Raw genomic sequence first — 144,179 nt, 5'->3', positions numbered from 1 at the left:
GATTTTTCACAGTCGATTTCACCAGTGTCAAACTCATCACCATTTTCAGTCATCTGGTTTACTTTCAGCTGCTCCAGCAAACTCTCTTGCAAAGCACGTTTCTTCTTGGCCGTGGACTGAAGATCGTACCACTTCTTTTTAACTTCGTCAACACTACGTTGGACGCCAGCACGCACACTGTTCACTCTGGCTGTGATTTCTTTCCACCTACATCTCTTTTTGTCATTTACAGCTGCAGCCGTCAGTTTGGACAAAAGCAGGGACTTGTTTTTCTTCACCTCGTCCAACAAAACTGACGTTTCCTGACAGGAGAACTTGCCCTTTCTTCTTCGCGGAATATGAACTGTTCAGGGGCCTCCTGTGTCTGTCAAGGAATTAAGATGAGCAATTAAGAACATAAAAACATGTTATTGTAAATGTTACAATAAACTGTATATTCATGAATACTTATCGTGTCTCTCACTGAGCTATTCTCTTTATTCTTCCAAACAATGTCTGACCCGTTTCCAGATTAATAAATACACCTCACTCGAACACATCTCTGTTGGCGCCATAGAGCCCATTGTTGTACTGACGGCTCAGTCAGCTCTTGTGCCCATTGTGTCCATGGTAACCAGGCTTGAGTACAGGGCAGTGGAGATGGATGGGTGGGAGTTTTTCTTGTGCGATAGGATAAGTAATCGCAACTGCACAATCTATTATAAAATTTACTAACCTTCAAAAAACTTATCTTTAACTGTGCATTTATGCAAAGGTAGGTAGGAACAGGACAATGTCTTGAATGTGTTGGGAAAACTTGTAAAGGGTATGATTGGAATTTGAAGATTATCCCGAGACCACTTGCAGCTAACTATACACTATGATCAGCCCATATTTCCTCATCTGCTTCTCTACCAAACATTTTGACTGTCAAGATATCACATCAGTTAACTATTCATGTCCACTTATCACTGTTAAAAACAAACATAAAAATGCCTCGTCTCACAAGTTACTGAAGCTGGTATTTTAATTATTGTACAAACTTCATGATAACAATGGTTCAAGCATCTGTATCGAAACATCGCACTCACGAAATAAAGAAGTTGTTATCCATAAAGTTCTATATTTTACATCCCTGCTTCTAAAATGCCACTCAAAGATGGTAATTTCATGTCTTAATATAACATGAAATCTTTAGCACTGTGTAGTGTGTACAACCTTTATAAAACTATGAGATATTGAATTAAAGAAAACTCATGACATATGCTCACAATAACATCATGACATGCAAAGATTGACTTAAAAACATAACATGACAAAAAAACAAACAAAAAAACACCACCTATACACGATTACATATCTGATTCATACTCGCAATGTATGCCTGAAATGGTATATTCTTATTATCCTGGTCAATGGATCACTGTGCACTATTATTATTCTCAGCTCCCTGGGGAATATACAAGAAGGTTCACAGTCACAATACCATATAATACTATTGAGCACTTATTCTCTTCAGGATGAACAGAGGCATATTTTAAACAAAACTGCTTGTCGAGGGAAACACCTCGTGTGCTAGTAATTTTAAGGGTGCTTTAATCATTTACCAACCTGGCAATCCTGACTATTACTGTCAAAGTCAACATTGTTCCCAGTGTCCACATGTCCCCGCCTATCTTTGTGTCCTTTGTCTCTGGGACCATCACCGGGTGTAGATGACAGATCGTGACTGTCCATGCTTGAAAACACCCGCTCGTCTATACTGGCCACGTTTTCTATTACAAGTGGCGAGTCGACCGTCGTTGGCGCTGCTGGAGGTTCCTTCTTCAAGTTGATGACATCGACGACTTTCTTCACACCAATGTGGTGGCCATCTTCAACTTGTACAATAATAATGCCACTGTCCAGATTGTCTCCTTCTGGGTCGGTGTCGTCCCCGGGGGAATTGGGGAGGCTGCACTTGTGCTTTTCTTCATCATAAACTTCATCATCTGAATGTGGATTTTCCGGATGGGCATCCTGCAAATTGTCACAGTGCTTCTGACATTGATCTGAGACACTTTTAATCTTTTGAATTTTACTTATTTTACAAAAGAGGTGAAGTTTGCGTTTAGGGATACGTCCATGCAACAAGCCAAGGGAGTTAACTATATTGATTGGGACATGGAAACCTCAAACATATTTCAGATAACTCAAAAAGACTTAAGAACATTCAAATAAGACCTAGAGCAATCAAAAAGAATTTACGGAATGCACTAAGAGACATTAAAAAGAACGTAGGAAACAAAAATATAGCAGTCGAAAGTAACCACTACAACTGAATGCCTGCAGATGAAAAACTGGTAATCATTTTATTTTTTCTACTGCTATTTTCTTGTGGACACTTACATGTTTTGTGGCGGCCATCCCTTCTTGTTTAAGCTGGAATTCACAAATAAAATAGAAATGACGTAATAATCAGAAAGATTCAAATTACTGCATCTAACTTGACTGACATATATAACATAAAATCTAACAGATACTCTGCATCTCTGTTTGGTTTAAACATATTTTTATTCCGTCAATAGAGAAACCTGGATAGGCGAACAAGCCAACTGGCTTATATAAACGCCGCTCCAGTACACGGTTCCAATATAGCTGGATACATATTTGAAATAGTCCGACAAGAAAAGAATACTACTGAAACAAAATTACACTCAGAAAAATGATTGAATAATAAATATTTGGTTATGGTGTTGGTTGTGCCTATGCCGCGAATAAGTTATATCTTGTCTTGCATTGAATATACATGTATATGTAGAGGTAATAATCACTGGAAGCCTTACTTTTAGAAATGAACTGGTGTAATGAGTTGAGAATGTCTGCAATTTGTTGAGTTATCCAATGCACCGATAAATTTTCACATCGTAAGAATATAAAAATAAATCGTTGTTCTTAAATTTTGATAGTTCCGACATGTAAAAGGTAGTGAATGATGTCTTCGTTATAATGACCACATGAACACTTAGCTGTTTCTGATATATGTCGATTATATCTGTCTGCGTTCAGATCACTACAGCCGAGCTTGTGGCGACAATGGATGATTTGACAAAATCTAGTCCCAAAATTTAAATCAAAGCAGTTGTCAGTTTCTGTTGGATTTATCATGGTTTTAAACTGCCTCACGAAATATAGCGTTTACAGCTCCATAGGGCAAGGAATTCCACGACATAATCGCTTTCGGTAAAATGACTGAGAAAATCTTTGGGTTCTACAGTTAGTAGTTTGAATGGAAGTACTATCTCTAAGATTATAGTTGCTTTGTTGAAATACTCTACCTGGTACAAGATCATTCAGATAATCAGGAGTCAGGCGATGAACATAAGTTTAGAGCGATATCTGTCTTTGTTTCAGGGTTATAGAAAGTTATAAGTTTAGGTGCCATATCAAGTATCTTTTGTTTCAGTGTGCTATAATTAGTTTCCTTGTATGTTTTATCATGACTTGGTGCCCAGGATGTATGAGGCAATGAAGTATCTCTGCTTGAATGTCAAGACAACACTTCATGTTGTGTTCCACACATGTATGTTGTGTTCCACACATGTACTTGGTGCAGATACCAGGATGTATGAGGCAATGAGCGAGCATGTTGTGTTCTACAGATGTACTTGGTGCAGATACCAAGATGTATGAGGCAATGAGCGAGCATGTTGTGTTCTACAGATGTACTTGGTGCAGATACCAGGATGTATGAGGCAATGAGTGAGTATGTTGTGTTCTACAGATGTACTTGGTGCAGATACCAAGATGTATGAGGCAATGAGGGAGCATGTTGTGTTCTACATATGTACTTGGTGTAGATACCAGGATGTATGAAGCAATGAGCGAGCATGTTGTGTTCTACAGATGTACTTGGTGCAGATACCAGGATGTATGAGGCAATGAGCGAGCATGTTGTGTTCTACAGATGTACTTGGTGCAGATACCAGGATGTATGAGGCAATGAGCAAGCATGTTGTGTTCTACAGATGTACTTGGTGCAGATACCAGGATGTATGAGGCAAAGAGTGAGCATGTTGTGTTCTACAGATGTACTTGGTGCAGATACCAGGATGTATGAGGCAATGAGCGAGCATGTTGTGTTCTACAGATGTACTTGGTGCAGATATCAGGATGTATGAGGCAATGAGCGAGCATGTTGTGTTCTACAGATGTACTTGGTGCAGATACCAGGATGTATGAGGCAATGAGTGAGCATGTTGTGTTCTACAGATGTACTTGGTGCAGATATCAGGATGTATGAGGCAATGAGCGAGCATGTTGTGTTCTACAGATGTACTTGGTGCAGATATCAGGATGTATGAGGCAATGAGCGAGCATGTTGTGTTCTACAGATGTACTTGGTGCAGATACCACGGTGTTTAAGGCAATGAGTGAGCATGTTGTGTTCTACAGATGTACTTGGTGCAGATACCACGGTGAATAAGGCAATGAGTGAGCATGTTGTTTTACGTTGCATAAAGCAATATTCCAGCAATATCAGACACCAGAGTTAGTCAGTTTAGTTTCACACATTGTACCCATGTAGGGAATCGAACCCGTGTCTTCGGTGTGAAGAGTGAATGCTTTAACCACTAGGCTATCCCACTGTCCCCACACCAGAAACAGGCTTCCCACATTGTACTCATCTTAGAGTGATTGGCAGTATACATCCCCTAATTACCACAGAATCTGCTCATTCCCTTGTCCATGCTTTAATTCTCAGCAGACTAGATTATTGTAACAGTCTCTTGGACTCCCTGACACTCTACTTGACAGACTACAAAAAGTCCAAAATACAGCCACCCGCATCGTCAGCCGTACTTCCAAACACAGTCACATTACCCCAGTTCTAAAGCAGCTCCACTGGTTACCTGTGAGAGCCAGGATTCAATTCAAGACACTCTGCCTCACATACAAGTCCCTTCACGGCCAGGCTCCACCCTACATTGGAGATCTGATCAACCCCTACAGTCCATCACGCGAACTTCGTTCACAGCAGCAAAACCTTCTGACAGTGCCGAACTACAAACTTAAAACCTTTGGATACAGAACTTGTCTGTCTTGTGAAACTCTATCCCATTTGACCTCAAACACTCTGAATCTCTGGACTCTTTTAAATCAAATCTCAAAACCTACCTCTTTGCTAAATATTACCCTCAATAGCCTTTATTGTTTATGTATTATGCACCTATTCATTGTAGTTTTCTTTCTTTGTATATATAATGTATTTATTTTAAGGTACTTATGTAGCGCCAAGAGCATGCTTCTGAGCGTGGATATATGCTCGTTATAAATATGCACTATTATTATTATTATGTGGGGAGTTGAACCCTCGTCTTCAGCATGACGAGTGCTTTAACCACTAGGCTACCCCCCTTCCCCCTAAAAGCAACTAAAAGTAAAAAGGATTGCTGCACTCCCTTAAGTTATTTCCTAAAGACCTCTCAAAATAAATTTATAAAAGCATGTTTAAAATATCAATTTTCCATAATTGTGGATAGATAAATATATCATTGTGGTTAGATAAATATATCATTGTGGATAGATAAATATATCATTGTGGACCGATAAATATATCATTGTGGATAGATAAATATATCATTGTGGTTAGATAAACATATCATTGTGGTTGGATAAATATATCATTGTGGTTGTTATCATTGTGGTTGGATAAATATATCATTGTGGTTAGATAAATATATCATTGTGGATAGATAAATATGTCATTGTGGTTAGATAAATATATCATTGTGGTTAAATAAATTGTGGTTAGATAAATATATCATTGTGGTTAGATAAATATATCATTATGGTTAGATAAATATATCATTGTGGATAGATAAATATATCATTGCGGTTAGATCAATATATCATTGTGGATAGATAAATATATCATTGTGGATAGATAAATATATCATTGTGGTTAGATAAATATATCATTGTGGTTAGATAAATTGTGGTTAGATAAATATATCATTGTGGTTAGATAAATATATCATTGTGGATAGATAAATATATCATTGTGGTTAGATAAATATATCATTGTGGTTAGATAAATATATCATTGTGGTTAGATAGATAAATAAATCATTGTGGTTAAATAAATATATCATTGTGGATAGATAAATATATCATTGTGGTTAGATAAATATATCATTGTGGTTAGATAAATATATCATTGTGGTTAGATAAATATATCATTGTGGTTAGATAAATATATCATTGTGGTTAGATAGATAAATATATCATTGTGGTTAAATAAATATATCATTGTGGATAGATAAATATATCATTGTGGATAGATAAATATATCATTGTGGATAGATAAATATATCATTGTGGTTAGATAAATATATCATTGTGGATAGATAAATATATCATTGTGGTTAGATAAATATATCATTGTGGTTAGATAAATATATCATTGTGGATAGATAAATATATCATTGTGGTTAGATAATTATATCATTGTGGATAGATAAATATATCATTGTGGTCAGATAAATATATCATTGTGGTTAGATAAATATATCATTTTGGTTAGATAAATATATCATTGTGGATAGATAAATATATCATTGTGGATAGATAAATATATCATTGTGGATAGATATCATTGTGGATAGATAAATATATCATTGTGGATAGATAAATATATCATTGTGGTTAGAGATTAACAAAGCAACTGTTGCAACAGAAGAGTCATAATATTTTATTCCTAAAAATTGGACAAAAAAGCTCCCATAGCATACATGCTATTAGCCTAAAACTTATACGAGAGTCATGTTTGGGACTTATTAATCTAATTTAATCATCACTGCTGGCCTCATTGTCCTTGTAATCATTACTTTTAGGCCAGGCTTCCATTTGTTTTCTTACCCCCTGTTATTAGTGTTATATGCCACTATTGTTACCTCATCAACTATGAGGGGCGGTGGGGTAGCCTAGTGGTTAAAGCGTTGGCTCGTCACGCCGAAGACCCGGGTTCGAATCCCCACATGGGTACATTGTGTGAAGCCCATTTCTGGTGTCCCCCGCCGTGATGTTGCTGGAATATTGCTAAAAGCGGTGTAAAACCAAACTCAGTCAGTCAGTCAGTCAGCCATCAACTATGCCTGGATTAACAATCCCTGGCTTCCACTTGTCCTTCCACCAAGTTAGTGCTAATTATATCCCCACCTGGCTTCTATTTGTTTTTCTTATCGCTTGTTAAATTGCCACCTTTGTTATCTTAATCATGCCTGGATTAACAATCCCTGGCTTCCACTTGTCCATCTACCAATTAACTACCGGTTTCCCTTCTTATCTCATAACTGTTGTTGTTTTAACATGTACATATACAGCTGTCTGTTCCTAATTGTTTCATTCACCTGATGAAGGAGTAAGAATATACTTCGAAACGTTGTGACCCTTCACAATAAAGAAGTTGACATCCATAAAATTCTTGCCTTTTTTGTCATGTTTGTTGTTGAAAACTGCAGTCAGTAAATACTCAAGTATGGAGCAGACAATCCAGTGCCTGATGTATATGCAGTGTCCATTACTTCAAGGAATGAAGAGAATAATCAACCTCCTGTGACTGCCCACTTCACAGTCGGGCAATGGGTTATTTCAACCCCTGACAGACACTCATACATGTGCTCGCACACATGCACGCATGCATGCACACATACACACACACACATGCACACTCTAACTGCAACATGTCATGCCATGTTAAACCCCCTCAATGCCTCCTACCTTGCCTCCCTCCTTCCCTCCAAACATGGACACCTCGAAGTCTTCATCTGCCCGCTGCTGCTCCTCATCCTTCTGCTTGACGATGGACAGCACTCGACGGTTCACTCTATCAATTTCCGATTCACACCCTGGGTCATCATTTTCACCGGCCTCTATTTTCACTCGGAACTTACTTGCTCTTGTGAACAAGTCACTCCATTTCTTACGGACTTCGTTTAAAGTTCGAACTTCCTTGTTACAGCAAACTTTTTGGACTCTTTCGGCGACTTTCGCCCACTCTCTCCGTTTCTTTTCAGCGGTCCTCCGGTCCAAGTTTGGTGAAAAGATGATCCTCCTTCGTTTGTGTATTTCGTCCAGTAGAGCACTAGTTTCCGCTGTACTGAAGTTTACTTTCCTTGTCTTGGATGAAGCCTGCTTCCTCCGACTCACAGGTGTCCACTGAAAAATATACTATATATCATGTGAGGAAATGTGCCTGAATTAGAACAAGGGTAGCCTCTATAGCAAGCTTTACATGAACTGGATCCTCAAACCTCGATCTCATAAACATCTTACCTTAGTCCTAACTACCACTACAAGAAACAACAAATAAAGCACCTCTCATAACCAGGGTCCTTAATGCTAAGAAAACCCTACCGCCATTACTTCAGCACAGTGTAATAGATTAAATATATAACAGACTGTATATACTAGCCCAGTAGCCAGATGTAGGAATACCACTGCTATCAGATAGTGTAATAACAAGTCTTCATTTGTATCCTTCAGGTATCATCAAAATTTGTTGACATGCCATGTTCTTTATAATAGTTAGGACAGATATACAAATACCATGTTATCATCAGATAGCGAAATAACAGGACTTTATTATAGTACTGTCGGAAATAGAAAAAAATGTTTTTAGGCTGTTACTCTGTATCCCTAAAATTGACACAATTGCAAATAGCATATGTCGAAATAACCCACTTCGGCCTAACTGGGCGTTCAGTGGGATGCGTATTACGATATCCAGAAAAGCATGTTTACTCGTAAAATCGGGCAAAACTTAGAAAAAATACGAATAGCTGCTGAAAACAATAGATCAGACTATACATGGCAACGAGGTCGCTCAGCCAGGTATGACGACAGGCACAAGGGGTCATCTCAAAGATATTTTGTGCTTTTTCATGTGTGCTGACTATGTCTCATCTACTGATTAACATCTTACGTGTCTTTCTTTCATAAAGTTTATGTTGAGATATGTAAGAGAGTATGATACCCGAAAACCATAGAAACGCATTTTAGTATATAGGTGGCATGACCACCCGAAGATCGACAGGACTTGATATTATTTGTAAATTGTTATGACATGCCGTGTACCTCCCCAGTATAATTGCCCTAAAGGATTATCTTATCTTAGCTGATATCTCTATCCCCATGCCGACCCCAGGTTTTGCTTTTGAGGCGACCCCTCCTATCTGTTTCTTTTTATAGTGACAGTGAGACTGCATGGTAGCTACATCCTTAATAGTTTCGGCATAAAAGTTATTATTTTTTACGTCAGCTATCGTTTATCATGAATCTACGTCTAATTTCAAATTGGGCATTTACAAAGTGTCCTTTGTAATACAATATCGTCGCACACTAATTTGCATAAAGCCATGGTCTGTTCCGCATAAGTCTTTTTGGACTTAGAAAAAAACCGCATTGCTCATTTCTGCACTAATTTCACCTCAGTAAAGTCCTTTTTCTCCGTTTCCTATCTCTCTACCACTGAGACTGTAGTTAGGCCGAACTTAGTTTAACAGATATTTCACACTTTCACATATCAACTACATAAATTGAGATAAATGAGAAAATACAGTTTTTCTATTTCCGACAGTACTATTGTATTTTTTCACATTCTGTCCAATAAAAGGAAGGGTTAATTCCAACCTCGCTGCAGTTGCTGTCATTGTCATCATCAGCTTCCTCCTCTTCTTCAATCAGATCAATCTCATCCCGCTGATCATCATCGTTCATGCTGGAAGCCAGGACACGCTCCATGATGTCATGGTCGATACTGTTGCCGTCTTCAGTTCCCTCAAAGCTGATATTTGTCTGCAGAAGTATTCAGTATTTTTAATTACATATGAAATCCCTGTGTCGAAGTGGGGTGTCTCTAAACACTGGTTGTGTCAAATTGGGGTGTGTCTAAACATTGGTTGTGTCAAACTGGGGTGTGTCTATACATTGGTTGTGTCAAACTGGGGTGTGTCTAAACATTGGTTGTGTTTAACTGGGGTGTGCCTTAACATTGGTTGTGTCAAACTAGGGTGTGTCTAAACACTGGTTGTGTCAAACTTGGGTGTGTCTAAACACTGGTTGTGTCAAACTGGAGTGTGTCTAAACATTGGTTGTGCCAAACTTGGGTGTGTCTAAACATTGGTTGTGTCAAACTGGGGTGTGTCTAAACATTTGTTGTGTCAAACTGGGATGTGTCTAAACACTGGTTGTGTCAAACTGGAGTGTGTCTAAACATTGGTTGTGTCAAACTGGGGTGTGTCTAAACATTGGTTGTGTCAAATTGTGGTGTGTCTAAACATTGGTTGTGTCAAACTGGTGCGTGTCTAAACATTGGTTGCGTCAAATTTGGGTGTGTCTTAACATTGGTTGTGTCTTAACATTGGTTGTGTCAAATTGGGGTGTGTCTAAACATTGGTTGTGTGAAACATTGGTTGTGTCTAAACATTGGTTGTGTCAAACTGGGACATGTCAAAACATTGGTTGTGTCAAACCAGGGCACCTCTAAACATTGGTTGTGTCAAACTGGGGTGTGTCTTCACTTAAGTTGTGTCAAACCAGGGTGCATCTAAAGATTGGTTGTGTCAAATTGGGGTGTGTCTAAACATTGGTTGTGTCAAACTGGGGTGCATCTCAACACTGGTTGTGTCAAACTGGGGCGTGTTTAAACATTGGTTGTGTCAAACTGGGGTGTTTCTAAACATTGGTTGTGTCAAACTGGGGTGCACCCAAGCATTAGTTGTGTCAAACTGGGGTGTGTCTAAACATTGGTTGTGCCACATTGGGGTGTGTCTTAACACTGGTTGTGTCAAACTGGGGTGTTTCTAAAAATTGGTTGTGTCAAACTGGGGTGCATCCAAGCATTGGTTGTGTCAAACTGGGATGTGTCTAAACATTGGTTGTGTCACATTGGGGTGTGTCTAAACACTGGCTGTGTCAAACTGGGATGTGTCTAAACACTGGTTGTGTCAAACTGGAGTGTGTCTAAACACTGGTTGCGTCAAACTGGAGTGTGTCTAAACATTGGTTGTGTCAAATTGGGGTGTGTCTAAACATTGGTTGTGTCAAACAGGGGTGTGTCTAAACACTGGTTGTGTCAAACTGGAGTGTGTCTAAACATTGGTTGTGTCAAATTGGGGTGTGTCTAAACATTGGTTGTGTCAAACTGGGATGTGTCTAAACACTGGTTGTGTCTAAACATTGTTTTTTTGGCTGTTACTCAGTCTCCCTAAAATTTACACAATCGCAAATAGCATATATAAACTATATTTCACATATTAACTACATAAATTGTAGATATAAATGCGAAAAAACAGTTTTTGTCTATTTCCAACAGTACTTTAGTGGGACATTTGCCATTGTAGATAGAAATAACAAGGGAGACAATTCATTCACTCCATAATTTTAATGATTTTATCATTCAATTATAGCTGTTGAGTTGTTAATTGAAACACTGTTAATTCAATGAGATGACCATAAAAGTTATTAACTTGTAACTTTATATCTCAGTGACTGTCTGTTTTAATTTCAAATTAGTAGACATATTTTGACTTTCACCCTAGGATATAAAACTTGCCATTTTGTTTGGAAAGAACATGACTGGGATGTCTTGCTCTCAGATTCAACATCCACTATGGTGGCTGTGTCATTGACATTAAATGTTTCCGTTGCAATTTCTTAATTACAATTGCCATTATTTGACCCTGCAATGAATCTTCTGTCACTTTTTGATCTTTTTGTTTGGAAAAATGAAAGTATTCACGACTGTCGCTTCACAGCAGAAGGCGATTTTGCCCCCGACATTTTGTTTCAATAACTACCTTCAAATTCAGTTACCACCATTCGATATATTGAGGATACTAAACGACCCTCCGTGTAATACCATTTTCAGAAAAACGAGTTAATGATTCGATACTAAATCTTTCACGAGTTTAATAAAAATTGCATTTCATGGTAGCAAGATTAGTATTCTGCTTATTACTCTCCAACATAAATTGATAGAAATTGCCTACATAAAGGTGATGCTCAGCTTTCTGCAAGTCAAGCAAGGTCTAGACTCTAATACCATTGTGACAGAGATATTAGCAGAGATAATTGTAAACCATTATGACGTCATACGTCTAGCGGTATTACACTAGTGTTATATTGCCGTAAAAATATTACACCGCAGTATCTTCCACAGGCGAGTAATAAAGAAAATTACTGCTAAGGGGCGTAACTCTTAATATATAGCCACACAGCATGACTTGAATAAGCTACATATCATAAGCTCCATGCACTGATTTAGGCACCACACTGTTGGAAAGCATGTATAGCGCTGTGAGGATTACGAATGCCGATTGATTGCTAGAAAATGTGAAAACAAGTTGAAAATATTGGCAAGTTTGGCAGAGTATGTGTATGCATGATTGTTATGAGTCATTGGATTTTTATGGTGCGCCAACCGGACCCACAAGGTCAAGGAATAGTGCGTCATTTTTTACTACTATATGTCAGTGGTGCAAGGGCGCGGTCTAACATAGACTCTGGAGCTGCGGATAATTTCTTCATAAAAACTGATCAAAACGAAAACTTGAAACAGCACATCCCTGAGTAGCTAGACCATACCTCATCCAGCCGATCTAGCTCCATGTCCTCAACTCCTTGGGGAGTATCCCGGCCTTGCATACTGTCCGAGTTGGAGGCCGACTCCAGTAGCAGGGTCTCCATCTTCCTCCTCTTCTTCCGCCGAGCCAGACTCTGCATGTCGTTCCACTTCTTCCTCACTTCTTCCACTGTGCGGTAACTTCCTCTTCCTTTCTCGTTTACTTTCTTTGTGACCTCATCCCATGCAACTCTCTTCTTCTCATGGGTCACAGTGTCATTGTACTTAGCCAGAATGATCTTGCGCCACCTCTTAACTTCTTCCAGAAGAGTGTTCCTCTCAAGAATGCTGAAGTTGCTTTTCCTTTTGCGAGATGTCATGTCAAATGGAATCGGCGTCTGCAAATGAAGAGGCAAACATATGACTGGATCTGCTGAATTGTTTTCTTAGACAATCTAAACATGCTAAAGTTAGACCTGCTACAACCAACAGTATTCACTATGTCGCTATTGTTACTACATGTGACTGAGTGATCGACTGGGATAATATACTCATGGACTGACTGACTGACTGAGTATGGTTTTACGCCGCTTTTAGCAATATTCCAGCAATGTCCCATGGCGGTGGACACCAGAAATGGGCTTCACTCATTTTACCCATGTGGGGATTCGAACCCGGGTCTTCGGCGTGACGACCAACGCTTTAACTACTCGACTACCCCACCGCCCCTATACTCATGGAAACGAGTAAGGGAAAACATGAACGTACAAGAAACCTGGAAAAGAGTATTGGAACACTTGTACTTTCATGTGTTTATTATTCGTTTCGATGAGTATATCGCTCTCTCTCAAGACACATGAAACACAATGCCATGAAGTGACAAATACTTTCAAATCCTCTGCAAGTTCAATCACCAACCACATGTGTCGTCTATTTAAGAAGGTAATAGTTTAATAGTTTTGTAACCACTAGACATAAACCACTAGATAAAACAACAAACATTATAGGCAACGCCATGTCTTCAGAAACACTGTCTTGTCCTCAGATAGACTTAAACTGGGCAGTTTTCAAGATATTGAAAACTGAATGCAATAATATAAAAAATTAATAAGCAACTTTGGAGCTATTCGTTGTTCCAAACTAAAAATCGACATTATCTTCATAAATTGTAATTGGTTAAATGCAGAAAAGTAAACTTTTCTTAAACTAACTTATTATCATTCAATCTTTTTGGGGTATACATTTCAAATAATGATACAGTTAGTATTTAACATGAGCCTAACAACAAAAATTCTAGGAAAAATAGGACTAGCTCATTTCAATCCAATCGAAGCGATCGAAATATCTGTTACTAGGATGAAATGTTCCTTGTGGTTGTTTCTGATGTTATGGTAATGTTTCTATTACCCAGTTGTAAGCCTGTCTTATCAAATACAGAGTGACATTACTTTGTACACTTTGAAACGTGACTAATATTCATAACAAAACAGTAAGTGATGATGTCAAGTTTTTATTTAGAAATGAAATGTTCGTTACATTGTTACTTCCTATTTCAGATGGCTCTCAATATTAACATCATTAAGCCTGTGGCGGTTCTCTCAATTCAAGAGACATCATCAAGTCACATGATTATTGCAAGAATAGTATCAGAACAAGCCCTAGTTTCGAATACCCTGGTAACAAACATTTCAGTAACGGAGATTACATACTCTGACAAATCAAGCAGTAAGTTCCCATTAACCACACACAAGCTATGAATATTTTTTTACTTTTCCCATCTGACATACTTCATGTTCTACATGTAAGTTAAACTTTGTGAAAAAGAGCACAATTCCCTAATTTGGCAGTGGTAACGGACATTTAACTCTTATTTCTATGCATGTGGAATATTTTCTGTGTATTGTGATATGTCATGCAGAGAGATATTCTAAGCCCCAAATAATGACAAATACCATTAATGTAAACATAAATTGTATTCATTCGAAACAAATAGGTAAGGTTATGCTTTGTTCTACACATGTACATGTTAAGCTGAAAATTAGTCACGGACATTTCCTCAAAACTGGCGACATGGCATTAGTTCAAACTTATTTAACTAAAAAAGAATGCATTGGCTTAACAATTTTGCAGAAAATGATACTTTTGACCAATCAATGTCCTAATGTACTAACATCCAGGTATTTGCATACCAAGCTGCGTTAGGTTTAACTGCAAAGTAAGGTATTGCTACTGGCAAAAGTAACGAACATTTCAAATTGACCTAACCGCCTCCGTGGTGTAGTGGTTAGAGCATTCGCCCGGAGAGCGGAAGGTCGCGGGTTCGATCCCCGACCGCGTCATACCAAAAGACGTTAAAATATGGTACTTGTTGGTCCCTGCCTGGCGCTCGGCATTAATGGGTACATCAAAGGACTGGTCGGCTCGGGAGTCAGTATAATGTGTCTGAGTGGGGTATTCATGCTTCACTGCGGCATGGTATCTCAGTGAGCTAGCACTATAAAACCAGCTTCAGTCTGGGCTAGTACAAGCAGCCGCACTTACACATACACACGCATGCACGTCGTCATATGAGCGAAATATTCTCAAGTACGATGTTAAACCCAATTTCACCTCACCTCACCTCAAATTGACCTATTACCGTAACTGTAACAAATACACATGTAAGATATTGGACTGTTTATGTAAGATGGATGTTGGCCAGGTTGGCATCATCATAAAACCATACTGATAATAACATTTGCTATTTAAGTTTAAGAGAAGCATGGCGGCGACAGCATATGCACCCCGTTATTGAGAATGAGTGATACATCTAATAAGGCTGTTTGTGCAGATTGTAGACCACCTTAGATAGACATTTTATGTATGCAAGATGGCCTACCATCTCATAGACCAAAGGTGTGATCTACAAAACTCAGGGTCTCATCTAGACATACTCAGAGTCAGCATCAAGTGGCTGTAAAATTCCCCCTTTGGAATGAAAACAATCCCAATATCCTCAATATTTGCTAAAACAAAAAAACATTAAACAAATCCAATTTTGGACAATATCACAGTATTTTCCCCAGTTTGCCTGCCTAGTGGTTAAAGCGTTTGCTCGTCAGGCCGAAGACCCGGGTTTGATTCCCCACATGGGTACAATGTGTGAAGCCCATATCTGGTGTCCCCCGCTGTGATATTGCTAGAACATTGCTAAAAGCGGCGTAAAACCAACCCTCACTCAAACACTGGGTAAATCCCTGGCTTGAACTAGCTAATTCAGTCAACATGATAAACACATTGGAAGTGTCAGGTTATATCCTTATTGTAAGTCACCCAGAGGAATCCCCAGCATAGATTGAAACCTGTGAAGATCCGGGTTAGAATTGGTCCTCAGCAACCCATGCTTGTCGTAAGAGGCGACTTACGGGATCAGGTGGTCAGGCTTGCTGACTTGGTTGACACATGTCATCATATCCCAGTTCTGTATATCGATGCTCATGCTGTTTATCACTGGACTGTCTGGTCCAGGCTCGATTCTTTACAGACTGCCACCATATACAGTGGAAACCGCCTAGGTAAAGATCGCCTAACTAAAATACTTCTGAATTTAAAAACAACAACAATTCTTAAAACTCACATGTGTAACTATATTGACATTTTCCCCAAAACTGACTGCAAGTAGGTCTGTATTTCTATACTTGCAGATGCATATAGGTGATGTTACAGAGACATAATAATAATAATAATAACAAGCATTGTCACTAAGGTGACATAATCCCCCTCCACAAATTATCAAATCAAACTTATAGTTCGTCAGGGAGGAGTGCAGAAAAAGGGACAGCCAGAAGTTAGAAAAGCACGTGCACAAGAGTCGACAAAGTTATTGATTCGCGAACCTGTGCTGTCCCTTTCTCTGCACTCGTCCCTTGTAACAAATAGTGAACTGTGTCCATATTTTAATGATAGTTTGTTAAACAACTTTTTTATTTTTAGGACATAAATTCTGCAAACACCTCACAGAGTTGGTGTGATGTTTTGATTATGATCAGTGTTTCATTGAGTATTTTATGTTTATAAGTTTTCGAGTTAGACTGCAATTCATCGGTCCGCTTTTGAGCCAAACGGACTATAAAAAGTAATGAAAGTTTAAGATGAAGTTAAATGTCAACAAAAACATGGCCAGTCAACCTCTCTTGATATCTTCTTTTTAGTTGTTCAAACACACAAATATTTTCAAGACTGACTTTGACCTTGACATGAATGTCATAGTGTATGAAATATGTAAAAATGGTACTAAAGAAATTGCTTCTTGAAAAACATTCAAGGGAAGTCTTGAAAGTCTATGAAGAAAATCCAGTGAATTCAGGTTAACATGCTGAAAGTGTCACAGTGACCTTGAAAATTACGTGAAGGTCATCAAAATTGACTGGGCCCTGCACCTTCATTAGATGAAGCTTGGTGTCAAATATGAAAAAAATCCAGAGAAAGTTTTTTGCGATATCTTGCTGACTATCTTAACATGCAATTTAACATGCTGAAATCTTCAAAGTGTCCTTGTGACCTTGAAAATTAAGTGAAGGCCACTAAAATCGACTGGGCCTTGCACTTTCCCTAGATGAAGCTTGGTGTCAAATATGAAGAAAGTCCAGTGAATGGTTCTTGAGATATCTCGCTGACCATCTTAACATGCAGGTTAACATACTGAAATCTTCAAAGCGTCGCCATGACCTTGAAAATTAAGTGAAGGTCACCAAAATCGACTGGGCCCTGCGCCTTCCCTAGATAAAGCTTCTTCGTGAATATGAAGAAACTCTAGAGAGCGGTTCTTGAGATATCTTGCTGACAAGAGTAAAACGCTAAAGTCCCTTTGTGACCTTGAAATGAAGGTCAAGGTCACCAAACCTGACTGGGACTTTCTTATACTGTGATGGACCTAGGTACCAAATATGAAAAGAATCTAGTCAACAGTTCTTAAGATATTCTAATTCGTACCCATGGAAGTACAGACGGAGCCTAATACCATACTGGCTACATAAAGAAACTGTGCACACAGAAAATGCCTTCAGAATTGGAATACAACACAGTAAAGACGAAATGATATAGACACTTTATAAGCTGAAGTATCGGACCACAAGAAAATGTCAAAAGAACATGAACAATATCCGTAACAATGACGTCAGGAGTTCAAAATCGAGTAGGGGGTCCCACGACGAAGTCACAAAGTCAATAACGGGTATGACCACCGTGTGCAGTTCATCGAAGACGCATAGAGGCTACCAAATGAGCGTTGAAGGCCTGGGGAATGGTCTGGGACTTGGTCACGGCTGTCTGGAACCTGTATCTGAGATGAGTCACCCGAATCGATCTGTCCTGTCTTGGCGTCGTTACGTCGGGAACCCCCAGAACGTGGGTGGTCGGCGACATCATTACTGTTTCGATAATGCCTGACCAATGCAGATATCGTGTTGCGATGGCATTGGAAATGTGCTGCCACCTGTTGTTGGCTCATTCCTGCTCGAACCATTCCAATGGCTTCATGACATTGAGCAGATGTTAATCTTGGCATCATGTGCATGTGACTTCTCATGTGAATTTGTGAACGTTTGAATGACCAAAGATCAGGCTTTTCGACAGTGACAGCAATTTCAGAGTTTCCCATGTTGTGTGCAGCTGTATGCGGGCTGCACGTGCAGTAACACATTGCAAGGCCATAGGCCACCGTCAATGACGTCCGTCACCTGGCACGATGCATGAGTGTTTGATTGTCTCCAATACTTGCTATGTTCACAAATGTATTTATGTATAAAGACGATGTGTGCCTATATTTATATTTTCTGTGTGCAGTTTCTTTATGTGGCCAGTATATATCTCCTGCTTCGCACTAAACGCACGGCAGGGGATAATAATAATATAATATCTTCTCATGTCAATGCTGGACATAATGATAACACACACAGGATCAATACGGACACCACCATGTAATATGAACGTCCAAAACTGCCTTGCTATATTTGCATCAAAGAATGTTACATTTTCTTACTGTATGAAAACAAGTAGCTTTGCAGATCATCAATGAACTGGGTGTTTATTGTTTTACATACAATAAAACCGATGATACCACTTTGTTAATTAGAGTAGATGTTTATCATGACATGTTAAACAAAATATTCACCATTACAGATTACTATGTTCATATCCTTATTTGTCACTATGCCATTTTTACAGGCACTAAAATGAAACTCAAATTCAATATCCCTCTATTTGAAGATTTCAAGTGTTCTCTTGGAATGGAGAAGGACCCTATAGGCAAACGCTTTTAAAATATTCAATTCCTTTTATAATTTTAGTCTATATAAAAAATTCATATTCTGCCAAGCAACTGTGTGTTAATACTGTTATTTGCTAGGGCTACAACAAATGAGCTATGAGGCAAATATGGTACCTATAACTACTTAATGGTAACCATGGTAGAACCTACACTGAAATGTTGCCCCTTAGTCATGTTAATGGAGAACTTCATCCATATATCTCATACAGCCATATGGAAACGAATATGAATATTTCTTGGTGAATATTATAACATATCAGCAGATTATGTTGTTTTCATTATAATCCAGAAACACAAAAAATATATTATTCGACTAGTCATTATCATCATCGTGAGTATTCAGACTGTAGTAATTTAAAGATACCTCATAGCATCATCATCATCATCATCATTGTCAGTATTCAGACTGTAGTAATTTAAAGATACCTCACAGCATCATCATCATCATCATCATCCTGAGTATTCAGACTGTAGTAATTTAAAGATACCTCATAGCATCATCATCATCATCATCATCATAATCAGTACTCAGACTGTAGTAATTTAAAGCATCATCATCATCATCATCATCCTGAGTATTCAGACTGTAGTAATTTAAAGATACCTCATAGCATCATCATCATCATCACCATCCTGAGTATTCAGACTGTAGTAATTTAAAGATACCTCATCATCATCATCATCATCATCGTGAGTATTCAGACTGTAGTAATTTAAAGATACCTCATAGCATCATCATCATCATCATCATCCTGAGTATTCAGACTGTAGTAATTTAAAGATATCAAGATACCATCATATCATCATCATCATCATCATAGCATCATCATCATCCTGAGTATTCAGACTGTAGTAATTTAAAGATACCTCATAGCATCATCATCATCATCATCATCATCGTGAGTATTCAGTCTGTAGTAATTTAGAGATACCTCATAGCATCATCATCATTGTGAGTACTCAGACTGTAGCAATTTACAAATACCTATAATGTCACTGATACCAGAGTACAGATAATACTTCAATGATCAGTTTGTGAGACAGCAATACACCATAAATGAAACACGACAACTGTTATGAATTACTTCCTGTAATAGCAGAAGCAGCCTAGCACCACTTGTAAGCATAACACAACACAAAGACGTGGTGGTGGTTGGATGTCCCAACTAACATTTACTTTTCTACGGATAAAACGCTTTTGTCCTAAGATAATGATAAACATATGGGGCAAGAAGATTTAAGTTCTTACAGTGATTTCACAATATGTTAATATTTTTTGTAGTGTAACATGATATTGGTACCAGTGGTATTGTCAGTCTATATTGTGATACAAATTGAGGTATTATCAGTCAGTGTCGGGAGACGTAATGGTATGAATTGGAACACTGGGAATACTGGCTAAAAATATCACACATTTCCTTCTTAGTTGTCTCATATAAAATTTAACACACACAAAACTCATCACTAATGGATGTATCACCTCGAACAAAACACTGGATAATTTTTCTCTCAAGGATTGTCTGACTTTAACACTGTTGCAAACAAAAGGTGAAAATCAGAGTTTTGCCACCACTTTGTCCTAATAAAATAAAAATGTGACAATTTATGCAGAAAATATTATCTGCATTGACAACCAGTGTCAAATAATTTGGCTCCAGATAGATCTCAGTATGTATGACAACACAGACACATGAAAGACTAATTTCAAAACAAGCTTTTGGCAAACGCCATGTAACAGATATGATTTCAGCAACATAGTTTCCTTACCAGATTTACTATTTACACCCTAGGAGCATTCTCAGAGTGAAACACTACTGACTGACTGACTGAGTTAGGTTTTACGCCGCTTTTAGCAATATTCCAGCAACATCACGTCGGGGGACAACAGATATGGGCTTCACACATTGTACCCATGTGGGGATTCGAACCCGGGTCTTCGGCGTGACGAGCCAACGCTTTAACCATTAGGCTACCCCACCGCCCCAGTGAAACACTAATCACGCTAATGCCAATCACTGGGAAACAGTTAAAGTGTCCATAGAGTGATTATCACACATCATTACTGTAACTATCAGTCCCTCCTGGATTCCGCTGCAGATTTTTAAGAATTCTGCATTAAATTTATGTAATTTCTGCATCCCATTTTTCAAAATTCTGCAAAAGATTCTGCAGTTAAATACTTGAAAAAAAAAAAATGATATAGAATTTTAATTCTGTAAATGGTTTAAAGCTTCATGACATTCAAGGTACAGGCGGCAGCTCGTTTTTTCTTGCAAGATGTTTTATATAATTTAGAAAGACGATCTTACGAATGTGATCAGGAATGACATTACAAACTCCACAAAATATTGTTTTGTTTGATAAGTTATTTTGTAAGTTGAATCAAGATTGCCTATCAAACAAAACAATATTCCGCGGCAGAAAAATGGCAAATTCTGCAGGTATTCTGCATGAAAAAACTTTTTCCGTGGACCAGACGTTTTTCGGTATGAAAATGTATTTTCCACGATTTATTCTGCAACCGCGGAATCACGGAATCCAGGAGGCACTGAACTATTACTTGTAATCACCAGCTCTGAATTGGAGAAATAACAGGAAAAAGGCTTCAGAGCATAATCTTACATTATGCAATAAATGCACTTAAAAAAACAATGAATTCATAAAAAATTGTAACAGTAGGAAAATATATATGCCGAGAATCATTATTTTTTATGAGGAACATGAAATTTTTTGGGGGGGGCATCATGGATTCATCTATGATTTAAAAAACAATATATCATATTTGTTTGATAACATATTGTTCAAAATTAAGACATATCCTTCATATAAAAAGAATCATTTCATCTTCCACATCCTGAAAGAACAGTTTGTAGGAGCCTTGATTTCAGATATTCTGGGTCTACTGTCAGTTTACATATAGTCCACCACAGACACAAATACTGAGGATAAGGCATACTTCACTGACCAACGGGTATATGTTTTAATAGTCTGTGTTTTTGTCTGACTTAAGTAAAGTCCAATTATCAGTTGGCCTTAGATCTAATGTTCTGGGCTCCATGTGGATTTGTAAATTGTATTTCGAAGATGTATACATTTTTAATAAAATGACTTTACTTATGGGAAAAATATCTGTCTAACGAATGTATGAAGGCATTTTATATCAGCCCTTACATAAGGCAACATGTCACAAAAAAAACACTTATAAAAAACTCATGGAAGCGACATAGAATGAACAAATCTTTATCCAAAATAAAAAAACCTTAAATCATTTATCAGTAGTTTCAAAAACCTTTGGAAACATGGAAAGTCATAAAATTGATAAACGCTACATTTTTCTGATTTATTTAAAAAATGATAAGATAAAAATATATATATTTAGAATGCTTGTAATAATTTTAATTACCATAATGTCATGTTTCTCCATAACAAAATCAAATAAACAATGTAATGGTGTAAATGTGAAAATACAGACATTTCATCAAACATGATGTGGAAGTATAATTCTGTATAATGTAAAGTATAATAACCTGCAATGTTAATATTGGCAATGGAGAGATGTGCACAGCAGGACCCCCTTAACATTGACTTACCATAATCAGTATAGTCACATGACCACACTAGTCATAGCTGCTATAAACAAAAACACATAAATATTCATATATAAGTTTCATATGGGAATATTAATGATGAAAATGTAAACTGATCAATTCATTAAAGAAAGGACAGCTGATAAAACAACTTACTTCGGGGTAGTCATCCGTGGGGTCCTCAGGGGTGCCATCATAGCCCTTCCCATCAAAGTAAACAGGGAGGTTATCAAGTTCTTCGTCTGTTTTTTCCTGTTTAATCTGAATGTTTTCTGTCAAGGTGTCGAATTCGAATTCATCCGGCTCTTCCTGATATGATCTTTCATTCTGTAGCCATCTACCGCCACCCTCGGATTTCATGGCTATGACTCGCATTTCAAATTCATTTAATTCTTGCGTGCCTCTTGCAAATTTCCGTTTAGCTAAACACTGCATATCACCCCATTTTTTTCTCACCTCTTCCATCGTCCGTTCATCCCCCTCCCCGATACGATTTATTTTTGACGTGATGTCATCCCACAAAGCTCGTTTATGCTTCGCTGCGCACGATGGCGAAAGCAACACATCTTTATTCTTTTCGATTTCTTCTAAAAGCGTGTCTGTCTCAGAGTATGTGAAATTACTCTTCCTTTTCGTGAACGACGCTTTTAAAAGTGACACCATTTTCAGTTAGTAATATTGTAGTGAACTTGCGTGCTAACGGTGACAATAGCTGAACGTACGAATGAAAACATTGAATTCACATCAACGGCGAGTTACCTCCCTTCCACGTAGGACTACCTCTGTGTGCCAATCCGCATAGCGTCGGGCATTATGTAGGTTATTGAGTTGGCCGGGTCGTGGTTTCGGCGTGTGTGATACATCGGGAAAATGGCGAAGTCGCAATCAACATATCGTAAATCCGCTTCGTTGATTCCGTTTGTAACACATCCCACACTTCAGGACAGTGCTGTGGCCGCCTTCGTTCCTCACATTTCACCTCCTGAGATGTAAACAAGCCACTGTACGTTGAAGCCGCGCAAATCTCACCCCTTTATGCCGTCTCCCGCCTGTCATGATTAGAACCCATTATAGCGTATGACCTACTGCGCGTACGATGCGTATCTACGCATGCGCAAACACATTGACCTGTCGGTGAACGAAGCCTTCGCATGCATGAATTATGGGTTTTAGGGGTCATTCGAGGAGTTGCTTAGTTACGCTGCTTAGAATTACGAAAGATTCTGCTTTGTCGCAAGTTGGACTATACGCACTGGCAATGTGCATTATTGAATATGTTGCTTGCTACGCGACTGCACTGCAGACGTTTGAGCTCTTTAGCCAAGACTGCTGGTTGTTCCAATGCTGTCGTTGTGGAGGGCTCCGCATGTAATCTTGTGGGAGGCACTGTCGCGTGGATCGGACTAACCATGTAATCTCATTGCAACGTGCCACGCTTACTTTATTAAGGTGTTCGCCGGTTTGGTTTCAAAAGTAATTACGATAATCAGCGTATATCCAACAGATGTATATAATCTTTTCATCGTATGTATTAATTTGCAGAAACTACGTATATGCTCCCACTATCATTGTGATGGCTTTTTGCGAGGACAGGATTTTATACTCATACTGACACATTGTGACAAATTATAATTCGTCGAACATTTTGAGTTTAAAAAGCAAATCGGTTGTTTGCGAAGGGTCAATATGACGTCATGTGAGTTAATATAGTACCAGCATAGCTGAAGAGAGTCATACATCATTCATGACGTCACATAAGATTTCCTATTACGTCATAAGAACTATTAGTTGGCGCTGGCGATATGTATTTACCGTATTATCGGACAATTTACTCAAGTCGTTCCTTCTGATACCGATAGTGTGCAAATAGCATACGAGCTGTCTACCATTAAATAATATCGTACATTTGGGGGACGTAGTTGATTATCGCTAATTAGTCCTAGGTTCTTATTATACTGAATAAATGCATGGATGCTTATTGTAACCTTGAAATCGGTATCTGTTCGGGAGATCTCTGTTCAGGGACGGTGGGGTAACCTAATGGTTAAAGCGTCCTCTCGTCACGATGAACACTTGGGTTCGATTCACCACATTGGTACAATGTGTGAAGCCCATTTCTGGTGTCCCCCGCCGTGATATTGCTGGAATATTGCTAAAAGCGACGTAAAACCTTACTCACTTGATATCGGATCCGTCACAGACTAATGTATATTCATGCGCTGGCAAGCCATATCGATTACCTGTACTGTTTTTGGACACCCTATGTGGATTTTGTATTACAATATTTTCCTAGGAACATGTGCTTGTCGGAAGGGGCAACTGAGTGGACGAGGCTCGGGGAATCGATTGATTGCGTTTCACTATTCTCCGACAGCGTAATGATATCAACCGCTGGTTTGTCACTGTCGAGATCGGGTGTTTGGGTAGCCAAGTGGTTAAAGCGTTCGCTCGACATACCGAGGACAGGGTTCGATTCCCCACGTTGGTATACTGAATGGAGCCCACGTTATTGCTGGAATATTGCTAAAAGCGGCGTAAATCCTTACTCACTCACTGTGTCGACTTCTTTGCAGTATATTTGCCATAATTCTCAAAGGTTGTCGGCATTAAATAAACTTTGTTAACGTACATCATCCCATATTCGTGTTTCGACATCTATGTCTGTCCACGTATCATATGGGTACGAGTGAGTGAATATGGTTTTACGCTGCTTTAAGCAATATTCCAGCAATATCACGGCGGGGGAACACCAGAAATGGGCTTCACCCATGTGGGGAATCGAACCAGGCTCTTCAGTGCGACGAGCGGACGCTTTAACCATTATTGTAAACCAAAACTCGCCGTGTTCCTTAATCGGATGGGTTGAAAAACATGATCGAATGGTATTCGATTCCCGAAAATTGCAAGACTATTCACTGCGTATTGACACTATAAGTTGTATGCTTCTCTCGAGGGTAATACGGTCTGATGTACGCCTTTTTGTAGCAGTGTCATCCCTCGCCCGGTCTGATGTACGCCTGTTTGTAGCAGTGTCACTGCTGATGACACTGCTACAAAAAGGCGTACATCAGACCGTATTAACCGAGGGAGAAGGTACAACGTATTTATCTTACCGCCTTGTTGAATGTACAAAACATCATTTTATTTTATGTTAAAGATCGCGACTGACTATATGACATGTAAACAAAGTGGCGTCTGCCTCTCGACTGGATTTTTAAAATCAGTGAAACATATTCTGACAAGCTTAAAACTGCTATAAAAATGGTTAATTATGTTTAAGGTGAGTGTGCAAACCACTCAATGTATAAAATAGCTTAAATAAATTAGTCAGGCGCGTAGCAAGCCATTTTTTTTCGTGTAAGCCCGATAGGCTGCAAAGCTTTATATTTAGATAGGATTGAGGGATTGCCCAACTATTATAGCAAAAATCATGTGTAAGCCCGGGCTTTTTCTTATAATGGTAGCTACGCCCCTGTTAGTGAAAGTTGGTAAAATAAATCTGTACAAAGTGAACACAAATACAGCTGATCGAATGGTTTTCGAACTCCGGGCACGGCATGCGTCATATTATGACGTCATACGATTGTTAGCTCTTCAGCTTCTCAGCGGAGAGCTTGGCGGTTGGCAGCGGGTAATATTTTTTTCAGTTGTCACCCTCCTGGAAGAGGTGACACGGAAACTTGTTAAGCGTCATTGACCAATGAAATTAAAGTATTTTATATGAAGGTAAGATAATATACAATTATAGACTCTTGTAGAGGTCAATAAAAACCGATATCGACCTCTACAAGAGTCTATAATTGTTTTATTATATAATGAAAGAGAAACGGGTTTTAACATAAACTTTTAATGCACACATTGTGCCATCTATCCGAGTGATCTGATTGGCTGAAAAGCGGGGGAAGCCCCTTCGTACGGGATTCCTTGTCTATTTTTAGTAACCCAAGTCACTATCGTAATTTATCAGAAAACTCAAGTCAATATCGTGTTTTGTAGTCAATCATGTGACGGTATTTTGACCAATCGTGGTACAGGAAAAATACTACCTATATAATAAGTACAAATATCGCACACAATGGTATTGTTTCGTCGTCAGCAGTGGTGACGTCATTCAAATCATATTGTGACGTAAAGCCGGAATGACGTCACAAATGAGCAGTTCCAGATTCTAACCATGGGATCCAGCTGAAACGGCCAGCTGATGACACTTCACTGCTGTACCCGTACTCGATGACAATGAACCTCAAAACCCACGTTGGCCTTTTGGTTTACTTTTGTGTTTACAATGTCGATAAACACCATGTGCTAACGCCGTCGGTTCCAACTAAATTCCCGTACTTCAAATACTCAATAACACCCGGAAATTGGCCAACACATGATGTTTATCTCCTAAGGGTACCCCACCGCCCCCATATCGGTAAGAAACGCCACGTGTATCCATCAGCTGCAACAGTTTTGCGATGATTTGGTGAATAAATCTATCTCCCAACAAAGTCAATATAATTGCCTTATTTTAGAAATACAGTTCACTCTACACCTATGTATTGTGTAACAAAGTACGGCTATACTTTGAACTATTATAGTGAGTGAGTGTGTATGGTTTTACGCCGCTTTTAGCAATATCACGACGGGGACACCAGAAATAGATTTCAAACGTTGTACCCATGTTGGGAATCGAACCCGGGCCTTCAGCGTGAGGAGCGGACGTTTTACCCATTAGACTACCCCATCGCCCCCTGAACAATTGTAATGAATCGTATAGTTCTTTTCTGGGATGCCAAGTTGAATACTTACCGACGATTGATATAATGTGCAAAACAAATGTTTAAAAACATCCAAATGTTGGTGACCGGAGTTAACAATACTTGTTCAGGGCTAACTGGCGTGCTGTCCTACTGATGTGTCTGCCTCCCTACGTTAAGATACACGATATGAATAAAACAAATGATAAAAAGATCCGGTTGTATCATAATCATTGATTCATTAACTAATGTCAACATTAAAACCTAATGATATATTAAATCCATAATGCATCTTTCATTAGTTAATGGCAACATTAAACACGGTTGTATCAAACACTTATTAGCGTATCATTATCTAATGACGTCCTAATGTAAATATTTTCATTACATTCGGAGACTCCCCTAAATATTTCCCACAATTCGCCGACGTAAACACGTAAGCGTTACTCTCTGTCGTCTGTCAAAATGGCATCTTTACGGCTAAACCTCGGAACAATAACAAACATTTCGACATCTGTAAAGAAACATATTTCAATAATTCTGAAATGTCGCCGATAAACCTAGAATCGGTAGGGATGTTTTGCAAAATACACGAACACGAACGCCGAAGTGAGCTTTCCGCCATATTGGATAGTGTTTACAAAATCAAGTTTCGCTAACTGGCTAAGGCCGGTCATAGGACGCCTATTACATCATGTATATTTCATATTCAGTTGTGAAAAATGCATCGCCGAATTCCTTATACATTTTAGAATCAAATAAATGGTCTTTGTCACTAAAACCAAGTGTCTAGAAGAAATCGAAACATATTGGGTATGACAACGAACATTGTGCTCATAACACAGCGCTTGTTAGAAATGTAAACAAAGCAAATATCAGATTTTTTTCTGTGCAGCGTTTGCTAAATTATTTAGACATCAGTTCGTCTAATCGTAGCATGTATCGGCTCAATGTTTTTAGAATATGCATGGAAAGAGTATCGTAGCAAGAACTAGAAAATTAAAGATAGGTACAATACAGTAATTTGATATGTTCATAAGAAAGTTCTGTGCAGCGTGACGCGATGCCAGACGCAAAATCATGGAGAACGACATAGGCAGTTATTATCATTTCTGGCTTTTTCAATGAAAACAGTAAAACCAGACAACCATACGCAGATAGTCAGAATGTTTCTGATTACTTACGTTGTACATTTATGGACAAATGTTACCTCGCAAAATCCTGGGTACCCGTATCAGCGAAGCCGCCATTTTATGAGAAATCGATCAAAGGTTGTGATGTCATACGTCAACATTGTTGTACATATTTTGCAATTTCTTTGCGGTTAAAGTCGGTTGAATATAAGAGTAAACACAATCACCCTGTCCTGCGGATTACACTTTCAGTATTAATGTATAATTTGAGAAGATCTATCGTTCGTATATGTTTTTATGAAACTAATTTCATTTTCAACATTTATTTTAAACGTAAGTAAACTGACACAATTAATGAAAATAATTTATTTATTTCATGAAATGTATATGCACACATTTTAAAAGGAATTGTCTTGTTCACGGAATTTGTTTATGTTGGTTAATAGACAAAACAATGGCGTATATTGATTGGCCAGGTGCGCGTTTGCCACACATGTTTTGACTAGCATTGTTTTCGATAATACCGTGAACAAAATATCACGAAAATATAGTGTCCTTATAGACCATTCTTAGCCAATATGCATGACCTCGAGGTCAAATCGAAAGCGAGGCTAAATAGGCTAACCCAACCTTGAAAATGGCGACCTCGAAAAGGCAAGATTACTGCTGTGTGCCTTTGTGTCGGAGTGATGCCCGGAAGGATTTTACGGTATCTTTTCACCACATTCCTAAGGATAAGATCGTAAGAAGGCAGTGGTTGACGAAAATACGGAGAGATCCTGGAAAATTATTCACAGTAAAATTGAAATCAGAAAGTACATTAAGATTTTTCGCATTTGTCGCCATTATGCGAATGTGACCTTGCTCCCATTAGCCTCGTTTTGGTATAAATATGAATATTCATGAGGCCTCATTAAGAATTGTCTGATCAAATTCTCTCCAAGTGATCTGAGTTACAATGACTTAGTGTTAAACATAGCGATGTAATGCCCCCTTATCTATATAAGCATATGTCGTTGTTTGACGTCATAGAGGAAAATCATTTAACAACACATATTGCGAGTCATGTTTTTAGATTAAGTGTATGACGTTATACATAAGCACACAAACCAATTTAATATATACTTATGTCGTTTAGATATCAGACAATATTTTGTTCGTTCACACTTTCCATAAAGATGCCAAATTAAAAATATAGTAGCACAGTACTTTCATCAGTGCACGATAAAAAGCGGAGAAATTTACTGATTTTAAGGCACAACAAAATTCGGGATAACATATAGCAGTGTCTATTTTTCAAACATCCTAAGTATTTGCACTTGTGTTTACACTATGGGATGGGCAATTTAATATTCTAAGTTTCTGTTTAATGTTTTAGCTGTAGGTAGATCCAGTGCTGCGCAAACGAAATTCTGACGCAAAGTTCACTTTTCCAGGAAGTTAATGACGCTCTAATGATACCCCAGAACCTTCATTAAGTTCATGACGCGCTAATGACAACACGACGTCATTAAAACCTTAGTACAACAGAATTTAATGAAACTTTACTTAATGAACGTTTAATGACTCGTTAATGCTGCATTAAAGTTTGCTACAACCGGGTCCAGGTTAAAGATGTTTTGTATATTATTTCAATTAAATGTGTGATTTTCGTAAACCACAGGGGGCAATAGGAACGCCGCATTTACACTTAAAATATAAGTTTAGATCAGTGCAACTAGAGCCAGCTGACTAGTCACGTGGCATTCAGTTATGGACTGCGTGACTGTAGACATAGGCCGAGTAAGTGAACTTTACCCCATCGCTGTGTACCTGAGTCAAGCTGAAGTAGTTGTTCCGTCGATAATGTTAAATGTAATGTTTCCACCAATGCTGTCAGCGGACTGAAGCAACTACAAAACATGAAACGGGGCGCTAAACGTGATACTCGTACTGTAGGACACAAGGCAATGACGTGAATCGTAACGTTGGTTACCAAGGGTACGTTTGCTTACGAGGGGGCAGACTAGAATGGCGTTGTGACGTCAAGGCAGTGTGATGTAATGTACAAAATGTGTACTTTATCGCCCGATAAAGTACTGCCGGCACGTTTGATCTTTTAGCGAAGTATCTTAGAATCATAAGTATATTTGAACAAGTCGACGCCTTTGATTCAGCCAATTGCTGAGAAATTTTAAAATAACCTATGACTGACATAAATGGATATTAAAGGACATATCAAATTTCTCTTGAAGTTATGTGTATTTTGGATCAAACAGATTTATTAATAAGTAAAGAAAAACAGAATTTATTTAATAACACATATAACAACGCGTATGTCGACGGGAGATTCAGCTCAGACTGGAGACGAAGAATTAGCCGAGGCCGAACTTAGTCGGTTAAAAATAGACAATTATTGCGATGATTTATACTCCACTACAAGTCAAGTCCAGTAATTAGGTGTATTGTACAAGCGGCTGCCAATGCAGATGATTTCAGAATACTCGACTACCTAATAGTATATCTAAGAGTTAGTGAGTTAAGTGTTTTAGTGATGGACAACGCTGGACAGACAGTGGACCAACGCTTAGTCTCTGGAAACGTATTGCTTGAATAGAAACACATTACTCCATTTAAACTGAAAAGGAGCACCAGTAAGATGGGGATATTCAGACCAGGCTATCGTTGCTCAAAGCGATCTTAGCGCTAAGGTGAACGTAACAGAGTCTGAAGAAATCTAGACTTGCTTCATTTAGAGCGTTTGCATTACAGGGGAAGGGACAAAACTATGGTTTCAGGTACTGTGAGACGGACTAGTTTGTTTGTTTGGTGTTTAAAGACTGGCAATATTTCAGCTATATGACGGCGGTCTGTAAATAATCGAGTCTGGACCAGACAGTCCAGTGATGAACACCATGCGCATCAAATACGCAATTGGGATACGATACGTGTCAACCAAGTCAGCGAGCCTGACCACCCGATCCCGTTAGTCGCCGCTGAAGATCAATTCTTACCTGGATCTTCACGGGCGTGAGACGGACTAGACAGACTATGGAGATAATCTATTAAGACTATGAATATCAATATAGGAATTGCTTTTAGACACTATTGGCTTCAGGCTTTGTAGGTGAACTTGAACTGCATCTTGGTTCCTCCTTTCTTCTGTGTAATGGCTGAGGATGTTGTTGTCAGCCTTTGTAGCTCAACTTGAACTGCATCTTGGTTCCTCCTTTCTTCTGTGTAATGGCTGAGGATGTTGTTGTCAGCCTTTGTAGCTCAACTTGAACTGCATCTTGCCCCGAGTTGCACATAGACGGAGCAGACTAACAAGAGGTGGTGTTCGTCTTCCACATTCCCGTCACTACAGACACAATTCATATGGTCTACTGTTCCATGGGGTAACTTCATACGTGGAGGGACACTTCATAACATTCTTTGGGTAAAGACAGTCAGACATTCCCAACAGCTAAAGCCAGAAGCCAATAGTGTCTAAAACAATTCCACTACTGATATTTATAGTCTTTATTTATTGATTGTCCCCATAGTCTGTCTAGTCCGTCTCACGCCCGTGAAGATACAGGTTATAATTGATCTTCAGCAACCCATACTTGTCGTAAGAGGCGACTAACGGGATCGGGTGGTCAGGCTCGCTAACTTGGTTGACGATTGCTAAATCGATACTCATGCTGTTGATCACTTGATTGTTTGATCCCGACTAGATTACTTACAGACCGCAGTCATACAGCTGGAATATTGCAACAAGTAAACAAGGATATTATTTCAAGTGAAGTTCTTCCAAAGGGTTGAATACGCACACTATATATTTTATATGAAGCACAGAGGTTTACCTGATCTGATACGATTGGTCAATAATCCTCCGAAAGAAGAAATTTGTTGTTGCAACCCACGGAGGCCGTCTCTGGAGAAAGTGATGGAATACTCCTGACCGTTGACTCGAGGAATTTCAGATTCGGCAGCAACCATAATTCTTTTGTCAATTATGTCCTTCATGGCAAAATGTTCAACAGGATTTGGGAAAAGTGTGGACTTTTGAATAAATTCAAGGTTCATTGTCAGTTTGTCAACTTCGCTCTCAAGAGTAACTAGTTGGTGATCACTTCTCTGCGTGAGGAACTTGGTGGATTCGTCCATCTCGGTCTGTAACTCTATTTCCCTCTGGTCCAACATCAGGTGCAACTTCTGGAAGGTGCATCTGATGACCTCTTCAACAGCATCTTGTTGTGGCTTCAGTCTTTCACCAATGTCTTCCTGGAGTGATCGGCACTCCTTCATCATGTCCAACCTTGCTCTCAATGCAACTCCTTTGTCTTCAAGGAAAGTTCGACGTGTTTCCCAAGCTGCGTCTAGGTCCTCTGTCTTGCAGCTCTTGTGTTCGGCCAGAACACACATGGCACAAAGAGGAGCATTACAGCTGGAATCATAGAGGGTGACAGGATGTTGTGCATGCTGGTCACAGTAAGACATACATTTTAAAGTTTGGGGAAAATTTGTCAAATCCTGCACGAGTATCACCTTGTGTTTGCGTGTGGCTTTCATGTCCCCGTGTGCCACGTGACAATGTTCGCAGAGAAATGCTTCACACTCTTGACACCAAGACATTGCCTGGTTGCCATCTTCTCTGTTGGTACACAGCAGTTCATTGCCGTTATGTACAATCGTGGAGAGAAGGGTCTTCTTTCTGGTTACATAATCTATTGGGAAGGTAGATTTGGGGAACGTTTCCTGGCAGGAACTACAGAGAAGCGTCTTGTCATTTTCGGACTTTAGACAGTTTTCACAGACCGAATGCAAACACGGAAACAGAAACGGACCCTCAGTGTCATAGACGTATGGCTTTTGACACACTGCGCAACCGGGAATGATTTCTTTAGCAGCCATTGAAGGGAATAGATATGGTGTTGGAGAACGTTTCTGTCAGCTGTTGTTCCCTTTATGGGCTGGTGCCTTTGCTTTGGAATAAAAAGATGCACATAAAGCATTAAATGAACATCTAATGGAATGAACCAGGTTAAAAATCCGTAGGCTTCATTGATCATCGGGGCCGGTGGGGTAGTCTAGTGGTTAAAGCGTTGGTTCGTCACGACGAAGACCCGGGTTCGAATCCCCACATGGGTACAATGAGTGAAGCCCATTTGTGGTGTCCCCCGCCGTGATATTGCTAGAATATTGCTAAAAGCGGCGTAAAACCAAACTCAGTCAGTCATTGATCATCTCTCTTATAACGCAAGAACCCAAGAGTCTTCCCCCTCCCACCTCCACACAGATACATGTGATAGTTGTGGATGATGACGATTCAGTGTGAACCCATGTTAAACCGAAACCCTCAGACCACCTAAATGTATAGACTATTAGCTGGCCGACTCTCTTTATCCTCAAATTTATATATTTGGAAAAGAATTGTATTTACTCTTCGATCAAATAGTGTCATATATATCAACATTTGGGAACATGGAGCAATAATTTCTATGCATTATGCTTTATCAGAATACTTCCTGCTTGCATGTCACATTTATATTTGCTACCGGATCGAGACACCATGTTTATCGGATTTAGTTGTCCAGTCGATAACATTATCGATTATATGATCAATGGAGGTATCCATAGTATACGAGACAGAAGGTATGTCTTTTCAGGACTACACAGCAAATATCTGTACTGTCGAGACCTCAATTTAAATTTGCTTAACATTTAAACTAATAAATATGGTAACTGACAAAAACCTACAGAGCTCTAATCCAAAACAGATATATTCCACAGTCAGCGTGGTTTGCTTCCAGAATACACGTGATCACATGACGCGTCTATTAACTTTGGATTTCTTTTGCGAAAATTAATGAAATTGACAAAGAAAAGGAAAATTATATCGAAATGATAAGGTAACTAAAATATAGCGCTGAATTCCACGCCGCACAGGATTGGTCTAAGCGCACACAGCATAATGGACACTATTACCCCATGGCATACACTCATTTATATAACATATATAAGAATTATACTCCGTTTTACACCCATATATTTAACTGTATTGACTTTGTTTCAAAATTTCTTCACGCAGTGTGCTGGCCCACACATCGAGACCCTCATTGACGGTTTGGTCATCGTGACCTGCAACAGCCTGTATGCAGCTGGTCCTGGCGGGTGTTATACCTCAAACATTTTTCACTGTATGCACATTTACATACCCTCATAAACAGGCACATTCACAACCAGAACCAAATTATCTAATTGCAACACAAACATACTCGCAGGTGAGGTCGATGTCTTTGCACACACTGACTCCGGTTCCGGAAGTCGTACTACTACAAGAATGGAGATCGGGCTGGTCTCTTTATTGACTATAGTTCGATCGACAGGTGGGTTTTTCCTTTTGATGAAACCGACATCGGTGTTTTGGGTGCATACGGAAAAGTATTACGTGCGTTGATTGATGACGGGAGGAAGATTTTCGAAATAAACAAACTCGAGGTTGACAAATTTTCTGTCCCATACCTTCTCGACTTAGACCTAGCCTGTTAGTCTGTATCATGTAAGTATAGATTATTACTTACTTGGTCCTGATCACATATTCTGTAACTCTAGCATGCTGGTAGCACGATTGGATTTTCCTCTCGTTTCTGGACACAGACACCATCTGTGGTATCTTGCTCCCTGTGGTACACACCTGTTGAGACCAAACAAATCTGTTCAAAATCGATTTCCCAAGCAAATGGCTCGCCAGTAACGAGGTATCAATCCACGTCTATGTTAACAAAACCATACCAAGTGTATAAACAATACACCTTGTGAGAGCGCCTGTTGCGTAGGGCTTGAATAGGTCTTTTTATAGGTGTGTAACAGATAAGTCCTATGTGGGTTATCAACCCTCTTATCTCCACGTGATCTCCCAATGCTTCACTGATTTTGTACAACTGGCGTATGTATAACGGGTTCCATCAGTAGGGCAGGACATGTCTACCCTTTCCCAAATACCTGGTGTAATCAGTGCTAATCAATACTTTACCCTGAATTGATCCATTTATACTGTGCCCCAAAGTGATGGGCTTCGTTAAAGGAGGTATATTGAAAATAAACTTCTTAGCATATGTTAAATGGAAAAAAAGCACCAAACATCTGCTGTTATTCCACAACCTGCATGTACCGTATGCATATTGTAATCACAGCCTCGGCAGAGTTCAAAATGTGACGTCACAGTGGTGAACCGCGGGCCGTTTCCCTTTGTTTACAGTGCATTCATCTACATAACACTGGGGTGTTATCTCCGTTCATCCCGCTGTGTGGTAGACGTAAGATAGTATATCTTTTTCGTGATGGTGTCCAAGTCCATCCAAGAAAGGTAATAAGTGTCATGTCATAAAAAATTGCAAGCGTAAAGAAACTGTAGACCACTGAATGTCAGAGGAAACAATGTTGTACACTTGATACATCGTTACACGGTGAATAACACTGCCACAATGTTGTACACTTGATACATCGTTACCCAGTAAATAACACTGCCACAATGTTGTACACTTGGTACATCGTTACACAGTAAATAACACTGCCACAATGTTGTACACTTGATACATCGTTACACGGTGAATAACACTGCCACAATGTTGTACACTTGGTACATCGTTACACATTGAATAACACTGCCACAATGTTGTACTCTTGGTAAATGACACGAGTTTAGAGTGAAACAAAAGACGACAGGTTTCATTATTAACAATGGGGTTACAAATGAACAAGTTTTACAAAACATTTCCAAAGGTCAGTACACATTAGTGTTTCAGTACAAAATTCAATGACAGTACAATTACAATGGCAGTGCAATGGCCGTTCAGGTTCCACTCCTCTGAATCAGAACCACGTCTTCCCTAAACATCTGAAGAGATAGACATGTGACAGCTGTGATTTGATGTAATAGTGTGAGATTTTTATGTTTTTTTAAAGCACATCCATCTAGTAATTAAAACTGACCACAATTTAAGTATTCAGTACTGCCATTTTTATCACCATGACTAAGGCTTAATGTGTGTACAGATATTTTCCAGTAGGTGACAATTGGTGCTGAACTGGGGTTGATGTGTTCAGCTTCCTGTGCTCGGAAAATTGGCAGGATAAGTTGGCCGGAATTAGTGTTTTTATGGTAGTTTAAAGGCCAGACTGTACCCATGTGTACATGGAATGGCTGTTGACAGCCTGGATGATTTTAGAAAAAATATAACGTTACTATCGAAGACTACTAGTATTCGAAAACATTGTCATGTTGTGTAACATATAGTCATTGATAACAGATATCATCTAGTAGCAAAAGGAGGTCATGCTTCCAAAAAGAGGTCCAGACTGCATGGATATCTAGACTATCCCCCTACCGCTGGTCTTGATGAAGTGTGGGTTGAGAGAGGCATGAGCTTGCCCACTTATATAGTCCCAAATATTTATATAGTCTAAATACCTTGCAGAAAATTCTATACCTCGATGGATTACTTCGTAGCTGTAAGACAAGATTCCAGAAACACTTGACTTTCAAAATCGTTTAAAGAGAGTAATTTTCAGAACATGCTTAAAAACCAACACCTTCCCGACAACTAATTATAGTTAAAACTCGATGTTATGAACTTCTGCTAAATATTAATGTAATACAGTGACCCCATTGTTTGATGACAAGTTACATTGCCGTGTATGAACTGCAAGCCATGAGATTATTTTGATCTGTTGATGAATGGAAATGTGTGTACATGACTTCTAAGGTATGCTTGCATGGTGATTACATTTCACAACTTTTGAGGTACAATCGAGCGTGCAATTTATAGCAGGATTTCCAAGAGTGTCATACCACTCTTGCTCGGAAGTTTTTGGATCAATGTTACAACATTCAAGGACTCAGTAAAGCTTTCAAGAAGTTTTGTGGTAGACCTGTGAAGGAAATTTCTAAATTTGACGCATCATTGACAAAAATGATATCCAATGCAATTCCCTATTTTGAATTATGGCATGGTGACAATCACTGGATTGTCTGGTCCAGACTCGATTTGTTTACAAACAACATCGTACAGCTGTGATACTGCTGAAACACATCGACCCTGCTTTTAGCAGAGTTCCTTATGAACGTGGATAGGGTTTTGTCTCTTCTTCTTACTTTTAAGGATCTTATGATACCACTCTATGAACAAGGCTTGTTTGCTACAAATGTTAACATGCCACGTATAAAATATCGTCTCTCTATGAAAATGGTGTTGCTGTTATTTCATCAAATATATCGATTACATATTTTTTTTATTTTCTTGAATTCGGTTTTTTTCGCAAGTAAACCGATTTTATCCAAATCTGCAACTGTAGGTCATGCAGTTCGATACGACGGAATTACAGCCGTTCTAATGAAGATGTTTGACGGGAAGCTAAGCAAGGTAGCAGACTAAGCCCACTAAACGACACAGAACTCAGCTGGCTGGAATTGACATGTTGGAGAAGAGGTAATTATTGTGGTGGCCGCCATAGAGCTTGAATATTGCTGAGTGCGGCGTAAAACTATACTCACTCACTCACTATTGTGGTGTGTTTAGCTACAAAATGACCTAATTGTAAGTCAATAATAATCAGGACCAACATTACAATGTTAGAAATAAACAGATAAATGTGTATGATATGGAGTGCATAAATTCTCTTTTTTTCTTGTGATTTTCTTTCTTTCTTACAGATGTATTCTTGATTCATTCTCAAATCTTGCATCTTTATAGTTTCGGTTTCAGATTAATGTTTGTTTGGGATGGAAAATTCAAACTTATCTAGAAAACTTGTCTCGCTTGTGTACATGTTTGTGTGTAAGGTTTGAACGAAAACCCCGTGCTCACGGTAGGTTACTCCAATATCAAAGGTTCAGTGCATACCGCTAAAGAAAACAAAGCATTAACAATCTGATAACGTAAAGGCGTGATTTTGGTCGTTACAAAATGCCTACAGCATTAGATTGTTTCGTTAGTATGTTGTTTACCGCCGCACTCAGCAATATTTAAGCTATATGGAAGCGGTCTGTAGATAATCGAGTCTGGACTAGACACCAGCATGAGCATCAATCTACTCAATTGGGAGTCCATGACGTGTGCCAACCAAGACAGCGAGCCTCACCACCTGATCAATTACGACGAGCATGGATTGCTGAAGACCAATCCAGGATGACATTATGGGTGCTGCACTTCGTTTGTCTCGCATACAGGCAACTCGACATAACGTCGCCAGAACGAGGATAACAGGATTTCACTGATTCTTTGATAAAATCTGTCCTGAACCTAAACAGTTTTATCTGAGCACAAACAATTCGTTTATATTCAACTTAAATGTTATGTTCTGTTTTAGCTTATATAAAGGGAAGGATTAACCGAAAAAAGAGACAACGTTAAACTCAATACATTGACCCACGGAGGGATTCGAACCCAGTGTCCTTGGATGTGTGAACGCTTCAATCAGCTCTTACATCCAAATATTGTTAACTGAATATTGAATCAACTAACGTCGTGTATTAGCCCTATGGTTACATCCTATTCTGCCTACAGTACCAATTTGCCTACATCCCAGCAGTTTGCCTGCACAAATTACTGTAGGCAGAATGGGAAATATTGTTTTACCTATAAAATAATGGAACAACCCATTTACCAGTCACTGAAGGGTATGTTGTTTGGTTGGAGAAAGCGTAATTAAGTACCTCCAGACTGGCAGGAAAACACCACTCGAGTTCTTTGATGCTGTTGGACATTGATTAAAGTTGCCAAGTAATTATTATTTGTGTGACCTCTTTGATAAGGAATGAAATAAGATATCTCTATCATAACTGACCAAGAGTATGCATTATATTCCGTGACATTTTGTCAATTCCAATGAATGAAATGTATTCAGAAAGAATAAAGATACCTTATACCTGAAACACACATTTTTTCCAGTATTGCCTACAATTAACTTTTGTTCAAGTTCATTTAAAACAGTAAAGGCAGAATAGGTCAGCATATTATCCTTACTTCCTGATCACTAGATGATCACACACGCATGTCGTATTGGGCATCGTTGTACAAATGCGAGACAGCGCAGATACTGCAGCCTCAAGTATTTATCTTTCTGCTTTTATGCTTCACTCGTCATACTTGTCACACAAGGTTCGCCCTCCAAATACGACAGTAGTGGAATGTTTACGGCAAAAGATCATTATTATAGCATTGAAAGCATTCTTTTCTCAATTTGTTAAGTTCCCTATATAGCGTGCATCTCGGTTACAGCCGGTGACGGTGGCGAAGACCTCTGGTTTTGAATGAACAAGTGAGTGAGTGGGAGGGAGCACTACCACTACTTCACGTGCGGGCGGTCTCTGTCGTAGGTCACGTGTCATTAAGACAAGAAACGAGTTTTGTGAGAATCCACCACTTCGGATTGTTAGCCCGACAGTAACCAACTAAGCTACGTCCACACTAAGAAAGTGTAATTCCAAATATAACATTACATTTGACCACTTTCTAAATGACATTGTGTATTCATACGTCCACACTGTTACACAATGTGCAAATTTATCTTGTAGTCATTCCTGAAGCTTTACGGAAATGAACGGAAACAGTCGAATAGGTCCCACACAATTACGAAGGTTACGGGCAGACTTGGTGTCTCGTGATTTTAATCTACGGACAATTACGGAATTGTCCCGATGCCATTTGTCACACTCATTCCGTAATGTACAAGATACGGCGCGAGCTGAAAACGGCTCTTGGTGTCAGGCGTCAGACGTCGAATTCACGGTATGCATGAATGACATGCATTTGTAGGGAACATTGTAAGGATAATGTGGATCTCACACTGAGGAATGAGGGAGACATGAGCATGTTTGGTGACGGCACGAGGGTGAGTTAGCCTTCGAATCATTGCTGAACAAATGTAGCGTGTGAAAGTGGCTGAAGTGCAAGTTCCAGGCCAAGTTCCATTAGCCCGAATTTTCTACATTCAACCATTTCTTCGATCGCGTTCCTCGACGTTTTTAACATGCGGAAGGAAAAACAACAAATGGTGCACATGCATTGCACCGGAAATCTACCTGCTGTATTGGATGACGTCCCTAACCCTAAACCTTAACCCCGACGCCTCGAAATAATCCTAATAAATAGAACACATTGACCTAACCGGCACGAAAATGGCTGACGTGTCCAGTGTAATGCATTCTTACCGCTTCGAAAAATTAAATACATGTATACTAATAAACTCTGTGTAACGAAGCAAATTACTGAATAAAAAAAAATATATGTATATTAGTTCCCATTAATAATTCATTTAGTCCTAAAAATTACGTTGAAGCCGAAATATTAAAGACTTTTGTGCTTTCATAAACTGGTGTTTGCTATAGAATGCGCCACCATCGTCCATGTTTACAACTCCCCACATCGCTTGGCTTACTCAATGACAATGCGACGACAGAACACTGAGAAGAGCTTTAGACACACGACAACCCAGCAACAGTCTGGCGTCAAACAACATTCTACCATGGCTACGTGAAATGCTCCAATTTGATTGGTCAAGCCATAAAATCAGACGGTATCAATTTGGATTGAAAATGCGTCTGATTTCACGGCGCTTCACTGTGCACGTATACAACACTGCCGCACTACTTCAGCTTGGCCACCAACATGACTAATATCAACACAACAGACGTGATGGAAATGCTGATGAAACATTTATTAAAACTCCAAAAATTCAATTATACGATTTCTCCTCCACAATTATTAGGGGACCTCACTATCATAATTATTACCTTCTATTATAAAAATATTCAAAAACAATTACAATACACAGCCCCAAACATAAACAAACAATATCTAACATATAAATAAAAAAAACGTGTAAAAATACATCCCTATCTAGCTCTATTTGTGCGGCAAAACGTTCGTAAACATTTACCTACCTGGTAAATGGTATATTTGTTTCCGTTTAGAATGGGAAATTCGCAAGATAACGGTCAGGCGAAACACAAAATTCGCCACACATACTCCATCATGTCCCGTTGCATCGTTCAAAATGTCAAAAACTGAACCATGAAAATTCAGTTCTCTGCCACCTTCCCCGAAGGCTGTCACTGCTATGTTCGTACACTTTGAAAAGCTTGGCCACAATCCAGTCCCAAATGATGAGAAAAATGTTCCAAGGAATCCCAAGTTAGTCGCATGTACACAAAGCTACACTGTCACTCTTCCTCGCATGCCAGGGTGGAGGCACGTACGTGAAATCATGATCGACACCCGCCGGTCATAAAAACCAACAGTCTTTGATGAGTTACAGGTTATAGGTCGATCAGAAAAGGATCTATTCTTCGATTCTGCAGGGCTCAGGTTCGACAGTCAGTCAAGTATTTTCCACTTTTCACGTCGAATTTTTAACCTTTCGCAAAATGTAAACACTGGCTCGTCCGCCATTTCAAACTGTTGCGTAACTGTCTACTTCCCAGAAAATAAGTAGGTCAGACGATTCCATTATACTGTGGCCAGGGGGGTACAGTAATACGGCACACAAAACAATAGGCTGGTTTCGGTCTTGTAGAGTTACGATTATAAAAACCAAGCTCTTAGGTGTTACATTATTGCATTGAATAAACAGTAATTTGTTTTCTTTTGACAGAATATTTTTTATGTTGCAATGTTAAAAAAAATACGAACGGAACCTACCACTCCTTTATCAGACGAGTTCAATTCGTCTCTTATCCCATGCCGGATTACGCAGTGTCTTCCGCAGGGCGAGGAAGTTCGATAATAAATCGGTTATGGTAGAATGGAGATAAACATACTGTGTTTGGAAATTAGATGAATGTTAGGCCGAATTGATAGTCTCTAAATTAATCATTTGAAACCTCACGCTACGCGTTCGGCTTCAAATAAAATTTAGAGACTATCAATTCGGCCTAACATTCATCTAATTTCCAAACACAGTACGTTTATCTCCTAATTGTTTTTGGTAACAAAGTTTCACAAATTACGTCATAAGGTATTGTGATGTAATTTGTCAAGTTTGTGGTGCTGTATTCTAAAGGTAGGCCACGAACTAAATTACGTGATCATTTGAGTTCGTCATAACTGGAATTTACTGTATTTGTGGTTTATGCAGAAGGTTCAATTTGAGATGGTGTGTCAGGAAGAAGAAGGCGCGAACTGTTGTATGCGGAAGTATTGTTGTCATGTGATGCATTAAACTTCGTCAAGCTGAAGACCCGGGTTCGATTCCCCCTCGTGGGCACATTGTGTGTGGTCTATTTCAGGTGTCTCCCGTCTTGATATTGCTGGAAGTTTCTGGTTCTGATATTTAATGAATTTGGCTAAGTATTGGCAATGTATTTAGGTCTTGTTCGTATCAGGATGCCAGGGGCGACTCATCCACTCTCGTCTCGTACACTTTATTGGTATGTTATTCAATGCGTGTCAAAATAAGTCACTGCTTTCTCTAGCTTATACTCGAGATCTGACGAGAATGATAAAACACCGCTCACTCACTCATTCACTCTCTTACTCGTATCAAGGATGACACAGCTAACTGTTAATTCAATTATAGAGACTTTCTTTTCCATGCCAGGGAAGCACCTGCTTTGCATAGACCCGATGGAATGAACACCAGTGGAACACACAGCACACGTGTAAAAAAAGATGAAACATATGGTTGAGATGGTCAGGCTCGTTCACTGGGGTGATGGCACATCAGCGTATCTGGACGCTTGGAGATGTCACGTGACATGAACCGCTGAGATCAGCCCGGAACTACCTACGTACAGTACACGACGAGTATACATAACGAACTGACCTATATATCGAACTGTTTTATTGATCCCGACACCTTGCGTGAAAGCGTATAACGAACTACCGTTATAACGAACTATAGTTAGTGATCCCTTTCGGTTCGTTATAACCGTAGTGTACCGTATTAAATATAACATTGACTCAAGATTTAAAATCTGATTGATGGCAAAAAAGGCCCACTTTAACAGTGTCACGAAGCAATAATACATCTTCTGTGTCACGAAGCAATAATACATCTTCTCTGACAACCAGTGTTGGCTTTGTGTTATCATTCAGATGTTCTAATACGGATATGGTCGGTTGAACGCTTCTTGATACACCCTGTCAAACCTCTCACTCTGTTCAACAGTGAACCAGTTCTTCCAGTCCCCGGCTTCACCTGCAGATGGAAGTAAGTCGTTAGTAGGACTGCACGGTATTACTGCTTTACGCTTTTCAGTTGTATTCAATTATATGTATTGTAATACACTTCCTGTGAACCGATATCATAGGTAAAAAATACGTTTAGTGATTATCTGTATAGTCTAAGTTAAAATCTACACAAACTTCCAATCACAACTGATTTTTCCTTTCGTAAATCATTGATAAAACGGCACATACAAATAATACAATAAATTGATAATGATAGATAGAGTCCCTAACGATTTGTCCTGAGGTGCATTCTCCCCCCTTCTCCAAAATCCTGGATCCGCTCCTATATCCAACCACATTTTGAGATTTCCAGTTATCAGAACAATAACATTTTTGTAGGGCTTTTGTTGGTAGAAAATAGGATCTGTATTTACAACCAGTGCCACTCAGTCTAAAGACTTAAGCTCTCAATATATCGCAGTACGTATCACATACTGGTACCTGAATCGCAATATATCGCAATAAAATGTATTGCCAACCTTTGTTGTTGGTCATCAAATTCTGTTTTCACGTGCGTTTACACAACGGATAAGGACAACGTTTTAAATCCGAATTTCTTTTTCAATCAAAATTATCATAAATTATTTATTATGAGTGGGCCATCGAACCATTGTACCTCTGAAAACTTAATACCTTACGTCAAACCCATAAACTGTAAGATATATTTGAAATTAATCATTTCGGGTTCATGACATGCTCCATACTTCAAAACACAACAAATTGACCATACCCTGCCTAAGAATAGTTCCTAAATTCCCAATGATCGCAAAGCAACAGAATCTCTACAGATGTACAGCAAAGGTTCAAAGTTTACATATCGTTTTCAGTTTCAACCAAAACAGTTAAGGGGCTACCAAGGCAAAGGACTGTCTGGTCCAGACACCCCGTCTCTGGATTGTCTGGTTAAGTGTCTGGTTTTAGGCATCTGTTAGCAATATTGCAGCATTATCAAGGCGGGGGACATCAGAAATGGGCTTCACACATTGTACCCATTTGGGGAATCGAACCCGGATCTTCGGCGTGACGAGCGAACGCTTTAACCACTAGGCTACCCCACCGCCCCTGTCTGGTTAAGACTCAGTCGTGAACAAGTCGCCGTGTATATAGTATGAGTACGACTGCGCGTCGTCAGGTAACAAAACTATCCTTTCATGCAAACAGAGTACGTTGCGGGTGTTACCAACTGGGCAAGACCTGCTTACACGTTTTGTGAACACCCGGTGTCTTCACTGATATTCCATGACACACTCATAAAATCTTCACCTAAATATTTTTTCGCCCAAAAGAATCTGTTGACGCTTGACCCTTGTGTTTATCCGGTGTTTGTGTCTTACACATTGCAAAACCTGCGGGAGGAACAAGGCGCATGTTCTCTGCATTAACCATTTGCTGACAGCGATGTTACCTATGCGACAATCGTAAGTCGCCGTTAGATTCCGATGAATAAAAGATCCAGATACTCTACCCTTCCTGAAGTAGCCGCTGGAACCTTCTCTCCACTTGTTGTGAAAAGACTGGTCTTTCACGTGTTCGTGAGCGTGCTTCAGCTTTGAAAAACCGCAGGCGTCAGCTATTTGTTCGTAAACCTTGTATGGAAGAGGACGGTTGATGAATTCAGCTAAGCGTTTGACCTCCTTCACGTCATCCTGAAAACATTCACAAAAATCAGTGATGATTTCATGACAACGGTAGAACAATTGTAACACTTTACTGGACTGGTCATAAATGTTTACCATTACTAAATTACCCAAACAGGCGAGTTATCTCGATTTTGGCACCAAGCTAAAACACTGAGCTAAGTTCACTTAAAACTCCATCTTGTGCACTCTCTTGTTCTACAAAATGGGCTCTTTCGAAACGTAATTCACTGACTGTCGGGAGTGGCTTGCGGGTCAAGTGACTGCATGACTAGTAGACGGCATTGTAACAATGAAAGACGGGAAGAGGAAAACCGGACAACTGCCATCATATGAATCAGGAGAAAGGTCGGTGGAAAAAAGTATCAAAATTGACAGGGCTAGACGAGGCATTTCCGTTTCAGGACATCGAAGGTTGAAGACATTTGGAGGAGGTGGAGTCTGAGGGTAGGACGAGATCGGCAATTCCCGAGTGTGTGACATAGCGTCGCGGTACACTGGTCAGTGAAACGCCAATAAATGGCCGATGAGATTTTGCCTCAAGCAAAGATATTTCAAAAGTATTTTTTACTGGTGAACCCGAGTTTCTGTTCTTTCGGATATCATTGAAACAATCTTAGTGAGTGAGTGAGTTTAGTTTTACGCCGCACTCAGCAATATTCCAGCTATATGACGGCGGTCTGTAAATAATCGAGTCTAGACCAGACAATCCAGTGATCAACAGCATGAGCATTGATCTACGCAACTGGGAACCGATGGCATGTGTCAACCAAGTCAGCGAGCCTGGCCACCCGATCACGTTAGTCGCCTGAAGATACTGAAGATCAATATTCTAACCCGGATCTTCACGGGTCTGAAACAATCTTAAAGAGGTAGAAAAGTTATAAGTGGTCGTCGGATTCTTCAGACAGATTGTCGTGGGGCGGTATCAATCAACATTGAATGAGGCCATTGTTGATAGTTAAAGGGATAATTTGGAACAAATATTAGGAGGTCCTGCAAGACAATATGTCTGATTCGTATGTCGGGGGGAAGTCGGGTGCCATCAACCGTGTCCGTAGCTCGTGTCCCTCCACTACCTGGCTGGACACATATCACCTGACTGTCTTGGGGTGCCAGTCGCCATCACGTCATCTTAACCAGAATGAAACTGTTTGGCAAATTATGAAAAGGGTGGAGGCAAAATATACACGTGAATGGTGTTGGGTCATTCGCCAACGTTGGACGACCTAGTCTCATCATCAGTGTGACGTGATATGACGCTGCTACAGTCATCTCCTACAAGAAATTATTGTGACAATAACTGTGGAAAGTATTCTTGATTTTTTTAAATAAAAAATTAACTTCAGATTTATCGCATTTTTGTGTTCGCAACTGTACTGTACAAAAAAACAAGGGTCATGATTATGTTGGGAATACATTGTTAGTGATCATGAAAAATATGCTAATCCCTCAGATTTCATCATTCACCAATCTTTTTGGTTCAGGATGCACCTGAAGTCAGCAACGAAATCTTTCTACCCAAAGTCCACTTGTAAATTTACAATCGAATTATTTGTACACACAGTATTCCGTCGTCTGGATATACATAGCAGGTATATAGAGATACTTACTTTCTTTAGATCTTCAAAATGAGCCTGAAGAAAAGGTATATCTGGATGGTCTTGTGGAAATCTGTTCCAGCACAGACTGTGGTTGAACACCGAATCATATGGTACTGGAACGGATACACACAAATATCATGACCGGCATGGCTCAAACTGTGATAATAATTGAAATAGCACCGCTCTGTAAATCTATATATGACTATTAATCATATGTTACCTGTTTATCACTTGTAATATTGTAATCAACAACAGTTCATGTAATAATAGTTCCACATAGCCTACAATATATATATATGCACATTATAGTAAACTATCATGGCCTTATGTTTTAACGTTAAATATATGTTGTTATACATTGTCAGTTTCATTTAATGATAAAATAGTCGTGTAGAATGAGTGAGTGAGTATGGTTTAACGCCGCGTTCAACAGTATCCCAGTTACATCACGGAGAGCCCGTGATGCTCGTCTTGGAGGTCTCAAACCCCACTCACTAACTCAAAATCACTCTCACTCACTCACTGACTCACTCACTTACTCACCCAATCAACGCACCGTAGTCAATCACCTATCCACCTACCCCCTCACTTACTCAGCCACATACCGCACACTCACTCACTCACCGACCCATCCACTCACTCACTTATTAACTTACCCAGTCACTCACTCTGTCACCCACTCACTCACTCAAGTATTGTGCCTTACCATTTCCTTTAATGTGGGCGTCCACGTAGGCAGCCCATGTTCCTGTGAAGGCTGCATCACGTGACTTGTCCACCCAGTTCTGATTCATGTGCTGGACGAAGTAGGACACCACAGCATCCTTGGGATTTCGTTGAACATTGATAACATGGCACTTCCGGTCCCATATTTCTCGTGGCAGCAGCCTTTGTATTGGAACAAACAGAATGAAGACCATACATTGTCACATGAATTCTATTCTTTTCTTATGAATCTTCTTACACATAGATTTAGTAAGCTGAGTGATTAAATTAGCCCAGCGTGCAGACTGCTAATGCTTGAACATGAATAATTAAATCAACGTGCAGACAGCTAATGCATGAACATGAATAGTTAAATCAACGTGCAGGACAGCTAATGCATATTCATGTATAATTAAATCAACGTGCAGGACAGCTAATGCATATTCATGTTTAATTAAATCAACGTCAACAACAGAGAAAATTCAATTATCCCCCCGAATCAGATTCCTCTAGACGTAGAAGTCAAATAACGGTGTGTGGTCGTGTGCATAGAGCGTAGGTCACAAATCAGGTGAAGTTAAGCAACGCTGGTCACAGACCTAGAGATCCTTGGATGGGTGACCGGGTTTGGCAGCTTGACTCCTAAAAGTTTCTAGGACTTGTGTCCTGCCCCACCTATGTGGTCACACCTTAGGCAAGCGGGTTTGTTCAAAATTGCCTCTGTTCACCCAGCAGAAAATGGGTACCCGGTGGTATCAGTCATGTGACTATTAACCTTCTTGCGCCTTACAGGCAGCTTGGGTTATCCGGAGTAATAAAGCCCATCATGTTGTATGCGCTTATCTACAGCATGTCCGTGCGGCGTGAACTTCGGCGCTATATCAGTTACCATTTCTTCTTATTATTATAAATCATAAGTATAGATGACTGAAATCAGTGATTACACCAGGTGTTTGAGAAAATGAGAAAATGTAAGCATGTCCTGCTCTACTGCTATCACCTGCCACTCACACAAGTTACATAAACAGTCAGTGCTTGTTACCTTAATTATCAGCTTGAGTATAACTACACAATTAAGCGATGATAATTCTCTGTCCGACTCATTACACACAGACAGTGCGTGAGTATAGTTTCACGTCGCTTTTAGCAATATTCCAGCAATATCACGGCGGGGGACACCAGAAATGGGCTTCACGCGTTGTACCCACGTGGGGGAATCGAGCCCGGGTTTTCGGCGTGACGAGCAAACCACTAGGCTACCCCACTGGCCCAACATACAAACAAGATACTTGCCGTGGGGGAAGATGAGTAAATAGTATCCTAGGAGAAGGAAGAGAGTCCAGTTCCTCCTCCGTCCTGGAATCAAGATGTGCAGAGTTCTGCCAGTGTTTGGCATACTGTGGCTGCCCAGCGACAACCATACTGAGGATCTCCCACGTCCAGTGTGTGCCTTTGAAATTCAAATCAAGTCGAATTACAAGACATAAAATTAGTTTGAATCTTTTAAAATATATATCATATTTCTCACGATTTACATCATAATTACTCTGTCTAATGCCCTGTCTTGTTCTTGTATTCCCATTTATTCTGTGCAAAACTATTCCCACACCACAGTACCTTCATAAAGGTACGACATCATAATGCTGCCACTTTCGTAGCGTACACTATTGTTCAGCAGAATGTCTCGTTGCTTTGAATATTTCTTCACGGTTTCGATTATTTGTCGTTACTTTGAGTATTTCTCTAACTAACAAGCAAATAATCGAAACAACGAGAAACGAGGATAAATTTATAGTGCTTTATTTCCCAAAACACCATTCGTATAGATACAGTGCGGTTTGTCGACAGGTGCACTGGGACTTGTTGGAAAAATGTGAGTGAGTATGGGTTTACGCCGCTTCTTACAATATTCCAGCAATATCACGGCGGGGGACACAAGAAATGGGCTTCACACATTGTACCCATGTGCGGAATCAAACCCGTACATTCGGTGTGACGAGCGAATTCATTAACCACTAGGCTACCCAAACACAGACAGTGGTAAGTGTTACAGAATGAGGGTTATCGACAAACGCTTCAATGGCTTTGAGCAGAGGGGTCAGGTCCATGAAAGGCCCAGCCAAACTGTGTTCAGAGTTTACGCAGTTTGAATTCGGGTGAAATAATCACTTCTGGCATTTTATTGAGAAAAAAAACCCTCTACCCAGTGAGGTCACAAACTCGTAACCCGCTTTTAAGTATTTTGTTATTTTGGGATCTGATTAACAGCTTATTCCTAAACGGTCCTTTTATCTAAGGAATTGTACAAACACACGTGTATAATATAGTCAGATTTGAAAACAGTTTAGTCCAGTGTACTTTGAGACTTTTCGGAGACTAAAATCAAACCGAATTAGACTACCTGTCATATCACTATGCATTAGGCAAGTTGTGAAAGATAGGGGCTCCCCCTTACTTCTACTATAAGCTGCTAGCTATAAGTATTCAACCCGGCTACCGTCTTAACAGGTACCCAGCTTGACACATGCTGGAGTGTTCGCTCGTCTTGTCGACCACCCGATTTCGATTCCCCCAAATGGTACAATATGTGAAATGTCCCCCGCCGTAATATTGCTGGACTGTTGCTGTAAACGGCGCAAAACTACACTCACTCACTCACTCTACCTATTCTCAACTGCATCACTTCGGGCTTGACCCTCACAGCCTCCCTTGGATATAACTGGAGTACTGTTCGAGGCATCCTAAAACTCAACTATCCAATCTTAACCAACGGATCTCATTGAAACCACATTAATATCTAACATATTTTGCCATTTTCGTTTGACACATTTATGTTCTTTCAGACTTCGTGACCACCATTTATTGCAACACGATGTTCATGTCAACATGTAAGTATAGGATCTTGGATAATCCGTTATTTGAAACAATGTGAAGGACTTCGATTTAGCAACGACCAATATGTTTTACTTTTTAGTTTTAAAATTAGTGATTCTAATCTAATCAAACTTACCGGATTTAGGGTATGTGCACACAAATATATCGTCATCTCGTACAGTTCGACTCTTCATGCCAGAAACATGATGAACAATTCCGGATGGTATCACGAGATCTTCGAACATTTCGAGCTGCAATCTGAAGCCATTTTCCATTCCTTTCAAAGCTCGACTAGACATGTTTATCTTTTAAAATGTCAATTTACGTTGTACAGAACACTGGAGTATGAACGACTGCGGCTCTAAACTGTTCCGTGTTTGCTTTCGGGTTCAAATGACGAAGTACGTGTGCGTGAATATAATGTAAGCAAGATGGCTGCTGGGCATTTTTACGTGATAGGGGCGGTGGGATAGCCTCGTCTTAAAAGCGTTCGCTTGTCACGCCGAAGACCCGGTTTTGATTCCCCACATGGGTACAATGTCTGAAGCCCATTTCTGGTGTCCCCAGTCGTGATATTGCTGGAATATTGTTAAAAGCGGCGTAAGACCGTACTTAATTACTTACTTTTTATGTGATAGCTTCCGTCTTCTGGTTGTTATTACAACACGACATGAATCCCATAACGTCAAAGTCACGTTGATTCTGTAGCTGTATATATGTACCGCTTCAAATTACAGAACATAAAGAAGCGATATGGAATATATGTTTCTTCACGAAACGGTGAAGCGATGAAGCGCTCGTTCGCCACGCCGAAGACCCGGTTTCGATTCCCCACAATGATACATGTACAATGTTTGAAGCCCGTTTCTCGAGATGGCGATGAAGAAAAGAGTAAGTGAGTTTATTTTTACGCCGCTTTTAGCACTTTTCCCGCAATATCTATGCGGGTGACACCAAAAACGGGCTTCACCATGTGGGGAATCGAACGATGAAGCTAAGAAGAAATGGTTACTATTAATGGTTTATATCATTAACCATGGCTACCATATGATAGTCCAAGTAGATCATACAATTCTTTTCACAAAATGTGTAGTCTGTAGTACTATGGTAACTGATTAATTTAATAACGGTGACGGTTGTCAGACATTCAGTGGTTTCTTGTTACATGTACATGTTGTAAATACATGACGAAATGAACAAGCTTCATTCTTTGTAAATGTCGTTCAAGCTTCTGTAAATAATAGGGCGTCAGAAATAGCATGCATGTTTGAGTTGCAAAGGGCTGTGTCAGAGGGTACTTAGCATTACGTCAGGTTGATAGTGGAGGTGAGGTGAATGGGGTTTAACCTCGTACTTAAGAATATTTCGCTCATATGACGACATGCATGCGTGTGTATGTGTGGCTGCTTGTACTAGCGGGGCGGTGGGGTAGCCTAGGGGTTAAAGCATTGGCTCGTCACGCCGAATACCCGGGTTCGATTCCCATCATGGGTACAATGTGTGAAGCCCATTTCTGGTGTCCCCCGCCGTGATATTGCTGGAATATTGCTAAAAGCGGCGTAAATCTAAACTCAGTCAGTGCTTGTACTAGCCCAAACTTAAGCTGGTCTTATAGGGCTAGCTCACTGAGATACCATGCCGCAGTTAAGCATGAATACCCCACTCAGACACATTATACTGACTCCAATCCAACCAGTCCTTGTTGTACCCATTAATGCCGACCGCCAGACAGGGATGAACAAATACCATATTTTAACGTCTTTTGGCATGACCCTGCCGGGGATCGAACCCACGACCTTCCGCTCTCCGGGCGGATGCTCTAACCACAACACCACGGAGGCGGGTCCGGTTGATAGTTGAGCTCAGTTATGATGAGGCACGAATGCACATATCTGCACACATCTGCACAGAATCGACATAAATATTGGAACTCGGTGGTCAACGGATGACAAAGGTCAGAAGGAGACAGCGGCCATGTTTATTGCAGTTGGGTTGAAAATGGTCGACATATATTGTATAGATACAGTGCATCCAAACGGTTGACTGATATTTGTAATCTGCTTTAGTTGCAGAGAAAATATTTGTTACTTCTAAACTTTTGTGTGTTCAATTCACGTAGATCAAGACTGTTGTGAGTTGAGAGATCAGCTCTGATATGGTGCACATAATATCGTCTGAGATACCCATATCATACATATATATCCGATAATAACTATTTCTTGGTGGGATGTGATATGTAAAGCCTCCATTCGTCTGCAGACTGGTACAATCAGTCACACACACGTACATGCAAGTCACTGTGAAAACGAATGTTGAATAATCGTGACCACGACTTTAAACCCCGTTCCAACCTCAATTCATCCTCACCTCAACGGGTACCATACAACGAACGTCACACATTTAGTATGGGATGCAACGTTCTTGAAATGAGCAGAACGTACTCCTCCGATAGTACCCGTCAGTCGATTTACATAAATGGTTTGCTTGTAGCGTAACGCCTCACGCAGCGATAGTACCCGCCAGTCGATTTACATAAATGGTTTGCTTGTAGCGTAACGCCTCACGCAGCGATAGTACTTAGGTGAACGCGCAGATATGTGTCGTGGACAGGGGAATTAGCTCGGTATTAGGACGAACTGTACATTAACGAAGACGAAGGAATAGATTGATTTCAAACTTCTTTAGTTGGTTACACAAGACATGACATAAATAGAGAATCTCACCCGAGTGTCTTTTGATATCAAATATATCACCACGAGTTGATAAAGTAACAAATATCCGAGGCTTGCCGAGGATATTTTTACTTTTATCAACGAGTGTTGATATATTTGAAATCGGAAGACACGAGGGTGAGATTCTATTTATCATCAAAAATCACTCTTCATTAGTTTTCAATGAAAAATGTACATCTCAGAACACAGAACTGCCATTAGATTTGCAGTGCAGCGATGTCATAGCATTGTGACGTCATCAAGTTCATGACGTCATAACATTTTTCAGGGCATTGTGCAAAATCTACTGTGAAAACGATATCTCCTAGGAGATATCGTCTGATCTCACACAAGCCATATCTCCTGTGGAACACAGTTTTGGATGGTAAACGAGTATACATAAATGAGGTGAGCGGAGTTCCAGCTCAAGCCCGGGGTTGTTTCCTACGAGCGGCATTATCCTGCTCGGAATACCGGACTGCTTGACATGTTGATGATTTCAAGTTTAAAGGTCACATATACTCTACGGGGTACAAATACATAAATCACTAATTGGCATCGTTATAAATGAAATCCCGTCATTAAAACTACTCATTTCGATCTTTAATTAATTAACTTAAACCGGCCTTTTGACAACAGTGCACAATTCTCACCCATGAACGAAATTTCAACCAATCAGAGAAGGCGCGTCTCCGTGACGTCATGTGAAGAATAGATATGAGGGCCGATCTTGTTTACAGGTTTGTATAAACCTGAAATCGTGACAACTGTTGTGAAAATGAAAGCTATATATTCTCACAGTCTACTGTCATTTAACTGTGTCACCTGCTTTGCCTAGCTTCCGAGTTACAACTTGTTTTTATAGACGATTCTGTCAAAATCGCTTGGTATGGCTAAGCCTTATTTGGTCGAACCAGACGCTAGTGATAGTGAAAACGACGATGAGCCTCGCTCATCACGGTTACGGTTAACTTCTTCAACCTAAACAGTGCGACATTAGGAAGGGTGGATGACCATCAGATGCCGTTATTTGAAAATATCCCCGGCAGTCCTTGTCTGTAGCTGTAGCTGTAGCCAATGTCGCCGGCGGAGTAGGTGGGAGCTAATATAATAATTAATATGTTTATAGTAAGGAGTAAACCACCATACCCCTAAAATGTAAATGAAGGGGCGTTAAATTACCTTGAATTTAGAATGAAAACGTTTAGAAACAAGATAATGAAATAAATTAAAAGCCGAAATTAGCTATAGGAAGGGAAAGGAAAATATAGTGGTTTGGTTAGTTAATGTGAGGGGGAACTGGTTGACAATATATATGTGAGCATATAAACAGTTTTTGACACATATGGACAGGCGAAGACTCAACAATGGACAGGCAGAAAAACAATAACACTTCCTGTACCAGTTGATGTGAAGTGTCAGACAAGGCCAAGGGGGTTGACCAATTAAAGCTATAAATGTCATATACAATAATTAATGACAGTGACAGAGTGGTAAAGGGTGGCTGACAAGACAATGTACACTGCGGTAGTGATAAGGATTAAGACTGCAGATTAAATAATTACAATTTAGTCTCATATGGCTTGGATACATAGATTATGGTCTTTAGAAATATTTGGACGATGGTTGTCCGGAAATAGACGCTACAACATTGATATACGACAGGGGCCTGTAAACAACTGACTATGTACATACACTCCAGTCACAAGACAGCACATTTACTGATATACGACTGGGGCATGTAAACAACTGAGTATGGACATACACTCCAGTCACAAGACAGCACATTTACTGATATACGACTGGGGCATGTAAACAACTGAGTATGGACATACACTCCAGTCACAAGACAGCACATTTACTGATATACGACTAGGGCTTGTAAACAACTGAGTATGTACATACACTCCAGTCACAAGACAGCACATTTACTGATATACGACTAGGGCCTGTAAACAACTGAGTATGTACATACACTCCAGTCACAAGACAGCACATTTACTGATATACGACTGGGGTCTGTAAACAACTGAGTATGTACATACACTCCAGTCACAAGACAGCACATTTACTGATATACGACTAGGGCCTGTAAACAACTGAGTATGTACATACACTCCAGTCACAAGACAGCACATTTACTGATATACGACTGGGGTCTGTAAACAACTGAGTATGTACATACACTCCAGTCACAAGACAGCACATTTACTGATATACGACTGGGGCCTGTAAACAACTGAGTATGGACATACACTCCAGTCACAAGACAGCACATTTACTGATATACGACTAGGGCCTGTAAACAACTGAGTATGTACATACACTCCAGTCACAAGACAGCACATTTACTGATGTACGACTGGGGCCTGTAAACAACTGAGTATGTACATACACTCCAGTCACAAGACAGCACATTTACTGATATACGACTAGGGCCTGTAAACAACTGAGTATGGACATACTCTCCAGTCACAAGACAGCACATTTACTGATATACGACTGGGGCCTGTAAACAACTGAGTATGTACATACACTCCAGTCACAAGACAGCACATTTACTGATATACGACTGGGGCCTGTAAACAACTGAGTATGGACATACTCTCCAGTCACAAGACAGCACATTTACTGATGTACGACTGGGGCCTGTAAACAACTGAGTATGGACATACTCTCCAGTCACAAGACAGCACATTTACTGATATACGACTGGGGCCTGTAAACAACTGAGTATGTACATACACTCCAATCACAAGACAGCACATTTACTGATATACGACTAGGGCCTGTAAACAACTGAGTATGTACATACACTCCAATCACAAGACAGCACATTTACTGATATACGACTAGGGCCTGTAAACAACTGAGTATGGACATTCACTCCAGTCACAAGACAGCACATTTACTGATGTTGAATTTTGAATAACGTCTGATGTAACAGTATTTCCGACATTTTTGAAATGGAACGATACTTGCTTGATAAATTGAAATAATTGAACAAATTTAATCGTATTGAATCGTGCAACTCTTCAGATAGCGGGATGATGGGTCACTGCGTATTATACAGTTCACGTTGCGTCATTGATCTAATGCAAACTTTCTTCCTGAGTCAGTAGCATACACGCACAGGGACATAATGCACGAAATTACTTTGGTCATATCGCAGCTGCAGGCTTACTTGAAGAGGAGGGAGCTTTTTCAAAGAGCTGGTTATTTGCCTGTAATGTATGGAAACCTAGAAGGGACATTGTCGCGTTGCCGCGCTTTAAATAATATATTTTTATTTATCAAAAGCGTGACACTGCGACATAGTGACAAGTGGCCAATATGTCGCGTTGTCGATTTGTCGCGCTTTTATTAATTTTGATACTCTTTGCTTGTTTTTTGTGAGGGCGACAATGCGGCAACGTCCCTCTGACGATTGGGGGAGTCTCTCGTCTGTATCTCAATGGCGTTATTTCTATGATATCCAATAGAATATGTGATATATTTGTACTTTTCAGGCGTGTGTGCTTTACTCGGAGCATATTCACTTCTTGCACCTTGCGAGTAACTGTGAGTTTTAGCGTTATACATTTTAAGGCATAGGGTCGCCAGTTATAGTCGAAAGGTTGGACATATCCTGATCCACTGGTGGCACTCATCACAAACACACACAACGGCACATCAATTATCCACCCCAAAATATAACATAATGGCTTTTAAAATCTCGTTTAAAACATTTTATTGACAAAAGAATATTATAATTTATCAAGTTTCATTAGGGCGCTATGGCATATAACGTTTATCAACAAACTCGATATGATGCAAATTATATTTAATAAACCACTTTATAAAAACGTATATACTAGTAATTAGTATGTGAATATGCATGGTATTTCAATGAGAGCTTTCTCCGTTACACAGTTACATTATACAGGTACATGAATACTACATCAGTACAAGTAATGAAACGATTTACTTCCCCATGAATATGCATTGGTTAGCTTGTATGTGTGAATGATTATTATGCAATGGTTAGCTTGTATGTGTGAATGATTATTATGCATTGGTTAGCTTGTATGTGTGAATGATTATTATGCATTGGTTAGCTTGTATGTGTGAATGATTATTATGCATTGGTTAGCTTGTATGTGTGAATGATTATTATGCATTAGTTAGCTTGCATATGGGAATGATTATTATGCATTGGTTAGCTTGTATGTGTGAATGATTATTATGCATTGGTTAGCTTGCATATGGGAATGATTATTATGCATTGGTTAGCTTGTATGTGTGAATGATTATTATGCATTGGTTAGCTTGCATATGGGAATGATTATTATGCATTGGTTAGCTTGTATGTGTGAATGATTATTATGCATTGGTTAGCTTGCATATGGGAATGATTATTATGCATTGGTTAGCTTGTATGTGTGAATGATTATTATGCATTGGTTAGCTTGTATGTGTGAATGATTATTATGCATTGGTTAGCTTGTATATGGGAATGATTATTATGCATTGGTTAGCTTGTATGTGTGAATGATTAATATGGGTTTACTCCCATAAGTTAGACATCCGATTTGTCAGACATGCAAATTATCAGCCAAATCAATCAGGCGTGACTGTGATTACAACTAAGTCTTACCCACTGACATAATAAACCTATCCCATAGACTAACAAGATGTTTTTACATTAGTAGATAGTGGTATATTTTAACACTAATTATGAGTTTTGTTACTTTTTGTGCAGAAATACTTTGATCGGGAAACTAATGTTAATTGACTTACTACGGAAGCCTAGTAGTGTCACTATCTACTACGTAGGACATATTATCTCCAACATAGTGCTTAATATATTCTTTATAAGATTCGTATTATCAAGTATGGTTATTAAGTTGAGAAATGTTTGGCTACGCAGGACGTTAGATAGAAGAAATGCGAGTCAGTGAATATTCATGATACTAACGCAGTGTTACTATACAGTGTTATTGTGTGTGTGTATTACGTTAGGGCGACGTGGACCTGGATCTAATTGCAGGTATGGAGGATTGGGTATTGTTTTGTTTGATCTATCATTCATGCATCTATTCATACACACACACGCGCGCGCACACACCCACACAGAGGGGTCGGGGTTGGCGGTTGGGTGAGGTTCTGATATGAAACTCTGGTTATAACACGTAATCCGCAAGTTATTGCTTATCGGCAGATGGGTCTAGGTTGAATCGGATACAACGCTCGTTTGTGGTTTGTTTTTTCGTGATTGTTTACAGGTTGACCTGACTGGGGTGGAAAAGTGTTGAGTGCGGAATTAAAAAAGGCAAAGAATTGTCATTATAGTTATTGTATAAGTATAAAGGAATAAGCATGCATAAATTGCCACCGATAGTCTAAGACACGTCTGTGCACGCAGATTGTGACTCATGTGCAACGACCTCTGAAATGTCCAACGTAAATAGTAAAGTGTAACAAAGTGCAACATATAACAGTGAACTAACTGCAACGCGTAATAGTAGAGCAAATTGAACGCAAGGCAGTAAATTATAGCAGTCGGTCCAACACATGACAGTAATGTGCAACAAATAGTTCCACACATAACTGTAGACTGTAATAGTGAATGAAACACATGACTGTAGACTTTAACAGTGAATGAAACAGTGGAACAGGAGATTGTTTGCGTGTCTGGGGATTTAAGTCGACCATTTCAGATTAATGTATATTAACATATATCGATCATCTCCTACAAGAGATAGTATGTCCTACGTAGGAGATATTAAGTCCTACAGAAGAGATATTAAGTACCACGTATGAAATACTAAGTCCTACGTAGGAGATACTAAGTTCTACGTAGGAGATAGTATATGTCCTACGTAGGAGATAGTAAGTCCTACGTAGGAGATAGTAAGTCCTACGCAGGCGATAGTATGTCCTACGTAGGACTTAATATCTCCTACGTAGGACATACTATCGCCTGCGTAGGACTTACTATCTCCTACGTAGGAGATATTAAGTCCAGCGTAGGAGATACTAAGTTCTACGTAGGAGATATTAAGTACTACGTAGGAGATAGAATGTCCTACGTAGGACTCAATAACCCATACGCAGGAGATAGTAAGTACTGCGTAGGAGTTACTAAGTACTAGGTCATACGCAGGATATATTAAGTACTACGTAGGAAATAGTATATCTTACGTAGGAGATACTAAGTCCTACGTAGGAGATACTACATATTAAGTCCTACGGAGGAGATACTAAGCCTTATGCAGGAGCTACTATGACCTACGTAGGAGATACTATGATATTATGTCCTACGAAGAACATAATAACCTAGCCATAGCTGCTGTGTTCAGAAAAAAGCGAACAATTGCCTTTCAATCCGGCAATTTATGCCTGAATACATGCATGATGCACGTGCAGCTCGATTTCAATGTTGTGTTTGTGTGAACTCTTCCCTTTCCACAAACAAAAACATTTTCTAACCCCAATCTCAAACAATACTTTATTGGGCAAAACATGCTATACGGCCACGATTCATGTATTCCTCAAACTTGACTTTCGGTGTATATTTAAAAAAATAGGTTCAAATACTCCATTAATACTTAAATATCATTTCCAATATTACGACGTTTCTTTTGCCTTTCAGTATATTTTAGATATTTAAATACTTACCTTACCTCATGGTAATGTGTATATTACCTTTGCTCAGCCGATACAAAGATTGGAAACGTGATCGATAAGTATCCTTGTTGAATTCTACCATGAAACAGTAACGTGTCGATATCGTCCGGCGAGCGGAAGCACGCCCCCAATCTCGTCATGTGACAAGGAGAACACGTCACTTTATCCGGAATCCTGAAGTGCGAGCGGAGGTCACAGCGGGGAGGAAACGATCCATCGTAATGAGGGCGTAAAACGCCATGAGGTAAGGTAAGTAGTTAAATATCTAAAGTATTTAGATTTTTATAAATGTGTACCTTACCTAATGGTAATGTGCATTTTGATCCGACAGTGAGGCAGGAGGGTCGGGCTCCTGTGAGGACCAGCCAAAGCTATCAGACCAAAAACACACAGATGGGGACGTGGAAACTGTCCTGATGTTGAATCTGGAACCGATGAGACAAGAACAGTAAACCACCTGTAGAACCCCTATAAGGAGAACAACACGAGAAACACGTGGTTTAACCTTATAACAAACCACTGAGAACAGGACAAAAGATGACCACCTAGTGAAATGAAGGCCGCGTCAGTTGCTAAGCTACCACGAGCGGTCCAAAGGACTGAAGTCCCTGAACATAATCAACCGTCAAATCATGGAGAATGAGCTGGTGAAGACTGTATTAGATTTCCAAACACACCCCTCCATAATGGTTGGGACAGAACAGTCCCTGTGAAGAGCCATGGTAGACGCTAAGGCCCGTATCTCATGCTGGTTGTTGGCAGTGGGGTGAGGAAAACCAGCTGAGTCGTAGGTTGCGAGGATGGTCGAGTGAATCCACAAAGTGATAGGGTTCTTGTTTACCTCACCCTTCGTTGTAGAAGAGGACGGGGTGCAAAGACGTTTCCTCGAGCGTCTCCTGACTGATGATTTCATGATGTACTCTTTGAGGGCCCTCACGGGACACAAAGCAAGTTCCTCGATCTCATCCCTACTATAGAGGACAAAGGAGGAACGAAAACAAACAGTCCGGTTGTCCAGGCAACTGGTTCTTGGCAATAAAATGCTAGGGAAGACCCAAATGGACGGAACCATGACGAGTCTGTTCAAACCGAATCCTAGTGAAGCTCACTAACCCTGGCCACATGGCCACAGTAGCAAGAGCAAGGAGAAAGGCTGTTTTCTTGGACAAGTCCTCGAAAGAGGCCTCAGCCAAAGGCTCATAAGGATGTCCACGAAGGTGTTGGAGAACCACGTTGAGGTCCCAAGCTGGAGGTCGGAACTTGGACTTCTGATTCTCCTATTTAAAAGCTTTTAGCATGGCCAGAAGTTCAGGAATCTTGGAGACCTTCCTATCAGACTTGATGGCCAGCACTGCATTGAGGGCTGCCAAATAGGTAGAAATTGTGCCACCCTTCAGATGACGAGTGTTGCGCAGGTAGAGGAGGAATTCCGCAATAAATTGTGGAGAAGCGTTGACCGGTTCCTTTGGAGCGCTCTGCACCAAACTTCTCAAACGAAGACCATTTGTCATCGAGCGGAAACTCTGTGAGCACGGGCGATGGTCTTAGCCACACCAGCCGAATAACCCTTGGATCTCAGCGCTTTCTGGAGATGGTCCAAGTGCAGAGATCTGGGTGCAACAGGCAGCTGTGAGGATGCCTCAGTAGGTGCGGCCACTGTGGTAACGGTTGAGGACCTCCTCCGGCGAGCCAACGTTGTTTGGGGTACCAGGTTGTCACTGGCCACTAAGGCGCGACCAAAAGCAGAGTCATCTGCTTGGTTTACTTGAGTTTGGCTACTACCTTGGGGAGAAAAATTGGAGGAGGAAACGCGTAAGCGTCTAGACCTTCCCAAGAGAGGGACATGGCGTACACTGCCCAGGTGGCAGGATCCGGAAGAGGAGACAAGTGGTCATTGATGGTTGTCCTTCATTGCGAAGAGGTCTACTGACGGTCTGTGATGGAACTGAAAAACTAGATCAAACGCTTCCGGATGGATTATTCATTCTGTTGGGGACAGCTTGTCCGGTCGGGACAGAGCATCTGAGAGGACATTCCTGCAATCTGAGATGTGACGAGCTAAGATCTGGATGCTTTTGTCGTCCAGGAGTCGAAACAAACGAAACAAGATATACAATATATAAATATATATTCTACTTAGCTTTAAAACATAATGAAGATATGGCATCTGTGTCATTTCAAAGTCATATTGTCAGTCATTCCTCCATTTTCGGTGTTCCAATTATACATAGGTTGAAAAGAGCATAAGCTTTCTTGCCCTTTGCTTCTCTGTATGAAAGTTACAAGAGCCACAAACACCGTGCGATGGACATCATTTGTGAACTCAATCAATGTACCATGTTTGCATTAACTAACTACACCAAACACATTCACAAGAAAATGCCCCCAACACACCATGGCATGGCATGGTGTGGAGAGGAGGGGAGTTGAGGTGAGCGGAGTGGAATCGGGTTGAGCAGAGGGAAGTGGCGGGGAGCAGAGTGATTGGAGTAGGTTGTGTGAGCAAAGAGATGGGAGGGGAGGGGAGGGGAGTGAGTAGAGTAGTGCAGAATGGTGTTGAGAGAGTGAATGGAGTGGATTGGAGTTTAACAGAGGGAAGTGAAGGAGCGTGGAGTAATTGGAGTGGGTGGTGGGTGTGGAGTAGAGTTGAGTACAGGGAGCGAAGTGGAGTGGAGCAGGCCGGAGCAGGCCGGAGCGGAGCGGAGCGGAGTGGAGTGGAGTGGAGTGGAGCATAGCGGAACTACTTTGACTGGAGCGAGGTGAGTAAGGTGGAGTGGAGTTTAAATGTGTTACATTAAACTTAGCATCTTCACTTTAAAACTACTTCATTTACCTTTACTGGTATGTGACAGGACGCAAATCCTGTTTTTACTTCTTGATACAGGTACCTCTGGAGAAACATTGTGTGACTCTGTCCTCTCCCATTCCTTTCGCCACTGTAAGGAGAGTACATTTTTTACTAGACATACATTGGTGAGTTTGAACAAACATTGACCACTACCCGCTAGCCTATTAGACTCACTACCTCATTTCTTTAAACCATGGACATGTTTAGAGTAAATAGAAATGGCAGTTGCATTTAGTTCTGTTAACCTAAGCAATATCAAAGGTGAAATATATAAATATGCATTTAACTTTGAAGCTGTTGAGAACTTTCTTAGGGTAAGTCTGTACATAACTACACATCAATGCAGAAAACACATGGAACAAGGATATAGGAACAGGCTAGACATATTACATTTTTCTTACCTGAAGTTTCCCTGTATCAGGTTCTGTCATTGCATGACAAGATTCACCTCATAGAGAAAGAACACTGAACACTATTTAGAAACTCCCAATGTAAACTCTTGACATTATAACACTTTATAATTCTGAAATGGTTAACAATATATATATTGTTATTCGTCTTGCATACGTACCTCGCTCTCAAAGAATGCTCTTGTAACTTCTGGAGTTCGAATGGTGCTGTTTTCTGTACCTGAATCAAAATGTTCTTTATAGTGGATTTGATTTCACCATATACATAGAATATCTTTAATGTAAAGGAGGATGACATCATTCAGTGTACAGTTCACAGAAAATAGCTCTTAAATGTTATGCTAGATGAGTCTGGATTATTTACACAGTGCTGTAATTTCCTAAATCAATTGAGGGGTCAAAATCTAGATTTCAAGCCCTATGTTACTACATATATTTACTATTATCAAATTCTCAAAAGCACATAGGGTCATCATTATGAAAATATCTATACATTTGTAAGAGTTTATCTCAAACCTTCAATAATACTTCATTTCCACCTTTGTCCTTTCCAATTGGAAAAGGCTAAGGATAAATAGACTCCATTGACAGACTTTCTCTTACAAATTTCATTGAAATTCCATCCATATAAATAATTACAAATAGCAACAATAATACATAGAATTATGATAATGACTATACCAATAAGACTTCCTTCACAAGGAATGTCATTCGTGACCAATTCGTGTTATTCCGGGACAACCCGAATAGCGACTCGTGCCCCTCTGGAAGGATTTCATATTGGCGCATGAACATCAGAACTAATAGAACTAATTTAAAAGAACGATAATTCTCTTCCTGTTTGATTCCAATGTTAATATCACCGAAGCCCTCGTACATTGTATTGCTGTTATTCTTTTTACTAATTTATTTTAAAGAATTAAACCTCTTTCATACAACTAAAAGAAGGAGAAAAACATATTTGTTAAAGACATATTCTAATGTAATTATCACCAGCTGTTTACCTAATATTTCTATTTTCTAAATAGGGTTTAATAATCACAAATGGGAATTGTTTTATTGAATATGCAATTAAAAGTTTTAAATTCAGCTGCATTAAATCCCAAAGCAAATACTCAAGAATGACTATAAAATATTTTTCAAACTGTACATTCGTAACCTTGTTGTCATACCCCTGGTGGAATTTTAAATGAATTCGCTGAAAAAAATATGAAGTTATTTGAATCTATCCTTGACAGAAGAATACCTTTATTCAATAGCTGCAAACACTTTCCGAGTGCTCATCAATTTGGTTTTCGGAAAGGACTATCACCGTGCCATACTTCTTTTGTAATTCAAGACAGCAAGACATTACCTTGAACAGAATGACTCACCGAAAGCAGTATTTCTTGACAGCATGAAGGCGTTCGACACTGTTTGGCACTCAGGATTGCTCTGGAAACTACATCAACTTGATACGCAAAGACCAATAATGGAGACTCCTTGGTAACATATACAACCAAATGAGAAGCTGTGTAATGGTCAACAACGAACTGTCCTACTGGTTTACTCTGGAGAGAGGGGTGAGGTAGGGAAGCGTGCTCTCAGCCAAGCTGTACCTCGTGTATATCAACGAACTTCTTGAAAGACTCTCCAATTCCAAAAGAAGTGCTATGGTTCTGGATTTACAAGTTGCAGCACCAACACAGGCAGACGATATTGCCATCTTAAGTCCGGTGACAGCCGATCTACAGAGCATGGTAAAGGAATGTGAAAACTACAGTGCACTCTGGCGTTTCAAATTCTCACCAAGTAGAAGTAATGTAATGGTCTTTTCCAAGAAGAAGGGCAATATATGTGTTATATCTCTCTATGGGAAGACAATTCCTCAAGTCTCCAAACTTAAACATGTGGGAATAGAACTGGACGCAAATTTCAATGCTTGGGACAGAACTACAGCAGCCTGCTCTAAAACTAAGTCAGCTACTTTAGCTCTGGTCAAATCTAGGATCCATGGCAAAGGTCTTAACCCACTGACAAGCACACAATTGTTCCAGACCATTGCTCTACCGAAAGGATTATTTGGGTGCGAGTTATGGTCAGGACTTACCCACGGTCAAATTCTCTCCCTTGAACGCTCCCAAAGAACATGTCTGAAATTTTGTCAAGGCTTACCTAGAACCAATAGAACGGATATATGTAATGCCCTCCTTGCCATTTTACCTATCGAAGCTTACATACACAAAAAGAAGCTTCTCTTTCTTGGGACCTTGTGAAACCCACTGCCAAACTGTCTTGCGCACAAGTTGTTCATGACTCGCCTATTCCTGTACAAAAACAAGAGCTGTCCTCATCCTACAGGCTTTATTCCTGACGTCATTCAGACCCTGACTAAATATAACCTCGTCCATCATCTCGAACAGTTTACAGACAGTGGTACATCTGTGGGTAAAAAACGCTGGAAGAAAATTGTGGTAGAAGCAATACAAGAAACCCAGAGACGTTCATGGATGGAGCGAATGCAGACAGACCCAGATTTGAGAACCTTCTACTCCATCCATCCAGAACAGAGTCCCCATAGGGCATGGAAAGTAGCTAGGCACTACCCACATCTGAAGAAACAGTGCAGCTTGATTGTACACCTCGCTGCTCTGTGGCGTCCATATACAGTGCAGGGGTTGTGTAATATGTGTGGGCAGAACTATCTGGATCACCTGATTCACAAAGTGTGTGTGTGCCCACGGGCAACTGTGCAGAGAGACAAACTGTGGTGTGACATCCTAAGTTATGGAGCCATTGAAACAACGGTGACTCTCCTGGAGAAAGATGACCATGACCTCGTATGTTCCTTGCTGTCATGCACATCCCCGACTGACCTAAATGAGGATGAACATTTGGAATATGCCAGTCACATAGTCAAAGGGCTGTACGAGCTCTGTTACTCTATCACCGGAACTTGAAGCAATATAGACTGTAATGAAAACCCGCGTCATTAACTGTGTAAATACGTAAATTGATATATTTCATATTATCTTTTCATCTCAATGTTCCTGTGTACTCTCCTATGGAGGAATAAAAGCATATATAACAAGATCGTCAGAAATACACTCAGTTGGACCCATGAGAGCCGTTATGTCAACAAACGCACGTTCGTGTATTTGAATCTCTCACCGTCAATCGCATGATTCTTATCAAAAACTTCATAATAGGCAGCGAAATCCCGTTAGCTACGTTCTTTGTACTTTCAATATGACGATACATATTTTTCGTGATTTTTTAAACAATAACATAATGCAATAAACGATTTAAGTACTCGGGATTATTTTCATCAAAGCATCGCACTCATTACACGCTTTCTGATTGGTTTGTCGTATTTTCGCACATAACAAGCATCGATAGGGGGACGAGTCTTCTTGGAGGTTACGGAAAGTTACGGGCGAGTGGTGACGAATGAGGGAATGTATAACCATGTGGAACAATCCAAAACAAAGATTAAGTTGAAAAATTGAAAGAAATGGTAAACTACAGCATTCTTAACATGGTAGGCTGATATTACAGAACAGTTCAGTCAGTGGTAATGAATTTTGTAGATATATGAAACATTAAATTACCTATTTGTGTGGGCGTTCAGGTGAAGATGGCCATTCTTCTTTTTCTTCTTCTTTGAAATTATTTCTATATCAGTGCCTGTACTATGACAACTGTTCATGAAGGAAACATTGTACGATCTGATAAAGGTATTGTAAAATCTTTGGTTATAAACTCATCTTTTTTACACTATTAATTAATTCCAACAACCTGCAACTGGTTACCAGTTAGACATTGACACTGACACTGGGGATGGGTAGAAAAGGGAGGGGTGTCTTGGCGTCTGAGGGAGGAAGGGGTGCAAACAGTTCACATTTTAGGCAGCTGTGATAGAGTGATTGAGAACATATTCATTTCTGACATGACAGTAACTGTGCAAGAATTTACAGGAAACTAAATTGTGGTTCCCAGAAATAATTAAAAGTGTTTTGGTACATAACAATTCCTTACACATGAATGGCATGTTATATAGATGTACTATAAGTAACCGTCACATTTCATTGTTTTCAAATGAGTCCAGTGATACAATTATATAGTGTCATATCTGGGTTGTATTTCTCACTTTTACTGCAACCATTAAGTACTATGTGATATGTATTTCAGAAACAAAAAATCCGGTATTTGACAAATACAATATGTAAATGACTCATGAACATTTTTATTCATTTATCTAATATATATATATATATATATATATAACACATAAATGAATAAACCACAGATTGTTTTAAAAAATATACATGTATCAATATTACCATTTATGATGATATCATGTATAATGCATCAAATGTTGATTATAACCAATGAACATGTGTACAGATGAATTGCCATCATCTTTGGATTGTGAGTGTTTGTCGGTTTCTAGATTTGCTTGATATGAATTCGCTAAAGTGGAGACTCATAGTTAAAACTGAAAGGTCCATCGGTCTGTTAATGGCTGAATTCAACTGAATGCAGACCAGCTTGTGTTAGCACTGCCTGTGCAGACCTGACATAAACATGTCATCAGATGCTTCCCTAATTGCTACTGACTAGTTGTCTGTTCATATTTGTTGCTGCTCACTAGATTGTTGATACAGGAATTCCATGGAGGAACAGACTCTGTGAAAGGTGTGAGAGCCTCAGTGTTAATTTGAGTCATATAAGACATTTTGTGGGAGAAATATTATTATCTTGTAAATATGTGAATGAATTCGGATGGGAATGTATATGATTAGGTAATTTCTTAATTTTTGCAATGCATGTACACATATAATGTGTCTTGGTTTAACACTTGTATAACATATACTCTCCCAAAAAAGAAACGCATAGAGGAATTTCAACTGTATTTTTATGTTTATTTTGAAACATCTTGTAGGCTTTATGAGTCAATGAAATATAGCGAAATTGCACTCTGGGAATGCAGACTTATCCGTCATTGGCACCAACTTGAGGAAAGTCAGTTTGAGTGTCACATGGAGACGTGTGGTGGCGCTGAAGTCAATACCTCGTGTGACCACCGTGGGCATCCAGAACTGCACGGCATCGCCTCGGCATCGAACGAATAAGTCTCAGAATATCGTGTTGCCCAATCGCAGCCCACTCTGCCTGTAGTGCCTGTGTGAGTTGCTGAAGTGTCTGGGGCTGAGGGTTATGGCGTCGCACCCGTCTGTTCAGGGCATCCCACAGATGTTCGATCGGGTTTAAGTCCGGTGATCTTGAGGGCCAGGGGAGCACATTGATGTTGTGGTTCTGGAGGAAGTCTCTAGTGTGACGTGCTGTGTGGGGACTGGCATTGTCCTGTTGAAACAACTCCCTCCGGCGATCAATGATTGGAAGGAGGTGTGGGCGTAGGATTTCGCCACAGTACCGTTGAGCTGTCAGGTTGCCCTGGATCATCACCAAATCACTTCTCCTACGGCAGGTGATCCTCCCCACATCATAACACTGCCCCGGCCGAATCTGTCCACCTGGGGAACGCAAGCGTTGGCGAGACGTTCACGGTGACGTCTGTACACCCGCATTCTTCCATCGCGTCGTTCCAATAGAAATCGTGATTCATCACTGAACCAGATTCTACGCCAATTCGGTAGGTTCCAGGCCTGAACGTTGGTGCAACATTGAACTCGATCTCGACGATGTTGTTGTCGAAGCACAGGGCCAAAATAAGATCTGGCTCGTAAACCAGTCTCTCTCAACCTGTTCCTGACGGTCTGTGCAGAAAGCCTCCTCAATCCGGGTATTTGTCGAGCGGTACTGGTCGCCGTAGCTGTTCGATGACGCAGGTGATGTACCCGGATGTAGCGATCCTGCGCCGCAGTGGTCGCTCGAGGTCGCCCACTACGAGGGGCATCTGCTACCGCGATATCTCTCCCAGAGCCGTGAAATGGTGCTTTGGTGAACATTCATGCGTCGGGCAACTGCACGTTGAGACTGGCCAGCTTCAAGCAAACCAATGGCGATATGACGGTTGGCTTCACTTAGACGTGGCATTTTGCGTTCGTCAACAATATTCCAAATACAGTGAATAATCGACAGACAGCGATCAACCTTTTATACCCATCATTGAGACTATCTGATCCCCAACTTTCACGTGCATTGCATGTGAATTGTGTATTCTGTGACACTACACGCCGAAATTGAAAATCATGCTGTTAAATACGGGTATTTTACCGATGGTGCGTTTTGTTGTGATGTTTCAAAACATAAACACCATAGGACTCGTAAACAGAGCAAAACCTTTTGTAAAATGAATCACGTTTTAATTCATTGCTACATGAAATTGCTATTTTCATGATGCGTTTCTTTTTGGGAGAGTATATGTTGAATAGTTTAAGTTTGACCCAATAAGGCATTAAATGTGAATTTTAATAAATATGTCTACTATTGGACACGTATAGTTAACAAGGAGAGTAGAGTAAGATCTTACCTTGAAAGGGTTGGGTTGATAGACTGACATGTTTTGCAATTCAGTGGATTTGACAGGTAAATTTGATCAAATGACTTCGAACACGTGTTAAATGTAGGTTTAATGATTGTTTTTGTTAAGAACAAGGCATTGAAGAAATATGAATAATATACATGTAGTTATAGGTGTGCGGTTGTAACTGAAGATAAGGAAAGGTCATTATGTTAAGTACTGCTGGCCATTTCCTAACCTATTTAACAATCTGAATAGGTTATAGGAATATAATTGAATTATTGAGCTCTTAGACTGCAGCACTGGTTCAAAGTCTCTGATATTCCATGACTATCATTACCAATAACTTCTTCATTGATAATGGAATGACATACCTATGATAACACCTTTAAGATAAACAAAATGGAGTCTTGCTGCTAATAGTAGAGCAGAATGAAAATACAATAGTACTAATTTTGAGAGCTTTTCGACTCTATTATTACACCTATTCCCTCAACCCAAAGTGGGATAACACCTTTAACTCTACAATTTAGGAACATTCAGTTTACTCTTTAGTTGGTGGCAGTAAATCACATACAGCTCCCATTGGAAATGTTGCATTGATGTGATACTTTCCTGCCTCCATCAGGAATATTATGATTGTGATACTGCCTAACTTCCATTCAGTGGAAATTGCCGCACGATATACTGACGAGTAAAAAACATAATTTGGAACTCTTAAGGTGCTTCGCAATTGTATGGGAGAAATGAATGTGAGTTACGTATTATGAAAATATGTAAATGATAATTTTCAGTGCTTCCCCACAAAAAAACCCACAAAAAACTAAATCATATTCCGCGCATAGATCGCTTGAAGTTTTAGAGTTAACCGGGAGCAGTACTGCAGTAAATAGGGTTTTACGAAATTGTGGACTGTTTTACCCAGTTCTGGTTACAGATGTGGACCAGTAAGAGGTTTGTTTGAGCCCAAAACATTGAGTTGACATAACATGAATCACAAGTTATAACATCGCCAAAAGGAATCGTTTAGATAACATGAAAGAAACGAAAGCACTATCAATATTCATTGGGATAGACGTATACCTATAACGAATAAGCTCAGCTTCGTGTTACGGATTAAGAACCTTAAGTAATCACTTCCATTTCTGAAACATGAAATACTTATTCATTCATTCTGAATAGAGCAGTAGGTTAAGATGGCAGAGCGTTAAAATGATTTAAAATCATAGAACTAAATCTGTCTAAGCCATTTAAGAGCTCGTCTAAATGACATCATAGTTTCCAGATGACAAGACAAAATCTAAGACTGCCCGTTGAACCCATACATGATATTTGGGCCCAAAACTGTTTCTATAGAAAATATATCATCAACTTCAAGTACTGAACTTCTGAGATTTTGTCTTATGTTGTTATGCACGGGGCATGTAATTAGATAGTGTCAAATACGATTTATTATGTAACATAAATGCACTCTATGTTAGAATGTAAATCTCTTAATAATATTAAGCAGAAATATATACCAGAAACGTTTCTAAAACTACCAGTAAGGCATAATTTTATATCACTAATGACCTCTAATAACGATGAAATAATTAAGAATGTAGCCTATTATATATATCATGCAACTGTATTAAGGAAATCTTTATTATGTTCATAACGCTTATGCGCATCAAGTGATTTATTGTCTATGTAAATATTACTGTTACTGTACTTTTGTTATGGGCCGGCGGCCTTAAGGCAAATAAACTATTGATTGAGTGATGGTTGGTTTTATAGTTTTAGGGCGACGTGGGCGAATAAGAGGCCTATTTGCGCCCAACACATTGACTTGATTTAATAAACAATCATAGATGATTTCATCGCCAAAAGGAGTCGTTTAGTTAAGATAAAAAAACGACAACACTATTAATATTAATTTGGATAGATGTATACATATATCGAATAACCTCTGCTTTGTGTTACGGATTAAAAACCTTAAAGGTCACATGCAACGTAAAACACAACTTTGCAGATTCTGATACCTTTCGGTATGGACTTACCTAACCAAACCATCAAAAATGCAAATTCAACTGATAAAGTTGAATAATAACGCGATGAAAAAAGACCGCGCGAAATCGGAGTTCAAACGATTCACTAATTTCCCACCAGTGCTTGGGGGAAAAAGTGGTCTCAACAGCTGGGCTGCGCTCATAGCACATGCGCAGTGAAATAGTTTCGCGCAGCTTGTGAGCGGGTTGTCCGGTGAATACTCGGCGAAGGCTTTGGTGTGAGCTATTTTTCTAATGTTTCGTTGATATTTCACAGGCGCGAGCTTTTTATATGTTATGACAGTAGATTAACGATTTAACTGTTTCTATAATTTCATTTGCCTATTTCACCACACGTTCTTCTTACCGAGTCACTTTCTCAGTTCGATACTTAAAAGCAATGTCATTATTTAGCGTTGACAGAATTTCTAACTGTGATATAGATATGTCGTTGTCACAGACAAAACTCAATGTCTGTTTTATTGACACCTATGTGTCTTCCTGCCCTGTCTGCTAATGACAATGTTCAATACACAACTTAGATCACTGACCACATGTAATTTGAACTTGACACCTATCAGGCTATACACCAGAAACAAAACGCATTGATTCATGGCCCGAGTTCGGTCTCTGTCACATTATGTAATTAGACAGACAGGCAGGTGTGATACTTGTACACATGACATGTTATGACGTCTGTTGATTGCAAAATGTTATACACAAAAAAATGAGCATGTATTTACAAAACCCAACATCTCTATATATACACACACAATGAGCCGTGAAGACATCTGCTAATGAACCAGCCGTTACACTTGAGTGCTCACCCACCCGCTCTGACTGGGTTCGGTATCCCGGCTGCTTCGTTTCTAGGGCAGTAAACCCAAGAACAAAATATTGCACTGTTGATTTGCGATTGTACGCTTATAATTTTGTTTATATGTTTTTTCATAATCAGCAATGTAGATTATATGTCATGAATAAGTGATAATTGTGTTTTAATTATGTTTGATTTTTGGGTTGCATGTGACCTTTAGTAATCACTTCCATTTCTGAAACATGAAATACTCATTCATTAAAAAAAGCAATAGGTTCAGATGACTGAATGTTAAAATGATTGAAAACCACAGAACTAAATCTGTCTAAGCCATTCGAGAGACTGTCTAAATTACATCATATTTTCCAGATGACGAGACAAAATCTAAAACTGCCCGTTGCAAACTGTTTCTAATGACAATACATCATCAACCTCAAGTACAGCACTTCTGAGATTATGTCTTAGATAATGTTAGATATTTTCAGGCGTCTCCAAATTGCAATGGCCACATTTAGAAGAGAATTGAGTGATCTATTATGTGGAGTTCCCTCCCTTGTTATGCTTGGACCAGTCAATGCAGCAAGCTATTCTTCACGAGACATTGCCCGTTCTCACAAAATGCATGTGATTTGATTGTGTAATGTGGCACGTTGAGATAAGGTTGCAATGAACTATGCTTCTATTGAGTCTGAATTTCAGCTACCCGAGTTCAGTGGAGGTATTTAGCTGTGTGTCAGCGGAATACACTCGCAGGCACATGCACAGGCACACGCACAGGCACACATTCACACTTGATTGATTGCCTGCATGCATACGTACGTAAATGCATGCATAATATATTCAGAAAGTTTGTTACCTGTGTTAGCTGTAAAGACTAATAAAATGTGCAATGGACAAAAAAACCCAGCACAGATCATTTTGGAAACAGCTATAGTGTAATCAAAACAGATAGGTTCAGCATTCAAGTTTCTAGTCACTGCCCTTTGATACTTGTTTAAGGCAAACACATAGTATCATTAACTGTCAATCATCATTACATCAGCAATGTCAAAAACTACATAAATGATCTGTTTGGGTTGTTTTGTTTTTTTGTTCTGCGAGCTGTTCGTATAGTACACACTCCTATGATGTCTTGTACCTTCAACTTTGGGCTTCTTTAAAACAGTGTAATTTCGAATTTGGCAAGACGGAGTCAGTGAGTTTAGTTTGACACCTCTTTTAGCAATATTCCAGCAATATGAAGGCGGAGGAAACCAGAAATGGGCTCCCCATGTGGGGAACCGAACCCGGGGTTTCCGCGTGACGAGCGAAAGCTTTAACCACTTGGCAACCCCACCACCCCCGAATATGACAAGAGATTGGTGGGTAGTAGTGACATTGTTTACGGGTGACCGGGTGCCATCACTGATTTTCCCTGATCAATTTAAGTTGTTTGCACCACTGGTTTGCCTTTTGCTCCTACAAATGATTTGTGACTGCAGATAATCCAGACAAAAATGTTCTCTCTATGTCGTTTTGTATTCGTGGTCATGATGGTCAATATACTGGTCATTTTTGTCTTTGATGTGGCTTTCCTTGTGCTTTTCTGGTATATAGGCATTTAAAGTGAGAGAAAGTGTAGAAAGGATTGGCATAAAGTTTTGTAGTTTAAATATTCGACTATAAAGAATCACAGATCTTCATTAAAAAATATGTCATGAGTAACACGTTTATAAAGGTAGACTCAAATGAGATTGTTCTCAAACCTCCATTAGATTAGAACATTACCTAGTTTATTACATCTTCAGAAGTAATAATTCTTCCTACATCTAATATACTGTATACTCATTCACACCTATTAAATGTATGTTGTTAAATATTTCTAAACTTATTTCCTGTCTTTAGATTTGAATTGTTAGTCACTGCCACTAGAACTCTGGGATATATCTTTTATTTTTGAGTTGGTAGTGTGAGCACTGTCTGCGCCTGTAATAATCCAATCATGTGAATAAATATTATAATGCCTAGTAAGAAGAAGGTCGAGGGTTCGACTCCCCCTGGAGCCTTCTTTTTCACATAGACTACCACTTGTGCTCATCACTTCCTTTTGCAACTTTCAATTTCCGTCTCACTTTTAACATTTGCTGTCATTTATTCCAGCAAAATCACACTGGTATCTGAGCGTGTGCAGGAATGTGTTTTGTTTGAATCTCACGTCACATACCTTCCCCCAAAAGACAAACGATTATTTCTTTCCTGCTGGTTTTAAAGGCAGGTGAAACATAAATAGAGTATAGACTATTGTACCTTGGTCTATCCCATCGGCTTTATAGCTCATTTGGTTAGAGTGTCTGCCTATTAAGCAGGTCGAGAGTTCAAGACGAAGTATTCTTATCCATTGAGCTCGTGACAAAGCTTTCCTGATTAAAATTATAATTAACCTAATCATCCATTTGAAGTTGACTCTGGGACAGCATTTCACCTCACATCCTATTAATATATTTGTTTCTTCATGAGTAATGATGCACTCAGTAATATTCTAGCTGAATGACATGGGTTAGTCAATAATCGATTCTTGTCTAGACAATGCAAGGATGCAAGTTTTAAAGTGTTAGCTCACAGAAATATCACGAATACTCACTACACAATGATTCCCTGGTTTAAACCCCTAATGTCCGGTGCCAGGCAAGGCAATAACAATCTTTCAACGTCTTCTTCCTCTTCGGCGGCAGGTGCTCTGTCAACTGAACCACTGAAGCAGTCAATTGTAAAAGAGCACACGCAATGCATCTAGCTTCCTTAACAACAAAGTAACACATTCTTCTAGTCTTTTGGAATTGCTTCAGACTTGGTACCATAATCTTGTGTGAGGTTGAGGTAAACATGCTTTCTCTTTCACCACAGATGATAATATTAGACTGTATATGAATGATAACTTCTGAGACCTTGAGGAAATGGCGCTTTGCAAGTACATGCACGTTCCTTTCTGCTTAGTTTACCAGAATAACTAAACATTATTCAGTAAACCGTAACAACAAGTATGTTTATTCATGTATTTACAACAATGTTCTTTCAAAGCAGTACAAATGTTAATAAGGATGGCGATCTGATATGTACAGAAATTTCCAATAATTACTTCTATGTGTCAAATTCAAATGTTTAGCCAGATCTACCATTCTTGAATAAGCACTATATAATTTTTAAGGACCATGAACGAACTTCTCTTAAAAGATGACAAATGAACCTATTTGAAATAATACATCTTACTAATGTAATTATCTGTATTTGAGACACTGATGTAATAACACTGAGAGATGTAAATAATTCTTAAATAATTATCCTTTTTACCATGTACAGTAAGAGCAGCATATTCAGGTTCAAAACATTCCGCACACTTATGGAAATCCGCACAGTTTCATTTACAGTCCAGAATTATTAATCCGTTTAGCACACATATATTCCAATTTGCTATTTCTTCATTATCTTCATCTTTCCTGATCTGAAAACTTTAAAACAATGATTAGTTAACACATTTGAGTAAATACCGTTTCAAATAGATATTCATATTTACAACAGAACATCTATTGCATTAAATCTCTTGTAATTATTAATTCTTATCTTACGGCTATGGTTAGTATACCAGTAAGATTCAGGAAACAAGACCAAAAGGAACAATATTTTTTAAGTGTCACTCAAAGAAGGAAACAAGACACCTATAGTTACAGATATAATAACACTGCATATAGTCAGAAACCTTCAGATAAATATCTCTCAGTATTTGATGGGATAGAAAGGCATTTTATAAAACGCCCCTTTCAAAAGTATGGCCATTGTAAGGCAATACATTTAAATACCTTCCTCTAAGAATGAACTTAAGAGACCAAACAGCTCCGAACAGTGGCTGACACACCCTCAGAGACCCTGTTTGTGATGAGGCTGCTGATTCGCTGCCCTCACTATAACCTGGCTGCATCCTCGTCTCATATTGGCTACTACCACCCATTGAGGTTGCGGAGTTTGCTTCCGATTGACAAACAAGGATTCGGGATTGACCTGGTCGTTGGGCAGGAATTGGGGATAAGTATGAATTCAAATCAGGAGAATCATTCAATTCAAGTCCAGAAACAGTGCTAGGGCTAGTGACAGCTAATGCTATGTACACAAACATATTGAACAACTGGAGCATGAACTTCCGTCCCACTGAAACACAAGAAGCAGGGGTATGAGGTCACACAGAGCAAGCAAGGGTGGAAGGGCTCAAGCAGCATCCAAAGTGGGTAGAAGTATGCTTCCACATACCCCGTGATTACAGGTGAAGGATAATGTAAAGTAAGAATGGCTACTAACCACTACTCAAGCTCAGTTATTACAATGTTATTCAATAATGGCAGCCACATACAAAGATGTTGAAAAGAATGCAGAATTACAGTCTTAGGAATGTGTTGTCATTTAAGTCTCTAAAATTATTGTCTGACCCTTATCACACATATCAAAGTAAAACGTTTACCATCACCAAGAAATAAACATGAAAGTGCGTGAGTGAATGAGATATCTCCATCAACCTCTCTATCTATTGCATGCTTATAAGAGTTGTGACGATACAGAAATTTCACGATACGATACGTATTGCGATATCTTGAAACGATACAATTCGATTTGATGCATATCAGGATATGCTACCATAAGTTATTTTCTTTAAAAATGTATATTTTGATAGCAAGTAACAGTGTAAATGTTGACATAACCGTCAATTTCTAGTGAAAATTAACAATTTTAAGGTCAACAATACATATCACGATACGAAAAAATGTATCAATATATTATATATACTATCGATACTATGATATATCGTCACAGTTCTAATAGTTGGTTAGTGAGTTGCTTGCATCTTAACCAAGTCTCAGAGGTAAGACTGCACAGTATTACCAGTGTATCACAATACGGCTTTCATTGCAAACATTGCAATGTTTTTTTCTCAGAACTGGTATGAAAGGTAATAAAAATATAAAAAGAATTAATAGTAATTATTGACAAAACAGCATACTTTACATACAATCATTTTTATATAATAGAAGATACAACCCCTGAAAATCAAATCTAAATTCAACATTTGTTATCACAACCATGACATTTATTTTGGGGACTTTAGTATGCAAAGTAGACTTGAAAACAGGCTGTGCATGTACAATCAATGTCCTTTACTTTCAAACACTGAAGCCCTTTTTATATCACGATACGTATCAGAATATGGGTACCGGAATATACTGCAATACAAATCATTTGCCACTACACAGCCCCACTCAAAGGAAAGGTATAATGCCTCGAGAACAGGTATGATGTTAAAAAAGGTATGTCATTCAAGGGTGAGATAATGAGTAATAAGCCAAGAGACCTCTTAAATCTCAGATTCATTTCGACAAAACGTTTGAATGGAGACACACACAAAAGATGGAAGTCCAACATGAGATTGAACTATTAACAGAACAAGGGTCAGGACTGTATAAAATCTTTGCTACGTTGATGTTAATGACAAAATTTTGTTGCCACATTTTTCAGCCTAGGCAACACAAACAGACCACACATTTCCTTCAGGAAGTGGGCACTGGAGTTCAATGCTTCTCCACTGTGTCCATAATTACAGGGGCAGAGGAATATACTTAGTTCCTTCGCCTAGTCTCCTTGCATGGAAATGATTCATTAGGCTCATTTTAGTGTCTGTTACAAGGATATTAACTTGACATCCATATCAGTTTCTTCCCCTACTCACTAATGTATGTTAGAATACAGCTCAGCACTACACATACAAAATCCAACCCCCAGAGGAATGTAAGCTCAAGCCATAGAATACAAGTTCAAGGAGTGAAATGCAAGTTCAAGGACGGCAATGTAAGTTCAAGGACTGCTATGTAAGTTCAAGGTGAGCAATGCAAGTTATGCAATGCATGTTCAAGTTAGGCAGCTACTGAGTCAAATGTGTTATGTCAGTGAACATCTGTTTCTGGAGTTGAAACGCATGATTCTTCCTTCGAACACAGCTTATGGTCAATAATCACACATGTCAGTATGTAAGTCAGTAAGTGAATGTCCATGAGGAAATAATATTTCCTGTTCAACCTTACGAAATATGTCTTACTCATCTTGATGAAGTAGTAAAAAGTATTTCTGTCTCATCTAGGAGTAACATGGTTAGACCACACATATTATTGCACACATTCTGACCAACAGGTCATACTATCTTCAATTTAAACTTACCTCCTGTAGCATCGCCATGAGAAAATATAACTGGGGTATACATTTCATGTGAAATCTTCTCGGAAAACTCAGATTCTCGGGCCAAGCTCACACCCTAAAATCACCCAAAACAACAAACTTTTCAGTTGTTCACAACACTGACACCCACTTCAATTGAAATACATTCAGTACAACCATGCATTAACTGTATATGCATAAAACCATTATCTAATGTAACCAGAGGTATCTATGATTTTAGCATGAATCCATTAATAATCTCATCAATGAAGCTATTCGTATTTGGTAATGTTACATTCAAAGAAACTGTGTCATGATGAATACTGAAGAAAATTAGTGCCACAAGCACACCGGGGTCCGTAGTTAAAAGTATAATTTGAAAAAGGGTGAGGGATCCGTAATAAATTATCGGTATCAATATTGAATATTTCATGAATAACTGATGACGAGAAACTAACACTTATGACTTAAAGAAAATAAGAAATGATAATATAGAAAGGAGACACACGCCAAAATTTGACTTCCTTAGTCTGTCAATTTCAGAGGAACTAACAGAATTTGTCAGTCAAATGAAAGTCAAAATGTATAGAGATGTGTAAAATGGAAATGTGTTGAGCCCATCTACTAAGAGTGAGTGAGTGAGTGAGTTTAATTTTACGCCGCACTCAGCAATATCCCAGCTATATGGCGGCGGTCTGTAAATAATCGAGTCTGGACCAGACAATCCAGTGATCAACAGCATGAACATCGATCTGCGCAATTGGGTGCCGATGACATGTGTCAACCAAGTCAGCGAACCTGACCACCCGATCCCGTTAGTCGCCTCTTACGACAAGCATAGTCGCCTTTTGTGGCAAGCATGGGTTGCTGAAGACCTATTCTACCCCGGATCTTCACGGGTCACTAAGAACACATATCCCAAATACACATATCCCAAATTTCATTGTATTTTTTTTACAGAACTGACTGAGAATGGCCATAAAACATGCATGGTTTCTGCGTGGTACAAGTGCAAATGTGAAATTGAGTTCCAAATACTGCCAAAATATTGAACGTATATCTTGGACCCCATAATTGAGCACACATGCACCAAATTTCCTTTCATTTTTGAAAACAAATGCATTGAACTATGGCCATTGACATCTGTTGATAGATTACAGTGACAGCCCTAACTGATCCTCTTGAACAGATGCAGGTGTTATTCTACTTTGAAACAAGCATGTGAAGTTTCAGCTTCACTGGTCCAGTGGGTTAGTATGAGAAGTATGTCTATATAGACCAGGGAAATGCCTTATAGACATGTTTGGAGCAGATTCCAAGTATAAAACGGAATATACAAGTTAAGCCACACTTCTGTCAACATATACTGAATATTTATTCCATTCTGAAAAGAAAATGTCTGAGTAATTGCCATAAATAGGTTTTCAAGAGATTGCCTGGGTGGCCTTATTGAAAAGGTGCCAGGAGGTGTCAATACAGTGTCACATTAGGTTATAGAATTATGTCAAGTTAAAGCTTTACTGATACAGGGCATGTTTTATTTGTTCGACTTGTAACACTGCTGCACTCAGCAATATTCATGTACCTGATAATCCAGAGATCGTCAACAACGTGATCATTGATCTACACAGTTCAGGGGAAAGGGCTAAAAATAAGAAGATATGAAGAAAAACAAGCATGTCTTGCCTCCATGAAATATTTAGCAAACTCCTCTGCAGCAGCTACTGAGCTGAAAGATACCTTGAAGTTCCTCCTGACCGGCTCGTCTGTTGAGAAGTCGTGGGCACTCCACATACATGCTCTCTTCGGCTTCTCTCTGGATGTATGAACAATCAAGGAGGGATGATATAAAAAAAAAGAGGAAGGGTTCAATCCTTGGCCTCTTAACGGGGCACTGATCCAGAGCGATTAATGTTTCTCGCCAAGAGTCTAATTACGAAACCAAACTGCAGGCTGGTCACTACCTGCTCCCTCGACCGTGACAGACACGGGGACTGGGCTACTGTCCACTTTGGCAGAATTTCTTCAACCTGAACAGTGGGACATTAGGAAGGGTGGATGCCCATCATATGCCGTGATTTGAAAATATCCCCTACAGTTCTTGTTTGATTGTAGTTTCCCAGCAGTGTAGGCTTTTTCAGATTTTCTAATGTTTGGATGGTATAATGACAGGTCCAATTTGATCCTATTTCTGTGCTTTTTACCTCGATATTTAATCATGTCATGTAAAAATATGACATCTATTACCCATGCTATGAAATCAAAAACACACATTTGATGGATTTGAACCCGTAAACTAAACAACCCTACTTTGCCATTGCTAGAACTATCGGAAATTTACTGAGGTAAATAGGTATATACAGTTTTTAACTAAGTACACAGCAAATGCTTATATGTATTTCTTATGCAACAATGAAGCTCCGTTCGCATCCTCAAAACAGTGTCGGCCATATTTCTTTTTCAGGCAATCAAACTTGCATGCAGTACAGCAATTACTACTCTCGTGCTGTAACCCTTGTTTGGTGGTAAACATACACATGTTATTTGTCATCATTCACTTGATGGTCACTTAATGAATTTATAACAGGTGTAATTAGTGGTAACACCACTCATATTACCCGACAAAGGTTCCCACTTGGCATTTCTCGTGTCTGGAGTAAATACCCATCATTATAAATTTAGCTCTGATGTTGCAAATGTATTACATCGTATGTAATATGCGCATGGTAGTGCAGCAAGAGGAATTATATCAGCTGAGATACAAAAACAAACATCGATTAATTGCTTTTATCCTGCACAGCGGATTTGTCAAAAGGTAGTGTTTATGTATGTAGATTTACTAATCTATACAGAATACACCTTGTCGTAAAGTGTCTGTGTAAAAACAACGTCCTTCCTTCAAAGGATTAACCGCCAATACGCTGATTGATTGCTCATTATTGGCTAACTAAATTACTTTTTAAAGAATGGCGGACACCATGCAATTAGTTGCCAGGTGTGCTATCTTGGGACTATACACCAATGTAAAAAACCTGAAACGATGGATCACTTTTTCGCATATTAGACTGTTAAAAGACACTTGACATGGAACAGGATTGTTTGTCAGCTGCAGATGAATGGCATATCGTTCATTTATGTGGATATTTATGCATACATTCCCCGAACAAGGTAATAGCCTGATATTGTTGCTATAACTTTAGTTTGTTTTAATTTTAATATTTGCATTTTGTTTTTATTCATTTGTTATACCATTCAACAGAATCATTTTTACGTGAAGTGTAACATACACTAGGTCGCACTTAGGGCGTGTGAAATATTATTCAAGTTGGCAATCTATGAAATAACTAGATATTACAGTCATGCTATAAATTCACTATAAGAATAAGCAGATCGTGTACATTTTATAAGTTTCCAAATGTATACAAATATGATAATAAACTAATTAGGATCATTAGACAATTAGACAAAAAATGTAGACGTACATTGACTTCGTTATTTTTCAGTCCTAACATTTTTTACCACTGACAGATGGTTAAACTTCAAAATGTTTTCATTTGATATCAAAATAATGAAGATGGAAATATTATCGAGTAAAAAAGATATCATCTTTGTAGATCAGTCTATAGTTATACTATCAATTGCGCATGCGGGTGTCGCAGCAGATGTTACGAACCAGTCAATAATTCTGGGATATGATCCGGGTACTCACGGGAGAAAAACAATAACAAAAGCAACAACCAGTCCACGGAAATTTCTCTGGGTCAGTGCCCCTTTAATATCAAAACACGTGTAAATAAATATTCTCGTCTCTTTAAAGATAATATTTTGGTCGACATTATACATTCTGGGGCATATGCACTCACTTTGGCTTCCTATAGTTGCAATAAAAGAGTTATTATCCCTTACGACTTGTCTGAAATCGATAATTGAAACTTTGTGGCAAATAGCTTCAAAACAGAGAACACTTGCTACATATGGAATGTAAACAATTGCGCTGTACATCGAAAACTGTCGCAACTAGTTGCCGAACTGGTTTCAATCACACGTTGGCCAACTAAAGTCCAGACGGACAAGCACGCACACACGCTCACACACAAACATATTTTACTGGAGTTATCCCCTGACAAGCAATATCTTCAAGTACAATGTACTCTTAACTGACTTACAGTGTTATTGAGTGTTCCAGGCAAATGACATGGTTGCAGATTTTTAGTTTGTCATCTGTGTCCATGTCAATGTGGTTTCCATTTAGGTATTCATTGTACTGGATCTTCAGGTTGCCCATTCCAAGTTTCTAGAAAGAAGATAATTCTCAATGAAACTCCAAATACATCAATGTATCAGTGAATCTGTGAATGTGTTGTGAGTATGTAGATGCAATGTACTTAATTTGGTTTCGATTGTTATTTCAGTTATATAATACCATTTCAGATTAACGTGGAATCAAAGCCAGAAGTGACATTCTGCTCAGATCACCACTTCAGTGAAACCCTAACGCTGAGGTATGGTGCTGACAAGCTCAGAAACATAACCAGGCAAATCTGAGATCAGAACAACAAATCACTGGTTTCGATGACATTAAATGGAGATGACCTTGCACAGAGAAGCTTAGAGCATTTAAAAAAATGTGTGTTTATACAGTCACCATTATATATCCGTTGTATAGAGTACTCTCCCATCGGAAATACTGTCGGAAATAGAAAAAAACTGTTTTTTCGCATTTATATCTACTTTTTATGTAGTTAATATGTGAAAATGTGAAATATCTGTTAAACTAAGTTCGGCCTAACTACAGTCTCAGTGGTAGGGAGATAGGAAACGTAGAAAAAGGACTTTACTGAGGAGAGATTAGTGCAGAAATGAGCAATGCAGTTTTTTTCTAAGTCGAAAGCGACTTATTTGGAACAGACCATGGCTTTATGCAAATTAGTGTGCGATGATATTGTATTACAAAGGAAACTTTTTAAAATGCCCATTTTGAAATTAAAATTAGCTTCATTATAAACGATAGCTGACGTAAAAAGTAATAACTTTAAGACTGAAACTATTAAGGATGCAGCTACCATGGAGTCTCACTATCACTATAAAAAGAAACAGGTAGGAGGGGTCGTCTCAAAAGCAAAACCAGGACGGGTGTCGCAGACGGTGGTGGGGGTCGGGCTAGGGGATAGAGATATCCGCTAAGATGAGATAATCCTTTAGGGGAATTAAACTGGGGAAGTAAACGGCATGTCATAACAATTTACAAATAATATCCAGTCCTGTCGATCTTCGGGTGGTCATGTCACCTATATATTTTTAGACATTTAATACGATGGCTAATTTAAGCTTTTTTATGGGTATCATACTCTTTTACATATCTCAACATAAACTTTATGAAGAAAGACACGTAAGATGTTAATCAATAGATGAGACATATACAACGCACATGAAAAAGCATAAAATATCTTTGAGATGACCCCTTGTGCCTGTATGGGCACATGCATTTCATGCCAGGTGAGTCGACGGTCCGTCGTCATACCTGATTTTTGCTGAGCGACTTTTCTGGAATTGCCATCTATAGCTCTGATCTATTGTTTTTAGGGATACAGCAGCTATTTTTATTTTTCTAAGTACTTTGCCCGATTTTACGAGTAAACATGCTTTTCTGGATATCCTATTACGCATCCAAAATACTGAACGCTCAGTTAGGCCGATTGTGGGTTATTTCGACATATGCTATTTGCAATATGTGTAAATTTTAGGGATACAGAGTAACAGCCTAAAAACAGTTTTTTGCTATTTCCGACAGTACTTTAGTGTTGGTATTCTTAGCTGGGGCTGCTGGAAATACAACATCAGTTCCTCTTTCAGGTGATAGATAAACTGAGAGGAGCAAAATGGTTTATCTAAGAATCTACTAAAATCAAATGGCATATATGTTGCTGTCTGGATAAGAAACACACCATTCTGTATGATGTTATTTATGATCGTTCAGGTTTAGATTTAATTACTTTGGTTCACTGGGGAAAGAGGTAGTGTGACACATACCAGCTTCTGTTTGTCTGACCTGCTCCTGAACCTCTTCAAACTTCTTCTTGAACTGTCTGGCCAGCTCTTCCGTCTGCAATACATGACTCACACATGAGATGACGAAATACACCATGCATCCAAATTTAATGATGAATGTACAATAAATATTTATCTGTAGATTCTTCCTTACAAACCCATGATTGTATATTCCGGAGGGCGCCCACTATGTTTTCTTTCAAAGAGGATACTTTTTTCTCTCATGCATAAATATTTCCTGCTAACAAAGGAGCCAACAGTTGAAGCCAATGTGTCTAGCAAATAATATTTTGAGGGAGGGGAGCGGGGACCCAGAAGATATATACATGAGACCCCCAGATCCCTTAAAACGTAAATCCTTTCATAACAGAAGCAAAATTAACCAATCCCAGAAATGTCATCTACAGTGATGTATCAAAACACAATTATGTCCTAGATGTATCTCGTGACTGACCTTGAACCTGAGGGCAAACTGTTCAATCTTTGCCTTGTTCTCAGCATAGTCTTGAGCAGTCCAGCACCAAGCTCTCTCTGATGTTGCCATGGGAGACAGGACCATATTGGGAGCTATCAGATGATTACAGGCCACTTTAAGTACTTGATCTCGCCTCATCAGCATTCGATATTTATCTGCAATGGTTTACAACAGAATGAAAAACATACGTAAATGAGGAACATTGTATTTACTTGAATACATTCTTGGTCCAGTGAACATCACAAAAAATACATTGAACAAAATTTCAACAAGTCTACCATTGATGAACATTACAGTATGGTTCTCGGACTTGTTTCAGTGGAACAGTAGGCTGTACATTGAACCCTACTCTAATCATGCCTATGACAATCCTGGCTCACTGAGGACCTGAAATCCTGAAGTCAGTTGGTATTGTAAATTGTATGATGGAAGCATGTATATGGTCCAGTCTGGACTACGACAGAGCATGCCAATCCATGAGATGCCAGACTCACCATCTTGTTTGAGGATCTTCATGTCTCCTACTGCTCTCTCCTTCCACTGGTTGGAATCGCGCACAAATCGAAACAACTTCGACCTCTGGCAGTACACCACCTCCCAGCCTTCTTCACCTGTGAGGACATTAAAACCCAAATTAGACATGACGACAAACTAGGAAGTGGAAGCCGAACTGGCTATGTGGGTTAGATGGCTGATATTGTGTGTTTTCAATTAGGTGCCTGACTCTGAGAGTATGGGTTTGAATCCCGGATGGAACTCAATCTTAAAAAGTACTAGAATATGTAGTTTACTCAGACAGTGCAATCCCAAATGTAACATATGATACAGACAAACTAGGACAAAAATGAATCAACATCCACATTTATTTCCCACACAAGAACAAACATTCTATGAACAAGAAAGCACAGTCTGGCTTTGACCTCGCCTGTTTTGACTTCAACTAGTTCTGGAAGTTCAATGATGGGTTTAAAGTCCATGTCGTCACTCTGCACAACCTCATCATCATCATCACCATCATTGGTCCTGTTGCCACCTGGAGATGACCCAAAGATCTGCTGACCTGCTCCTGACCACTGGAATGGTCTGATTTCATCTGAGAGAGATAAACATGGAACATCAGTCCAAGCATTTGGCCATATATGAGTTGAAAAGTATGGAGCAGGGGAAAATTTCTAAATTAATTTAAGACACCATTATTAGAACTCATTTGAGAGTTACATCAGTTTGTCAGACTTCATTGCTTTAACTTAAACAGTTTCGAGAAGTTTTGTAATCAATGAGAAGTGGACTGAAAACAGACCAATTTTGATCCTGTATTCCCTACCTGTTTCTTAAGTTCCTATCTCCTTCAACTTTACATTCAATAATGTGAAACAAAGTTTCTTCCTCTCTGATATCATAATATATAACTGTCTGAACATGAATTACAAACACTTTAATTCCAATTTGAGATGTTTCCTTTAGAATTAATGCAGCCTACCTGCTGAGAATTACATTTGGGGATAATATTTGCTCTAGCTATATCAATACAGAATATGAATCAAATGGTCAGATTGTTCAACAGTTGCAAATACTTCTAGGACAGATGATGGTAACCATCTACTTGCCTTTCTTGAAAGCAAATCCAACAGCATTCCCTTGTGCAGCTAGGGTAGAGAAGGACATCCCTGAAACCTGACCGAACATAGAGAACCCTTCACTGGCACCAACACTGCCTGCAACACCTGATGGTAAATATGTCATTAATGCAAACACTCATTGTATTCTGGCAAGTTTGTTACTTATCCCCCTGGAAACCAAAGGGGCATATATGTCCCTGCCCTTCAACTTTCACTTTCAGTCAAATATAATTGAACATAGATCACTTGTGTTCATCACTTCCTTTTGCAAAGTTCAATTTCCTTTTCATATTTAACATTGCTGTCATTGTTTCCAACGAAATGACACTGGTATCAGAGCGTGTGTAGGAATGGGTATTATTTGAATCTATCTCACAGGCCTCCCAAACAGACATAAACGATTTTTTAAAGTCAGGTGAATCATAAATGGAGTATAGACTATTGTAGCTTCGTCTGTCCCATCGGCTCTATAGCTCAGTTGGTTAGAGCGTCTGCCAAGCAAGCAGGATGTCGAGGGTTCGACTCCCCCTGGAGCCTTCTCTTTCACATCGGTTACCACTTGTGTTCATCACTTTCTTTTGCAAAGTTCAATTTCCTTTCCACATTAAACATTTGCTGTTATGGTTTCCTGCAAAATGACACTGGTATCAGAGCGTGTGTAGGAATGTGTATTATTTGAATCGCATGTCACAGGCCTCCAAAACAGACATAAACGATTACATTTTCATGCTCGTTTTAAAACCAGGTGAAACATAAATGGAGTATAGACTATTGTAGGTTCGTCTATTCCATCGCCTCTATAGCTCAGTTGGTTAGAGCGTCTGCCTAGTAAGCAGCAGAAGGTCGAGGGTTCGACTCCCCCTGGAGCCTTCTTTTTCACATCGGCTACCACTTGTGTTCATCCCTTCCTTTTGCAAAGTTCAATTTCCTTTTCACATTTAACATTTGCTGTCATTGTTTCCTGCAAAATCACACTGGTATCAGAGCGTGTGTAGAAATGGGTATTATTTGAATTGCATGTGACAGGCCTTCGAAACAGACTTAAACGAGTTTTTCAAGCCAGGTGAAACATAAATGGCGTTTACACTATTGTAGCTTCGTCTATCCCATCGGCTCTATAGCTCAGTTTGTTAGAACGTCTGCCAAGCAAGCAGGATGTCGAGGGTTCGACTCCCCTGGAGCCTTCTCTTTCACATCGGTTACCACTCGTGTTCATCACTTTCTTTTGCAAAGTTCAATTTCCTTTCCACATTAAACATTTGCTGTTATGGTTTCCTGCAAAATGACACTGGTATCAGAGCGTGTGTAGGAATGTGTATTATTTGAATCGCATGTCACAGGCCTCCAAAACAGACAAAATCGATTACATTATCATGCTCGTTTTCAAGCCAGGTGAAACATAAATGGAGTATAGTCTATTGTAGATTCGTCTATCCCATCGCCTCTATAGCTCAGTTGGTTAGAGTGTCTGCATAGTAAGCAGAAGGTTAAGGGTTCGACTCCCCCTGGAGCCTTCTTTTTTCACATAGTCTACCACTTGTGTTCATCCCTTCCTTTAGCAAAGTTATTTCCTTTCCACACTTAACATCTGCAGTCACTGTTTTCAGCTTTTTGACAGTGCTTTGCCTAAGCTCCTCTGTGCTAAATATTAACTTTATTATTAATAATTTGGCACGACATTCACGTCCGAAAGCTATTAATACACGCCATTTAGAAAGTGGTTAAATGTAAGAGATCTAATGTTTGGAATAACATAATGTTTTCTCAGTGAAGCACATATTCTAGTGCGTTCTTTTATTGTTTGTACTTTGTTTCAGGCTTCCTTCTTGCTACTTTACCGCGTGAATATCGGGTACGTGAACATTCTTTCAGGGTTTATCGGCCACCTTTGGGTCTCCCAATTTCGTGGTCGCAGGCAGGAGGGATTCGGTAACCCAACATGCATGAGAATGTCCCCGGCAATAGAATTAGAAGGGTCGTTTGGGCTATGAGAAACACAGAAAATAAAAATGCTGCCCTTATAAGTATTAGCACACATTCAGTTATAGTTGTTACTTAATATCAGCCACATTTCATGGTTCTATACAAGTGGATAGAACTATAGTACCAATGTTTCAAACTGAACATTATCAGGCATTGAGTCAAACTGAGGTTCAAGGTTATTCAAGACGAAGTATTCTTATCCAGTTAGCTTATTTAAAAGCTTTGCTAGTGCAATTATAATCATCCAAAACCTCACACCATCCTTATGTTTTGTTTGTTCGATGTTTAATGATGCACTCAACAGTATGACATGGGTCTGTCAATAATCAACTCTTGTCTACACAATGCAAGGATGCCTGTCACTGGATTGTGTGGTGGAGACTTGATGGTATATTTAGGTGCATGCATGTGAGACATGTATGTGCTATGTGTATGCATGTGTGTGAGAGCAAGTTTTAAAGTGTTAGTTCACGAGATACCTCCAATACCCAGTATACAATGCTTCCTTGATATAGCCCCCTTAGGTCACGTGTCAGGCAAGGTAATAACAATTTTTTAACGTCTTCAGGTAGGACCAACAATCTTCCTCTTTGGCGGCCGGTGCTCTGTCAACAGGACCACTGAGGCGACTCAACTTTGAAGGGGTACACACAATGAATGAAGCTTCCTTATAGGGGTGATACGGTACGCTCTTACCACGGTACGCATTGCGGTACAAAGCCCTCGGTTCGGTCCGTTTCGGTTCGGTATATGAGATATGATCATAATGCAGAAAATTGACAACAAGAGCCAAATCTTACATTGTTTAATAACATGGAAAGAAAATAACCATAATCTTGGTTATTTGGAATGAACAAAACTGTCATTTCATGACCAGATAGAACTGGAACCTTGAAGCTCACAGAAATGTTCATGTCTAAAAAAACCCTAAAAACAATACACAAATCAGATCTTGTCGAATGTGACTCTGTTGATGACATATCACAGATAAATAAATTAAACAAATTAACTCAACACAGTTGTCATAAGACAGTTAGTCTGTGTGACAGATCAATGCCCTTGCTCTATATCATTGTCTATCTCTCATTTCAGTCGGTTAAACATTTAGAGACTTTCCACAGTCCTTGGGAAGTACTGCTACACAATCTTGGCACATTCGAGAAGTTTGTTTCATTCAGTTCAAAGTCATTCAAAGTATATTTTAAAGTTCACTCAGAAATGTATTTTAGCTTGAGAAAGCTGCTTTCTCTTTTTATTGGTCGTTAAATGTTCATTGTTCTAATAAAGCTTGCAATGAGATGGTAGCAACATTAAGAAACAAACATCAGGCTTAAGAACTGTGATGGGAAAGCTACCAGATCCATACCCATAATTGCAGTTATCCCTCGCCATAGCGCCGGTCTTGGGGTCCATGTATGACCCCCCGAGTTATGAGACACCCGTGTTATACATAACCCGGAATAAAGGCCAAGTAAAAATGTATTTTTCATGGACATAACAGAACTGCTATTTCGTGTATTGTGCCCAGTCAAAACTGTATCGTATTGAGGGAGGTGAAAAAACAACAAAACTGTGTAAATGAAAATAAATATGTGTATCGGAAACCTGCAGTCAAATTAAACATCACTAGACATGATCATTCAGTTGTCCTTCCTGTTATGCTACCTGTTATTTAACTGTCGGAAATAACAATCAGCTGTGTACTCATGTTTTGCTCCAATCTACCGGTGATTCAGTTAAAAATGACCTGAAAATATAACATCGAAGGATTTCTATTTCATTACCAGAATAATTTATATCTCAAGCAGTTATTTTAACGGAGATAATATATATCGCTATGGCATTAGTATTATGCATGTTTTCTACGAACGTATTTAACATGATAATTAACATAGGTTCAGCACTTTGGGTTACGTGGCTGGATACATTTTACGTGTGAAACAGTTTGACAGGTCACCGTTGACTTCCCGCGATACCTACCACTTTGATTGTTGGCAATTAATTGTGAAATATGACTTCAATGAGTCAATAACGCGGGTCTTGGGTTCCATGGATGGCGAGGCGGTAATCTGTTCGTGAGAATAATGTGAAATTGGTGCTATCGCGGTACGTAGGTACGAAAAGCGGACCCTTATGAACAAGGTAAGCGGAAGTGGTACGCGTATAGAATGACGGATGTCATTTCACACACGTTTTCTCCAATGTTACTGTAAACAGTTTTAATAAATGAAAATGGATTAAATTTAATCAAATAAAATGAAATCGAGGAAGATGGTTTTAATATGAGTTTTCTGACATACCTTTTCGGATGGCAGTGTTTACCCACGCTATAACGCGGTGTGTTGCATCATAGCACACATCGAAAGTACTCGGCTGATGGCGTGTATTTATGAAAAAGTTGACTTTAATACGTTATTACGATGTTTCGCTGTTCGTCTGATTTGAAATAACTGAAAAAGAAACAGAACTCAGCTTATGATTTGGTATCTGCAGTTGCTGTCCTGCTGACTTTGTAAGTAGACGACTTGAGGCGATCTCGAACTTACTTCCACGAAAATAGCGGCCGTCAAGCAAAGAAATGCATAGATTTTGACCAAATGTTTCGATTTCTAGACATTTTAGAAAAGGTTTAAAATGAATACTAAAATGACGGTACGAAAACCGAAAAACCTGACTTTTTGGATTGCATTACGGTACACCGAACCAAAGGCAAAATACCGCAGTTCTACTATTACTGCGGTATACCGTTTGACCCCTATTTCCTTAACAACAAAGTAGTATGTCCTAAAAAAAAAAGTAAGGACAGAAATGCTTGGAAAATTCATTTTGGCAATATTTGATAATGGTTGATATTTCAGATTCAAAACTCATATATAATCATTCATACCACCTCGACCTAATATGGCATATGAGTAATCACGATGTACCATTCCCTAATCATAATGATTACTCGTAAAATATCGAAAAACTTAGAAAAAATTCCATGGTAGAAACACTTCTAAGAAACAAACTATACTGTGACCCCACCTGGCAGGCAGACAGGGTGACAGCGTTATGTAATGCACGGGCAGTACATGTCAGGGACCGTCTCAAAATATCAAGTGTCAGTATCACTGCTGATGGAGGACTCTAGCGGAATTACAACAGGACATTTATTGTATCTTTGATCTCATCTTGTATTTTAGCACACGTCGGTGGGATTTTGCGTTCATACAGTTTATAAACTGCACGGCGTATGACACCCTTATCAAAGCTATCCAGTTTGTGTTTCCTACCTGGTTTTGATTTTGACACGACCCTTGAGATAACTGATTTGTTTACAACTTTGTAAACCCTTACTATATGTCAAATTAAGGGCTTTACACATTCTATAGTAAACCCTGTCATAGCTGACGAGAGGTTTCCTTCTTTGTTTCTCCAGTATGAAATACTGGTATAACTTTGAAAGTAATTGTTCTGCAGAGATGTCAAGTCGCATGTTGCCAGTTCAATGCTCTTACACAAAGGGAAACTTCTATGGGTGTACAAGATTACCTATGCGATTTGAATTAAGACTTTTTTACGTAATTATTTTGAAAATAACTACTACAAGAGTTCCATCTTTTTTCACATATAGATGTTAAAACAAACACACAACCTTTTACAATCATTTATGTAATTTAGTTGAGGCTATATGAATAATTAATCTGTATTTCAAAACTACAGTTTGTACTTAGAATATTTACGAATGTTGTTCAAACGTCAAAATTTCCTCCTGTGAAGTCACCCCTCAAATGCATTTTTTCATCTGAGCTTTAATATCCAACTAGGCAGAGTCGTACATGTATCATATTTGTGCTTTTATCGTGTGTAAAATTCATCATATTGATATTGAAGCCAAAAAGCATTTTCCAAGCATTTCTGGCCTTACTATAGTCATGCTATTGCTTCAGGTTTGGTGCTAGAAACTGGTGTGAGCTTGAGGTAGATTGAAAATGAATGCTTTCTCATGCTTTCCACAGATGATGATATTAGATTGAAAATGAATGACCGCCTTACTAGAATAACAAAACATGATTCAGTAAACAGTAACAACAGGGATGTTTATTCATGTATTTACAACAATGTTCTTTCAAAGCAGTACAAATGTTAATAAGGATGGTGACCCGATATTTACAGTAATTTCCAATAATTCTATGTATCAAATTCAAACGTTTAGCTAGATATACCATTCTTGAATTAGCACTATGTATCTTTTAAGGACAATGAACGGAACTCTATTAAAAGATCATAAGATGACAAATGAATCTATTTGAAATACTGCATCTTCCTTATGTAATTATTTATATTTGAGTGAGTTTTTAGTTTTACACCACTTTTAGCAATATTCCAGAAATATCATGGTAGGGGGACACCAAAAATGGGCTTCATACTTTGTGCCCATGCGGGGACTTTACATTTGAGACGATGATGTAATAACACTGAGAGATGTAAATAATTCTTAAATAATTATCCTTTTTAGCATGTACAGTAAGGGCAAATGTTCAGTTTCAAAACATTTTCCACACACAGTTATGGACGCAGGCACCACATGTCATGATTTGTCATTACTGCGTAGCAACTAAGTATGTACATGAGTTGCTCTGCAACTAAAAAACAACTTTTTCACCAGGTTGTCAAACATCAAGAAATATCTTTCATTTATAGTCCAGAATTATGAATCCATTTAGCACACACGTATTCCAATTTCCTATTTCTTCATTTTCTTCATCTTTTCTGATCTGAAAACATCAAAACAATGATTAGTTAATAAATTTGAGCAAATACTGTTTCATTCAATTAGATATTCATTTGCAACAGAAAAATCTATTGCATTAAATCTCTTGTACTTGTTAATTCTTATCTTATGGCTATCATACTAAGGTTAGCATACCAGGGACATGGGTTTAAGATGGAAGATTCAGGAAAGAAGACACGAATACTTACAGATATAATATTGCATATATGTCAGAAACTTTCAGATGATTATCTTTCAGTATTTGATGGGATAAAATGGCATTATATAGAACATCCCTTTCAAAAGTATGGTCATTTTAAGGCAACACATTTAATTACCTTCCTCTAAGAATGAACTTAAGAGAGCAGACAGCTCAGGCGAACATGAAACAACTGAGGTAGCATCAGTGGCTGACACACCCTCCCCTGTTTGTGATGAGGCTGCTGATTCGCTGCCCCCACTATAACCTGGCTGCATCCTCGTCTCACATTGGCTACTGCCACCCATTGAGGTTGCAGAGCTTGCTTCGGATTGACAAACAAGGATTCGGGATTGACCTGGTCGTTGGGCAGGAGTTGGGGATAAGTATGAATTCAGGATTCAGGAGAATCATTCAATTCAAGTCTAGAAACAGTGCTGGGGCTAGTGACAGTTAATGCTATGTACACAAACATATTGAACAACTGGAGCATGAACTTCCGTCCCACTGAAACACAAGAAGCCGGGGTATATGGTCACACAAGGTAAGCAAGGGTGGAAGGGCTCAAGCAGCATCCAAAGGGGGTAGTATGCTCCCTGACTTGGGGTTCCCCTACCCCGTGATTACAGGTGAAGATAATGTACAGAAAGAATGGTACTACCACTTCACAAGCTCAGTTATTACAATGTTAGTCAATAATGGCAGCCACATACAAACAGGTTGAAAAGAATTCAGAATTAACATTAAATGCATTGTCATATGTCTATAAAACTACTGTTTGACCCTTATCAAACATTCAGTTAGAAGGTAAAAGGACTAGCATGCCAAAGTAAAAGGTTTACCATCACCACCAAACAAACGTGAGTGAGTGAGTGAGATGTCTCCAACCTCTCTATCTACTGCATGGTTAGTTTGTGAGTTGCTTGCTGTTTTGAAAAGTGCTAAGGGTTGTATTTTTACATCTTTAGTCTCAGAGGTACGACTGCATAGTGCTACCGGTATCGCAATACAGATTTCAGTCGATACATATTGCAATGGGTTTTTTCTCAGAAACAGTATATTGGGTAATAAAAATATATGAAGTTTTGTGATCATCTCTATGGGTTAAGTTAAAATCTTTCATTCACACTGAACTTTTCCATAGTGATTATTGACAAAACTGCATACTGCTACGCGCTCTCGGTCTTACTTCTCCCCACCCTCCGGTCTCCCCACCCTCCGGTCTCGGGTCTTACTTTCCCAACCATAACCTCGGAGTCGTGCTTTAGCCTACACATAAATCTCTTCACCCACTCACTAATGTATGTTAGTATAGCTCAGTACTACACACACAAAATCCAACCCCCAGAGGAATGTAAGTTAGAGCCATGCAATACAAGTTCCAAATTCAAAGAGTGCAATGCAAGTTCAAAGAGTGCAATGCAAGTTGAAAGACTGCAATGAAAGTTCAAGGTGAGCAATGCATGTTCAAGTTAGGCAGCTACTGAGTCCAAGGTGTTATGTCAGTGAACATCTGTTTCTGGAGTTGAAACGCATGATTCATCCTTCAAACACAGCTGGTGGTCAATAATAAGACATATCAGTATGTAAATCAGTAAGTGAATGTCCTTGTGGAAATAATTGTTCCTGTTCAACCTTACGAAAGTTACGAATATATGTCTTATTCATCTTGATAAACTTATAAAAGCATTTCTGTCAAGATTTAGAGACTCCTTTGAAGTAACATGGTTAGATCACACATCTTATTGCACACCAACAGGTCATAATGTCTTCAATCTAAACTTACCTCCTGTGGCATCACCATGAGAAAATATAACAGGGGTATCCATTTCATGTGAAATCTGCTCGGACAACTCAGAATCTCGGGCCAAGCTCACACCCTAAAATCACCAGAAACAACAAACTTTTCAGTTGTTCACAACACTGACACCCACTTCAATTGAAATACATTCAGTACAACCATGCATTAACAGTATCTGCATAAAATCATTATTAAATGTAACAAAAGGTATCTATGATTTTAACATGAATCCCTGAATAATCTCATCAGTGAAGCCATTCGCATTTTGTAATGTTACATTCAAAGAAATGCTCATGATGAATACTGAAGAAAATTAGTGCCACAATCACGGCTGCATCCATGTTAAAACTATAATGAAAAAGACAGATTCGTAATAAATTGTCTTATGACAAGCATGGATTGCTGAAGACCAATTCTAATCCGGATCTTCACGGATGAGATGATGTTTATTATGGATGATGGATGACAGATGTATGACAAATAGGCAATGAGAGAGCTTGACTTCTTGGAAAGGGCTAAGCATGAGAATGGGTAACAAAAACAAGCATGTCTTACCTCCATAAAAGATTTAGCAAACTCCTCTGCAGCAGCTACTGAGCTGAAAGATGCCTTGAAGTTCCTCTTGACTGGCTCGTCTGTTGAGAAGTCTTGGGCACTCCACATACATGCTCTCTTCGGCATCTCTCTGGATGTATGAACAATCACGGAGGGATGACATCAAGTTTGGAATATCAGCAACATGACACGACAAACAAGGGTCAATAGTATAGGTATGTATCTACACACTGCAAAGACTTTGGTAACTTGACTGCCATAGTCTTATGTTAACTAAAGAACTTGCCATTATCTTCTCAGACAGGAATTTCACAAATACTATATAGAAACTCAAGTTCCCCAAAATGCGAATCACATAAGCCTGTGATACAGTGGTGAATAGCAACTGATGTTCGTTAATGAAAACATGCAAAACAAACCAACTAAACACACAAATGATGTCAATAAGACATCGTTAGATTGCGGTATTTGGTAGCATCACTTAAAGAGTCATGGGAAATGAATTTCAGTATCGAGCATGGCCTCCAGAAGCACCTCTTAAGTCTCACCGGAACACACAACTGACAAGAATGAGTCTCTGAGCATCAAACACTTGACTTTTGTCATATTTCATATAATTTCAAACATTAGTAAGTCGCATGTTTTTGGCCTTTTACATTTTCCCTCCAAATCCTTGTTAAAGTGCAGGGATTGGGATAGAGAACTTGACAATGGGCCATTTTCAGGATTATTAGCCATTTCTGAATTTAGAATGGGCCACTGCCCTTGTATCAATAGTAAACTTCAAAATTTTAATGGGCCATTTTTTATTCTAATGTGCAAAATGGCCCATGGCCCCTGCCTTTCCCAATGCCTGCAAGTGGATACAGAGTCCTTCAGAAAACAGCAAGAGAGGTGGTTCAATCACTGGCCTCTTGATGCCCCAAAACAACAACAGTTGGCTGAGTGTCAGTATTCAATGTGTGAGTTGGGTATCCATATCAAACTGCAGCATGCCATCTCTGCACATCAAACTTAAGTCCAGACAAGGGCAAGCACACACACACACACACTCACACAAAAACGTTTTCCTGACAAGCAATATCTTTAAGGTGAAGAATTCTCAACTGACTTACACTCTTATTGAGTGTTCCCGGCAAATGATATGGTTGCAGATTTTTAGTTTGTCATCTGTGTCCATGTCAATTTGGTTTCCATTCAGATCTTCATTGTACAGGATCTTCAGGTTGCCCATTCCAAGTTTCTAGAAAGAAGATAATTCTCAATGAAACTCCAAGTACAAGTTGGTATAATAATAAATAATAATAATAATAATTCATTTGTAAAGCGCCTAATATCCACCTTTCAGATGCTCAGTGGCGCTAATCAATAGACGTATACATCAATGTATCGGTGAATCTGTGAATGTGTTGTAAGTATGTAGATGCAATGTACTTAATTTGGGCTCGATTGTTATTCAACAGTATTTTCAGTTATATAACACTATTTCAGATTAACGTGGAAGGAAAGCCAGAAGTGATGGTTTTCTTCAGAAGTTGACTAGTTCAGTGAACCCCTAAAGCTGTGGTACGGTGCTGATAAACCTGAAACAAAGTGACCACAACACAACATTACTGGTTTCCATCCCATTTAATGGAGGCCACCTTGCATACAGAAGTTTAGTGCCTTTGATAATGGTGTCATGAACATCAATTGATATAATGTTGTGTGCTTAAATAGTCAACACAATCGGTCTCAAACTACACTCTCTCAAATTTAACAATATCTCGGACATATTATCCCCTCCCGACTGATTCACAACCTAAATACCTAACAAAATGCCTGCTTATCTCTAATTTCATCACTGTTACTGTTAATCTTGAGTTCTCTGGATGTCCTTCACTTATTATCTTGAACGTCCTGATATGTCTCAGTTACACCACAGTCCCGCTAGGTTCAAGATGGCAGGGCTCGACCCTAACAGTCTTGTAGTAATGCAACAGCTGGACTTTGAAACTGTTTACAAATCTCTTCCCATGTATGGATGTGCCCAATGTGTGTACTTTCTTACTCTAGTGCATCAACACAGGGCTCCTGTATAGCCATTCCTCTTCTTCATACCTACATTGTGTGAGACACAACATAGCATCAATATCTCACCTTCCACTCATCATTCTCAAAATATGTCAACGTAGCCCTCTTCTCAAACACAATGCTTTCTTCCTCAGAATCATCATCATCTTCGTCATCATCTTCTTCTTCCTCTGTCACAGAGACTTCCTGACTTTTGGACTCAGTTGCCGAGTTGTTGGCATTCTTAGCTGGGGCTGCTGGTAATAAAATATCAGTTCCTCTTTAAGGTGACAGATGAACTGAGAGGAGCACAATGGTCATATTTATCTAAGAATCTACTAAAATCAGATGACATATGTGCCATTAGTTGCTGCCTGTTTAAGAAACACCCCATTCTGCATGATGTTATTTATGATCATTCAGGTTTAGATTTAATTACTTTGGTTCACTGGGGAAAATGGTAGTCTGACACATACCAGCTTCTGTTTGTCTGACCTGCTCCTGAACCTCTTCAAACTTCTTCTTGAACTGTCTGGCCAGCTTTTCTGTCTGCAATACATGACTCAAACATGAGGTGATGATATACGCCATGCATCCAATTTTAACGACGAATGTAAAACAAATATTTAAATGTAGAACTTCCTTACAAACCCATGATTGGATATTCTGGAGGGAGCCCACTACGTTTTCTTTCAAAGGGGATATTTTTTCTCTCATGACTTCAAACCATGCATAAAAATTTCCTTTTAAAGATCACATATACTCTAGGGGGGTACAAATACATAAATCACTAATTGACATCGTTATAAATGAAACCCCATCATTAAAACTACTCATTTCGATCTTTAATTAACTTAATCGACATTTTGACAACAGTGCACAATTCTCACCAGCGAACGAAATTTCAACCAATCAGAGCGGCGCGTCTCTGTGACGTCATGTGACGAATAGATATAAGGGCAGATGCAGAATTCATGTACATTTCAGGGGGTAAATATCTTGTTTACAGGTTTGTATAAACCTGAAATCGTGACAACTGTTGTGAAAAATGAAAGCTATATGTTCTCACAATCTACTTTCATTTAATTTTGTCTCCTGCATTGCCTAGTTTCCGAGTTACAACTTGTTTTCATAGACGATTCTGTCAAAATCGCTTGTTGTTGCTAGGCCTTATTTGTTCGAGCCAGACACTAGTGATAGTGAAAACGATGATCAGCCTCGCTCATCACGGTTACGGTTAATTTCTTCAACCTAAACAGTGCGACATTAAGAAGGGTGGATGCCCTTCAGATGCAATTATTTGAAAATATCCCCGGTAGTTCTTGTCTGATTGTAATAATGTATCAAAGCAGTGTGGGCTCTTTCAAGTTTTCTAATGCCTGGATAGTGTGACTGATCCAAATTGATCCCATTTCTGTTTGTTTTTTTTACCTCGATATTTAATCATGTCATGTAAAAATTTGACATCTATTACGTATATTAAAAAATGACATTTGATTTATTTGAATCCATCCACTAAACAACCCTACTTTGCCATTGCTAGAAGAATCTGAAAATTTACTTAGGTAAATAGGTACAAACAGTTTAAGCACACAGCAAATGCTTAAATGTATTTCTTATGCAACAAAGAAGTTCTGTTTGTATTCTCAAAACAGTGTCGGTCCATAAGTTTTCACATGCAATTAAATTGCATGCAATACAGCAATTAATACTCCCTTGCTGTAACCCATGTTAGGTGGTATAACTGACTGACTGAGTTTAGTTTTACGCTGCTTTTAGCAATATTCCAGCAACATCACGGCAGGGGACACCTGAAATGGGCTTCACACATTGTACCCATGTGGGGATTCGAGCCCGGGTCTTCAGCGTGACGAGCTGACGCTTTAAGCAATAGGCTACCCCACCGCCCTTAGGTGGTAAAAACCTACACATGTTATTTGTCATCATTCACTTGGTCAGTTAATGAATTTATAACAGGTATAATTAGTGGTAACACCACTTAGATTACCTGACAAAAGTTCCCATTTGGCATTTCTTGTGTCTTGAGTAGTGAGTGAGTGAGTTACGATTTAACGTCACATCGGCAATATTGCAGCCATATCGTGACGAGAAATGTTTTATATAAATAATAAATCAAAGTTGCTAAAGAATCAGTCAGCGAAGGACTGTAAAATAACTAGAGTATCACAGATGGAGTCTAAAACTAGCATGAACATGTAAAACTATTTTATTTACGAAGACAATACAATATAAAAACGGGCTATAGATCGCCAACAACTGAAGGTAGATCACCATACTAGGAACCATGGGGACTTACATTACTTTTTGCTACCTGCATGGACCCTAGTTGGATTTACACCATCCCTTCAACCATTGGCGACAGAAGAGAAATCTAGCCATAAATTAAAAACACACTTATTCTACGATTAAAAACCTGGCACACTTAAATTGACCAAATGTTTTGGGACTTACGTACCCTCTCAGGAGGACAATAATTTTACAATACTTCAACCCCCTTTGAGGATACAGCCACTAACAATCTCAGTTGCTAATCTAAACTACCAATAATAAAATATATATCTATTTACAAATCACTCAACAAATCTAATTCTTTTAAAAAGGCAATAACTAAATGAGAACTAACAGTAGTAAAAAAGATCCTTCAATGTTTTGACATTAAAATACTTATCCCTTGTGATGGAATATTCAACACAGTCAAGCAGTACATGCTTGACTGTGATTCTTTCATCACAAGGGATACAAAACGGAGGATCCTCGCCCTTCAATAGGTACTCATGAGTGTATCTGGTGTGGCCAATGCGACATCGTCGCATGGTGACCTCTTCAAATCTGGACTGACATCCCAAGTAAGTGTAACCGATATAAGGTTTGATTGCATGTAATTTATTGATACCTACTTGGGTGTCCCACTTCTTCTGCATCAGATCGCGGATGTATGTTCTAATGCTGGCTTTATAATCAGAGTATGGGAGAAGAAGTGGTGTCACAGATTTGTGGAGTGCTGCCTTGGCAGCAAGATCGGCCATTGTGTTCCCAGAAATGCCAACGTGGCTGGGTAACCAACAGAAGACGATGTCGCATTGGCCAGTAGCAAGATCATTATATAATTCGATTATTTCAATTAAAAGTGGATGCTTGCAAGATAGATTTTTAATAGCCTGAAGGCAAGATAGAGAGTCAGAAAAGATGATATATTGTTTATATTTACGGTGTTTATTAATATATTTAAGAGCTGTTAAGATGGCGTTTGCTTCTGCTGTGAAAATTGAACTGTCATTGGGTAGTCTGGAAGATATTGTTTTGGACCCAATGACAGTGGCACACGCAACCGCGCCACCATCCTTGGATCCATCTGTATATAAGGATTTATAGGTATTATATTTATTTCTTAACTGACTAAATTCCTGTTTATATTGTAAATCATTAGTTTCGGATTTTTTAAATGTGGTTAATGTTAAGTCAACTTCTGGCCTCACCAATTGCCAAGGAGGAGAAGAAAGAAGACGAGAAGGAGATATATTCTCCAGCTCAATGCCGGCAGCAGAAAGGAATGGTTTAATTCTGTGCCCAAGGGGCGGAACAAGAGAAGGCTTTTTGTTATACAAATCCTCATAAAGAGGAGTGAAGACACAGCGAAACGCAGGATTAGACTCGTTAGAATATAGCTTCGTAATATACTGTAATGATAATTTTATACGGCGTTGAGTAAGAGAAGGCTCATCTGCCTCGACGTAGAGACTGTCAACAGGAGATGTTCTGAAGGACCCAAGACAAAGTCTCAGACCTTGATGGTGGACTGAATCTAAGAGTTTTAGGTTGCTTTTGCAGGCTCCACCATAAACGATGGAGCCATAATCAAGCTTCGAGCGGACAAGTGATCTGTAAAGGTGTAGGAGCGTAGCTTGATCCCTTCCCCACCTTGAATTAGACACGACTTTCAATAAATCAAGTGCCTTCAGGCATTTAGTTTTGAGAGATTTGATATGCGGAAGAAACGTTAAATGGGAGTCGAAAATGAGACCTAAGAACTTGGCCTCTTTTACAACCTTGATGGGAGTGCCATTCAAAAACAGTTCTGGGTGTTTATGTGGTTTATATTTACGGCAGAAGTGTATGCAATTAGTTTTTGATTTAGAAAATTTAAAGCCGTTTTCAAGACACCATTTATGTATTTTATTTAAACACAACTGTAGTTGTCGTTCAATAGTATGCATATTCTTACCGCGACAAGAAATGTTAAAATCATCCACAAAAAGTGATCCATCAATTGAATCATTTAAAACCTTTGATAAACTGTTGATCTTAATACTAAACAATGTTACAGACAAAATACTGCCTTGTGGGACACCCTGATCCTGATTATAATGGTCAGACAGGGTTGAACCCACTCGGACTTGAAATTGCCTGTCTGATAAAACTGTGATATAAAAGAGGTAGACGACCCCGTAAACCAAAATCATGTAAATCCTTTAAAATGCCATGCTTCCAGGTCGTATCGTATGCTTTCTCGAGATCAAAGAATATCGATACTGCATGTTGTTTATTTATTATTGCATTTTTAACAAAGGATTCTAAACGTACCAAATGATCAATGGTACTACGATTTTTCCTGAAACCACATTGAATATTTGTTATGAGATTATTGGTTTCAAGATACCATGTTAATCGATTATTTACTATTCGTTCCATGGTTTTACAGACGCAACTCGTTAAAGAGATTGGTCTGTAATTAGACGGATCAGTATGATCCCGGCCAGGTTTTGGAATAGGGACTACAACAGCAGTACGCCACGAAGTTGGGAAATTCCCTGAAGTCCATATTTGATCAAAAATCTCTAAAAGGATTTCTAAACATGATTCCGGTAAATGTTTCAAGAGCTGATAGTGAATATTATCAGCTCCTGTTGCTGTATCATGAGCTTGCTCAAGGGCGGTATGGAGCTCATGTAACGAAAATAGTTCGTTATAATCTTCACCATTGTCTGAGTTAAAATTTATTCTTTTCGTCTCCTGTTGTTTCTGATACTTTTGAAACTCAGGGACATAATTAGATGAAGATGAATGCTTGGCAAGAGTTTCACCAAGTTTATTTGCAATGTCAGTTTTATTAGTCAATAAATTATCACCGTCCTTCAAATGATGAACGGTAGATTTGGAACCTTTGCCCTTTATTCTTTGGATCATGTTCCACACCTTTGACATAGGTGTACGTGAATTTATTTTAGAAACATATTTACGCCAAGACTGACGCTTATTTTGTTTAAAAAGAACGTCGAGCCTTAGCATTAGTAATTTTGACTCTGTCTAAATTATGGACAGTAGGGTGTTTGCGAAAATATTTTTCGGCTTTCTTCCTACATTTCCTGGCCTGTTTACATTCATGATTAAACCATGGTTTACGAACATGTGGAACCGCAGAGGACTTAGGAATTGTTTTATCAGCAATGTCATTTAGTATATCCGAAAAAGACTGTATAGGATCTTCACTGTTCCTAAAAAGATCATGCTTCAAGTGTTCAACACACAGAGTCTCATATAATGACCAATCAGCCCTGGCGAAGTTCCTTCTGGATATAGGTGGATCATCACCAGGGTTGACTGTTTTGAGAATGGTGGGAAAGTGATCGCTCCCACATAGGTCATCATGGACCATCCATTTAAATTCATTATACAAGTTGGGGTTAGCGAGAGACAGATCCAGGGAAGAATATGTTCCCGTAGCTGGATGTAAATATGTGGTTGAATCGTCATTGAAAATACATAAATTATTATCGGAAATGAATTCCTCAAGCATTTTACCTTTAGGATTAGTATGGACACTGCCCCAAAGCGGGTTGTGTCCGTTCAGATCACCCATGATAATACACGGTTTTGGAATCTGGTCATACAGATTTTGCAAATCTGACAGACGGATATCAGAAGATGGTGGGATGTACAAGCTGCATAGCGTCAACGCAATGTGTAAAGTCAGACGAACAGCTACAGCTTGGAGATTGGTAATAAGTGGGACAGGACTATGTATAATACCCTGCCGAACCAAGATAGAAACACCACCAGTTGCTCTATCGCCTTGAGGTGAAAAGAAATGATAATCACTGTATTGTCTTAAGTTGAAAGTATCTGTACTTTTAAGAAAGGTTTCTTGAAGACAAAATGCCGATGGATGAAAGTCCTGTATCAATAATTGTATTTCATTTAAGTTATTTTTAAGACCTCTGCAATTCCACTGTATTAGATTGGGCAACTGAGTCATGGTGCCTCAATTGGTGATCGCCCTCGTGAATGTGAGGAGGAGCTATTCCCCCCGCCTGTCTTGTGAAGATAACGTAACCTCCATGTCTAGAGGGCCAAATGGGTTCTCTAGAGGAACCACTAAAGGTGAAGGGATTGTTGGTGTCTGTTTCTTATTCTTATTTTTTCCTTTCGGTTTCGACAAGTAAAGTGTGTCGGGCGGCTCCTTGTCAGACGTGTTTGATGGTGTTTTTGATTGTGTCTCAGTCTGAGATCCAGATGATGCTGTTGTGACCGTTGAAGTCGATGGTGTGACTGGGGAAGTCAAAGGTTTGAGAAAAGTTGAATTAACAGGTTTTTCTGAGTTGACCCACGTCAGGTCAGTCTGGCATGCCGCAGTGGATGTTGCCACAGAGCGAGATACTGCAGCAGAGTATGTGATGTTTGATCGAGTGGAGAGGTCATTTGTCAGTAGCCTTTTGGCGTCAAGGTAGGAGATATTCTTTTCACACTTTATTTTCATTATTGCTGATTCCTTTTGCCACATAGGGCATGATTTGGACGACGCACCATGAGGTCCTAGACAATTTGCGCACTTAAAGTCCTTGTCACAGTCGGTGTTTTCGTGGCTCCCACCACAGCGATAACACACCACAGAGCCGCGACAAGAACTGGACCCATGCCCGAATTTCTGGCATTTATAGCATCGAAGCGGACTTGGCACATATGTCTCCACTCCGATATTGAAGTACCCAGCTTTGATCGATTGCGGAAGCGATGTTCGGGCAAAGGTCAAGAGATAGGTATTTGTTTTTTGTGATGACGCCTTCCTTCTTTATTGTGAATCTTTTAACTGCTGTAATACCCTGATGTTGTAGCTCTACAGCAATTTCTTCTTCCGACATATCAGACAGACAACGAGTCCTGTCACGTATGATTCCTCGACAAGTATTTAGTGTTCTGTGCACAGACACTGTAACGTCAATATTTGCAAATGTACGGATTGACAAAAGATTGAACGATTGTTGTCTCCGTGCGCACTCCACTAGAAGGGAGCCACTACGGAGACGGGTGACGTTCTTCACTTCCCCACAAATCCCAGAAACAGCTTTGGAAACAGCAAAAGGGTTGAGTTTTATCGGTAGATAATCCACAGCCTCTATCACAAGGAATCGAGCCCAGTTATCTTCATTTGGTGAAATAGTTTTCACTGATTGATCAACAATTTCTATTCGTCTCTTCTTTTCATTTCGAGTGGAACCAGATAATTGTAGTGTCATGGTGAAAGGAAATTGGTTTCAGCACCCTGTGCCCCACCCACCACGGAGTGTCAACGAGGACGGTGTCGAATAGCATTGATCCCCAAAATGCCGACACCAGGGATACAGGGTGTTATACTCCAGAGAAAACGACACAAATAGCTGCATTTGTCCACCAATGTCTTGCCCGACTGGTTCGGTCCAAGACAAGAAATTAGAGACATACATCATTTGGAGGTCATTATCACCAGATTGGCCCATGAGCCACCGCCTTCTGGCATAGGACTCTAGGCAAATAGATATAACAAGATAATTTTGAAATACAACATTCAATACCAACAGTATATAAAATGTACATTATGATGAAATTGAATGTTTCCATGCACAGGGCACGGCGTGACCAGCCGATTGATAGAACCGGGCCAGTTCTACCACCCGTCTAGGTGAAGTCAGGGCCAAAGTGGTGTGTTGGGCAAAGGAACACTGTTCCTGGAACCAGTGCCCTCAACCACCAGAATCCCGTCCTCCACCGACACAGGGGCGCAACCCACGGCAAACGGGTTGGTGGACCAAAATATCCCCCCCGGGTCCACAACGGGGGGTTGAAAGGCGCTTAGCGTGACCCAGCACCCACCACGAGGAGGTGGCCTTTCATGGGTGCCGTGTCTTGAGTAAATACTCAACATTATAAACATCGATCAAAGGAATAACAGATAACACGCTGATTGATTAATTACTTTTATCTTGCACAGCGAGTGTTTATGTATGTAGATTTACTAATCTGTACTGAATACACTGTCGTATCTGTGTCTGTGTAAAAACAACGTCCTTCTTTCAAAGGATTAACCGCCAATACATTGATTCACTGAGCAAGATTGGCTAACTAAATTACTTTTTTTTTAAAGAATGACGGACATTATGCAATTAGTTGCCAGGTGTGCTAACTTGGGTGACCAATGAGACTATACACCAATGGGAAATACCTGAAACGATATATCACTTTTTCGATTAGACTGTTAGAAGACACATTTCTTGGAACAGCTGCAGATGAATGACATATCCCTCATTTTTGTAGATATTGATGGATACATTCCTCAAACAAGGTAATAGTCTGACATTGTTCCTATACCTGTAATCTGTTTTAATTTTAATATTTGCATTTTGTTTTTATTCATTTGTCGTAGCATTCAACATAATCATTGTTTTCGCCGTGAAGTGTAATGAGACAAACAACATACACTACTGTAGGGCGTGTGTGCAAATTATGATTCACATTGGCAAACTATAAAATGTCTAGATATTACAGTCCTGTTATAAATTCACTATAAGTATCCTCAGATCGCCTGCTTTTTATTAAGTTTCAAAATGCATACATGTATGATAATAAACTAATTAGGATTATAAGACCAAATATAAAGACGTACATTGACTAGTATCTACATACTGGTGAGTGGACGTTAACCACGTGTATGTAGCAAGAAATTTATCGTGCTGTATTGTCACTTAGACCCCCACTTTGCTTCTGTGGAAGACATCGTTATGTTACAAGTTGTGTCATGCAAAATGCTTTTGGTCATGATTCCAAAGACATATTTAACTACGAGTAGAAAGTAGTTTTGATTTTTTAACTTGATGAAAACAAACCATAATCTCATTAATTCTAACAGACTTTAGGCTGTGACTTTACGATTTTCAAAAATGGCGGCGCCCTGTCACGAACATCCGCCAGTCTGAGGATAAATGCTATTAAGGTTTGTTATCAACGAGTTACAAAATCAAAACTACTTTCTACTGGTAGTAAAATAAGTATTTGATTGATGGCCAATAGGATTTTGCATGACATAGCTTATAAAATAACAATTTCTCTCATGGAAGCGAGTTGGGTGTCAATATAATACTGCTTACAATATGATTGTCACTTCAACCACAACCTCGCTTCCGAGGAAGAAATCGTTATGTTACAAGTTGTGTCATGGAAAATGTTTATGGTCATCAATCATATACATATTTTACTACAACTAGTAAGTAGTTTTGATTCTTTGATTCCTCACATGACGTCACTGCAGTGCTCTGGAGGGCGAGAGTGAAGCAGGTGACTTTTAGCAACTTTTAATCGCTCGGTATTAATTAACCACAAGGTTTTTTTTAAAGAATGAATTTGGTGTAAGACTAACCACAAATCTTTCATATGTAATATGTTTTGTTTTTTGTTTTTTTTAATGTGTGTGTGTGTTTGTGTATGTGTTCGTGTGTGTGTGTGTGGAGAGAAGAGAAAAGGAGAGAGAGAGAGAGAGAGAGAGAGCGAGAGAGGGGGGAAGGAGGGAGGGAGGGGAGGGAGGGAGGGAGGAGAAAAGGAAAGTGTGGGAAAAGAAGGAAGGGGAAAAAGAACGGGAGAGACAGCCCCGAGGATACATAATACCCCAAAAAAAAAATTTAAAACGTACATCCTTCCATAACAGAAAAATTTACCAATCACTGAAGTTTCATCTAGGCTGATGCATCGAAACGCAACTATGCCCCAGACATATCTGTTATCTCTGGTGACTGACCTTGAACCTGAGGGCAAACTGTTCAATCTTTGCCTCGTTTTCAGCATAGTCTTGAGCAGTCCAGCACCAGACTGTCTCTGATGTTGCCATGGGAGACAGGATCATATTTGGAGCTATCAGATGATTACAGGCCACATTATGTACTTGATCTCGCCTCATCAGCATTCGATATTTGTCTGCAATGGTTTACAACAGAATGAAAACATACATGAATGAGGAACATTGTATTTATCTGAATACATTCTTGGGCCATTACAAATAAAGAAAACATTGAACAAAATTTCAACAAGTCTACCATTGATGAACATTACAGTACGGTTCTTCGACTAATTTCAGTGAGTGAGAGTGAATTTAGTTTTTCACCGCACTCAGCAATATTCCAGCTACATGGCAGCAGTCTGTAAATAATCGAGTCTGGACCAGCCAATCCAGTGATCAAGAGCATGAGCATCGATCTGCGCAATTGGGAACCAATGACATGTGTCAACCAAGTCAGCGAGCCTGGGTTACGACAAGCATAGGTTACTGAAGATCAATATTCTAACCCGGACCCTTCACGGGTCAACTCTTTCAGTGGAACAGTGGACTGTACATTGAACCAAGCCCTAATCATGCCTGTAACAAGCATGGCTTACTGGGGATCTGAAATTCTTCACAGGCACATCCATAGACTGTCAGTTGGTACTTTAAATTGTATGATGGAAGCATGTATATGGTCCAGTCTGGACTACGACAAGGCATGCTAATCCATGAGAAGCCAGACTCACCATCTTGTTTGAGGATCTTCATGTCTCCCACAGCTCTCTCCTTCCACTGGTTGGAATCGTGCACAAATCGGAACAACGTCGACCTCTGACAGTACACCACCTCCCAGCCTTCTTCACCTGTGAGAACATTAAAACCCAAATTAGACATGCAGACAAACTAATAAGTGGAAGCCACACTGGCTTAGTTGGTTAGATGGTTGATGTGCTGCGATTAGGTGCCCGACTCTGTGAGTGTGGGTTCGAATCCTGGATGGGACTCAACCCAACAAAAGTACTAGAATTTGTACTTTACTCTGACAGTGTAATTCCCAATATAACATATGATATAGACAAATTAGGACAAAAATGAATCAACATTCACATTTACTTCACACACAAGGACAAACATTCTATGAACAAGAAAGCACAGTCTGGCTTTGACCTCCCCTGTTTTGACTTCAACTAGTTCTGGAAGTTCAATGATGGGTTTAAAGTCAATGTCGTCACCCTGCACAACCTCATCATCATCATCACCATCATTGGTCCTGTTGCCACCTGGAGATGACCCAAATATCTGTTGACCTGCTCCTGACCACTGGAATGGTCTGTTTTCATCTGAGATAGATAAACATGGAGTGTCAGTCCAAGCATTTTGACAAATATGAGTGGGAAAGTATGGAGCAGGAAAATCTCTAGATAAATTTAAGACACCATTATTACAACTCATTTGAGATAATGACCAGTTACATCAGTTTGTCAGATTTCATTGCTTTAACTTAAACAGTTTCGAGAAGATTTGTTATCAATGAGAAGTGGACTAAAAACAGACAATTTTTATCCTATATTCCCCACCTAGTTTTTATGTTCCTATCTCCTTCAACTTTACATTCAATAATGTGAAACAAAAAAGCTTCTTCCTCTCTAATGGAAGGTAACTATTTACTTGCCTTTCTTGAAAGCAAATCCAACTGCATCCCCCTGTGCAGTTAGGGTAGAGAAGGACATCCCTGAAGCCTGACCGAACATAGAGAACCCTTCACTGGCACCAACACTGCCTGCAACACCTGGTGGTAGATATGTCAATAATGCAAACAGCACTGTGTTCTGGTGAGCTTGTTACTTATCCCCCTGGACAACAAAGCAGCATTACGTCCCTTCCTTTCAACCCTCACTTTATGTCAAATATGATTGAACATATATCATGAATACAAATACACATGAGAGTTTGGAATTCTGCAAGGAATTTCTGGTTCTCTATCATCCACTGTCATTTCCAGGAAAGCAATATCACTGAAAACGACCTCTGAATTTAAGGTACAGTGTAAGCCTTTCTAATTTTTTTTACCCATCTAATGTATGTTTGTAAATCTAATAATAAGATATTTAATCAGAGAATTTAATAAAAAAGGTAATTTTTTAAGTAAAATTGATATTTTTATACTTATCCTGACTCATGTTCTTGGCTTATCTCCCTTTCCCTTTCGAATGGTTGTGGAACACTTGAATCCCTTGAAGTTCCCAAAGCGGACGTACAATACTCACCCACGAGTTACCTCCCTTCCTCTTTCCCGCACAGACTTGTCACTCTCTCCTTATATACTCACCCATGCACTTGGATCGGCTGTGAAATCACAAGTGTCTTCAACGGGGAGGTTGGGAGGGTTTGTTCGTCATGAGTCAGGATAAGTATAAAATATCAATTTTACTTATAAAATTTCATATTTTTCCTTATCCTGACTCATGATCTTTGCTTATAGAATCCGTCGGAATAGGTGGTGGGTCAAGCCACTGGATTCAACAGCTGTCCTTAGATACATCCTGTATCCCCCCCATGGGAACTGCAAACGGCATTTCCGTGGTCCTTTTCTTCCAACTTGCGTAGTAACTTGGGGGAACCACTCCTTGTCTTACTTCAATCTCAGACAAGTTGAATCATGTTGATTCGTGTGGTTTATAAACTAGTATTCTCCTGTACTAGATATCTTATAACAACCCATGGATTATGATAAGGTCTTCATCATAAATGAGTTGTGATCCCTTTATGTGCAGGTAAGGTCATTACCCACACAGGATCTTAATCACTCATGCTAGTCTGTCCTTTCAAACTAATACTTTTCCTAGTAAAAGTCATCTACAAGTCAACGTGATAAAGGGTGAGATTTCAACTCAGCGCCTTTGCGGAACCGTTAGATGCTGTGCTGCAACGAGAGGCCCAAATTGGTGAATGCCTGAGACGTCTTCAGTGGTTATGTCTCGGAGGTAGTGGTTGGCAAACACTGTGTCCGACTTCCAGAAGCAGCCCTCCATTATTGTCGGTATAGAGCAATTTCCGTATAGAGCTAGTGTTGACACCAGTGCTCTCACTTTGTGTGGGTTGGAAGCTCTAGGAGGTTCTAGTCCTGCTGCTTTGTAGGCTCTCAATATAACGGCTCTCATCCAGAACGATATGGTCGTTCTTGAGACTTCAGTTGATGTCTCAGTTGATAATGGGATAAATAGGCGCTTGAATTTCCTTCTCCTCGTCTTAGTCTTTTGAAGATATATCTTCAAGGCTCTGACTGAGCACAAGGATAAGTCCTCTATATTTTGTGGGCCGAGGACTGTAGACAGCACTGATACGTGGAATTGTCTTTCTGGTTGACCAAGTAGCTAATTCTTGGCAATAAAGTCCCATCTAAGTCCTAGATGAACTGTATTATTATGCCCTTTGTCGAATGTCGTTCGACCGTAGTCCAGCGCATGTATCTCCAATATGCGAGCTGCAGTAGCCAACGTTAGAAGGAACAGCGTCTTCTGTGTTAGCAGCTCGATCGTGATCTGGTCTAGTGGTTCGTAAACATCACTGGTAAGATGACGCAGAATTACATTCAGGTCCCAGGCTGGGGCTCTGAATTTCTTTTGTTGGTCTTCCAACTTGATCTCTGTAGAGCAAGTAATTATGGTACTTTCGTCAACTTGATGCCTGTTTTCATGGTAATCACTGTACTGATAGCAACGAGGTAAGTCGATAGAGTCGAACCCTTTAGATGTCTGGTCTGTCTCAGATGACATAGATATTCTGCAACTTGAGGATGCGTAGCTATTATTGCTGTGAAGCCTCTCCGCCTTGCGTAAGTTTCAAACTTCAGCCATTTATAGTCGTATAGGTTGCGAGCCGATCTGCTTAATGCTAGTGTTATTGCTTTGGCTGCTCAGGCGGAGTATCCTCTTTTCTTCAAACACATTTTAAACGGTCCACACGTGTAACTGGAATACTGCTGGGTTTCCGTGGACTTGCTTGGTGTGCGTATGTATCAGAAGGGTCGGCCAATCTGGAAGCTTGATTACTGGACTTCCTAGGTTTACTAGTAGATATGGAAACCATGCTCTCGCTCGCCAGTAAGGCGCGACCAAAGTCAGTTGTAGCGTCTGTGTCTGTTTGATCTTGATCAGTACTTTTGGCATTAGTATCGGGGGTGGAAAAGCGTAGCCGTTTAGTCCTTCCCACGACATGCTCACGACATGATCATTGAGATGTGCCCCCCATCCTTGCAACTAGGCATCCGCGTAGAGGTGTGTCTCGAAGGCCGGCTCTTGTAAATAGACTCCTTCGCAGACATTCGACCTGTGTGTCCACTATAGTAGATACCTCTTGAGGTTTTCGGGCAGCAGGATAGGGTCGACACTGTCCACATGCTTTATGAGGAACCGTTGTAGCGGTCTTAGCTGTAGCCTTCCTATGTGTATCAAGTCTTGTGCCGAGGTTAGTAGACCAAGTAGAACTTGCCATGATCGTAGAGTTAGCGGAGAGGTGACTGCTGGCGGAATCATGGCTTGTATCTTGACCCATCGATCCTCTGGGATGACGATTAGATTCTCTGTAGTGATGAATCTTATCCCCAGGAATTGTAGATCTTGTTTTGGTTCCAATTCTGACTTCCTTAGGTTCACCAACCATCCAAATTGAGTGAGCAGCTTGATCGTTCAGAGTAGACTTGCATCTTGGTGTACCTGAATCCCGTCGTCCAGGTAGAAGGCATTGCGTAGACCTTGTTGATGAAGGTATGCGACTATGGGTTTGGTTATTCGTGTGAATAGCCATGGGGCTGAAGATATTCCAAACGTAAGCACGCTCCATTGGTAGTGTTGCCCTCTGTACAGGAATCATAGATATTTTCTTGATTCTTGATGTATCGGGATGTGCAGGTACGCATCCTGTAAGTCTGTGCTGGCCATGTAATCTGCTGGACGGACGAGTCGTTTCAGTTGAGGTAGGTGGATCATGCTGAACATCTCTGGTTTCAGTTGGTAGTCTCTGTTCAATTTGCGCATGTTGTAAATCAGTCTGAACTTCTCTAAGGAGTTCTTCTTTGGTACTAGAAAAATTGGAGATTAGAAGCCTGGGGTGAGATGATTCTGGTCTATTATCTCTACTGCATCTTATGAGAGAAGTGCGTTGTTGGCTTCTTGCAATCTGTCTGACTGTTCCTCTGCGTGCTTGAAGACCATCGGGCTGAGGGTTAACGGAGGAGCATCTTTCAGTTGTACTTTGTACCCTTCTCTTAGTACCTGCAAGGCGTAGTCGGCTCTTAAAATTCCCCAATTTTTCCAGTACCCTTGTAGACGTCCACCCACTGTCGATAGTTTTACAGGAACGGCTGGGGTTGGAAGACTCCAGTGGTTCCGAACTCTGGCATCAGCGTCTGGTACCTCTGGAAGCTCTGGGGCCACGGCCTCTTCCTGAGTTCACTCTGTAGTTGCCTGAAGGGAGACGAAAAGAGTCCTTCCCGCCTCTGGAGCTGGAGTACTTTTTGTCTTTAGCTCTCTGTATCCCAGTGTACTTAGACTTGTTGTTGTATCTCTGGGATGTACGTCGGATAACGTTGGCCAAGGTGTCTATGGTCTTGATAATCATCACCTCTCTGGAGTCTAGTGTAGCTTGTTTAGCTGCATCATCCAATAGACCTCCAAAGATGGTAGGCGCCTCCCACGGAGCTCGTAGTAGTGGCTGCGTAAATCTGTCATTCCAGTAGACCTTGTCTGCATATTAAGGTGATTCCCGCCGAAATCGATGTGAGGTGGTCCGACAAGAAGAACTGATCCTTCTTTTGATTGATGAGGGCCGAGTAGATCATTTTATCCTCTTCCGTTGTGGAATTCTGGAATTTCTGTATCAACGCTTCATTGATGGCCCTAGATCTTGCTAGTCCGAAGAAAGATCTTCTAGAAGCTGTATCCACTTGTGATAACTTCTTATCATCCACCTTATACACCCTGGCATCGTTTACCAACTTGATGTTGTCGTCCCACTCCGGCGCCTTCACAAACGGTTCTATGTGATGTAGGGGGAATTTCCTCTTATTAAAAGATGGTAGTTGCTGCATCTGGTACTTGGAAGGCTGTGCGCAGGCTGTCCGGTACGCTAGATATAGGCTCGATCGGTGGGATTGTGACGGAGTCGAAGTCATCATCCTTCATCTTTAGAGGGAGACTCTAGGCTCAACACGCTAGCCATCTAAGTCTTTACTTCAGAGTCCGAGAAGACGGGGTCCGTAGTGTCTTGAGTCAATGAGCTGAGTCTTATTGACGTATCTTTGTGTGAGCCTGTATCCCTTCACGAACCTTCATCCTGGGTTCGCGAACTTGCAGCTGAAGATTCCTTCCTGTGCGAACGTCAGTCGTGGGAGCGTTCCCTTCGCGAATGTCTCTCTCTGGAACCTCCTCTTCGTGAACCTCCATGTGGTGAGCTGTGCCTTCGCGAACGTCTGCGTTGTGGTGATCTTGAACTGGATCGGCTGGACGCAGAGGCAGGCTTCTTAGAGGTGGACGAACGTGGACTGCGTATCATCTTGACTATCTCGTAGTATGAAGGAGTCGTCCGGTTGTGGACCCCTTCGCGGAGTAGTGCGTTTGCCAACATCAACTGCAGGTGTAGCTCTGATGGGTGCAGATTCGCGCAGGCCAGTGGGTTTGCGCACGGTGTCGGCAGACTGGGTCTTCCTTGATTCTTGCTGGAATCTCTGCTCCATCACAGCCATCATCACTGCATCATGAACTCCCCCGGGTTGAAGTTCTGTGTCTGTTGAATCGGCTGCGATGCTGTTTCCCAACTTCTGTCCTTGAAGGAAGAGGTCTTATGTCCACAGCTGGCCTGCTGTGACATTCATAGGTGAAGATCTCGTAGTAGTTGACATCGACTGCGTCCTAGATGTCATTGATACCTCAGGTAGAAGTATAGGGGGGGTCGTCAAACACGTCTTTCTCACTAGGTGGTACGATCTCATCGTTGAAAGCAGCGGTAGCACGTATAGTTTTGCCCTCAGATCTAGTACTGGTAGACTTTCTCTGCATAGTAAAAGAGGACACCTTCTTAGACTAGGCTCGATCGGTGGGATTGTGTACTCTTCTTAGACTGGGACGGCATAAGTTGCGAGGATAACGACCTTTTCTTAGACCCCTTTGCCGCTGATTGGCTCTGTAACTTGCTAGGCAACATATCACTATTATGAACATCAGCAGCGAGCAACATACGGTTTTGGGGCTGATCTCCAGATTTATCACATGTGACTAGAGATGTCGTTTTCACCCGATCCATGGCGCGTCTATAAACATAAGACAAATATTGAATAAATTGTAAGTCATTTAAATCAATACAGTAGATACAGGATCTGTACACGATGGACATTGGGGGTGAGGATCAGCCACGGATAGCCTGTGTTTACACACACAGCAGGGTTTCATGAATTGTAAACAAAGTCAATAAATGCCTGCTAAAAAGCGCTGCACAAGAGGGTGCTGCCCCAAGAGAGCACCGTCAACAGGAATATGAAACGCTGAAATAGCCGTAGAATATCCTCGAACAGTTGAAGCCGCTAGACCGGCGTCCAACCGAGACTGGAGGAATTCTAAAACAGACTAAATCTAAATCTGTAGAAAAGTGATCAAGAATCCCCCCTGTTGACACACCAGCGCGAATAACAGGCCCATCTATCCTCATATTGAACGTTTGTCGAATCCCTCCGCGAAGCCAGAATTGTGTCTGCAACTGGTGCAGGAATTCCGCTCGCACGGAGGCGATCCCTGACATCCTCAGACGCGCACGCCAAACCACGTCCACTGTCGCCGCCATGTTGCCTAGCAACCGAAGCCATGTTCGGGCCGACGCATGGGGCGACTGGAGGAACTGTAACACAGTCCTCTGGACTTTGACGATGCAGTCCGGAGCAAGGGAAACAATCCCTAGCTCCGTGTTGAATCTGGCCCCCAAGAAAATCAGATCCTGCGTCGGAACGAGGTCTGATTTCCTGAGGTTGATAATCCAGCCCAGTGACACCAGAGTATCCATCACGCACAGTGTGGAGGCTCTGCTTAACTGAGGACCTAAGGCCCTGAGAAAAGCCAATGTCCAGGTACGGGTAACAACACCTGCCCTGAGACCTGGCTAACTGAGCTGGGATTAGCATAAGTTTAGTGAACACCCTTGGCGCCGTGGAGATGCCGAAGGGGAGCACACGAAACTGGTAGCACGTCCCGTCGAAGGGGAACCGGAGGTACTTCTTGAACTCGGGGTGCATTGGAACATGGAGGTATGCGTCTTTGAGATCGATTGACGTAAGCCAATCCCCTGTCTCGACGGAGGAGATCACTGACCTGAGTGTCTCCATCCTGAAAGACGGCACCTCCAGTAACTGGTTCAACCCTCTGAGATTCAGAATGGGTCTGAACCCTCCGTCCTTTTTGGTCACTAGGAAGTAGGTGGAATAAAACCCCTCTCCTTGCTGACCCACAGGAACCACCTCGATGGCTGCCTTGTTCAGTAAGGACTGAACTTCGGCACGGAGCGCGTCCGCCTTGTCGCGGGAGGTCGGCACAGGCGTGTGCCGAACCCCGGAGAAGGACGGAGGATCTCGCCTCCACTGTGGCAAATGGCCATCCCTGAGCGTGGACAGGACCCAGGGATTTGAGGTGGCTGCCTCCCACTCCCGGAGGAATAGGGACAACCGGCCGCCGACAGGGACGTGTGGCATGAGGCAGTGCACCCCCACAGTCGGCAAGTCTCCGCTTGCGTGAGTGGGGGGCAATAAGGGCTCTGGGGAAGGAATCAGCGGGAAGCCGGGGCTGGCTTCCCCCTGCCCCGAAAAGGCTGCTGCGCTTGAGCAGGCCTGCCCTTGCCTCTTGCGCGCCTGCTCCGCTTGGACTGCAAAGGGGCAGTCCACTTTGCAGCTTCCTTCGCCGGGGCAGAAGGATAAGCGGAAGCAAGCGGGGAAGGCCGTGGGCGAGGGACGGAGGGCTGCTCCAACAAAGGCTTAGAGTCTTTGAAGGTAGATACAGCCTCCGCGGCCTCCCGTACAACCTGCAATGCCCCAGGGAACAGGGAGGACCCCATGATATAAGGCAATGACAGGAGGGCCTGTTGCGTGGCCGGCGAATACCGCGCCACGGACAATCACAGGCGGAGCAAGCCCATAACGGCACCCATCATCTGGCTGGCACAGCACCGAATGCTATCCCGACCCAGATGAGAGTAGACACCCGTTAGCTGCCTCGAGCACCGGCGCCGACGAGTCGGCGCCACAAGCGCTTTGATTCACCAGCTGTCCCTGCAGAGCAGACAGGTAGGCTGAGTGGGCGGCCACTTTCAATTGCTGTGCTGCGCACCGGTAGCACTCCTCGAAGGACCGGTACGCAGACTTCAGCGTAAGTGAATTATTAGGAAAAGGGGGGAGGCGCCTGCCCTGCCTGGCCGAGGCCAGGGAAGACGAGGACGACCCCCCTAGAGTGACGGAAGCAAAGACGCACCCGTCTACCACTGGCAGCTCGAACAGCGCCTCCTCTCCCAACTGGTACCGCTTGCCGACGTCGGGCAAATCAAACCGCGTGCGTGCACCAGTACGTCAAGAGAGGATTGACCACCTCACTCACCAGTGATGGCAGAATGCGGAGGCGTGCCTCGGCGACCCGGCTAGGCACGAAAGCCTCCCCCGGGAGCCGAAACTCCGCGGGGTCGGGCGCCTGTACGGTAACGGCCACCTGAGGCAGGATTTCGGCGATCTTATCCCGAACCTGCCGCAGGGACGAGCCAAAGGAGTACAGAACTCCCACCTCCGACTCCTCCCTCCCCTCATCATCCTCCATATCCATCTCGGCACAATCCTCGGCCGCCGTACTCTCATACTCCTGAGAGACCGCCGAGGATACGCCAGAGGCTGAACAAGAAAGACTCAAAAGGTCAAGAGGCGCCAGAGGGAAAGAGTCGCCCTGCCGGCTGGAACCCACACCAGGTCGCCGAGGCACCCGAGAGGAACCTGCCGCAACAGGTTTCCCGGGCAACCCAGACTGGCAGCCAGGCGCCGAGGTATCCCCGAGCTGGTCGGCGCCTAGGCGACCGCCAGTCAGGGCACCAGGCGAAGACAGGGGTAACCCTGTATGGCCTGCGCCAGGCACCTGTGACGGACCTGAGCGTGAAGCTAGGTCGCCACCAGGCGCCCAGGGCGCGCTTTCCCCACGGCCTAAGCCGGGATCAAGCTGCCCGGGGGGAGGCGCATTCTCCGAGCCGAAGCTTGGGCCGCAGCCAACCCCCCCAGATGTGTCCGATCCACCCCCGACGACCGGCGCGCTGAGCTCCTTATGGAACCCAGCCAACGCTGTATCGATCAGGGATTTCACTGACGACATCTGTTCCTGAATCAAAGCAGTTAAAGAGGCAACAGGTACAATGGGTGCCGATACAACAGGGGGGGTGGCGGAAACAGAGACAGGGGCAGGTTGAGATATAGAAGGAGCATTAGTTTTTTCAGACGAAGCCTCCTTGGTAACCTTAGCTCTTTTGGGAGCCGGCTCCGTATGGGAAGCGGCTCCCACAGACCCCTTTTTTTGGCTATGTGAACGCTTGGATGGGGGATCCTGAGCCCAGATATCACCCCCTGCCCGAAGCAGGTTGCTGTAAAACAGCCGGTCCACCCGCCTTGCCTTAATGGTTTGAGGCGTGAAAATCGCACACGCCGGACATCCCTCTTCTTCATGATCAGTCTGTATGAGACATCTTAAACACACCTCGTGTGCGTATCCCTGACGGGAATGGCAGCAAGGCACGAAGTACAGGATTTAAACTGCAACAAGTAAAAAACCTGTGCAGCAATCTACCCCATACACACATACATATATGAAAAAACACGCATGGGCGACACAACTAATGCGACAAACGTAGCATACAGTTGAATCTCTTCTCTTTCTTTTCTCTCTCTTTTTCTTTCTCTTTCAATAACCAGCAATACGCACTGCAACATAACTAACAATTACGACTTTTGGAGTAAGATAGAAAATGCTAGCAGCGGAAATGACGCCCTACATGTAACAACATATAAATAAAAATTACTATAACCACCCGTAACATTGAAAAACCACACGGGAAACCAATGAACAGGGAGGCTAGCGAAGGGACCTGTCCGCCATCTTGACACGCACCCGGCGAGCCGACCGCGACAGGTACCAAGTTACAACTAGAAATTATGAATGAAAAAGTTCAGAACAAGTCTCCAAATCGCCCATGCAGGGAAAAAAGAGAACCATACATACAGTTGCTGTTTCTGAGACACTCATCATTCGTGTAGGGAAATGAAACCTTCTTGGAATGGACCCACGTCTTGCCAGTAAACGACAGCATGGAAAGTGAGGTACGAGGTTACAGTCTAGAGTTACCTGCTCTTGGCTGTAGGGGGCCGGAAGGCCCTGTAAGGTAAGGGTGGTCTCACAAGACAAAACGTAGTTTTTGTTTTGTAAATATTTTTTATTCAAATATTGTTACAACTGTCGTAGGGATTTTAAATGGACATTTAAATGCTTATAAGTACCCCAAAGAGGAATATATAAAAAAGAATCAACAAAATTTGTACAATACTACATAATAATTATAACCAAAAACCATACACAGCTAAATTTTTAAGAATAGGCCTAAATATAAACGTTAAAATTGCCGTATACGGGACTCCAGTGCTCGTCCAACCATCCGCTTGGGCGAAAAGGGAGAGAGTGTGACAAGTCTGGGCACGTCACATGGTACATTTGAGCGGGAAAGAGGAAGGGAGGTAACTCGTGGGTGAGTATTGTACGTCCGCTTCGGGAAATTCAAGGGATTCAAGTGTTTCACTACCATTCGAAAGGGAAAGGGAGATAAGCAAAGATCATCAGTCAGGATAAGGAAAAATAGAGCATATCAGTGATCACAAATATCTGTATTTGTATCTAATCACTCATCATCATTCTAAAACATTGCCAAGAACCCCAGAATCATTTAGAACAAGTATTGTCACTAAGGTGACATAATCCCGCAAATTATCAAATCAAACTTAAAAAGTAATGAAAGTTTAAGATGAAGTTAAATGTCAACAAAAACATGACCAGTCAACCTCTCTTGATATCTTGCTCTTTAGTGGTTCAAACACGCAAACATTCCCTAGATGAAGCTTGGTGTCAAATATGAAGAAAATCCAGTGAATGGTTCTTGAGGTATCTCGCTGACAAGCATAACATGCAGGTCACCATGACCTTGAAAATTATGTGAAGGTCACCCAAATCGACTAGGCCCTGCGCCTTCCCTAGATAAAGCGTGGTGTTGAATATGAAGAAAATCTAGCGAACGGTTTTTGAGATATCTCGCTGTCAAGAGTAAAACGTTAAAGTCCCCTTGTGACCTTGAAATTAAGGTCAAGGTCACCAAACCTGACTTGGACCTTACTTATACTCTGATGAACCTAGGTACCAAATATGAAAAGAATCTAGTCAACGGTTCTTAAGATATTCCAATTCGTACGGACGGACGGAGCCTAATACTATATCCCCCACTTTGCGCTAAACGCGCGGCGGGGGATAATGATATGCAAACACAAACCCAGGAGCATTTTTTCTTATTTTCAGAGGTCGAGTTGTCTATGTTTTCAGGACATTCTTGGGAAGATTGCAGTAGCAAGAATTAGAGAATTACATATAGATACTCTACAAAGATTTGGCAAATTCAACAGTGTGTGCCACCATGTGGAAAATTATGTACAAGGACAATAGTTTTATCAGTGTTTTTGACCATTTCTCTTTAAAATCAATATTTCACAGGTTGTCAGAATGTTTCTGAATTCTTTTATGCCCATGATCTCTGAATCAAATGACACTTACACAATGAGGTGAATATGGGAATAATAGGACAAATATATATTAGATACAACCATCCATTTTGATATTACTTCCTTTTATGTGGTAGAATTCCATGTTCACTTATAATTGGTATTTTACATATACACTTGTGCTGGAACTGTCTATTTCTTTGGGAACATTTTTAGTTTTGTTCATGCATTGAATGTAGGATACATATAAACATACAATCCATTTGATACAGAAATATGTTAAAAACATTAGGCAGTGATTTGTTTGCTCACAGTTTGCACATAGCTGTTAAATAAATAAAATTGTTGCAATACTGATTGCTTGATGGCGTTGATAAATACTATCTAGCAATATCCACTTACTGCTGGCACTGCTTGACACTTTAACTGAAGTTATTCTAGGTGCTCGACTTGTCTCCTCAGATTTTGCTGTAATGATAAATGAATACTGAATTAACTTTGGAAATACTAAACTTTGGAATAAAGAAATAATATCACATGTGCTCGGTTGCAAGAAGAGGAAAAGGTCTCCATTACACTGGCTTTATATTCTTGTTCAAGAACCACATCTTCATCCTGTTAGACATAACCTCATGAAGATAAGACTCACATTTTGCTTTGACCTTGCTGGGAACACTGACTTTACTGGGGTCATAGTCCTCGCAGCCAATACAGCCCGGACAGGGGGGTTTGTTTTCATACAGGTAGAATGACTCTGGCAGCAGGTACTTTCTGGCTCTGGCCTTCTGTTCCTCTGTTGCCTCCTCAATATACAGGGACTGCACATCTGAAGTGTCTCAGAGACAGAACCAACAGTCAGACATGAAATAAAACTGGATTCATTCATCACTGGCAAAGTCCATATTTTTAAATCAGTTAGTGAAAGACATTTTTTTTCAGAACTGTAAGGTCATAAATGAAAATATAATTTATGGATGACGAAGGTGGTGAACCACAGCCTTCAGACTAATTTTTTTTTTTGACAAAAATTCCAAGGAGACACTTCCCATCCCACCAAATGTACCCTAGGTTCACACCCATAACCCCTACATGCCACTACCCCTACACTCCAGTACCCCTACAGCTAGTTAAAACAACACCTAGCATTTACCTGTCTGATATAATAGACTAATCCTAAAGAGGGATTAGTGCATGGAGCATAGATGAGATCAAGGGATGCATAAATGTGATTAGTCTTTTGTGGCAAGGAAATTAGTGGTCTCATGATGAAAACAAACCTCAACCCTGAGTAGAAGAAACATACAATTGGAAAAGTGTTGTGATTGCTAAATGTTGTTAAGAAAAGTTGTTATAGTGCACTTTAATGTTACATATATTACAATGTTGAGAAGTTGAGAGAAATAAAACGTGGAGATGATACAGGAAATTGAGATTGTTCCATACAGTATATAAGTGCTGACATGAAACAAACATGGCATCAACATGGCTGGTCTTCGCAATGTTGAGTTTGTTATGTCACGGAGAGGTAGCCGTCAAGTTCTGTTGGATGGATATCTTCACACTAAGAATGTTGAGCGACAGACCTGTGTACACTGGAAGTGTGTGCAGTCAACATGCAAAGGAAGAGTCACAACTGTTGGCGATGTGGTAAGAAATACGACTGAACACAATCACCCACCAGAGGATAGCCAGAAGGTCCGGTTTGTCAGCAACCTGAGGAAGAGAGCCAGGGAGGAGTCAATACCGATGCGCACCATCTACAACAACGAGCTTACCAACCTGACTGATGACGAGACACGTACCATGCCCTCCTTTCCATCTGTTAGCAGTGCCCTGTACCGCCACCGCCAGAAGACGATTCCTGTCTTACCACAGACGAGATCAGAAGTCGACCTCCAAGATCCCTGGACGCAGACAGCAGATGGTAGACCATTCCTCCTGTTTGCGGACGGCCATGACGACAAGATCTTGGCCTTCGGAACACAAGAGAGTCTTGAAGCCTTGCAGTCAGCTGACAACCTCTACATGGATGGAACTTTCACAGCCTGTCCTGCACTGTGGAATCAAGTATACATCATCCATGCAAGACGTGGCAGCTCAACATATCCCCTCATCTTCGCCCTTCTTCCGGACCGCCAGACAACAACCTACTCCAGACTCTTCCGATTGCTCAAGGATGAAGTTCAGCAGAGACTCAACAGACCGCTTGATCCTGCCTGCATCCAGACCGATTTTGAGCTAGCAGCAATCCACGCCATAGAAACAGAATTTCCCACTGCTGACGTGAAGGGCTGTTTCTTCCATTTCTGTCAAGCCATCTGGAGGAAGGTTCAGGATCTTGGACTAGCTGTTGCCTACAAGGAAAACCCCGAAGTCACCAAGTGGATCAGGAGAGCAGCTGGACTACCTCTACTTCCTCAAGCCGCGGTCCAAGACACTTGGATTGAAGCCATGGATGACACTCCTGACGTCCCAAGAGCTGGCGACTTCAACGACTACATCGTGACAACATGGGTCGACGACACTGCCAGATTTTTTCTTCACCTGTGGAACCACAACTTGACAGCTGGGCCGAGGACAAACAACAACCTGGAAGGATTCCACAACCGTCTGAATCGAGAAATTCCACACAGGCACCCGAACATCTACAGATTTGTAGAAGTCATCAGGAGAGTCGAACACGCCGAGAGAGTGAGGATTGCTCAGATTGACTTTGGTGCTGCGCCAACAAACAGAAAACGAGTGTACAGAGAGATCGACAACCGTCTGTGCAGACTCAAGGAACAGCTTCAGCGTGGACAGAAATCCCCTCTTCAGTTTCTTGACGCCGTCGGCTACCTGCTCAAGCTTGGATAGACTGTAACACTGACACTTGAACACTTGTGATAATGTAATAATGTGGTCTTTCTCTCATCCTGATATGTTGATATGAAACACTTGTGATAATGTGATCTTTTGTTCATCCTTATATGATGATATGAAAACACTGAATGTAAATAGACTGAAAAACTTGACAATTATTGATCTCAATGTGTGATGTATTAAGGTCACACTTTTGATAATGTAATAATTTGGTTTTTCTCTTATCCTGATGTGATATGAGATGAGATGATTAAAACACTGAATGTAAATAGACTGAAAAACTTGACAATTGATCTCAATGATGTGGTACTTTGTGATAACACATGTATTAAAGTCACTTTTAAAATCTGTCTTATGTCATGTTGTGCATCTTAAGTGGACCAGTCCACTGTATGGAATAGGTAACAGGCAGGAGATTAGTTATGCAACAGACCATAAACTATGTTGTTATAAGCTGTAGGGGTAGTGGCATGTAGGGGTAATGGGAGGTTACCTGTAGTGAAGGTGAGCATAACACCTACAGGCCTGGCGTCTCAATGTGAACGGCCACAAGTATATAATTTAGCTTAGTTTCAAGTTCATTAGGTTTCAGCATGCAACTGGCAAACTGCTCCGTACTAGTGCATAGCACAAGTGCCACCAAATTCTAATCCGATGGCAAAAGAACTAAACACCTAAAGCATAAATAAGATTGCTTTGCTACATTTACTAATCCAACATCTAAAACACAATTCCAATATAATCTTCAAATTCTATTTCATAAACAGAGGTAGGCCAATGTTCAAAAGAGTTGCCATTGTAACAATATTGTGTTTTTAATGCTTGCAAGAGAATAGCAACATCAGAAACACCACTACTTTCACAAGAATTTAAAGAAAAGCCCATCAACCTTATTCAAATCAAGACAGGCTAAAACCTTAAGGGCAAGCTATGATGCATACAAATTAATTGGGAAAGACAACAATACTACATTTCTATTATCAGGGTATTGTCAGTCGCACAAACATATATAGGGAAAAGTACTGGGGCTAGCACTTTCCATCTGGTTGAAGAAAGTACTGGCTCCACAAAACAGGCAAAATAAACGTTTATCTTCCAAGGGATATTTCAATTCATGTGCTTTCAACACAATGCACACCAACAACATCCATATCATGAAAATAACAGATCAAAAGTGAGAAAAATATACTGAGTGAAAGAATTTGTATGGAACACTCTCAATATTAGCTTTAATATACACAAATAGTCAGAAACAGGTTAATTGGCATCACATTAGCAATTCCAGAATGTTTCATATATAGGGAGAATAATTGATACATTTCACTTGAAAAGATTTTTTGGCAGTGATGTTCATTGTACACGAAACATACCACTTTATGGATGTCAACTTCTTGTTTATTGCATACAGCGACTTTTAGCTTGATAACGGTGTAAGAATCTACATCTAATCGTTGCTCTATGCAATAAACAAGAAGTGGTCATCCATAAAGTGGTATGTTTCATCTTTTGTGTATCTGCGTAAATTACGCAAATATTTATATGAAAACTCAATTCCTATTAAGTCTATTGCGTACAAGTACGCTTGAATTTTTGTAAATACTCAATAAATGTGATCTTACATGCGTACACACAAAAATGTCAAATCGTTGCTTGCGTACCGGTGGATAGATAAAATAACTGAAGTATATTGAGAGGTTCTATTTCAGGGGGCGGTGGAGTAGTCTAGTGGTTAAAGCGTTGGCTCGTCACGCCGAAGACCCGGGTTCGAATCCCCACATGGGTACAATGAGTGAAGCCCATATCTGGTGTCCCCCGCCGTGATATTGCTGGAATATTGCTAAAAGCGGCGTAAAACCAAACTCAGTCAGTCAGTCAGTCTATTTCAGGACGTGAACTTGACAACTTTCTTATCGTTTCCCATATTGCAGATCAAATGTAAATCACAAACACTAACATTTTAACTTTATTATATTTTTAAAATTAATGGAAAATTGCAAAATACCTAATTGAGTTTGAGTGAGGTGAGGTGAGTACAAATTATTTCGTTACTCAAAGGAAAATTAGGATACCCAATTGAGATGAGGATAAGGGAGTACATAACTCAATGACCCCAAAAGTTATCTGTAGCTCTGCACATTACATCTCAAGTTACCAGAAGACCAGTGTTGTGTGTGACGATCCACATACCGTGCTAAATCCTACTTGGTAAATAGTTTTTGCGAGCTGTATTTGAAGGTGTCTTGTGTCATCAGCCTGTTGAATGGGTTTGACACCAGCAGGACAGCTAGTGACACACACTGTCACGTGGGTATGACACCAGCATTGAGAGGATTCAGTGTCACTGAGATAGTAAGACTAGCTAAGTGTTTTCCATGGACACACATCATGATTCTCCACTTGCCTACGAGGGCAATGATCATCATGATGAAGTTAAATTGAAAATCTTGTAATGTGTCTGTGTTTAGTTGCTATGTAAACATTGTAAAACTTCACATACACAAACAGTCTCTATTCTTCATCAACATCCCTGTGTTCATAGTGTTCTGGGACACTTACACTCTCAAACAGAGGCACACTAGATACTTGCCATGATCATACATGATGCATAAGAACAATGTAGCCAATTAGTTAGGCTGGCTAAAAGGACTGATAATCAATTTGAATATTGTCTTTGATAACATCGCATATAAACTTGAACGATTATTGATTAATATCACTGAAGTAACCTTGAGCAATAATGCTAAAACATCTGAAAATCAACATATTTCATATCACTGATGTGTGTGGTGACACATTATCCATGGATTACCTGCAAAGACAGTATCCTGAACATTACATAGAAGTATCTCATGAAGATCTAACTTTGTGGATTGTGTGAGTAAATTAAAACATATTTCATTACTATATATTTAGTCCAAGATTATTAATCTCTGTGATCTATAATTAAGGCCACCCCGACCAATTAGTCACTGTTAACAAGTTTAGTATAAACATTCTATAAACTAGAGAATTATCTGCCATAAGCAATTCCATTTGCCACAAAATTAAAACAGTGGTGAAAATTACATAAACAGATCCAGGCCTCCAGATAAGATGCGCATCTGAGTAAAATATGCATAGGTAATTCAGATATACGCATAAAAAGTCAAGTCAAAGAGTGAAAGATACGCATAACTTTCTCAGAATACGAGTCAGATTTTGTTTACATGTGTAAACCAAAATTGTCAAAATATTGTTTCAGTCTTACACATCTGATCTTAAGAATTCGAATAGTGTTGCTAGTCTCTATTGAAGCGAAGACTGTCTAGTTTTTCTGAATGACGACCGCTATCATTCCTAATCCACGTTCGGGGCACAATTTGTTTAAAACCTAGCCCTTAAACAGCATTTCTATTACGTTTCCGGTCCTTATCAGCCATAATACAGCTTTAGTGCTACTGTAGATTACATGATGACCCTAAACCAGCATAGGAAAACATTTAATGCGCAATAGCTCAACGCGCACTGTCATTTATTTCCTGTCGTCTGCAGTCAGAATGGCTCACCAAAAGAAACTCGTCGAGTTTTTAAAGGAAAACTGATTCAATTAGCAAGGAAAAGTTAGTGTCTGATATTATCAACAATTTAATTGACAATGTAGCTAAAATCTGTATTAAGAAGAAACACGATGGTAATAGTGTCACTCACAAAACTATTTCCCGTGTTTGCATGTGGTTATAAGCCAGTGCAGACCAAAATAGCTTTGAAAAGCTGCTAAGTGTTATGTGTTTCTGTGAAAGTAATAAAGCCATGCAACCTGTGAAATACTCCTCCTTTATTTCCATTGGTATTTTACGCCTCAATTTTATCGAGTCAATAATTATCTGGAGCCCTGAGATCACTGAAATATGTGACGGCACTATTTGCTGGCAAAATGATATACTTGCATAAGGAAAAATTGAACAACTCATATGGAGATTTGCTGGACAAGTTTGTTTTGTTGTCTGCTATCACACTCAGCAATGATTCAGCTACACGATGAAGGCATGTGCGTAATCAAGTCAAGGTAGAACAACCCAGTGGCTGATATCATGAGCAACAATCCACAGTCAGGGTATGATGACACAATATCAGCCAAGTCACTTTGGCCACGTGACACCTACTGTACACAGTGACATAACATATATATGTCGATCCACTTTCAACCAAAACACTTGGTACTAGGGCTGGGATGGGTCCAAATTTTCTACCCAGGCAGCCCACCCTCTATTTCCCTACCTTAATACCCGTTATATTAATTCCTGACATCAAATTTGTAAGAAATGGCAATATATTCTTCAGATTGGTGGCTAAAATTTTGAGTTTTTCAATATCTTAACCATGTATTATATTCAAAACAGGTGACTGTAATTTATGTCTCAATCTTCAAAGACAATACAACATTTTAATCATGAAAGAATAACATTTTACATTGTTTAATCTATTAGTCACGTGATCATAACGGGTGCGGGTATTGAGACGGGTACCCGGGTCCAACTCATTATCCACCCGTCCCGAGTATCCAGGTTACCCGTCCCAGCCCTACTTGGTACATGAATTCACAATTACACATCATTTTTATCTTTTGTTACTGCAGGTGACACAGAATTTGCTTGAATGGCAGTCTGGTAGAATCAGTACAGGTTCAAACCATACAATATTTCTTGAGATATCTGTTCAAAGTAAGGTGTTTTGTTATAGGTTACTAACAACAAACATGGATAAATATTTGAGTATAGAGAGGTATGCAGGTGATGTCAAAGGTTTGATATCTTTAAACTGAAACAGCACCAACCTTATAGACTGATAAACTCTGTGATACCCTGGTCATATTAAGTGAATAGCACTGTTTATCTTTTGTAATTATTATGGATAACTAATAAGTAGTAGTACCAGTTAAAAATAAAAAAAGGATAACAAATGCCAAAAATATTTTCTGAACTGAAGAAATAAAACGCAAAATATAAAATTTAGAAAATTAAATAAATGGGTTTTTTTAAAAAGCGACACTTAAGCATGTACACTCTTCAACTGTGTAGGAGAAGCTAACATCAAACGTTTGACTTAACCTGGAGGGATGCAAGTATGCAAAGCAAACAGTGAGTATGGAGACAGAACTACAAGTGGAGGAGTGTACTGGCGTACTGGTGTACTGGTGTACTGGCCTCACCATTCAGCTTGGAGGAGTAGTAGGGGTTGCCAAGATTACCAGTCCCCTGACTGCTAGAACATGACATCCTGGGTTCATCGATCAACTTGTCCAGTGCAGAACTATAATACGGGTTGCCACCCTCCCCAGTGCCCTGACTGACATTGACGGATTTGACAGTCTCCACAACCACTGAGCTGTCTAAGTGGTCTGTGTAGTAACGGTTGCCCTTGCTCCCTGTCCGTTGGGTGCTACTGCTGTGTATCATTGGCTCTACACCTGTCTGGTCAAGCTGAGATGAATAATATGGATTGCCTAGGTCACCTGTTTCTCCAGATCTGGACCTAGACAGAAGTGGTTCGCCCACAAGTCTGTCCAGTTCGGAGCTGTAGTAGGGATTGCCCTCATCACCAGTGCTGTGTGCAAGCTTGGTAGCTGACATGGATTCTGTGATAACTGTCTGTCCAAACTTTGCTGTACAATATGGATTGCCTTTGTCTCCAGTACCTTGTATATTTGCAGCTTTCATCAGGGGTTCTACGCTGGACTGCTCTAACTGAGTCTTGTAATATGGATTGCCCTTGTTCCCAGTACCTTGAATGTCTACACTTGTCATCAGAGATTCCATCCCTGATTTCTCAAGCTCAGCCTCATGGTATGGATTGCCTTTATCACCTTGACCTTGAACATTTGAACTGGACATCAAAGGCTCCACACTGGACAAATCAAGCCCGGATTTATAATATGGATTGCCCTTTTCACCAGTACCATGTATAATTGTAGCTTCCACTTTCTCAGAGTCATTAAGATGCTGTCTGTAATATAGTGTTCCTTTGTCGCCGGTTCCTTGAACAGTCACAGAAGACATATGTTCCTCAACCTCCGATGTATCCAGAGCTTCCTTATAGTACGGATTTCCCATGTCCCCTGTTGACAGACCATACCTACTGGACTGTAAGGGCTCTACGCTAAGCAACTCAAGCTCAGCTTTGTAATAAGGATTGCCACTATCACCAGAAACCTGCTTGGTTGAGCTTGTCATCAGAGTTTCAACTAAACAGACCAGAGGGAATCATTGCAGTACATTACCATATCAGCCCACATGTACATATTAACCCTCCATAACAATCATTAAAGGTCTTACCATTACTCTTTCTTTCTTTCAGGTATTGGGAAATGGTTTCTGAACACAACACTTTCATTGTAAAAGAAGCTTAAGGAGAGGCAGGTGATGACAAAATGCTATGATTGAGTCATTTTGGCATTATGACCACAAAGTCATATTATCACTGGTCAACTTATTGGTGAACAAAACTACAACAAATTGGGATCTCAAAAACTTATATTAACTGTTTTGAAACTGTACCCTGACTTAAGCGAATGAATGAACTTGCCATGAGAATGACAGTGTTCATGAAGGCCTTTCCAAGGCATCACTATGGCTGTATATGGCAATCCTCGTTTAACCCCTCATGACCTTGACATATGTCAGTAAATAAATGATAGAAGAGAGTACCGAGCAATTTATCACAGGGAATCCATTGTTAACAAAAGGTGAAACAACAACAAATTCAATCAAAGTTAAAATTCTGAAATCAGATTAAGCTGCCTCATACAACAGGTCTGTGTTTTACCTACTCCAAAAGTAAATGTCACAAACTCACCCTCAATGTGCTTGGCTGACACATCCCCTTCAGTAGCTGCAGAGGCACCTTTTCCACCACCAGCTTTTCCATCATCGAACACTTTCTTAAACTGGTCAGCTATCTCCTTGTTCTTAAACTTGATAGCTAGTTGTTCCACCTTGCCCTCTCCCTCAGAGAAGTCCTTGGCATACCAAACCCATGACTTTCCATCACCTGAGCCCATTGGCTTGAGTTCCAGTTCAGGGGTAATCACATGATTGCAGCACACTTTGAAGATCTGTTCTCGCCTCATCAGAAGTCGGTAGCGGTGGGAAGTTTTGTGTTCCAGAATCTTCATAGTGCCAAGACCTCTCTCCTTCCACTCACCCTCACTGAACCTGAACAGGTAAAAGAAACAACAAGTGTATGATAGCTTCATAGTATGCCATACAAACATTTATTTATGAATAACCTTGACCCCTAGCATAAGACAAAGTCATAAATGATATATCCCTATCTCTGAGAAAAATCTTGAAATGTGTCATTATTTATATATTTATTATAAGACACTTTTATAGCGTAAATGTCCACACAACTCATACATGCTCAAGACGCTGTTTTATCCCCCTCGATCATTGGATGTCAATCTCAACGGCACATCATATTATCATTCTCAACTCCCTGGGGAGCATACAACTCTTGCAGCTAATAGGAGCACCAAGTTATTGCGTCTTTCCCATCCTTACAAGGTGGAATTGGGGGTACATCAAAACCAGCTCTTGAGCCATGGTCTATTTAAGTAAGATTTGTCTCCGTGTGTCCAACAATTCTGAGGAGCAGGATACAACACAGTAAGCAGAAGATGACTATCTCATTGTTATACACTGAAGATTTGTTGCTTGTTTCATGCATACTCAGCCATATTCCAGTCTGAACATGACTATGAAGTGACCATTGTTGTACACAACAATCGACACCATCATTTACCATGACAAACTATCACATAAGATTGATCACAAGATCCATTAAGTCGCCTAAGAACCTAACCTACTCAGGAATCCACAAAAGAGCTACACACCTGAAGAGTTTTGCCCTCTGTTCAAACCGGGTAACTTCCTCCTCTTCCCCAGTCTTCACATCCACTTTGTCAGGTAAAGACACAATAGGTTCAAAATAGATGTGGGAGTCCTCTCCTTCCTTATTGACATAGTAGTCCCCCTCTGGAGACTTGGGTGATGTCACAGTGGTCTTGGATTGAGGAGTCTTTGATGGGGTAAGGCTGAAGGTGAACTGAAATGGGGAGCCGATTTCTTTCTTTTCTTGGTTCTTGACTGGAGTTGAGACCTTTCCAAGATTGAACTGGAAGCCTCCATCCTTCTTGGCAGAATCAGCTGCAGAAGCAAAGTTGAATCCTGATGATTTGGGAGTAAAGGAAAACCCGGATGTAGCTGCTGAAGATGCTGCAGTTGTCTTAGGCTGAGGATCATTTGACTGTAGCATCTCTGCCAGGAGGCCTCCAGTGGTAGAATCTGCTGGCTCACTTTTAGCTGGTTTTGCTGGAGTGGATGGCTTGGGCGAGAAACTGAATCCATCACTATCAACACCATCCAGCTTGAATCCACCTCCTCCAAGACTAAATCCTCCGGGTCCTATTGTGGATGCACTTGACTTAAGTATGTTTTTGGCAGCCTCTCTACCCGGATCAACTGCAGTTTCCTTTGGAGAGTCTTTACTGGTAGGCTCAGCCTCTTGTGCTGGTTTTGAAGCAAATGAAAATCCACCACCTGATGATGCAGAACCAAAACTAAATCCTCCACCTTCTTGCTTCTTGCCAAGACTGAACCCTCCCCCTCCTGCTGCTCCACCAATCTGGAATCCTCCCTCACCAATTTTAAAGCCTCCACTGGAGATACCTGCCGCAGGTTTGGCTGTTTCTGCTTTCTTAACTTCCTCTTCAGCACCTGGCTTGATTGTATTGCATGCTGGACATTTCAGCTGCTCACCCTTGTTCACACAGTAGCATCCTTGACATTCCCAGCTTCCAGTTTTAGGCTTGAACATGTCTGCTAAAGACTTCTTTCCCTTAGGGTCCTCTTTTTTCTCAGCTACCTCACTGCTTCCTATAGCTTCAGGTATTGGTTTTACTGGTGAGTCTTCTAACATATTTTGGTATTTCTCAAAACATTCTTTGAATTGACAAGCCAGTTCTGGAGTCTTGAACTTGATGGCCAATTTTTCCATTTTCATTTCCTCCTCTGCAAAGTCCATTGCAGACCAACACCAAGCTCTGTCAGAGCTGGTCATTGGTGTCAGTTTCATGTCTTTTGTTATGTTGTGATTAGCACAAATCTTCAAAACTTGCTCACGTCTCATCAGAATTCGGTAACGTTTGGCAGCCTTATTGTACAGAATCTTTACCTCACCAATGCCCCTTTCCTTCCACTGATTGGTATCAGCATCAAACCTAAACAGCCTGGCCCTCTCCCCAAACAACTTCTCCTCATCTTCTTCCCCTGTCTTCATTTCCACTAAGTCTGGCAGATCAATAACTGGCTTAAAGTCCACATTGGGTTCATATTCCTCAACCCTTTCCTCATCTTCTCCCTTGCTTGGGGAGTCATGGGTTGTCTTTAATCCAGAGAATCCTGTTGCTGAAGTATTGGCAGCAAGATTAGAAAAACTAGGCATGGGGCTTCCAATGTTTTGTCCAAGAGTGAAAATAGAGCTAGCAGCTGAAGCAGATGAGGGTCCAACTGTAACTGGTGCTTGTTGAGTCATGGGTTTGGTTTGTGTAAAGGTAAACCCAGCAAAAGGCTTGGGCTGATTTGCTGCAACAGTTCCACTTTCAACTGGACTGGTTACCTTGAGGGAGCTTTCCTTCAGTTTGACTGTTGGTGATGCTTTTGACTTGTCTTCCGGAGTCTTTATCACTGGGGTACCACTGAATGTGAAGCCACCAAAAGATGGCTTTGGTGTTTCTCCAGACTGGACAGTCTTCTCCTCTCCTTGTTTGGCAGACAGGGCTGCAAGGGCAGCTGATGCAGGCATTCCTGTCTGAGCCTGGCCAAACACTGCAGGTGAAGATCCAGTAGGGGTCTGTGTCGTAGTAGGTTTAAAGGCCTGAGACCCTGATATGGTGAATGGTGATGGAGTTGCCACAGCTGGTTTTGGAGGTGAAGCTTCAGACTTCTTGCCAGCTTCCTGGATTTTCTGAAGAACTGACTTCAATTTCTGAGCTAGTTCAGCATTATCAAAATTCAGGTTAACAGTCTCCTCTCCCTTCCCGTCATGCTGGGGTCTCTTCCATGTGACTAGCGTTGGGGTGAAGGATGCCACCAGCTTCAGTGTATTGATATCATGGTTGAGAATAATCTGGTTTGTTGATAGAGTCTCCATCCTCACCCGACCACCCTTCTCGGCACCGAAGAAAAACACTTTGACATTTCCTTCCTGCTTGGCACCAATCTTCGATGTGTAGGTTGCTTTTCCTTGGAAAATGCAAACAACTTCAGCAGTGGACGCACTGGGGGAAATGGTTGATGTCACAGCCCTGTTAACAAGATTCTGAGCCTGCGCTTGTGGTATCTGACTAAAAGGTTGAGGTGGAGTAGGGACTGCCTGAGAACTAGTCCCCTTGGTAAGAGGTGTTGAAGCAGTCTTAACACCAGCCCCGAAGTTTCCTGATGTGAAGATTGGCTTCTGAGCCATCTGTGATGCAAGGGTTGTAGCAGGCTGAGGCTGAGGTTGAGGTTGAGGTTGAGGTTGATGCTGAGGTGGGAGGCTGGGGCTGTGGTGCTGCTGGCTGGCCCAGATACTGAGGAATAGCTTGAGCAGCAGGACTTGGTACTCCTGACTGAATCTGTGCAGGTATTCCTCCTATGTTGTGAGGAGAATCCTTGCCCATGATGGCAGCATATAAGGAAGGTGTCTGGTTCATTGCAGATGCTGTAGTAAGGCCATGGGGTGAGGAAAAGTATCCTGGACCTGGCATCGATGTAGCTATGTTAGATTGACCATACTGTATCGACTGTCCCCTCAGAGATGAGGCAAAGAAGCCACTTTGAGGCATCGGAGGTCTGTTCTGGGGTGCATAGGTTACTGTGGAACTTCCCTCAATGCCCGCCCTGTTTCCATACGGCCATTCAAGATGTGAGTCTGGCACATAATACTGCCCATGAGGGTGGGCTAAACTTTCCTCAAAGAACTCTCCATCGATGAAGTAAGGATTTTCATCATCATCATCCCCTTCAACAACATTGGACTCATCCTTGCCTATGAAGCCAGTGTGTCCCATGAGATTGGTCCTACTGCGTGAACGAGGGGATGGAGGTCTGTAGCCAGGTAAGCCTGCTGGACTAGGCATCTGGTATCCAAACTGAGGTGGACCCATTCCTTGAGGAGGGGGGTATTGAGGATTCAGTGCTAGTGCATATCACAAGTGCCACCAGATTCTAATCCCGAGGCAAAGAAGCGAAAAACCTAAAAGCATACTAACCAAGGCAAACTTCGACGAGTATAAAGCTTCAGTTAAGAAATTCTGAGCTCAGAGCTAAATGCTCAAACAAAGGTCAAGGCCACCACTTTCTTTTGCTGTGCCAGTCCTTTCCTATTCCTTTGAGTAGTTGATTGGACAAAACATCCAGAATCTTGACCGCCTGACCAGAAGGATCATGTCTGATAACAGAGGCCTAACACCCTCATAATCGTTTACATATTCCAATCAATTCTGAGATTCTGATTTATTTATCGGATGATCCTCTGGTGATGAATGTCACGACTCATGATAAAAAGCAAGGGAATTCCACAGCCATTGTAAGCATGCCAAATTTGAGGTTGATTGTGTTGATGGTGATGTACTGCTGGATCGGTACAGCGACGGGGAGTAAACCAGGTGAAAGTCCGGCACTTAAGTCTGTCCAGAGTCGGTCAGTTGTGGAGAAGCTTGAGAAGCCATTGCATCATGTGTACATGCAGTGTGGAACAGAATAGCAATCTTTACCGACTCCTTCAGCCTGGATGAAGTCGGCTGGTCTTAAATGTGAGTCTGAGGGCTTTCTTTTGCTACCAGTGACCAGTCACTTCCCACTCGCCAAAATTTACAAAAATTCTAAAAGAAAATATCAATATGAAATGTCGACCTTTGTAATGCAGTTACAGAGACTGTCCAACACCTTGTCAGTGGATGCCCTTCTTTGGCACAAACTGCAAATCTTAAAACGACATGATGGCATGACTCGTTGCTTCTACTGCCGTCGCTTTATACCATGTGGCTTTGAACTGTGGCCCATCCATGGTACGACCCTCAACATGTCCAGGGCGTCATGTGAAAATGATGCTTTTAAATTTCGGGTGAATAGGCCCATATATAGCCTCAGAAGAATTCCAGCAAACAAACCTGATCTTGTCCTTTTTGAAAAGCCAATGAATCATTGAATTTTCTGTCCCTTTGACAGCAACATGATTGACAAGATTCAGGAAAGCATGACTATGCAACCTCGTCTTTGAAATGTTTCGCTTGCATCCAAAGTACATTGTTGTCAGGCTCCACATTGTTCTCGGTGCCCTTGGTTTGGTAAGATCTCTTGGCGCAGATCAGGAGAGTGCCCGGTTCTCTAACCGGGGAGCAATAAGCCCATCTGACACTCTGGTTAATGCAGAAGGCTGCAGTGTTGGGGAGCCTTCTATATTTTCTCGGAAAGTTCTTGGTGGGTTCAACTAGACATCCTAATCTGTAAAAAAATAATTATTAGTGCATTTGTTAAGCGTTATTTTCCATCCGTCGTGGTTGCTCAAAGCGCAGACAATCTGATTACAAATGTATTAATACCACGGATAACCCTAAGCTGCTCTGTTAATAGTCTCATCGACTTATTTCATACAGGGTACCCATTTTCTGCTGGGTGAACAGAGGCAATTTTGAACAACTCGCTGACCTGGTTTACGAGATTGCTTACATCGATACTCATGCTGTTGATCACTGGGTTGTCTGGTCCAGACTTGATTTTTTACAGACCGCCCAGTCATACACTGACTGGACTTTGACTGAGTTTAGTTTTACCAGCTTTAGCAATTTTCCAGCAATAACGGCGGGGGACACCAGAATGGGCTTACCACATTGTGCCCATGTGGGGAATCGAACCAGGCCTTTCGGCGTAACGAGCCAACGCTTTAACCACTAGGCTACACCCCACCCCCACCCACCCCACTCCACCCCGCCCGCAGTCATACAACTGGAATATTGCTGAGAGTGGCGTTTTACAACAAACCAAAATATTATTTCAAGTGAAGTTCTTTTAAGGTTGATTACTTAACAATACAGAGGTTTACCTGATCTGATACGATTGGTCAATAATCCTCCGAAAGAAGAAATTTGTTGCTGCAACCCATGGAGGCCGTCTCTGGAGAAAGTGATGGAATACTCCTGACCGGCTGACTCGAGGAATTTCAGATTCGGAAGCAACCATAATTCTTTTGTCAATTATGTCCTTCATCGCAAAATGTTCAACAGGATTTGGGGAAAAGTGTCGTTTTTTAATAAATTCAAGGTTCATTGTCAGCTTGTCAACTTCTTGCTCCTGTAAGAGTAACTTTTAGTTGGTGATCACTTCTCTGTGTGAGGAACTTGGGTGGATTCGTTGATCTTTTGTCTTTAACTCTATTTCCCTCTGGTCCAACATCAGGTGCAAATTCTGGAAGGTACATCTGATGACCTCTTCAACAGCATCTTGTTGTGGCTTCCAGTCTTTCACCAATATCTTCCTGAGTGATCAAGCATCCTTCATCCTGGGTCCAACCTTGCTCTCAATGCAGCTCCTTTGTCTTCAAGGAAAGTTCGACGTGTTTCCCCAAAGCTGCGTCTAGGTCCTCTGTCTTGCAGCTCTTGTGTTCGGCCAGAACACACATGGCACAAAGAGGAGCATTACAGCTGGAAATCATAGAGGGTGACAGGATGTTGTGTATGCTGGTCACAGTAAGACATACATTTCAAAGTTTGTGGAAAATTTGTCAAATCCTGCACGAGTATCGCCTTGTGTTTCTGTGTGGCTTTTTATGTCCCCGTGTGCCACCTGACAATGTTCGCAGAGAGAAATGCTTCACACTCTTGACACCAAGACATTGCCTGGTTGCCATCTTCTCTGCTGGTACACAGCAGTTCATTGCTATTATGTACAATCTCGTGGAGAGAAAGGGTCTTCTTCTTTCTGGTTACACAGAATCAATTGGGAAGGAAGATTTGGGGAACGTTTCCTGGCATGGACTACAGAGAAGCGTCTTGTCATTTTCGGATTTTAGACAGTTTTACAGACCGAATGCAAACACGGAAACAGAAACGGACCCTCAGTGTCATGACGTATGGCTTTTTGACACACTGCGCAACCGGGAATGATTTCTTTAGCAACCATTGAAGGAATAGATATGGTGTTGGAGAACGTTTCTGTCAGCTGTTGTTCCCTTTATGGACTGGTGCCTTTGCCTTGGGAATAAAAGATGCAAATAAAACATTTTTTTGCATGGTAACAACGGAAATTAAACGAATATCTAATGGAATGAACCAGGATAAAAATCGGTAGGCTTCTTTGATCATCTCTTATAATGCACCCTCCCACCTCCACACAGATACATGTGATAGGTCAAAATCCGAAACACTCCAGACCACCTAAATGTATAGACTATTAGTTGAAGTGACTCTCTTTATCGTCAAATTCATATATTTGAAAAATAATTGTATTTAATCTTCGATCAAAAGGTGTTATATATATATCAAGATTTTGGGAACATGTCGCTATAGTTTCTATGCATTATGTATTATCAAAATAATTCATGCTTGCATGCCTTCATTTGTATTAGCTACTGATCGAGACACCATGTTTATCGGATTTAGTTGTCCAGTCGATAACATTATTGATTATATGATCAGTGGAGGTATCCATAGTACGAGATAGAAGGTGTGTCTTTTCAGGATTACATAGCAGATATCTGTACTATCGGGATCTTAATTTATGGTAATGCTATAAAAATTTAAACTAATAAATATGGTAACTGACGAAAACACTACAGAACTTAAATCCAAAACAGGATGTCTTCCACAGTCAGTGTGGTTTAAGTTCCAGAAGACAGGTGATAACATGACACGCTCCATAAACTTTCGACTTCTTTTGCGAAAATTCAATTAAATTGAAACAGGAAATGAAATTATATCAAAATAATATTGTGACTTAAATACCACACCGCATATGCTCTAAGCGCATACGGCATACCCCATGATATACACCCATTTGTATAACATATATGAGAAATATACTCCGCTTTACCACCCAAGAGTTAAACTGTTGAGTTTGTCCAAAATTCATCACGCAGTGTGTTGACCCACACATTGAGACCCTCATTGACGGTTATGTCATCGTGATCTGGGTAAATATTTCTATGCATGTTGGTCCCGGCGGGTGTTATAATTTCATACACTTTTCACTGTATGTAACATTTACATTACCTCATAAACAGGCACATTCACAAACAGGAAACTCAATATAAATTCAACACAAACATACTCGAAGCAGAGCCTGATGGTTTTGCACACAGGTGCGTGTTTCTTTGGCGATGGAACCGCCATTGATGTTTCTTGGAGTGTACGGAAAAGTATCATGTACTTTGATCGATGAAGGAGAAAGATTTTCGAAATAAAACAAAATCGAGGGTAGTAATAAATTTTCTGTCCCACTCCTTCCTCGGCTTTTGACTCCTCGTCTGTTAGTCGGTATTATGTAAGTAATATTTAGATTTCATTACTTCTTACTTGTTCCTGTAACTCTCCATCATGCTGTTACCACGATTGGATTTTCTATTTCATTTCCGGACATAAACACCGTCTGTGTTATCTTGCTCCCTGTGGTACACACCTGTTCAGACCAAAGACATCTGGTTCGTGAAATCGATTCTGCAAGCAAATGGCTCGCCAGATAACGGGGTATCAACTATTATCTATGTTAACAAAACCATGTCACCTAATTCCCAAAGAATCTGTGACAGCGATCAAGCTGCGTTGAACTGAGTAGGTCTATTATAGGTGTGTGACAGATGGGTTATGCGACAGCCAATCGCCAACATCACCCCGTGCGGATCTCCCCAATATCACTGACTTTACAAGTGCTACTGGCGTATGTAACGGTTCCACTCGGTAAGGCAGGACATGTCTACCCTTTCGCAAAATACCTGTGGTTTTCCCTGAACTCATCCATTTGCATTATTTTACCACCATTGCCTCCAAAGTAATCTATTTCTGTTAAATAACTGACACGAGTTCAGAGTGAAGCAAAAGACGAAAGGTTTCATTATTAAGAATGGCGTTTACAAAATTAACTAGGTTTACAAACATTTCCAAAGGTCAGTACCATTAGTTTTTCAGAACCGAATCAATTCCAAAGAATCAATGCTTCGCTTTCAAAGGGTGACTTGCGTTTGTCGTAAGAGGACCAACGGGATCGGGTGGTCAGGTTTCTCTGACTTGGTTGATGACGTCATCGGTTCCAATTGCGCAGATCGATGCTCATGCTGGTTGATCACTGGATTGCCCTGATCCAGACTCGATTATTCTACAGGCCGCCGCCATATAGTTGGAATATTGCTGAGTGCGGCGTAAAACTAAACTCACTCACCCCTAAAGAATCACCAATGGCAGTGCATTAAGCGGCAGGTTCCACCACACTCAAATCGGAACCACGTGTTCCTAAACATCTTAAGAGATAGACATAGACAGCTGTGATTGGCTGTAATAGTGTAAGATTTATGTATTTTAAAAGCACATCCATCCAGTACTCAAACTGCACCCACAATTTAAGTATTCAGTGCTGTCATTGCTATCACCATGACTTAGCTTAATGTGTGTACAGATATTTCCAGTAGGTGACATTTGCGCGGAACTGGGTTGATGTGTTCAGCTTCCTGTGCCTCAAAAATCGGCAGGATAAGTTGGCAGAAATTTCTGTTTTATTGTAGTTAGGCCAGACTGTACCCATGTACCTGGAATGGCTGTTGACAGTCTGGAGGACGAAAAAGTATAACGTTGGCCTATCGAAGACTATGGGAAAACATAATAACATAATAATATAATAGTGGTATTTTGTAACAGCGCCCATATCCGTGCATTCAATGCTTTAGGCGCTACAAAAAGGCGCTACATGTCCTGTTGTTTAACCTATAGATCGTCTAGAATGATCTTCAGTAACCCATGCTTGTCGTAAGAGGACACTAACGGGATCGGGTGGTCAGCTCGCTGACTTGGTTGACACACGTCATGGACTCCCAATTGCGAAGATCGATGCTTGTGCTGTTGATCACTGATTGTCTGGTCCAGACTTCTGATTATTTACAGACCGCCGCCATATAGCAACATTGCTGAGTGCAGCGGTAAACAACTCACTAACAAAACAACTAACGATTTAAGCATTTATCTGTTTATTTCTTATATCAAGGTTGGTCCTGATTATGGACTCTTTTTAGCTAACCCCATCACACTAATTACCTCTTTTCCTACATGTTCCAGCCCGCTGAGTTGTTTAGTTGGCTGGGTCTTAGTCTGCTGCGTCATGTTCTCGTCAAACATCTACATTAACAAGGTTGCCATTACGTCGTATCGAACTGCATGAGCTACAGTTGCTGATTTGGATAAAATCGGTTTACTTGCAAAACACCAAATTCAAGAAAATTAAAACACAGGTAATCGATATATTTGATGAAATAAAGAAACACAATTTTTAATAGAAAGACGATATTTTATACGTGGCATGTAACCACTTGCAACAAACATGCCTTTGTTCATAGAGCGATATCATAAGATACTGACAGCAAGAAGAAGAGACAAACCCAATCCACCTCCATATGAATCTCTGCTATAAGAGGGTCAGATTTGAGCCTTGCAGTATTACATCTGTACCGATGTTGTTTGTAAACAAATCGAGTTGTTATCAGACAATCCAGTGATTGTCACCACGCCATAATTCAAAATAGGGAATTGCATCGATATCATTTTGCCAGTGATGCGTCAACAAATTTAGAAATTTCCTCCACAGGTCTACCATAAAACTTCTTTAAAGTTTTTATTGAGGCCTGGAATGTTGTAACCTTGATCCCAACAACTTCCTAGCAGGAGTGGTATGACGCTCTTGATATCCTGATATAAAGAGCAGGCTCGATTAAAAATTCCTCAAAAGTTGAATGTAAACACTAAGCAAGCATGCCTTAGAAGTCACGTACTCACATTTCCATTCATCAACAGATCAAAATATTCTCATGGCTTACTAGTTCATACATGGCAATGTAATTTGTCATCAAAACAATGGTGTCATTGTTACTAATATTTAGCAGAAGTTCATACATCGAGTTTTAACTATAATTAGTTGTCAGGAAGGTGTTGCTATCTAAGCATGTTCTGAAAATTTCTTTAAACGTTTTTGAAAGTCATGTTTTCTGAAATCTTGTCTTACATCTAAAGTAATCCAGCGAGGTATAGAATTTTGTGCAAGGTATATAGACTGTATTAATATTTGACTATATATGGGCAAGCTTTCATGCCTCTTCTCAACTCACACCCCAAGACCAGCGTGTAGCAGAGCCGGGGAACCAGCTTACTGGAACTTTGCTGGGCCCGTTTCCGTATATCATTAAATATACTGAGCCAGTACAGGCCAAGAGACGATGGTTGAGAAGGCCTACTTAAAAGCCAACATTGACAATGTTATGTCATTTTCCATTGGTTGCTATTTTTAGACGGCCGCGCTTGTCCTTCATCGGAAGACGTCCAAAATACATTTTGAAATGTTTTCAAAATCGGCCATGCAGGCGCTTGAAGACCTTTGCGCCATAAATTGTTCTTATTTTTGAAACTTCTGTTAATATTATTTGATATCAATATTCACAAGAAAACAATAGTAAACGTAAATATCTGTTTTATTTATGTGAAAGGATCGTCGCTTTTCAAATACAAACCCTAATTTCCTGTAAAGGACAAAGATTTTATTATAAGCTTGTCAGAAAAACTGTGAGCGAATAAAATCAATTCTTGATGTAAGAACGAGACAAATATGTGGGTAATTTATACATGTGGACACCAGTCGAGCCACGCATACAATTAAATCTCGTATTGCAAATATTCCAAACTTTCCTCGCGGATGACGTTAGAAAGGTATACATAAGTTAGAGTGGGTAGGTGTGCCAACACTGGCAACAAAATCAGTAGCAAGTCGGAAATGAATTTATAATATTTGTGGCGATATATATATTGAATTATTCTAGAAAATGCTGAATGTGTCCTGAAGACACTTTTAGTACAGCAACAAGAACGCTTTGAGGCGATGATCAACACCGCTGTAAACTCTTGTTCATCAATTTTCACCAAATATTAAATCAACGTGGTAGGCATTTAAGCAATATGGTTTTGTCATCAATAATACAAAGTGGTTATATGTACCAGCAGTATAAATAAGGTGTGAAAACGAAGGTGAGCAAATTCTTCTTGTTTAAAACAAATCATCACACCAGATCTACACTGTGCATTTTATGGTGATTTATGAACGTTTGATAATTAGTTGGTTTGAACATACTTTTAATAGGAAATTGACAATGTTAGTGTTGTATACAAATGTCGTACCTTAGACAAGTGTCAGCAGATCTAAATGTATTCTACATCTGAACATAATGTTATAGGTCGGAGGACCGTGGATCCAATGCAACGTTCAATTTTCAGATCCTATGAAACTGCGTCACAAAAATACCGTGGTATTATTTTCAGTAATTTCATTACATTTGAAGATATGGCTAGTACTCTATTAATAATGATGCAAAATTAGTCAAAAATACATCCACACTAACAGAGTCATATGGAATCAAAAAACTAAATTATATATCAGATAGAGACCATCCAACCGTAACTGTGCGGTGCTTTCAAGTAGTGCTTTTGTCATGCTGTATGGTGTGCAGCTACCAAAACATATCCGCTCACGGAACTTTATTATTAGTATAGTTTGGTTCATGGTGAAAATATATCCCTATCACAACAAATTCTCCGAGCATTCTGGACATTGACCTGGTGTTAAAGCATGTCCGGAGTTATGACTGTTATCTTTATCGTGTATTGTCTTCCTCTCGTCGTCGTTTGATATCAGCAGACCAAAATCCGTTTCTCGATACATTTATTGCGAGTCAATTTTAAGATTGAACATATAACGTTATGCATAAGCGCACAAACCCATTTCATTTATACTTATGTCGTTCAGATATCAGTCTAGGTTGTATTTCTTCGCCTCACACTTTCCGTGTAACGATGCCAAATTAAAAAATTCAGCACAATGCGTTTTATCGGTGCACGATCAAAAAGCAGAGATATTTACTGTTTTAACGCATAACAAAAAATGTGGACAAACATTTAGGCAGCGCTCCATTTCTCAAACCGCCGAGGAAGTTGCACCTATACATTTTGTACCAACGGATAGGAAATTTAATATTGCTTTTGTTTCATGTAATTTTATGGAAATCATGCTTGCGCGAATCCAGGACCACGTCAGCGCGGCAATTCCTCGCACAACGTTCTACTTTTCAAGTA

The 144,179-nt window shown here is 40.3% G+C and overlaps 5 protein-coding genes and 1 non-coding gene across 8 annotated transcripts in view; 1 reads left to right on the top strand and 5 right to left on the bottom strand.

Annotated features, from left to right (window-relative positions):
• Positions 1-279, bottom strand: part of LOC124268614 (cyclin-dependent kinase 11B-like) — a 2,580-nt gene extending 2,301 nt beyond the window's left edge. The window contains exon 1 of the mRNA XM_046703615.1: positions 1-279. This exon is cut by the window's left edge and continues 484 nt beyond it. Within this exon, the coding sequence (XP_046559571.1) occupies positions 1-53 (53 nt within the window). The 5' untranslated portion in view covers positions 54-279.
• LOC124268613 lies at positions 241-23,545 on the bottom strand. Its single transcript, XM_046703614.1, has 7 exons — positions 22,634-23,545; positions 12,607-12,981; positions 9,652-9,816; positions 7,741-8,178; positions 2,368-2,400; positions 1,591-1,998; positions 241-364 (listed from the first exon to the last, which is right to left on the bottom strand). Exons 1-7 carry the CDS (start codon positions 23,138-23,140, stop codon positions 275-277), a joined length of 2,016 nt encoding a protein of 671 aa, XP_046559570.1. The 5' UTR covers positions 23,141-23,545; the 3' UTR covers positions 241-274.
• Positions 23,546-32,129: 8,584 nt separating this feature from the next.
• On the bottom strand, positions 32,130-35,188 carry LOC124268616 (E3 ubiquitin-protein ligase TRIM33-like). 2 transcript variants are annotated; one of them, XM_046703619.1, is made up of 3 exons: positions 35,112-35,188; positions 34,901-35,013; positions 32,130-33,302 (listed from the first exon to the last, which is right to left on the bottom strand). In XM_046703619.1, exon 3 carries the CDS (start codon positions 33,228-33,230, stop codon positions 32,157-32,159), a length of 1,074 nt encoding a protein of 357 aa, XP_046559575.1. In that variant the 5' UTR covers positions 33,231-33,302; positions 34,901-35,013; positions 35,112-35,188; the 3' UTR covers positions 32,130-32,156. The 2 variants fall into 2 exon arrangements, with proteins under 2 accessions (XP_046559575.1, XP_046559574.1); XM_046703618.1 differs by having other exon boundaries at positions 32,130-33,301; positions 34,901-35,170.
• A 7,957-nt stretch (positions 35,189-43,145) lies between these two features.
• Positions 43,146-50,858, bottom strand: LOC124268615 (sulfotransferase 1B1-like). The gene is made up of 6 exons (XM_046703616.1): positions 50,506-50,858; positions 48,789-48,945; positions 47,497-47,678; positions 46,800-46,903; positions 45,015-45,195; positions 43,146-43,517 (listed from the first exon to the last, which is right to left on the bottom strand). Exons 1-6 carry the CDS (start codon positions 50,666-50,668, stop codon positions 43,420-43,422), a joined length of 885 nt encoding a protein of 294 aa, XP_046559572.1. The 5' UTR covers positions 50,669-50,858; the 3' UTR covers positions 43,146-43,419.
• Positions 50,859-75,321: 24,463 nt separating this feature from the next.
• LOC124268611 (E3 SUMO-protein ligase RanBP2-like) lies at positions 75,322-134,995 on the bottom strand. 2 transcript variants are annotated; one of them, XM_046703612.1, is made up of 17 exons: positions 134,875-134,995; positions 131,664-134,345; positions 130,625-130,983; positions 128,982-130,013; positions 121,581-121,757; positions 121,334-121,399; positions 109,787-109,903; positions 109,287-109,454; positions 108,861-108,977; positions 108,094-108,269; positions 98,510-98,582; positions 98,121-98,290; positions 97,097-97,224; positions 95,982-96,111; positions 95,412-95,505; positions 93,765-93,983; positions 75,322-75,802 (listed from the first exon to the last, which is right to left on the bottom strand). In XM_046703612.1, the coding sequence occupies exons 1-17, from the start codon at positions 134,973-134,975 to the stop codon at positions 75,765-75,767; spliced, it is 5,847 nt and encodes a 1,948-aa protein (XP_046559568.1). In that variant the 5' UTR covers positions 134,976-134,995; the 3' UTR covers positions 75,322-75,764. The 2 variants fall into 2 exon arrangements, with proteins under 2 accessions (XP_046559568.1, XP_046559569.1); XM_046703613.1 differs by lacking the exons at positions 75,322-75,802; positions 93,765-93,983; positions 95,412-95,505; ... (2 more) ...; positions 98,121-98,290; positions 98,510-98,582 and having other exon boundaries at positions 108,137-108,269; positions 109,282-109,454; positions 121,581-121,766.
• Positions 87,151-87,224, top strand: Trnaa-agc. Its single transcript has one exon. It is a non-coding gene; the product is annotated as a tRNA-Ala (tRNA).
• Positions 134,996-144,179: the final 9,184 nt, after the last annotated feature.

This window comes from Haliotis rubra, unplaced genomic scaffold, assembly GCF_003918875.1.
Source record: "Haliotis rubra isolate DU_JTF1 unplaced genomic scaffold, ASM391887v1 Scf1396, whole genome shotgun sequence".
NCBI classification, from domain to species: domain Eukaryota; kingdom Metazoa; phylum Mollusca; class Gastropoda; order Lepetellida; family Haliotidae; genus Haliotis; species Haliotis rubra.
Note: the sequence above shows the minus strand (reverse complement) of the source record. Positions and strands in the feature narration are given on the sequence as shown.

Bases quoted from the DNA above. Each gene is read 5' to 3' on its own strand.
- LOC124268616 (XM_046703619.1), bottom strand. From the start codon at position 33,230: ATGGCTGCTAAAGAAATCATTCCCGGTTGCGCAGTGTGTCAAAAGCCA.
- LOC124268613 (XM_046703614.1), bottom strand. From the start codon at position 23,140: ATGGTGTCACTTTTAAAAGCGTCGTTCACGAAAAGGAAGAGTAATTTC. The intron at 8,179-9,651 runs GTTGGAATTAAC...TATATTTTTCAG, and splicing joins ATGACAGCAACTGCAGCGAG to TGGACACCTGTGAGTCGGAG. The intron at 365-1,590 runs GTTGGTAAATGA...ATTCCTTGACAG, and splicing joins GTAATAGTCAGGATTGCCAG to ACACAGGAGGCCCCTGAACA.
- LOC124268611 (XM_046703612.1), bottom strand. From the start codon at position 134,975: ATGGGTCCACCTCAGTTTGGATACCAGATGCCTAGTCCAGCAGGCTTA. The intron at 97,225-98,120 runs GTGAGATATTGA...TCTTCTTTCTAG, and splicing joins TTGAGAATGATGAGTGGAAG to AAACTTGGAATGGGCAACCT. The intron at 95,506-95,981 runs GTAAGACATGCT...TGGTGATTTTAG, and splicing joins TTGCTAAATCTTTTATGGAG to GGTGTGAGCTTGGCCCGAGA.
- LOC124268615 (XM_046703616.1), bottom strand. From the start codon at position 50,668: ATGTCTAGTCGAGCTTTGAAAGGAATGGAAAATGGCTTCAGATTGCAG. The intron at 48,946-50,505 runs GTAAGTTTGATT...TGAATTTCAAAG, and splicing joins GTGCACATACCCTAAATCCG to GCACACACTGGACGTGGGAG. The intron at 45,196-46,799 runs GTAAGTATCTCT...GAATGTTTTCAG, and splicing joins ATTTTGAAGATCTAAAGAAA to GATGACGTGAAGGAGGTCAA.